The 113,181-nt window shown below is 45.0% G+C and overlaps 2 protein-coding genes across 2 annotated transcripts; both read right to left on the reverse strand.

Moving 5' to 3' along the window:
• Positions 1 to 5,933: 5,933 nt before the first annotated feature.
• On the reverse strand, positions 5,934 to 64,149 carry LOC121287604 (gamma-interferon-inducible lysosomal thiol reductase-like). Its single transcript, XM_041205532.1, has 7 exons — positions 64,090 to 64,149; positions 61,357 to 61,533; positions 40,026 to 40,100; positions 26,584 to 26,679; positions 26,262 to 26,414; positions 12,777 to 12,845; positions 5,934 to 6,120 (listed from the first exon to the last, which is right to left on the reverse strand). Exons 1-7 carry the CDS (start codon positions 64,147 to 64,149, stop codon positions 6,079 to 6,081), a joined length of 672 nt encoding a protein of 223 aa, XP_041061466.1. The 3' UTR covers positions 5,934 to 6,078.
• A 16,760-nt stretch (positions 64,150 to 80,909) lies between these two features.
• Positions 80,910 to 112,692, reverse strand: LOC121286709 (gamma-interferon-inducible lysosomal thiol reductase-like). The gene is made up of 7 exons (XM_041203710.1): positions 112,476 to 112,692; positions 103,257 to 103,436; positions 91,778 to 91,852; positions 89,706 to 89,801; positions 85,962 to 86,114; positions 85,385 to 85,453; positions 80,910 to 81,688 (listed from the first exon to the last, which is right to left on the reverse strand). Exons 1-7 carry the CDS (start codon positions 112,599 to 112,601, stop codon positions 81,623 to 81,625), a joined length of 765 nt encoding a protein of 254 aa, XP_041059644.1. The 5' UTR covers positions 112,602 to 112,692; the 3' UTR covers positions 80,910 to 81,622.
• Positions 112,693 to 113,181: the final 489 nt, after the last annotated feature.

Raw genomic sequence — 113,181 nt, forward strand, 5'->3', positions numbered from 1 at the left:
ACCCTAATTTCTAACCATAGCCCAAACCATTATCCTCACTCCAATCCTAATCCTAACCCTAACGCATTCACCATAACCCCAGCCTAAATGCTGTAACCCAAACCCTAAAGCAAACTTAACCCTAATGCACTGACTTTAACCTTAACCCAAACCCTAACCCCTATCCCTGACCTTAATCCTAACACCTAACCACTATCACTAACCCATAACACTTTCTTTAAATCTAACCCTAGCCCTATCACTAACCCTAGTCCTAGACCCAGCCCAAACCTTAGCCTTGGGCTTAGTCCTAGCCCTAATCCTAGCCCAATCCCTAACCCATAACCCGAACCCTAATACTATCGCCAACCCTTGCTCTAACCCTAACTCCAAACCACAACCCTAACCCTGATCCTAATCCTACCCCTAACCGTAGCCGCAATCCTAACACTAACCCTAACCCAAACCCTAAACTTTACCCTAACCCCAAACCCCTAACCCTAACCCTAACCCTAACCCTAAACATATCCCTAAGTCTCAACCGGACCCTGACGCTGACTCTGACCCTGAACCTGACCCTGAACTTGACCCTGAATCTGACCCTAACCCTGAACCTCAATCTGGCCCAGACCCTGAACCTAACCCTGACTCTGACCCTAGCCCTGTGCCTTACCCTAACCCACAGCCTAACGCCAACACTAACCCTAATGCTAACCTTAATCCTAACCCTACTAACCCCAAACCTAACCCTAACCAGTAACCCTCAGATCAAACCTAACACAACCGTAATCCGTAACTCTTCCCTAAGACAAATACCAGACCTGGACCCTGACCCTAATCCTGAAGCCACATGCCTAGCCCCTGACCGCTAACCATAACCTTAATCCCTAAGCCATAACCCCTAAATCCTAAACCTAACCCTAACCTAATGCCCTAAGACTAACCCAAACTCTAATAACCTACCCCAGCCGTAACACTAACCCTAATCCCTAACCATGACTATAACACTCACCCTCACTCTAACTCTAAACCTGATGCCTTAAACCTAACCCTACCCCAATTGCACCAACCCTAAACCTCATCCTAATTTCTAACCATAACCCTAACCCTCATCCTCACTCCAATCGTAATCCTAACCCCAATGCATTCACCCTAGCCCCAAACAAATGCTTTAACCCTAACCCAAAAGCAAACCTAACACCAATGCACTGACCTTAAGCATAACATTAACACCTATCCCTAAACTTAATATTAACCCCTAACCCCTATCCATAACCTGCAACATGATCCTTCAACCTAACCGGAACACTAACCCTAATCCCTAACTCTAACACTAAACCCTAACCCTAACCCTAAGCCTAGCCCTAACCTGAACCATAACTATGATCCTAATCAAAATGATCCTAACTCTAAACCTATCCCTGAAGACCCTAAATGTCACCCTAGCACAAACCCTAACCTCTCACCCCTAACCCTAACCCTAACCCTAAGGCCAGCCCTAACCTGAACCATAACTATGATCCTAATCATAATGACCCTAACCCTAAACCTATCCCTGAAGACACTAACTGTCACCCTAGCACAAACCCTAACCTCTCACCCATAAACCTAACCTTACCCCTAACCCTAACCCGAACCAAAACCTAACCAATGCCAAAACATAACCCTAACGTAACCCTAACCCTAACCCAAACATCAACCCTAACCCTAATCCTAAACACTAACCCCTAACCCCTAACCCTAACCCTAACCCTAACTCCAACCCTAACCAATAACCCTAAGGTCAAACCTAACACAACACTAATACCGAACCCATCCCTAAGACAAATACCGGACCTGGACCCTGACCCTGATCCTGAAGCCTCATGCCTAGACCCTAACCCCTAACCGTAACCGAAGACATAACCACTAATTCCTAACCCTAACCCTAACCCAAATACTACTGACCTAACCTTAGCCCTTAAACTAATGCCCTAACCTTAACCACAGCTCTAATGTCCTGAGCCTAACCCTAACCCTAATGCCATAACCCTAACCGTAACAGTAATCCTAACTCCCAAACATGACTTTAACCTTCACCCTCACTCTAACTCTAAATCTAACTCTGATGCCTTAAACCTAACCCATACCACACATGCACTAACCTTAAACCTCATCCTAATTTCTAGCCATAATCCTAACCTTCATCCTCCCTCCAATCCTAATCCTAACCCTAATGAATTCACCCTAGCCATATCCCAAATGCTCTAACACTAACCCTAAAGCAAATGTAACACCAATGCACTGACCTTAACCATAACCCGAGCACTAACACCAATCTCTAACCTTAATCCTAACCCTTAACACCCATGCCTAACCTGTAACACGATCCTTAAACCTAACCCTAACCCTAACCTGACCCTAACCCTAACCCTAACACCACGCCCTAACCCTAACCCTAGCCCATAAACCTAACTCGTAACTATAATACAAACCCCAACAATAACCCTAACCCTAACCTTAAACCCTAACCCTAACCCTAAACCTATCCCTGCAGGCCCTAACCCTCACCTTAACACAAACCCTAACCTCTAACGCCTAAACCTAATCCTAACCAAAGCCTAACCCATAACGTCAAAACATAACCCTAACCCTAAGCCTGACACTAACCCTAACCCTAATCCTAAACACTAAACTCTGAACCCATACCCTAACCCTAAACTTGACCCTTACCACTAGCCCTAACCCTAAGCCCTAAACCCTAACCCCTTAGCCCTAAACACTAAACCCCTTCCCCTAACCACTAAACCTGACCATATCCATAAACCTAGCATGAAATGCTAAACACGGAACCCTAAACCTACCCCCTAACCCCGAACACCTAAGTCTAAACATAACCTTAACCCCTAACCCTAACCCTAACACCAAACCCCAAACCCTGTTAATCCCTAACCCCCAAACCCCAATGCTAACCCTAACCCTAATCCTAACCCCCTAGCCCCTAACCCTAACAATAATCCTAACCCTAGCCACTAACCCTAACCCTTAGCCCCTAACCCTAACACCTAATGCTAAACCCTAAATCTAACTCTAACCCTAACCCTTAACACCTAACCCTAAACCTAACATTAACCTCTAATCACTAATCCTAATGCTAACCCTTATCCCCTAAACCTAACCCTTAACCCTTAAACCAAACACCGAACCCTAATCCTTAGCCTCTAACCCTAACCCTAACCCCTAGCCCCTAACCCTAACACTAATCCTAACCCTAGCCACTAACCCTAACCGTTAATGCCTAACCTTAACCAGTAACCCTAACCACTAATCCTAACCGCTAAAGCTAAACCCTAAACCTAACCCTAACCCTAATCCTTAACACCAAACCCTAACCCTAACATTAACCTCTAATCACTAATCCTAATGCTAACCCTTATCCCCTAAACCTAACCCTTAACCCTTAAACCAAACACCGAACCCTAATCCTTAGCCTCTAACCCTAACCCTAACCCAAACATTAACCCTTAAGCCCTAATCCTAACCCTAAACCCTTAACCCTAACCCTAACCCGAACCCGAACCCGCACCCTGAACCTGATCCTGACCCTGATCCTGACCCGGACCCTGACATGAACCCAAAACCTGTCCCTAACCTCCAAACCCTAACCACAACTGAAACCCTAACCTGTAACCACAAACACCTAACCCTAACTACTGATCTCAATCCTAATCCTCAACCATTAACCCTAGCCCTAACCCACCCTAATCATAATAGTAACCCTAAACCCTAACATTAACCCCTAGACCTAAGACTAGACCCAGCACAACCCTCACCCCAAACCCTAATACTAAGACAAACACCGGACCTGGACCCTGGCCCTGACGCTAAAGCCTCACGCCTAGTCCCTAAACCTGAACTGTAACGTTAATCCCTAAGACATAACGTCTAATTCCTAACCCCCAACCCTAACCCTTATCCCTTATCCCTAATCCTAAACCCTCAACCCTAACGCTAATCCTTACCCGAACACAAACCCAAACCCGCACCCTGAACCTGACCCTGACCCTGACCCGGACCCTGACACGAACCCGAAACCTGTCCCTAATCTCTAACCCCTAACCCCAACCGAAACCCTAATCTGTAACCCATAACATCTAAACCTAATCGCTGATCCTCACCCTAACCCTGAACCATTAACACTAAACCTAACCCACCCTAACCCATAACCTTAATCATAATAGCAAACCTAAATCCTAATCCTAACCCCTAACCCAAGGACTAAACCCAGCACAACCCTAACCCCAAACCCTAACCCTAATTCAAACACCGGACCTGGACATTGGCCCTGACCCTAAAGCCTCACGCCTAGCCCCTAAACCCAAACTATAACCTTAGTCCCTAAACCATAACCCCTAATGCCTAACCCCTAACCCTAACATACCCTAATGCCCTTACCCTAACCCGAGCCCTACTGCCCTAACCTTAACCCTTAACCTAATGCCCTAACCCTAAACATAATCCTAATACCCTAACCCTAACCCTAATCCTAATACCCTAACACTAACCCTAAACCCTAACCGTGACCCTAGCCTTCAACCTCACATTAACTCTAAGCCTGATGCATTAAACCTAGCCCTACTCAAAATGTACTAACCCTAACCCTCACCCTAATTTCTAACTATAACCCTAACCCTCATCCTCACTCCAATCCTAATCCTAAACCCACTGCATTCATCCTAACCTCAGCCCAAATGCTCTAAGCCAAACCCTAAAGCAAACCTAACCCTAATGCACTGACCTTAACCTTAATCTGAACCCTAACCCCTATCCCTAACCTTAACCCTAACTCCAAACCCCTATCCCTAACCCATAATACTATCCTTAAATCTAACCCTAGCCTTATCCCTAACCCTAATCCTAAACCTAACCCTAACCTTAGACCTGGCCTTAGTCCTAGCCCTAGCCCTAATCATAGCCCTAGCCCTAACCTCTAACTCTGACCCTAATCCTATCTCCAACCCTTAATCTAACCCTAACACCTAACCCCAACCCCTAATCCTAATCCTATCCTAACCCTTAACCCATTTTCCAGACCATCCTTGCCATTTTGCTTGGTCTATTATTCATGAACATTAATGTCTCCTATAATTATTATATTGCCTTTATTCAAGCTCCAATTATTCCTTGCTTTTTGCACTGTCCCGTGGTGTAACTACTGTTAGGCATCTGTAAATTACTCCCACCAGTGTTCCTAACCCTCATTATTCCTGATCACCATCTATGCTGATCCTACTTCCTGATTTTGGAGCCAAGATCCTTTCTCACTACTGTCCTTATGACATACTTTACAATAAGGGCTATTTCTCCTCCTTTTCCAATCTGTCTGCTTTTAAATATGGCTTGTGTAGGCATGTAGGATCTCCCAGATGTCCACAGAAGTTGTGAGGAAATTTAAGAATGAAATTAGTCTTGTGAGACAACACTAAACAGGCACCAGCAAATCAGTTGCCCATTTTACTTCTGCCTAATTTCATGATTTCAATGGAAATGTAGATCAAGCTGATTGTAAAACAGATACCCTTATCTGTATCCAATTCCTTTATGTGTTTATGTGTGTGTTTGCATGTGTGAGACTGAGTGTGAGGTATTGCATTAATTTGAGGTAAGTGTGTGAGAATAAATAGCCTTCTTTATTTAAAATTCATGAAAGCTTGCTTCTGAATTATTTAATCGGAATGCACAATCCAAGGGCATGAAGAGACACACCTCTTTCCATACAAAACACACTGATTGTGGGCAGAGAGAGCACATACATTCTGCCAGTGACATCACCAAGGCATGTGACAACACTTTGTTCTTTATGCAGTCAACAGATTATGTTCAGTTGCAGAATACAAGTTCATGAATGCATAGAAATCTGGCAAATTGAACTAAAGGCATGGAAACTATGTTAGATTTGAGAAGGTTTGGACTCAAATAATTTTGTGGAACTATGTATAGAATCTGGTTTGTAGAACATAGCACAAAATTCTGACAGAGCTGCAGAATCATGAAAGAGAAATGACACCCATCATAAAATGCTCATACTCGACAGTGCAGCAATATTTCCATTTTTGAGAATTATATTGAGATGTCCTCTCTCAGGTCACAGGCCTCATGACCCTATTGAACAAGAAACAGTGCAAAGACACTTGATCAACACAAATAAAAGTAGATGCAATAATTTCCACAGGTACTGTCCTGATCAACACTTACTTCACATTTTAACGGATGGAGATTCCAGAGTTGTTTCTCCACAGTGGAAGTGTGGTATAGCTGGGCTCTGGTGCACTGAAAGAAGGCAAGAGATCCTGTCCTTATCCCAAAGATGGGTCGGTTAAAGAATAGTCGCTGCCTTTAAGGGCGTTTCAGAGGCACCATGTTCATGGAAGCTAGTAAAGAATCCTGACACTGTGACAAACTGACTCTGACTTCCTTTCAGGACAAAGACCCTCTCGTAATAAAGGCTTGGTGCAGCAAAGAGAGCATCTAAGCCACTCATCTATATTAGGCAGAGCAACGGCCCAAACACTGGTCTCTGGGGAACTCCACTACAAACTTCTTCCAGTCTGAAAAACATTCAATAACAACTACTGTCTGTTTCCTGTCACTCAGGCAAGTTTGTACCCATGTTGCTGCTGTGGCTTTTATAGCATGAGCTGTAACTTTGCTCACAAGTCTGTTGCATAGCATTACATCAAATGTCTTTTGGATGTCTATGCACACATCAACAGCATTGCCCTCATCAACCCTCCCTGTTACCTCTTCAAAAACCCCAGCAAGTTGGTTAAACACTTATTTATCTCTTAAGAAATCCATGCAGACTTTGCTTAATTAACCTGTATTTGTCCATATGACTATTAATTTTCTCCTTAATTATTGTTTCCAGAAGTTTCCCCATCCCTGAAGTTAAACCGCCTGCCCTGCAGTTGCTCGGCTTTTCTTTTTTGAACAAGGATGTAATGTTTGCAATTCTCCAGTCCTCTGGCACCACCCCTGAGTCTAAGGAAGACTGAAAAATGATGGCTGGTGCCTCTGCAATTTCCACTGCCACTTCCTTCAGTATCCTTGGATGAATCTCATCCAGTCCTGTTGCCTTCTCAACTTTTAAGTATACATAGCCTATCTAATGCCTCCTCCTTATTAATTTTATACCCATCGAATGTCTGAATTACCTCTTCCTTCACCACGGCCTGGGTAACATCTTCCTCGATAAGGGCACATGCAAAGTATTCATTTAATAACTCAGCTATGGTCCTCTGCCTCCATGTGTAAATCATCACTTTTGTCCTGAATCAGCCCGACTCCTTCTTTTAACATCTTTTCACTATTCATGTGCCTAAAGAAGACTTTGGGATTCCTTTTTATGTTGGCTGCTAGTCTCTTTTCATTTTCCCTTTTTGCTTCTCTTATTTGCCCTTTCATCTCCCTCTGGGTCTCAGTTGTAGTGCCCACCTGACACCTGTCATAAGCACACTTTTTCTTCCCTATCTTTATTTCTATTTCTTTGTCATCCAGGGAGCTCTGGGTTTGTTTGGCCTACCTTTCCTCTTCAAGAGAATATACTTTGACTGTGCCTGAACTTTCTGTTCTTTGAAGGTTCTTTTCCCTTTCCTAACTTTCCTGTTCAGCTACTGTTTTTCCTGCCAACCTTGATTCCATTTTATTAGGCCCAGGTCTCATCTTACCCTGTTGAAGTTGGTTTTCTCCCAGTTAATTATTCTTATTTTAGATTGTTCTTTATCTGTTTCCATAGTCAACCTAAACCTTATGATACAATGATTGCTGTCCCTAAATGTTCTCTTACTGGCACTTGATCTACTTGGCCCATTTCAATCCCAAGAACCAGGTTTGCAGTGCCTCCTTTCTCACTGAACTGGAAACATTATGCTGTAGAAAACTTTCTTAAGCACACTCAAGGAACTCTTGCCCTTCTCTGCCCTTTAGACTACTACTATCCCAGTCTATAGTCAGATAATTAAAGTCCCCCATTATTACTGCCCTATAATTTTTGCACGTCTCTAATTCCCTTCCAGATTTGTTCCCCTACATCTTTCTCACTAGTTGGCGGCCTATAGGCTACACTGGGCAATGTAATTGCACTTTTTTGTTTCTTATCTCTGGCCACATAGATTTTGTCTTTGACTCCTTGGAACATCCTCTTTCTTCAGCACTGCAATGTTCTAATTAATACTGCCTACCTTCCCCTTTTTTTCCTCTTTCTTAACTTTCCTGAACACCTTGTATCTAGGGTTATTTAGCACCCAGTCCTGCTCTTCTTTGAGCCAGGTCTCTGTATTAGCCACAACATGATATTTGCACATGTCAATCTGTGCCTGTAACTCACCAATCTTATTTACCATACTTTGTGCATTTACATACATGCACAGTGATCCTGATTTAGGTTTCATTACTTTCTCCTTTACTCCAACCTCATCTATTATTTTACTATTTCTTATTCTAGTGCTATTTCCCATATCCTGCCAATGTAGGAACAAAGGAAAACGCTCCACAAGGAACTCAGTCCTCGTTCTATTTAGGTACAACCCATCTCCCATCTCCCCCAGAACTGGTCCCAAAGCCACAGGAATCTAAAGCCTTCCCCCTTGCACCATCTTTCCGGCCACATATTCATCTGCTTTATCTTTCTATTTCTATACTCACTTTTGTGTGGTATTGGGAATAATCCAGAGATTTCTACTTTTGAAATCGTGCATGCTAATTTCCTACCTAGTTCCTTGAATTTTGACTGCAGGGCCATTTCTCTCTTTCTGCCTATGTCGTTTGTACCAGTATGGACTACGAACACTGGCTGTTTACCCTCCCCTCCTCAGGGTGCTCTGCAGCCATTCAGTGACATCCTTGACCTTGGCACCAAAGAGGCAATACATGATCCTGGATTCACATCTGCAGCCACAGAAATGTTTATCCATCCCTCTAATTATCAAACACCTATTACAATTGTTCTTCCAGCCTTCCTTGTACCCTCCTGTACAGCTGAGCCACCCGTCGTGCCATGAACCTGGCTCTGGCTGCACTCCCCAGACGAACCATCAGTATTCAGAACGAAATACAGCTTGCAAGTGGGATGCACTCAGGGGACCCCTGCACTATTTGCCTGTTTCTTTTTGACTGTATAGTGGTCACCCATCTTCTCTCTCCTTACATGCTCTTAAGGTCTGGGGTGACCACATCTATAAATGTGCTTTTCACATAGTTCTCAACCTCATGGATGCAAGGCAGTGACACCAGCTGCTGATCAAGTTCTGAAAACCAGAGCTCAAGTTGACACTTACTGCACTAATGGTTTTGTAGCGTCCTGGAGTTCCCACATAGCACAGGATGTGTACTCTTGAGTTGGAGCAGCCCTGCCATTTCACTAGTTATTAACTAATAACTTTGTTACTGCTCATAAACCTTACTACTGGTAACAAACCTTTCCAATACCTATAAACCTTTACCAATACTAATATACCTTTCCACCATTAATAAACCTTACTAATGCTTATGAAGCATAATAATACAGTATACCTTGCTAATGGCAATAAGCCTTATTTAAAAATAAAAGGTAAGATTCACCAGCTACTCACTTGTTACTTTTCATTAATAGTTAATATTTTTAACATTTGTTAAATTCCCAGTTGTTTATACTCAGTCCCTAAGAAACACTACTCACCACATAATCACTTTATGACTTTCCTGTGATGTCACAGCTTGATTTTTTTTTTCATACCTGACATTCTCCTGCAGCTGTAACAGCCCAGCTCCTGCCTCCACTTCCAACTCTGTCTTCAGGTGAATAAAAGGTTGCTGAGCCGGGCTCTCAATTTATTCTCTCCCTCAGGTCTAGACAGGTCCACCCCTGCCTCTGTCCCAACTCCGTCTTCAGGTAACTGTTAGAAAGTGATTCACCTGAACACAGGCCCCAGCACAGTTCAGATGAAGACCACCCCAATAATACAGCTCCACTCCCACTTTCCCCAATACTGTTCCTCTGCCCCATGAATTGAAGCCCATTTTTCCCACACTAGTCTCTGAGCCACTCTTTCATTTCTCTAATCTTATTTACCCTACACCAATTTGCTGAAGGCTCAGGTAAGAATCCAGAGATTTTTACCTTTGAGGTTCTGCTTTTTAATTTAGCCCCTAGCTGCTCAAAATCCCTAAGCAGAATCTCCTTCCTAGTCCCATCAATGCCTTGATACTACATGGATCACGAACACTGGATCCTCCTACTTCTCATCTAAGTTCCTCTCCAGCCCTGAGCAGATGTCCTGAACTCTGGCATCGGGCAGTCATCACAGCCTTCTAGACTCTCGCTCTTGGCTGCAGAGAACTGTGTCTATCCCCTGATTATACTTTCCCCAACTACCACTACAGTGCTATTTACTCCCCCTACTTGAATGTCTTCCTGTACGATGGTGCCATGTTCAGTTTGCTCATCCACACTACAACCTCTGTTCTCATCTATACAAGCTGCAAGAATCTCAAACCTGTTGGGCAATAGCAAAGGCTGAGGCTCCTCCACTTCCACCTTCTCAATCCCTCTACCTGTCTCACTCACAGTCATACCCTCCTGTCCCTGACCACAGACCAAATCAAAAGACCCTATCCTAAGGGGTGTGACTGCCTTCAGGAACAAAGTGTCCAGGTAACCTCCCCCCTCTCTGATGCAACACAGTGTCTGTAGCTTGTCCTCCAGCTCATTGGCTCTGAGTTGAAGTTCCTTGAACTGCAGACTCTTACTGCAGATGTGGTTGCCATGGATCACTCTGGTGTCCATCAGCCCCACATAGTGTAGCTGCAGCATATCTTCTGCCTTTCATTGTGTTTTAATTAGCTACTTAATCATTTTCTTAATGCCTCTCCTCACCACTGCTTAATACACGAATTTAAACCTTAGTAATACAATAAAGCTTACCACTTTAAAATAAAGCTATAAATTCACCAGCTTGTTACTTCCCTTCTGCTTATGTCACTTAATTAATTATAAGGCAGCTACTTAAGTGATACTCATTTTTAATTTTTTACAAAACGTTCAGCTATTTACTGGCATTCCACAAACAACAATTGCTCACCAAATAAGCAATCTATGATTTTCTTATGATGTCACTATTTAATTTATTTTTCAAACACAGTCAGTTCCTGAAGGCACCCGATTCTAGGTGCTTCCACGCAGGTCCATTCCTCTCTGCTCCCTGAAGGTAAGTGAAGCACCTGCTAGTACTGATGCCAGTGCCCCATAAATCAAAACCTATTTCTTCCACACCAACCTTGGAGCCACACATTCAACCTAAACCTTATGATACAATGATTGTTGTCCCTTAAATATTCTCCTTCTGACACCTATTCCACTTGGCCGACCTCATTCCCGAGAGCCAAGCAGGGCTTCCTTTTTTGTTGGACTAAAAACATGCTGCTGTAGAAAACTTTACTAAATTCACTCTAGGAACTCTTTCCCCTCTCTGCCCTTTACACTACTACTACCTCAGTCTATATTTGGATAATTAAAGTCCCCCAGTATAATTCTTGTGCCTCTCTCCAATATCTTTGCAAATGCAGTTCCTCTACAACTTTTCCACTAATTGATGGTCTGTAGACTACATCAAGCAATGTAATTACATCTTCTTTGTTCCTTATCTCTAGCCAAATAGACTCTGGTTTTGACCTCTCTCCAGCACAGCAATGTTCTCTTTAATCAGTACTACAATCCCTCCCCCTTTTCTTCCTTTCCTCCCTTTCCTGAAGACCTTGTGTTCAGGAATATTTGACATCCAGTCCTGCCCTTCTTTGAGCCAGGACTTTGTTATAGTCACAATGTCATATTCTGGCGTCGATCTTAAGCCCCGATTTTAATCGCTCCACCTTTGGGGGCTGTGTCTCCAGTTGCCTAAGCCCCAAACTCTGGAATACTACACTTCTCCGCCTCTCAACCTCACTTTCCACCTTTTAGGCACTCCATAAAACTTAACTCTTTGACCAAGCTTTTGACATCTCTCTTGTGTTTCAGTGTTGTGGTTTGTCTTATGATGCTTCCTTGAAGGTCTTTGGGATATTTTATTAAAGGTGCTAAATAAATATAAGTTGTTTTTGCTGCTGTTGGAACATGAGGGACCCTGAATTGATTGGATGTTAGAAATGTCATCCCAAAGAAGAAAACTAATTAAGTATACAGGATTCTGGATGTAATGCCAAGTTATTAATCTGGTGTTTGTTTTAAGACCCACCAAAGAAGGTTCAATAACCATAGTAGGAAATTCACTGGAGACAATTGATGAAAAATGTTAAATTACTCAATTAGTGTAGACAGCAACATTGTGAATGTTTGGGGATTTCTCCCACCAAGAAATTTGTTGAACAAACTGGATAATCTCATCCCATCTGCACTTCTAACAATGTTACAGATGGAAGACATTTTCACACACTAATATTTTAATTCCAATGATTTTTTTCGAGGTTGTGGTTGTTTTACCACTTCCAATTTAGTCTTAGAAATTACTTTAGATTTAATTTTGTCTCCATCTCAAATTCTAGTCTCAATTTGTCTTCATAATAAATTTAAGCCTAATTTTATTTTGTCAAAAAGAGCAATTTTATTCAACAAGTATCTATATATTTTAGTTGATGCTGTAACTGCTGAAAATATAAAAAAAAATAAAATTTGTTAGATGTCCACTGGATCTGCAATGTAATTCCAGCATTATTATTAATATTCACTTAATTTCCTTGCACTGCAGGCAACATGCTAAAAGTTGGATAGAATTTTCCTTTTCACTCACTATGTAGGTCCTGCACAGCAAATTAAAGAGGTCAGTCTCAGCTTGATGTTGGAGATCCTCAGAATGTTCCTGTGCAAAGGCAGACCTCAGTCACTTTTATCACACAATAACAACACATAGCAAAATATTCTACTTAGACAATTAACTTCACACAAACTGCACAGACATCAGGAAAAGGTAGCGAACATAAAAATATATATTCAAATGCTTTGAGGGCAATTTCCTTTTGACAAGATTAGAAAACAGGTTGAAGTGAAGCCTGAGGAGCCCTTTCAATAGGCCCTAACAATCATCAGCTCCCTTCCAATATCAATGCTCCTCAATATATACACAACTGAGACTTGGATTTAATAAATTTTATTGTAAAATGTATAAATAATAGAACTTTGTCCCTTTCTTCAAGGTTTGCATTTTGGAACCCAGGTGATTTATTTATATTCAGATTGGTTGACTGTTTCTATTTAAGAAGGCTTCTGCAAAATTCAATGTCGTTCAAATAATTTATTATTTTGCATTTGCAGATTGTTTTTAAATCACACACCTTTCAGTGTTGAGTGTTATTTTACTCAGGTTTTAAAAGAAAGACATGTATTTATATAATGCTTTTCCCAACCACTGGATGTCTCAAAGCCAATGAAGTATTTTCGAAATGTGGTCATTGTTGCCGAGTAGGATGGATTGGCAAATACTTATTTATTTAGAATCACTCATCCCCCACATCATCTACATCCATTGCAGAACCTGAGCTAATCTTCCTACCGAAAACTAATATTTTCAGTTCCTTTGCTGAATCTTCTCCTGGGGCTATTGCTAAGTAGCAGGGCACACACCGGACACAGGCAAGAGACATTATTAACATGCAAAATCAGGGCCAATAACACACAATAAGCTCTGAATGCTAGTTTAGGACAGCACTGAACAGATTGCTCTCTGTACATACTCCAGACAGGAGCAAATGGCAGTCCTAAAGAGTCCAGTAACCAAATCCACAGTAACAACTGAGGCTGATGCCAAAATGGGTTTCTGCCCAGGAATGGACACCACTTAGACCTACCTGACTGTGGTGCACCAATTTGGTCAGACTGGGCCACCGAATATGCCTGGAGCCTAGAGATAGAGGTCTGGCTTAGGGTGCTCAATTTCCACACACAGCCGACCGGCCTATCATGGACTGAAGGAAAAATTGGCTGATCTAACACTTTAACCTGAAAATAAAAATAGTTTGTTCCATTCCCAAACAAAAGGACAATCAATTCCATAATCACTCACGAATGGATAATTGACTCTAAAGAAGGAATCAAGCTTTCTAGAAAAAAGTGCCTGTAATCATGAAGTTCAAAAGAAAATCCTGCCTTTACAAATTACCCTAGGACATCCGAAATTGATTTACAAGTTACTAGACCAACTGCACTTCACTCGCAATCTCGAGGTTTGTACACATGAGCTAAGCTACCTTTCACTGCGCTGCGGTCACCACTGGAAGGCAAAGGCTTAATTGGAGGGGAAAGGATGTCTGGGGATGGTGTCAAGTAGTCATGGACAGAAAGCATTGACAGTTCTGAGCAAGCATGGAACAATTTAGAGGATGTACTTGACATGCCTGTCCTAGTCCAAGTCCAGGGAGGGAGGGGAGGGCCTGTCCTTCCTGTGTCAGTTGTGCCCAGCATGGTGCTCAGGGCATGGTCAGTCCCTTGTACACGTCAGTCCTGGGAGTTGGTGGCTTGCTACTGGGCTGCAGATGGCACAGTCACAGCCAGGAGAGGCATCTTTAGCCTGTAGATGGGGACCAGGTAATTTAGGGTGGGGAACTTGATGGTCTCATTGGGGTCAGAGGTGTCTAAATCACTCTGTAATGGGCCTCAAATTGGAGAAGGATCAAGTCTACATGTGGCATCGGGTCATCAGCATCAAATATAGTTCAGTGGCGGGGACAGAGATATCAATGACAATAACGATGGGATCCAGGATTAGAGGGGGAGGAAGGAGAGCGTTTAGACCGAGGGAAACCTGCACATGACGCTCTTCCAGCATGATGGGAGGGACTTCCACACTCACAGGGCAGTGGTTTGGAAGCTGGTCTCATAGTAAAATCTGAGCATTACCATTTTGCAACCTGATCCAATGACACAGTTGAAATATAAAGTATGAATAAAATCGCCAGGGAGGGTCAGGGGGCTTGTGGGGGCAGTCGACTACTGCACTTTGGGGTTGATTGAAGGGGCACATGATTAATTTCTGCTTCAGCCAACGTAGTGCAAGGCTCAGCTGAGACATTTTAGGAAGGCTCTAATGTCCATTGAAGTATTTGGGCACCTTAACTCATGGTGCACATTCTTGTGAGAACCAATTGATTGGGACAATTATTGGAATGGGTTCCAATGACCCTTTGTCCCTCTCATAGGGAAGTGTGAAGGTCAGAAGGATTCACCTGTAAATGGGCTATGTCTAAATTGCATATATAAAATGCCCCTTTCCTGATCAGAAGACAGGAAGGAAAATATACATATCTATACAAACTTTATATAATTCTTATTTTTAACATTTTAAAAATCGAAAAGGCTTTACCCTGACTAACCATGACTTGTACCAGTGGAATTTCTAACCTTCAGAAACCAGCAGGGACCTCATTACCTTTAAAGAGGTGCTAATGCCCTCTGTGACTGCTGACAATCAAACTCCAAAGAAATACAACCCCTTTTCCATTTCTAAGGCAGAGCTCCGGCCAACAGAGGCGATATATCTGCAGAAGACAAAAGGAACCCTGACTCCTCTATTGAACACCTCAAGATTCCAAACCTGAGAAAATACATCCTTTGACCAAGTCCTAGGGGAAGGATTGGGAGGTGTGTCACATGACCTCTCCAAGCTGCTAGAACCTCTAAATATTGCCACGTGGAACTGAACACAGGCAGTCTACCATTTTATCATCTAAGAGGTAGCAGCAGAAAGATATCTGCCCAGGTGAAGTGCTTGGCCCTCATCTACACAGTGAACTTCTAGAACATTGGAACTTCTATATCCATGCCTTCAAGGCTAATTCACCTCTACGTGCCTTCTCCTATTATGGAAATCCTCACTTCTGGAAAGCTGGATCACGCTGCAACAGTTTCAGCCTGCTAACCTCTGAAGGGATAGGTCACTGGACATTGGTTCTGAAACTCTGGACTCAGGTGAAACCATAACTATTATTTTTATTGTGGTCTTGCCCTGTACCCCTCACTTTCCCTTATGCCTCTTTTGTTGTATGATGGCAAACAGAGGTGGACATTCTGAAACAATTTCTCACATTTTGTGTGTGTAGAAAGAAAGCCCAACCCTCTTATTTTACCTTACCTCAAGTTAGCTGTGGGGTTATTAATAGAGGATGGACCACTGAAGGGTTGGGGAAAACATGCCACCACTTAGAAAGGGGGAAATCAGAAATCAAAAACACCTTTCAGTTCACAGATGGATAGTGACAGGAGAAATCAGGACTGTTTAAATTAATCCCCCTCTGGTCTGTAACACCCCAAAGACCTCTACACCTCACGGCTGTCAGGCTCAGGTTTTGCATGCCTCCTCAATTCATGTTACTACATTAGTGCAGGTTCAAGCTGCGCTTTAATCCAAGGATTCAGTCTGACAGCGGCCTGACTGAGGCTGATATCACCTGCCTGCGCTCATTCAGATCCAACCCCCCTTGTGGAAGCACTGTCATGTCTGGAGTGTTTGTGGGGGTGGGGGGAAGGGTGTGCCCTATTGAAGATCTTTAAGGGCCAGTGCTACAGCTGCAATGAACAATCTGGGAATGGAATGGGTAGAATGGGTGCAATCCAAGGACTTCACAATGGCTTCTGAGCTTTCAAATGCAAGGCGATCATTGCTGGGTTACGTTCAGTCAATGTTCATATTCAATGTTTCTGCGAGACAAGCAAGAGAGGATAATGCACGGAGCAGCCAATACTGCATTTTTCTTGGAAATTTGGCAACTGAGGAGGAGGGGAAGAAGGGCCCATCTCCATCAGGCTGGGCAAAGGGAAGAGTGTGGCCATGAGGAACATGGACCAACAGGGCCCCCTCAAGGCACTGAAGCTGAGGCTGACAACCCATTCCATGGAGGCATTTGGCATGATCACGGGTGTACTGAAGATGTTTCTCATACCTGCAGATGAGCAAGAGAAAGTGGTGTAGATGTCTTCGCATGTCAAGGGATGAAGTGGCTCACATCTGCCACATTCACTGGGAGGAGTTGACGCCACAGGGACTTGGAGGCCACCCTTTGCCCGTGGCCCTCAAAGTGACAGCCACTCTGAACTTCTTCATGGGTGGCTGTTCCAGGACTCCAACGGGGATCTCTGGGATTTCTCAGGCATCCACTCACAAATGCAACTGAGAGGTAAGAGGTAGCCTATTTAGCAAGGTTCACAATTACGTCCAGTTCTCCCTGGATGAAGCCACTCAGGCTGCCAAAGCAGTGGGGATTTGCACTGATCTCCATATTCCCACAGGTGCAGGCTGCCATCGACTGCACTCCTGTGGCTTTAAGAGCCCCCTGGCAGTAGCCACTACAATTCATCAACAGGAAAGGATTCCACTCTCTCAATGTGCAGCTGATCTACAATCACCACAAGCAGATAATACAGTTTTACCTTGGGAGCTCCGACAACTTGTACATCTTGAATCACTCACAGGTGCCACAGATCTTCCAGGGCCTGCGGCACATCCAGAGTTGGCTCCTCGGTGACAAAGGCTATGGCAGACGATGTGGCTGATGACACTCGCTTGGCAGCCATGAGGTGCTTCAGAGGAGAGGTACAATGTGTCTCATTCTGCAACACGCTCCTTAATTGAGCAGGCCATTGGTATCTTAAAGATGTGTTTCCAACGTCTGGAATCGCGATGCAGTGCACTCCAATGCTCTCCCCAGAGGGTCTCACGCATCATAGTGGTTTGCTGTGCTCTACACAACCTAGTGCTCCAAAGTGAGGATTACATGGCAGAACGAGAGATGGAGGAGCTGCACCCCTCCACCGATGAGGAGGATGTCAAGAGGATGAGCTTGCTGAGGGTGAGGAACTTGAGCTCTAGAGGAAGAAGCCATAGCAGGGTCCACACACGGCAGACATGCCTGTGAGATTCTTATAGCAACAATATTCCAGGATGACGATGACGAGTAGCTCATACGAGCCTCTTTCCCCCTTGCCCTTCGTTCTGGCTCGACCATAACACCTGCATTGCTATCCTCATCATCACAATGACACATATCAATCTCTGAATGAGTACTTACTATTTCATGTCACAATGTCCTCATCCTTGGAATGCTAGGCAGCGTCTGAAGCATGTGGCTGTCCTATTATGTGTGCACTGCAAGCAGACAAGGCATGGTGGAGTCTCTTCAAGAACCTCGCTAACATTCCACTGCCTACAGCAGCCTTCAAGAGGCAGGAGCAGCTCTGCAATCCTCACTGCACTCGCAGCAGTGTGCCTGGAGTGTTACAAGGTGCCTCAAGGAGGGCAATCATCACTCAGTGGTTCCCGCCTTGATACCTGACATCTAATCCACTGCAAGCATCTCTCCACAAGCAATCGTTCATACAAGATTAGTGTTCAAGCCTCATCATCATAGTGAGTCCCCAACATGAGATTGTTTCTTAGGGCGCAGTTATTTATCATGAGCCTGTGAGTCAGGTCAACTTTCTGTGGACTGTTGTAGCTTCAGTAACAGCACCGTTTGATCACTATCAAGCACTCATGACCCTGCAATCATCTGGCACCTCCATGTTACCATTCAGCCTAACCTTGGCATCTGTGGGTCAGAAAATGCAGACACTGCATTTAGATATTAACAAGTTAAATTGGTGATAATAAAGAGCACACATCAGTTGTAGTTGAGCTTAATTCTGATCCCATATGAGGACTCCACGTTTTAATTCCAGCAGTCTCAGATATTCAAATGGAAACAAGACACATTCTTGGCATTGTAACGATCATATTAGCATGTCGACTGACCACCGGAGAGCTGGCACAGGGTTAATGGCAAGGCACACCAACCAGACCTTCAGGTCAAGAGCGGCATCCTCCCATATCACAGTCCGTCATCTGGGGCTTTGACACACACCTTAAATCTCACAAAGGCATTGGTCTCTAGCAGGAATCATGCAGGTGGAAAAGTGGGCACTACTACAGGGGTGATGTCTACGTGCACATGTGGACATGACATAATGCTGCAGGCCACAAGGAGAGCATAAGAGCCCAGACTGTTGTTGGATCAGTAACTCACACTCATGCCTGACGGGCATTAAATAAAGGCCATTGAAAGATGTGCCAACTGAGATTGACTGCAATGTGGGTGGTCATTCAATCCTCAGTGATCAACACTGAGTGCTCTTCAGTGCAGAAGCACCAGGAGGCTAAAACAGACTGCAGCATCTAAACTCACAAGGCCACATGATGCGAACCTCTGACACAGGTCTCAGAGATGCATCACCCAAACACTATGTTCTTTAAGGCAGAGGCTTTGCTCATGTTGTTGTTGTGCAGAAAATGGCCAGGCATTGTAATGAGATGGTGTGAGACACAATAGACCTGAAGCACATATACGTGGGGGAGCATCTGTAACACTTGTATGACCTCAGAGCATTGTAACAGATACAAGATGCTAGATGAGAAGTTGACAGTAACAAAATATATTTACATATATGTATTTAAATACTTATTTATATTTAGATATATTTGTACATGTGAATTTTACTTCCAGTTTGAAAGGTAGAGGAGTGGGTCTCAGACTAGAATTTTAAACTTAAATAAGGGCAACTATGTGGGCATTAAAGCTGAGTTAGCTGAAGTGAACTGGGATTCTAGTCTAGGGGATAGGTCAATGGAGAAGCAGTGGCGGACATTTAAGGAGATATTTTGGAATACTCAGTATAATTATATTCCTATTATAGAGAAAAATTCAAAAGGGAGGGCCCACCATCCATCGTTAACTGAAGGAGTTAAGGGAAGCATCAAACTTAAGGAAAAAGCACAAAATTAAACAAAGATGAGTGGCAGGTCAGATGATTGGTCAGAATATAAAGGATGGCAGAGAATGACTAAAAATTTAATCAGAAGAAAGAAATTAGAATATGATAGGAAGATAGCTAGAAATGTAAAAACAGATAGCAAGAGTTTTGACAGATACTTAAAAAGGAAAAGAGTAAGTAAAGTGAGTGTTGGTGCTCCAGAGAGTGACAGTGGGGAGTTAATAGTAGATAATAAGGAAATGGCAGAAGAAATGAACAAATATTTTGCTTCTGTCTTCACTACAGAGGATACAAAGAAACATTCCAGAAATAGCTGCAAATCAGGGGGTGAATGGGAGAGAGGAACTTGGTGTAATTGAAATCATCAGGGAAGCAGTACTGAGCAAACTGATGGAGCGACAGGCTGATAATTTTCCAGGTCCTAATGGACTTCATCCTAGGGTGTTAAAAGAGGTGGCTAATGAGGTAGTAGATACGTTGGTGTTAATTTTCCAAAATTTGCTAGATTCTGGAAAGGTTCCATCAGACTGGAAAGTTACAAATATAATCCCTCTATTTAAAACGGGAGGGAAGCAGAAAACAGGAAATTATAGGCCCGTTAGCTTAACATCTGCTGTGTGGGAAGGTGTTAGAATTGATCATTAAAAATGGGGCTATAGCTGGACACTTAAAAAAACTCAAGATAATCAGGAAGAGTCAGCATGGTTTTATGAAAGGGAAATCACATTTCACCAATTTACTGGAGTTCTTTAAAGGAGTAACATGTGCGGTAGAAAGAGGGGAGCCTATCGACGTACTGTACTTGGATTTCCAGAAAGCATATGAATATACAAACATATGAATTAGGAGCAGGAGTAGGCCACTCGGCCCCTCGAGCCTGCTCTGCCATTCAATAATATCATGGTTGAACTGAATGTAACCTCAACCCACATTCCTGCCTATCCTCAATAAACTTTCACCCCCTTGTTAACCAAGAATCTATCTAGCTCTGCCTTAAAAATATTCAAAGATTCTGCTTCCTTTTGAGGAAGAGAGTTCTAAAGGTTCACAGCCCATTGAGAGAAAACATTTCTCCTCATCTGTCTTAAATGAGCGACCCCTTATTTTTAAACAGTGACTTCTAGTTCTAGATTCTCCCACAAGAGGAAACATCCTCCAAAAATCCACCTTGTCAAGGCCCCTCAAGATCTTAAAGGTTTCAATTAAGCCCCCCTCCCCCACACTATTCTTCTAGACTCTGATGCATACAAGCCTAACCTGTCCAGCCTTTCCTCATAAGATAACCCAGCCATTCCTGGTATTAGTCTAGTAATGCATTTGATAAGGTGCCACATCAAGGCCAGGATTTCCCGGTCGGCGAGTGGGGTGCAGGGGCGAGACCCGCTCGCCAACATGTAAAATGACGCGGGATGGTCACTGGGCCCCACTTCAATTTTCAGGTTGGCGGGGGCTCATCAAAATCAGCTGTGCAGCCGCTGACCCGTCAATGGCCAATTGAGGCTATTGACAAAGTAGTTAAGGTAATTAATGGACCTGCCCGTCCAACCTTAGGGTTGGCGGGCAGGCCAGGAGCCCTGGTGGGCATTAGAAAAAGCATGAAACCTCATCCACGGGCAGGATGAGGTTTCATATAAGTTTTAAAATTTTAAATAAAATTGTCAATGAAAGTGATGGACATGTCCCAACTCATGTGACAGTGTCACATGAGGGGACATGTCAGGGAAATTTATTTGTTCTGTTTTTAAAATTTTTTCCGACAGGAGCCGATCTCCCTGAGGCAGCACTTAGCCTCAGGGAGATTTGTGAGCTATTTTGCGCATGTGTGAGAAAGAGCGCACTCTCAGCTCAGGGAATTCCCCCCTCACCCGTATAAGGAGTGCATTGCCCTTAATTGGCCTGCCCATGTAAAATGGCAGTGCGCCCCCAATCGGGGGGCCGATTGGAGGCACGCCTCCACGTGCCCACTCCTAAATTTCCCACCCAATGGGGGAAAATTCTGCCCCAAAGGTTATTTTGGAAAATAAAAGCTCATGGTAACACATTAGACTGGATAGAAGATTAGTTGGCTGTTAGAAAACAGAGTATGCATAAATGGGTCTTTTTTTGATTGGCAGGATGTGATGAGTGGAATTCCGCAGGGGTCTGTGCTGAGGCCTTAACTTTTTATAATTTACATCAATGACAGATGAGGGGAGTGAAGACATGATAGCTAAATTTGCAGATGACGCAAGATACGTAGGAAAGTATGTTGTGAAAAGGACATGAGGAGGTTGCAGATGGATATGGTGTATTTAAGACCAAGATAGATAGTTTCTTGATTGATAAGGCGATCAAAGGTTATGGAGAGAAGGCGGGAGAATGGGGTTGAGAAACTTATCAGCCATGATTGAATGGCGGAGCAGACACACTGGGACGAATAGTCCAATTTCTGCTCCTATGTCTTATGGTCTTATGGTCTTATGGATATAGATAGGTTGAGTGAGTGGGCAAAAATGTGGCAGCTGGAGTATAGTGTGGGAAAATGTGAAGTTGTTGACTTTGGCACGAAGAATAAAAAAAGTAGAGTATTACTTAAACAGAGAACAACTGCAGACTCCGAGGTGCAGAGGGATCTAGGTGTTTTTGTGCATTAGTCACACAACGTTAGCATGTAGGTATAGCATGTAATCATGAAGGCTAATGGAATGCTATCCTTTATAATGAGAAGAATTGAACATAAAAGTAAGGATGTTATGCTTCAGTTATTCAGGGTATTGGTGAGACGGCATCTTGAATCCTGTGTGCAGTATTGGTCTCCTTATTTAAGGAAGGATGTCAATGTATTGGAGACAGTTCAGAAGAGGTTTACTAGATTGATATCTGGAATGAGTGGGTTATCTTATGAGGATGGTTTGGGTAGGTTGTTACTGCTTCCGCTGGAGTTTAGAAGAGTGAGGGTGACTTGATTGAAGTATACAAGATCCTGAACGGCCTTGACAAGGTGGACATGGAAAGGATGTTTCCTCTTATGGGTTAGTCCAGAACTAGGGGGCTCTGTTTTAAAATTAGGGGTTGCCCTTTTAGGACAGAGATGAGGAGAACTTTTTTTCTCAGAGGGTTATGCGACTTTGGAATTCTCTGCCTCAGAAGGCGGTGGAAGCAGGGTCACTGAATATTTTTAAGGCAGAGGTAGATAGATTCTTGTTAGGCAAGGGGGTAAATGGAAATGTAGAACTTGAAAAATAAATAGATCAGCCATGCTCTTATTGAATGGCAGAGCAGGCTCGAAGGGCTGAATGGCCTACTTCTGTTCGTATTGTGTATGTTGGTATGTATGCATATTCATAGATTGTGAACACTCATGCCACCTTTGTGCTCTTGGCCTTTCGTACTTTTTCTTACCTTACCACAACATCGAGGTACTTCCTCAACATCCACAGCAGGAGTGGAGGCGACCTGTTGACTGCTACCCCCTGTTGTCTGTGATGACCTTGGCAGACAATCTCTGAACGGCCAAGGCCTGGACGGCCCCAGCCTGCTTTGGGTGTCCTGCAATGGAGCAGGTGCACCGTCCTTCGCCTGAGGAACTGGAGTTGATGGGGTCACAGGTAAGGGGCACTTGGAGCAGCTGGTCATCCCAGGAGAGTCCTGGGTGGATGGCCCTGGGGTGTCTGGCTGATGCTCCTCCTCCCTATGAATGCCTGGGGACTCCTTCCTGACTCCCTGAGGAGAAAGGACTCCTGGAGGGAGATGGCCCTGTTCTCCTCTCGTCTAGCCACTGCGAGAAACTTCTCATGGCTGAAGGGATGGCGAGTAGGTCCAAGCTCATATCTGGCAGAAACTGCTAGACCAAGGTTTCTATTGCTGTCGCCACCCTTCCAGTGGTGACCTCGCCTGGTGGAGTGGGTTAAATCATTCATCGTCCTACTGCACTGGATGGCTGATTTCTGCATCATGTTAGCGCTGACCACACCAGCAACCACCTTCCAGGCCTTTGTGATGAGGTGAGTGGACCTCCAGCTCCCATCAAGGGGGAAAAGTATCTCCCACCAGTCCTCAACAGCCTGGAGAAGAGGCACCAGTTTGCTGTCACTGAACTTCTGGGCTGTATACTTCATTCTTTTCAGGGCCATTCCAGTTTTCACCACGACCAGTCCTGGGCTGCAGAGAGTGAATGTGTTCGCAGCTGCAGGTTTAAATATGGTGCCCAGAGAGATGAACCAATGAAGTACTGGTGGGTGGATGAATCCCAGCCTGCCCTGCCCCGAGATACGGCATGCTTCACATTCATGCGTATATAATGAATTGAAAAAGGGATGATCAGAAACCTGCCATGCCAACTGGCAAGAAAAGTTCTGCCTTTGCTGCTCGCCACTGCTCTTAGTATCCTGGCAAGAAATTCCACCCTATGTCAGAGCTTCCTCTACAAGGTCTCAAGCCACATTGTGTTTTTTTCATTCACGGGATGTGGGTATCGTTGGCTAGGTCAGCATTTATTTCCCATCCCTAATTGCCCTTGAGAAGGTGGTGGTGAGCTGCCTTCTTGAACCGCTGCAGTTTATGTGGTGTAGGTACACCCACAGTGCTGTTACGGAGGGAGTTCCAAGATTTTGGCCCAGCGACAGTGAAGGAACGGCAATATATTTCCAAGTTAGAGTGGCTCAGAGGAGATGTTCCAGGTGATGGTGTCCCCATCCATCTGCTGTTCCTTGTCCTTCTAGATGGTAGGGGACGCGGGTGTGGAAGGTGCTACCTAAGGAGACTTGGTGAATTCCTGCAGTGCATCTTGTGGATGGTACCCACTGCTGCTGCTGTGCATCGATGGTGGAGGGAGTGAATGTTTGTGGACGTGGTGCCAAGCAAGCGGGCTGCTTTGTCCTGGATGGTGTTAAGATTCTGGAACTGCTCTCATCATGGCAAGTGGAGAATATTTCATCACACTCCTGACTTGGGGCTTGTAGATTGTAGACAGTCTTTGGGGAGTCAGGAGGTGAGTTACTCACCACAGGATCCCTAGCCTCTGACCTGCTCTTGTAGCTACATTATTTACATCCCTCTTGTTGGATAAATCCCAGGGAGGATTTTCTCAACCACAGGAAGTAGGCAATTCAGGAGAATGTATATCAGGCTTTTCTCTACTGTGGACAAGAGAAAAATACCTCAATAGTTTCCACAGCTTCATTTATCTTCTTTCTTGCAAATTGTTATAATTTGTTATAATTGTTATAATTGCTAAATCTGTAGGATCAGGGCAAGAATTCTACCACTGAGCATTGGGGGATAGCCTGGAGGTTATATGCTGCCTGTGTGGATTCCTGGTCAAGGAGTTTAAAGGATGTTTTTTCCAGTGTTGTCATATGGCATTGTCATCTTTAAAAAAAAGGAAACACCATCCTGTGAATGAAGGAGATTTTGTCCATTTGACCTCAGTTGAGAGATGGCCCTGGCAGCTTCAAAAAAGCTTTGCATGAACAGCATATTGTTGGATGGTCGGGCTTTCTCTTCCCGCCACGTGTTTTTTGTCTTTTGGATTTGTCTTTGGGTGTCAGCCTTGAGCTGTTGGAATGCTGCCATTTTGAGTTGCAACCTTGGGTTGTTCTGCCAGGAAATGAAAGCTGCTTACTTAACCTCCAGAAGGTCATATATTCCAACATCATATTCATTGAACCAATGACAATGATGCTCAAACCCAAGGGTCTGGGCACAGGAGTCTAGTACAGCTGACTTTATTTGATCCCAACGTTGTGAAATGGAATTGGATGTGTGAATATTTTCTAGAATGGTCATGAACTGCATCTGGAATTCTACTCTTTGATTGGGCTATTTTAAGACTGAGAGGTTGATCAAACAAAAGCTTGCATCCTTCTTGAAGCCAGGTCCACAAACACTCAGGCTAACCTCCTACAAACTCAACTTCAAGGACTGGCCACTGTGTGTCCACATGGCTGAAAGCCATCTTACCTGTTCTCTCAACTCTCAAATGGCCAATATGCTCCAGAGCAGTATAAAATCTTCAAAGCTCTCCCTGAAGTACAGCAACAATGACATTAATCATTCAGAATAGCAACAACGTGTGCATCAAGCAGCATTACACTTTGAGTTCTAATGCTCTAATGCTTTCATCAGTTCTGTCATAATTAGTCTAAAGGATTAGGAGTGTGAGTGTTGCTTAAGAGAGTGGTGAGTGGGCAGTGCATGGTGGAGACTCATTGAATCTAGATACATTATGAAAACTGATACAGGGTTAGTATCAGTAGAGCTAAGGAAATGTTTCACATTTTATCATTTTGTATCCAAGGAATCTAAAAAACGTTGTGCAAACTGTTAACTCTTTTATGATGAGTGCAAACAAAATGCCTGAATAAAAACTGATAGGATCTTAATGGGTTATAAAGCAACATATCTGCTTCATATGAACAGAACAGGAAATTTGTGAATATCAATTGTTGAGATATGTACAGTTCTTATACAAAATATAATAATGTTCCATAATATCTCTTACCTCATTGATCAGGACCCATGGGACATAATTATGTGGTGGGTCCAGTTCATTTGTCATTTGAGCATTTTGATGCATCAATTCATTTCCCTGATCCCCATTCACACAGCTATTAATGGTGTCCCAGAACACAGTTGGTGCATGTACTTGTAAACACTGTGAAGATCAATAGTTTCCCAGAATAAGGCAGAATAAGTAAGATACATTAGACTGAATCATTGTAGCTACATTAATGGGAGCTAACAGTTGACCCCCTTTTAACTGGCTCATTACCTTTCACAAACCATTGACATTTATAGCACAGAGTCAAGGCAATGTTACTCACCCGCTGTGCTTCAGTGAGGACCGAGGAGGCTGATTCCATACAGCAAATCACTGGCATATAACTTGTAGCATTCTTAAGGTAATGTATCATGCAAGTCTGGACAAGGATAACCACAAGAAATGAATATTACAAAAAAAAACACATTTCTACACTACCCCCTCTTTGAGTGTGCAATTTCTCCTTTGCTACTTTTAAGCAATTAAAAAATAAGATTTCAAAAATACCTGAGACAGATCATGATAGTGAATACTTCATAAATGCTCTCATTTAAACAAGCAGAGAAGATAATTAGAATTTCTTTTGATAAATTTTAATTTCATACTTAGAAAATTAACATTGCTTCTGAGAAAAGGGGACCTGGAAATTCCTGGGTCTTTCATATGGTAGCCTGCTGAAATTGTAATTGTAAATCTTCACAATAATTCTTCACCTCAACAATTCTAGGGCTATAGAAATGGGTAGGAGCGTGGGAAGGTGAGGATATAAGGCAAGGAGGATGGAGTATAGGGGAGAGAGGGGCCAGTGAAAAGGGAGAGGGGCCAGGATGGGTGAGATACTCAAGGTGGGCACAGAAAGTTCAGGAATCCTCTCCCCAGGATAACTGGAGGAAGCGGTCTCTGAGTTGTATCTGTTTTGGATGGACTTACTTAAGCTTCTGCCACCATCCTTTGATGGATTTTAGTGTTTTTGCTGAGCATCATTGCGATTTCAATAATTCCAAGCTGTCTTGGTTTACCTAACCTTGATGAGGCTTTGCTTCCATTTAGACAAGCCGGAGGTAGTCAGTATGGTTTAACTTCAAACCTTTCATTATGACCTATTTACAAATACCTCATTATAAGCACATGGTAATCAGGAAACAGCCTGTTCTGCTCCCAGCTCTCTTGGGTCTTCTTGGTTATCTGACTACTGATGTCACAGTTACATCACTAATATCATCATGGCCTCATTAACATATTCATTAAACCATTAGTCTACAGCTCCGTCCCATGAAACAGCACAAGAAAACCCTGCATCAGCTCCCCACAAGAGTCTTCATTGTTGCATTCTTGGAATCTGGCCTTCCAAGGAGATCATTTACATATAAAAAACCAGCCAAACCTAAATGTTGTCCAGATCTTGCTGCACATGGGTACATGCTGCTTCCATGTTTGAAGAGTTGTGAATGGACTGAGAACTATGTAATCATCAATGAACAAATTTCTGACCTTATGAAGGAGGAAAGCTGATCGATGAAGTAGGTGTCGTGCTTGAGTCTAGGACATTGCCCCAAGACACTCCTGCAGCAATGTCCTGGAGGCTGAGATGCTTGGCCTCCAAAAACTACAACCCTCTTCCTTTTCACTGAGTGTGATACCAACCAGTGAAGAATTTCCCCCTGATTCCCATTGATGTCAATTTTGTCAGGGCTCCTTGATGCCATCAAGTGCACAGTGGTATACAGTCTGGAGGGAGTTGCCCTGGGAGTCCAGACTTTGGACCCCATGAAGTCTCATGGCATCAAGTCAAACATGGGCAACGAAACCTTCTGCTGTTGAATCAGTATTACTCAATGTTGAAGACCACTTGGAGGAAGCACTGAGGATGTAGAATGTATTCTGGGTGAGGGATTTCAATGTCCATCACCAAGACTGGCTCAGCAGCACAACTATTGACCGAGTTAGCTGAGTCCTAAAGGACATAGCTGATAGACGGGGTCTGCTTGATTTCACCAATCTGCTTGCCATAATGTATCTGTCCATGACAGTATCAGTAGGAGTCACCATGCACAGGCCTTGTGAAGTCAAAGTCCCGCCTTCACATTGAGGATACCCTTCTTTGTGTTGTGTGGCACTACTACTGTGCTAAATGGGATAGATTTCAAACAGATCTAGAATGGGCATCCATGGGGCACTGTGGGCCATTAGCAGCAGCAGAATTGTACTCAAATACAACCTGTAATCTCATGGCCCAGCTTTTCCCACACTCTATCATTACCATCAAGCCAGGAGATCATCTCTGGTTCAATGAAGAGTGCAGGAGGCCATGCCAGGAGCAGCACCAAGCATACCTAAAATGAGGTGTCAACCTGGTGAAGCTATAACACAGGACTACTTGCTAAACAGTGTAAGCAGCAAGTAGACAGAGCTAAACGATCCCATAACAAATGGATCAGATCTAAGCTCTGCAGTCTTGCACATCCAGTCATAAATGTTAGTGGACAATTAAACAACTCACTGGAGGAGGAGGCCCCGCAAATATCCCCATCCTCAATGATGGGGGAGCCCAGCACATTAGTGCAAAAGATAAAGCATTTGCTACAATTTTCAGCCAGAAGTGCCAAGTGGGTGATCCATCTCAGCCTCCTCCAGAGATCCCCAGCATCAAAAATGCCAGTCTTCAGCCAATTCGATTCATTCCACATGATATCAAGAAATGGCTGAAGGCACTGGATAGTTCAAAGGCTATGGGCCCTGACAATATTCGGGCAATAGTGATGAAGACTTCTGCTCCAGAACTTGCCAAGCCCCTAGCCAAGCTGTTCCAGTACAGCTACAACACTGGCATCTACCCAGCTATGTGGAAAATTGCCCAGGTATATTCTGTAAACAAAAAGCAGGAAAAATCCAACCTGGCCAAATACCACCCCATCAGTCTACTCTCGATCAACAGTAAAGGAAAGGAGGGGGTCATCACAGTGCTATCAGTGGCACTTGCTTCGCAATAACCTGCTCACTGATGCCCAGTTTGGCTTCCACCAGGGCCACTCAGCTTCTGACCACATTACAACCTTGGCTCAACATTGACAAAAGAGTTGAACTCTCAAGGTGAGGTGAAAGTGACTGGCCTTGACATCAAGGCAGCATTTGACTGAGTGAGGCATTGAGTCAATGGGAGTTAGAGCCAAACTCTCCACTTGTTGGAGTCATACCTAGCACAAAGGAAGATGGCTGTGGTTGTTGGAGGTCAGTCATCTCAGCTCCAGGATATCATTGCAGGAGTTCCTCAGTGTTGTGTCTTCAGCCCAACCATCTTCAGCTGCTTCATCAATGACATTCCTTCCATCATTAGGTCAGAAGTGGGGATGTTCACTGACGATTGCATAATATTCAGCACCATTTGTGACTCCTCAGATACTGAATTGGTTCATGTCCAATTGCAGCAAGACCTGGATAATAACATTCGTGCCATACAAGTGCCAGGCAATGACCATCTCCAGCAAGAGAGAATCAACCATTACCCCTTGGCATTCAATGGCATTACCATCACGGAATCCCCCACCATCAACATCCTGGGGCTACTATTGACCAGAAACTGAACTGGACTAGCTAAATAAATACTGTGGCTACAAGGGCAGATTAGAGACTGGGAATCCTGTGACAAGTAACTCACTTCTGTTTTTAATTCATTCGTGGGGTGTGGGCATCATTGGCTAAGCCAGCATTTATTGTCCATGTTCAGATTGCTGTGAGTCCAGAGTCACATGTAGACCAGATCAGGTAAGGACAGCAGATTTCCTTCCCAGATGGGTTTTTGCAACATTCGACAATGGTTTCATGGTCATCATCAGACTTTTAATTCCAGATTTTTATTGAATTCGAATCCCACCAACCAGGGTCCCCAGAGCATTACCATGGGCCTCTTGATTACTAGTCCAGCGACAATACCATTATGCCATTGCCACCTCCTCTTCCTCCTTACTCCCTAAAGCCTGTCCACCAGCTACAAGGCACAACTCAGGAGTGGGATGGAATACTCTCCACTTGCCTGGATGAGGGCGGCTCCCACAACACTCAAGAAGCTTGACACCATCCAGGACAAAGCAGCCACTTGATTGGCAACACATCCACAAACATTCACTCCCTCTACCACTGACGCACTATAGCAGCAGTGTGTTCCATCTATAAGATGCACTGCAGGAAGTCACCAAGGGTCCTTAGACAGCACCTTCCAAACCCACAACCACTACCACCTAGAAGGACAAGGGCAGCAGATAGATGAGAACACCTTCACCTGGAAGTTCCCCTCCAAGTCACTCACCATCCTGACTTGTAAATATATTGTCGTTCCTTCACTGTCGCTAGGTCAAAACCCTAGAACTCCCTTCCTAACAGCACTGTGGGTGTATCAACTCCATATGTACCGCAGTGGTTCAAGAAGGCAGCTCACGACCACCTTCTCAAGGGCAACTAGCGAAAGGCAATAAATGCTGGCCCAGCCAGCGAAGCCCACATCCTGTGAATGAATTAAAAAAAAGCCAGGCCATAGGTTAAAGATTGTGGTTAAAAACAATTCTGCTGCTGCTGCTGATGGCCCACCGTGCTTCAAAGATGCCTAGTTTTGAACAACTAGATTGATTTAGAATCTATGCTATTTAGTACAAAGGTAGTGCACACATATGCCCAACTGAGCTGCAGCTTAACTCCATATACCTGCCTTTGCCCAATATCGCTAATATCTTTGGTTAGTATTAATCTATCAAGTTTAGGTTTAAAAATTAACAATTGATTTAGCATCAATTGTTATTTGTCAATTGCCAAGAGTTCCAAACTTTTACTACCCATGTGTGTAGAAGCATTTTCTAATTTCACTCTCAAAAGGTCTGGGTTTCATTTTCAGACTATGCCCCTGAGTCCTAAACTCCCCAACCAGCATAAATATTTCCATCTAAACTATCAGCTCCCCTTAATCTCTTGAAAACTTCAATAAAATATCCCCACAACGTTCCAAACTCAAGGAATGCAACCTGATTATTTGATCTCTCATCATTAATCAACACTTGGAGTTGAGATTTAGAACCGTAGAACCATAGAAAAGTTATGTCATGGAAAGAAACCATTCAGCCCATCATGTCTGCGCTGGTTGAAAAAATTTGCCACCCAATCTAATCCCACCTTCCAGCAGTTGGTCCATAGCCTTGCAGGTTACAGAAGGTCTGGTGCAGATCCAGGTACCTTTTAAATGAGTTGAGTGTTTTAGCATCAACCACCAGCCTGGGCAGTGAATTCCAGATGCCCACCGCCTTCTGGGGAAAAACGTTTTTCCTCATGTCCCCTCTAATCCTTCTACCAATCACCTTAAACCTGTGCCCCCTGGTAACTGACCCCATCAGCTAGGGAAAACAAGTATTTCCTATCTACGCTCCTAATAATTTTGTACACCTCAATCAAGTAACCTCCTCAGCCTCCTCTTTTCTAAGGAAAACAACCCCAGCCTATCCAATCTCTCCTCATAGCTGCAATTTTCAAGTCCTGAAAACATTCTTGTAAATCTCCTCTGCACTCACTCCAGAGGAATTATGTCCTTCCTGTAATGTGGTGACCAGAACTGTACACAAAATTCCAGCCGGGGCCTAACCAGTGTTTTATACAGTTCTGCATTACATCCCTGCTTTTTTATTCAATACCTGGTCCAATAAAGGAAAGCATTCCATATGCTTTCTTTGCCACCTCATCTACCTATACTGCCACCTTCAGGAACCTGCAGGCATGCACTCCCACCTTCTTCCTCCCTATATCCTACGTGAAAATCCTATATCCAAGGATGTTGAGCTGCCATTTTTGCCCCTCGTTTAGCCAAGTTTCTGTTATAGCGATGATATCACACTGCTAAGTGTCTATCTGTGACCTCAGCTCATTGACTTTGTTTGCTATTTTGTTGTATTTAAATAAATACCTTTTAACACTGCCAAATTCCTGTGCTGCACATTTTTTAACCTTTGCTTCTTCTGTCTTTCAGAGTCACTCGCTAATTTTCTGTCTCCCGTTTCCTGCTCTGAATTTGTCCTTTCTGAATCTGCCCTCAGGTTCCCATTCCCCTGGCAATCTAGTTTAAACCCTCCCCAACAACACTAGCAAATCTCCCTGTAAGGGCATTTGTCCTGGTCCAGTTCAGGTGTAGGCAGATCCCACCTTCCCCAGAACCGGTCCCAATGGCCCAGAAACCTGAAGCCCTCCCTCCTGCACCATCTCTCCAGCCACGCATTCATCTGGTGTATTCTCCTATTTCTATACCCACTAACACATGGCCTTGGAAGATTGCTACCTTTGAGGTCCTGCTCACTAATCTCTTTCCAAACTCCTGAAACTCAGCCTGCAGGACCTCATTCATTTTTCTACCTATATCATTGGTACCAATACAGACCATGGCCTCAGGATGTTGACCCTCCCTCAGAGGGATATCCTTCAGCCGTTCCATGACATTCTTGACCCTGGCACCAGGGAGACAGCATACCATCCTGGAGTCACGTTTACTGCCACAGAGATGCCTGCCTGAACCCCTGATTATGGAATCTCCTATCGCTATTTCTCTTCCACTCTTCTTCCTCCCCTCCTGTGCAGCTGAGCCAGCCGTGGTGCTGCAGAGTTGGCTCTGGCTGCACTCCCCTGAGGAACCATTGCCCTCACCAGTATCCAAAATGGAAAACCAATTAGCAAAGCAAGATCGACTCAGGGGACTCTTGCACTATCCGCCTGGTTCTCTTAGGCTGCCTGCCGTCTTCCATTCCATCTCTGCCTGCACACTCCTAACCTAAGGTGTGGCCCCCTCCCTAAACAAACTCTCCACGCAGTTATCAGCCTCGCAGATGCACCACTGTGACTCCATCCACCGCTCGAGTTCCAAATACCGGAATTCAATCTTCTGCAGCTGGTGACACTTCTTATCATTCTGGGAAATCAACACTGCACTCCCTTCAAGGTCAATATAATGGTGTAGTGCCCAGAAATGCTCACAGTTCTCCAGGTATGTCGTAACCAGGGCTGTGTATAGCTGAAGATATGATTTCTATCCTCCTGTATTCTAGGTCTTTAGTTAATATTCCACTTGCTTCTTTGATTATTTTCTCCAGCTGAGCACAATATTTTAATGATCTAAGTACCTGGAACGCCATGTGTCTTTGGACCCCCAATGTTTCTTGCTCTTCACCATTTAGAAAGTAACCTGTTCCATCTGTTTTAGCTCCAGACCTCACATTTGTCTACATTGAAATACATTTGCCACAGTTTTGCCCATTTACTTAATCTAGCAATATCTTTTTATAATGTTATTCCTTTCCCTCCACTTCTTAAAGTGCCATCTATCTTTCTCTCATTGGCAAATTTGGATATGTGGCTTTCTATCCCACCATCTAAGTCATTAATAAATATGGTCAACAGTTGAAGTCCCAACACAGATCTTTGCATGACAGCACTAGTGGCATCCTGCCAATTCGAGTACTGGCCCATTATCCCTACTCACTGTCTCCTGACTCTCACATAATCAGATCAATAATTTGCCATCAATTCTACAAGATTCAACTTTAGTTAGCAACTTTAGTTAAGACTCTAACTAATGCCTTCTGGAAGGCCATGTCAAAATCTCCATAGACATTCCACTGTCCAGTACTTTTAGTCACCTCTTCAAAAAATTCAATCCGATTCCCCAGGCATGACCTACCCCTTTCTCGCCGATCAGCTAACGTTTTCAATGTGTTCAAGCATCCTGTTTTTAATTATAGATTCTCATAATTTCCTGACAACAGATATTAGGTGACGGGTCTATAATTCTATGGTTTTCCTCTCTCACCTTTCACAATTCTCACATCTGAAGGAATGGCTCCTGAATGGAGAAAACTTCAGAAGATTATAGTTAGGCCATCTATAATATTCTCAACTACTTACTTTAAACTCCTGGGAGGAAAGCCTGGGGATTTCTCACTCTTAAAATGCTGTTATTCTCTTCATTACTGTTATTTTCCTTACATTAATTTTGATGAGTCCCTGAACGAGATTGAATATTAAGTTTCCATGGGACATCTGACACCCTGACCTCTTCACCTAGTGTGAACACTGATGCAAAGTAATTGTTCAGTCTGTCATTTCCTTAGTTTCATAGACAAAATCATTGATATTAGTTTTGAAGGAGCCCATGTTGCTTCTGATCACTCTTCTTCCTCTTTTATTGGTAATTTTTTGTGTTACTTGTGATATCCCCTGAAAGTTATTTTCACATTCCTTTTTTTAGTTCTTACAATTTTTTGTCACCCTTTGCTGTTCTTTGTATCTTTCTCATTCTCCAGGATTTGTATTATCTTTTGCATTTTTTATAAACTTTTTCCTTTAGTTCTATGTTGTCTTTTACCTCTTTGGATGTCCATGATTGTCTTTCCTGGCAAGTAAATATCTTTCCCCTTAGAGTTGTAAATTGGTTTCTCCTTATTCTTGAGTTCTCTGCCAAAGGCAGCTTTGACCCTCCATGCTGCCATTTCTACCATGGGAGGAGGCAGGTCCTGAATGCACCCCAGCTGGAGTGTGGATCAAACCCCATGCTGTTGGTGCCAATCTGATCCACCAAGGTCATCCAGCCAACTGAACCAACTGCCCTCCTAGGAGTCTGAGTTGCTGTCACAACATACTCTTTTATAACATGTTGTAGCCTGGAGCTATGGATAATGATGGCAGAGGTTCCAATTTCTTTTCATTACATGGCTGATCAGGAATTTCTCTCACTCTTACCTACCAAGTTGCTCTTCGACAAGTTTGGCTGCATTATGGACACATCTTCCTTGGCCATCAAGTCTTGGAGTGAGGCTTGAACACAGAGCTTCTAGCACAGAGGCAGGGATGCTACCCAATGCACCACAAGACCTCCTGGTTTTGGTATGTATCACTTTTCTTTTAAACATCTCCCTCTCATTTTCTGGCATTTTACAAATTTGTCCAGTTTACCCTGGCACCAGGAAGGCAACATGGATGTTGGATTCTTGATCCTGCTGACAGAATAGGCTCTCTATCCCCCTAATTATTGTATCCCCTAGACTTGGTTCCCACCACCACCACCCCACCCCCCCCACCCCCCCACACCCCCCCCCTCCCCCCCACACTTCCCCCCCTCCCCCCTCCCCCCACCTTCTGCTGAAGGCTGTGGAGTCCGGGTACCAATTAAAAGATTCAAGGCTGAGATCAATAGAATTCTTGTTGGATTAGGTCATCAAAGGGAATTGAGAAAAGTTGTGTAAGTGGAATTGAGGCACATGTTGGTCATGATCTAACTGAGTGAAAGAATAAGTTCAAGATGTTGAATTGTCTCCTTGTCAAGGAAACAAGAAATAGTAATATTTTTCTTCTGGTATAACCCTGGCATATTTACTTATGTACTGGAAGTCAGCCTGTAATTGGATTTCGAGCTAGAGCGATGGTAACGGTCTAAAGTCAACAGTAAGAAGTGGTTTTGATATGTTAATGATCCAAGAGGAACTTCAATCAGAGTTTTACATAAAACAATAACAGAAATGGTTTGCATTGAGCTCTGCTATTCAGTAAGATCATGGCTGATCTGATTGTGGCCTTAACTCCATTTTTCTGCCTGTCCCTCATAACCTTTAATCGTCTTGTAGATCAGAAATCTGTCTAACTCAGCCTTGAATCTATTCAATAACCCAGCCTCCATTGTTCTCTGTGAAAGAGAATTCCAAAGACTACTGACCCTCTGAAAGAAGAAATTCTTCCTCATCTTCATCTTAAGTGTGTAATTTCTTATTTTTAAACTGTGCCCCAATTCTAGATTCCCTCATGAGAGGAAATATCCACCTAGTATTTATCCTGTCAAGCCCCCTTGGAATCTTATATATTTCAATAAGATCATCTCTCATTCTTCTAAACTCCAATGAGTATAAGCCCAACCTTTCCTCTCAGATGATCCCTTCAACTCAGGAGTCAGCCTAGTGAACCTTCTCTGAACTGCTTCCAATGCAAGGATGTCCCTCCTTATGTAAGGAGACCGAAACTGTACACAGTACTCCAGGTGCAGTCTCACCAATGTCCTGTACAGCAAGTAGCAAGACTTCCTTACTTTTATATTCCATTCTCTTTGCAATAAAGACCAGCACTCCATTTGCTATCCTAATTACTTGCTGTACCATATGCTGACTTTTTGTGATTCATGTACAAGGACAACCAAATCCCTCTGTACTGCAGCATTCTGCAGTATCTTACCATTTAAATAATATTCTGCTTTGCTATTCTTCCTATCAAATTGGACAACCTCACATTTTCCCACACTATACTACATATGCCAACTTTTTGCCCTCTCTTAACTCTTTGTATCCTCCTCACAGCTTGCTTTCCCACATATCTTTGTATCATCAGCAAATCTGGCTACAATGCACTGATATGCATTCATATGAATTGTAAATATTTGAACTCCCAGCATTAATCCCTGTGGCAGTCCACTAGTTTGCCAATCTGAATATGGTCATTTTATCCCGACTATTTGTTCCCTATTAGTTAGCCAAACTTCTATCCATGCTGAACTATTACCACCAGCTCTTACCTTGTGCAGTAATCTTTTATGTGGCACCTTATCAAATGCCTTTTGTAAATCCAAATACACTACATCTACTGGTTCCCCTTTATCCACCCTGTTTGTTACATCCTCAATGAACGCTAATAAGTTTGTCAAACATGGTTTCCTTTTCACAAAACCATGTTGACTCTGCCTGATTGTATAATGATTGTCTAAATGCCTTGCTACTACTTCCTTAATAATGGGTTTTAGCATTTTCCCAGATGTTAGACTAACTCACCTATAGTGTCCTGTTTTCTGTCTTCTTCCTTTCTTGAATACATGTGTTACAGTTGCAGTTTTCCAACCCACTGGGACTTCTCAAGAATCTAATTAATGTTGGAAGATTACAAAAAATGCATCCAATATCTCTGCTGCCACTTCCTTTAAGACCCTAGAATGCAGGCCATCAGGTCTAGGGGACTTGTCAGCCTTTAGTCCTATTAGTGCTTCTAGTGCTTTTTCTCCAATGATTGTGATTCTTTTTAAGTTCCTCCCTGCCTTTTGCCTCTTAATTTTCTACTATTCTTGGGTTTCTTTCTGTGTCTTCTACTGTATAATATGCAGAGTCTCTGCCATTTCCTTGTTCCACATTATTAACTCCCCAGTCTCAATCTCTGAGGGACCAATGCTCACTTTAGCTATTATCTTCCTTTTTATATGCTCATAGAAGCTTTTACTGTCTGTTTTTATAGTTCTTGCTAGTTTTCTCTCATAATCCAATTTCTCTCTTTTTATTATATTTTGGTTTCTTAAACTATGCTAAGTTTCTGGGCTACCACTAATATTCGCAACAATGTATATCTTTTCCTTCAATTTCATTCCATTCTTAACTTCCTTTGTTAGCCACAGATGGTGCATCCGTCTCACAGCACCTTTCTTTCTCAATGGAATATACCTTTGTTGAGAGTTATGAAATATCTCGTTAAATGTCTGCCACTGCCTCTCTACTGTCTTACCTTTTAACCTATTTTCTCATTCCGCTTTAGCCAACTCTCTCTTCGCATCCTCATAATTGCCTTTATTTAAGTTTTTGATACTAGTTTTAGACCCAAATTGCTCACCCTCAAACTGAATGTCAAATTGTATCATGATATGATCACTCTTACATAGAAAATCCTTTACTATGAGTTTATTAATTAATCCTGTGGTTATCATATATTACCAGCTGTTCCCTGGTTAGCTCCAGAATGAATTTTTCTAAGAAACTGCCCCAAATACACTCGATGAACTCACCGCCCAGGTTACCTTAGCCTATTGATTCATTCAATCTATGTGAAGATTAAAATCTCCCATGACTATTGCAATACATTTCTTACAAGCTCTCATTATTTCTTGATTTATACACTGTCCTACAGTGTAGCTCCCGTCAGAGGGTCTGTAAACTACTCCCACCAATGACTTATTTCCTTTGTTATTCCTTATCTCCCAATGGGTGTTGTCAGCATGGATTTTAAGAATGTTCAACAAATTAATATTTAAAAGGCTGGTTAACAAAATTGAGGCTCGTGGAATGGGGGGGTCAGTGGTAGCTTGGATAAGACATTTGTTTAAGGTTAAGAGGCAGCAAGTTATGGTAAATGGTTATTTTCAGACTGGAGGATGGTAGGCAGTGGTGTTTCCCATGGGTCAGTGCTAGGACCACTGCATTTTTGATATATATATATATATATATATATATATATAAATAAATTTCTTGGCTATTGGAACACAGAGTCATATTTCAAAGTTTGCCAATGATACCAAACATGGATGTGTGACAAACAGTGAGGATGGTATAAATGGAGTGCAAAAGGGCACAGATAGGCCAACAGAATGGACAGACAAGTGGCAGATGGGATTTAATGCAGAGAAGTGTGAGGTGATGCATTTTAGCAGAAGGGATATGGAGAGGCAATATAGACTTACTGGCACAGTTCTAAAGAGTGCCCAGGAACAGAGGAGCCTGGTGGGGAGGTTCATATGTATAGATCTTTGATGGTATCAGGGCATATTGAGAGAGTGGTTAGCCACCCATAGGGGATTTTCAGCTTCATAAATAGAAATATTGAATACAAAAGCAGAGAAGTTAAGCTGAATCTTTCTGAATCTCTGGTTAGGTATTGTGTCCAGTTCTGGTCACCATACTTTAGGGAGGATATGAGAGCCCTTGAGCAGGTGCAGAGGATATTTAACAGAATGATGAGGAATTTTAGTTACAAGATAAAGTTGGAGAATCTGGGGTCATTTTCCTTGGAGCAAAAGATATTGAGGAGAGATTTAATAGAGTGTACAAGATTATACGGGTTTAGATAAGTTAGGGAAGAGAAGTTGTTCCCATTAGCTGGTGACACAAGAACTGGGGAAACAGATTAAAGATTTTGGGAAAAAGATACAGGGGCAGTGAGAAAGAACATTTTTACACAGCTAGTGGTAATGACCTAGAACTTGCTGTCTTCAAGATGGTGGAAGCAGAGGTGATGAATTATTTCAAAGGGGAGTTGGATTGACATTTGAGGGAAATAAATTTGCTTGGCTATGGGAATAGAGCAGGCAATGGGGCTGACTATTTTTCTGTAAATATAGCCATCATAAAATCGATGGGCTGAATGGTCACCTTCTGTTCTGTGATGGCTCTATGTCTATGATTCTGTGAATAACTCTTTGATCTTAACAGACTTGAGAGGCTGAATGGCCTCTTTCCATTCATATGAGCCGATGTGGAGCTGTAAAGAATGAAGAGGCAATATTGAGGAGAAAAAGGCATGAAGGAGCTGGCAAAGCTGAGAGGCTTTCTGTGAGACCAATAGGAACATGGCATCATGTGCTGCACCCAATACTGGAACTTGCAGCACTAACGCATCACATGCTGCACCCAATTCCTGAATTGACAACTTCAGTATATTGCATCCACCTTGAAGGCCACAGGAAAGCCCTGGGCCGGGTTTTCTGTGATTTGCCATTGCCTCAGGGCAAGCTCAAACTGGCCCCATATTTGCATATATAAAGGACTAGTGCCAATTTCAGTTGTGACATTTGTTGTGGAAATGTGCATGCACACGGAGGCTTAGTAGGTCAGTTAAAGCCTGAGAAACAGGCATTGCAGGGTTGAAATTAATGATTCAAATGACTGGATGATTTGTAAAACAAAGTCACTGGACCTGGATGAAGTTCCCCTGGCATTCGGCCTCTCCGTGCTGACACCTGAACTGCCAATTCTGGCCTTCTCGAATTTCCTGCAAATAAAAGTATTTGTATGTTTTTCAGGTGATTTGTAGACAGGAATGTACAAATGCATCTGTAACACCATCTGTCCCATCTATTTCCTATATGTCACCTTTCTAATGTAAGGTTTTAAGCAAAATTTTTTTAAATCACAGCAATGATTAAATGCACCAACTTAATTGTATTTGTGTCTTTTGGAGACTTTATTCAGGTTTCTCCTTGAAGGCCTCAGCATCTTCCAAAAGCCTAGGCTTGGATTTGATTAATTTTTCCAAAGTAGAGAAATGAGTAGTGGCATGACTGAGAATGGGAGAAGGAGAAGGAAGGAAAGTGGGACCCAAGAGGATTCAAGAATAAGAGGAGAAAATGAAGGGACAGATATAATGGGCAAAATCTTGTGAATCCCCCGGGAGCAGGAAATGAGGTGGGCGAGGACACTTAATTGAGCAGGAGGCAAAATGTCAGCTTCCCAACTGTGGGATGAAAGTCGGATAATAGTCATTTGGTAGTACAGAACTTGGGAATTGCAGAAAAAAAGAAACATCCTGCCTAAGCTTTCTTGCACTCATCAGGACAGGTATGTAAGAATACCAATTTGAAAAGGAACAACAATTTATACTGCATGAGAGAGGGTGCTGATTGATTAGCAAGTTGGCTCTGATTGGTAGAAGCATTGCCATGGAGAATGCACCAGAGAACAGTTTTTGTTTAAATTCAAACCAGGCAGATTAACTCTGATTGGTCAAAGCATTGCCATGAAAATGACCAGATGGAAGGTTGAGGATTAAGGATGGCAATGGGGACAGCTCCAGTGTGCTGGAGGACTGACCAATGGTGATGTGGGTAAGCTGTAGGGTGAATAACGATTGGTCAAGAGTGATGGGCTGTGGGTTGAGGATCGATTGAACGCTGCACTAGACAGACCCGTGACACCCTCATTGCATCCAGATTCCAGCCAGAATGAGGCCCCTGCAAAATCTCTTGATCTCATCACAAAATGTTGCTGTGTAAGTACCAGCAGATCCAACGGTTACAAACTCCTCAGAAACAGGCAGACTGATGCTGCTGGATGGCAAATATGTTTAAATCTAGCACTAGAACTTTGAATCCATGAGATAATGGCATGGCTGTCCCTGCCGCATGATTGGCCAGGGCCCTTGCCTCTGCATGTCTAATTGGCCAGTTGTTATGTGATTTCTCTGCCTCCAAGCTCACTTCCAGCCCTGCTGTAGGGACCCTGGATGTTGTATCACAAAACCTTTACAGTACAGAAGGAGGCCAATCAGCCCATCAAGAATGCCCTGGCTCTCCGAAAGAGCATTCCTTCTAATCCCACTCCCCTACCTTATCCCTGTAATCTTGCACATTTTCTCTTTTCAGGTAGCAATCCAATTCCCTTTTGAATATCTCGATCAAACCTGTCTCCATCACCCTTTCAGGAAGTTTGTTCCAGAGTCCAATCGCCCGCTGGGTGAAAAACATTTTCCTCACATCACTTCTACTCCTTTTGCCAATTATTTTGAATCTATGCCCTCTCGCTCTCTTGAGCGGGAACAGTTTCTCATTATTTACCCTGTCCATACCCCTCAGGATCTTGAATACCTCTATCAAGTCTCCTCTCAGCTGCCTTTTCTCCAACAAAAACAGTCCCAACCTCTCCAATCTATCCCCATAGCTATAGTACTGCATTCCGGGAGTCATTCCTGTGAATCTCCTCTGTACTCCTTCCAATGCCTTCACATCCCTCCTCAAGTCTGGCACCCAGAGGAATCTGTTCAATGGGCCTACGTTGAGCATAGTAGTTAAAATATGTTAAAATACATACACAAATAGACAGAAAAAGAATTTAGGTGGCATATTCATAATAAGGGCTAAATGAGACATGTCCTATTTCTAAATAAAGGATTAAGAGGAGACAATATGAATGAGTGTGATATTAAAACTGAGATCCTGTCACGGTTTGAACTTGGGAAAGCCAGCTACTCGAGTGGAAGCTGTGGGGGTGCACTGATTACAAATTTGCTTTAATTCTGATTACATGCTCTGTAGATTTCTGTAAAAAGAAAGGCTTGAATTTATTGAATTGTTCAGAACCTCAGGCATCCCAAAACATTTACAGCAAATGAAGTAGTTTTTGAATTGTAGTCACTGTTGTAATGTAAGAAATACAGCAGCCAATTTGCACACAGCAAGATCCCACAAATATTAAAGAGGTGTCAGCTTGTCTCAATTGGTCGTACTCTTGCCTCTGAGCCAGAAGGTTATGGCTTCATGCCCCACTCCAGGGCTAGAGTGCAAAAATCTAAACTGACACTCCAGTGTATTGCTGAGGGAGTGCAGCATTGTTCGAGTGGTGCCTTCATTCAAATGAGAGGCACAGTTTGACCTCTCAGGTAAATGTAAGAGATCTCACAGCCATTATCTCAAAGAAGAGCAGGAAAGTTATCCCTGGTTTCCTGGCCTATATTTATTTCTCCCTTCAACACCACAAAAAGTGCAGATTATCTGGTTATTATTGCAATGCTATTTGTGGGATCTTGCTTTGCACTGATTGACTGCTGTGTTTCCTACATTACAATAATGACTACACTTCAAAAATGCTTCATTTGCTGTAAAATGCTTTGCGATGCCCTGAGGTCAAGATAAAAATGGAACTCTGGGAGGAATTTTCTGTGTCCATTGGCACGGGTGTGAATGGACTATACGGTGCGAAGGCCAAAAATTAGTTTCATGACATTGTGAAACCAGTTTGCGATTGTCTGCTCCGTCCATCGATAGCAGGGCTGTGTTTCCTGCTGTTGCACGCCGGGAACTTCATTTTAATACATAAGCCCAGCTCACCAGAATCATCCCCCCACGTCAAATTTACTGTCCACGTTGGTAGGAAAACAGATCGGTGCAGAACAAGTCTTGACAAACGTGACATGCAGAAGTCGGGACTCACCATCAGGACCTTGCTCATATCGCGGACATCTGAGGAGCAGAAGATGCTGGAGCCCTACAGCAATGGGGCCCTGGAGGAACGTGTATCACATGCTGGGTGAATTCTCATGGGCATGGCTCTACTGCGGAGCAGCTCACGGGAGGTGGAAGATCACTGTTGAGGGTCTGATTCAGGACATCAGCCTTAGCCATGGTCTGCAACGGATGTTCATCATGGGCGTAGGAGAGGAAAGTGTAGATTTGACTGGGAGAGGAATGTTTACCAGGAGGAGGTAGGGGAGGGAGGGGGCGGTGAGGTTGGGAAGGGGGGATCAATGGTGTTGGGGGTGAAGTTGGGAGGAGAACAACGATGGTGTCGGGGGTGAGGTTAGGAGGGTGAAGGGAGTACGGAGGGAGGACAATACGACAACTGGGGAGGAAGGTGGAAGGGAAGGACTTCGGATGGAGGAAGAGGTTCAGGGAGGAGCAGGACTTCGAGGGAGGAATGAGTTCGGAGGGAGAAGGAGTCCAGCAAGAGTGTGGAGGGGGGAAGTTGTAAGGGTGAAGGAAGGGGTAAAGGTGGAGGAAGGAGTAAGGGCGAAGGATGGAGTAAGTGTAGAGGAAGGAGTAAAGGTGGAGGTTGGATTAAGGGTGGAGGATGGAGTAAGGGTGGAAGAAGGAGTAAGGGTGGAGGATGGAGTAAGGGTGGAGGAAGGAGTAAGGGGAGAGGAAGGAGTAAGAGTGGAGAATGGAGTAAGAGTGGAGGAAGCAATAAGGGTGGAGGAAGGAGTAAGGGTGGAGGATGGAGTAAGGTTGGAGGAAGGTTTGAGGGTGGAGGAAGAATTGAGGGTGGAGGAAGGATTGAGGGCAGAGGAAGGAGTAAGAGTGGAGGAAGGATTGAGGGTGGAGGAAGGAGTAAGAGTGGAGGAAGGAGTAAGGGTGGAGGAAGGATTGAGGGTGGAGGAAGGATTGAGGGCAGAGGAAGGAGTAAGAGTGGAGGAAGGATTGAGGGTGGAGAATGGAGTAAAGTTGGTAGAAGGAGTAAGGGTGGTGGAAGGATTGAGGGTGGAGGAAGGGGGAGGGTGGAGGAAGGAGAAGGGTGTGAAAAGAGGAAGGGGGAAGGAAGGAGTAAGTTTGGGGATGTCCAGGTGAACTTGCAAGGGAGGCGTCTGTGGAGCCGATGATCACCTCCTTGGGAGCGAATTGAGGATGGGCATAGTGGGAGGAAATGGTGAGAATGAGGGAAGACAGAGTGAGCCGGTAGGTTGGGAGGGTGAGTGTGTGACAGTAGCATTAGAAGGGGCGGCAAGGCTGGTTGGTGGGGACTCAGAGACAGAAGGAGGAGGGCTGGGAGGTCAATGTGGATGGTGGTGAGATTTTCGGGAAGGTAGGGAACATACACGTTCACCTGAATATCACCGAAAGAAAGGGGTTCAGGCTGGTAGGTGACGGTGAAGAGGTGGAAGGTGATTCCAGCGGCAGTAATGGGGGAGAGGACGTGGTTGGCTCGGGGAGGGGAAAGGACAGGGGAGCTAAAGACAAATTTTACCAGCATTATGCTTCTAAAACCAAAAGAGAAAGGAAATTTTTGTTGGGCGGGAATAGGTGCTACATGGAAGCGTGATCAGTGGGTGGGTGAAGATGCAGGTCAGCTCAGATAGTCAACTGAAAGAGAACCCCAGCAGGTAGCACTGAAAATACTCAAGACATTGAGATGAGTGTGATGGATGAAGGCTCTGTGTGTGTGTGGGAGAGAACTTGAACAGGGCTCCAGAAAGCCCTGCCGTGCACACACTTCTCTCTCCAGAATCACTCTTGGGCTGGCTGCGTGCAGCTGAACTGCTAGTTGGAGGGGGTGGTGGGGGTGATGCCGTGGGAGGACTCGCGAAGCTGAAAGAGACCATTACACATTATTCAGTGACAGTGAATATATTTTCAGATTATAAAGTGACAAAATGTGTTCACCTGTGCAGCCAGTTGTGATCAGAAATTCTTAACTTTTCTAGAACTAACACTTTTAGGTGCTACCCTGACATCCGCAGCAGGGGCAGAGACAGCCTGTCCAAAGGTTGGCTGTTCCCTCTGATGACTTTAGCGTGCATCCTCTGGAAAGCCAAGGCTTGGAGGACCCCAGCTCACTTTGGTTGACCTCCAGTGGGCCAGCTCCCTCTGCAATAACAGAGGGTGAGGTTGAGGGGGTCACAGGCAAAGTGGACTCAGAGGGAGAGAACAGCCTCTGGGATTCGTGAATGGATGACACAGGGTATCCAGCTGCCGCTCCTCCTCCCTTCAGGTTTCTGAGGGCCCTGTTGGACTTCTTGAGGGGGAGGAGAACCTGGAGGGATGTCAAGGTGCTCTGTTTCCCTATTGCGTTGCCCCTGCACAAACTTACCCATGACTACCACAATGGAGTGCAGGTCTGCGTGCATCTCTGCCTTCTGCTGGTCCAGGGTCTCCATGACATCTGCCATCTTTCCCATGAAGACCACCATGCGTGCACATGTGGGCACCATTTCATCAGAGAGCAGGTAGGCTCACTCCTTCACTCTGTTGACAGCTTCCAACAGCTCTCCATGATGTTCCCCCACCGTCTGCTGACTCTCTGCGATGAATTGGAAGGCTGAATCCATAGGCTCATCATCTGACTCAGACCTCACAAGCGCCTCTTCCCCAGCAGTCCTACAAGTGCCGGGGAGCTCAGCTGAATCTGCCTCCTCCTGCTGCGGACACTTGTCCATGCAGTGACCACCAGATTGTGAACCCGAATCTGCTCTAGATCTAGGTCCCACCAAGGTGGTGTGTCTCTGCGCTGGTAGAGGGTGTGGGTAAGCACTGCGACAGGACTCCCAGGCTGCTTATTTCCAGCTCTTCATTGGAGGAGGTGTCCTCTTGGCTGGAAGTGAGGATGTGGATGGAGCTGAGGGACTGACTGGCTGAGGGTGTTGGTCGCTTGGCAGAGCTCCCTGTGAACCAAAGTAGAGATGATTAATGTATGGCTGTTAGGAAGAGATATTAATGCATATAATGTTACTGGAAATTATTTTTTTTAAATAGAGGTTTAGTCTGTGTGTGGGTTAATTGGATTAAAGCCAGCGAGTCTGGGTACTTTGATGTACAGTAGTTTTGAGATGTAAACAGAGGTAGAGGGAACATTTGCATTTTGCTGAATGGAGCATTCAAGAGAGGGAATGAAATCTTGCACCTTGCTAGGAGACACCAAGCAATGTTTATAATACTAATAAAATTGGTACTACAAATGGGGTTCAAAGGGCCTGGTGATACAATGAGAATTTACATTCAAAGGGAAAGGCTGAGTACAGTAGAAAGAAGTTTGTGTGTGCAGGGCAGAAGCATGTAAGATCTAAACCTGTAAGCCTATAGCTGTCTGCAAAGGGACAAATTGAAAGGAACTCATTTTGAATTTGTAAGGTGAAAATGCTTTGCCTAGTGTCTGCTTAAGTTTGTTGGTTATTGTTGCCTTAGTGGAGATTAATTTGGGAATTTGCTAAGTTATGATAGTAGTAATTTGTAGCCATGTGTTTAATTTGTTATAACTTAATAAATGTTTCATTTAGTTTGATATAAAAACCTCTCGAGAACTGGTGGTCTTATTTCTGAGTTTAGAGCTGCAACTCAAAACATACCAATTGAAAATATAGGTCATGACAGTTGTTTAAAGTTTGCCGCTGGAATTTTAAATAACTCAAGCTTTAACAACTGTTGTGTCATAACAATGGCAGCAGAGTCAAAAGCAGGAGAGAGAGCCGTCACATTTGCGTCAAGAGAGGGATGACGTGGTGCAGGATCCTCACGTGGGTGTTCGCCGCTGACCTCACCACCACCACAGACACAGTCCATGTACTCACCAGTCAGCACGATGGCACACTCCTCAAAGTGAGTGAAGGGTCTAATATGAGTCATTCCACTCCTCTCTCGCTGCTGTTGTCAGCTACCTTCTCCTGCATGAACACAGATGGAGTGAGTGTGAGCAGGACACATTTTTTTTATTCATTCATGGGATGTAGGCTTCGCTGACTGGGCCAGCATTTATAGCCCATCCCTAGTTGCCCTTGAGAAGGTGGTGATGAGCTGCCTTCTTGAACCCCTGCACTCCATGTGGTGTAGGTACACCCACAGTGCTGTTAGGGAGGGAGTTCCAGGATTTTGACCCAGTGACAGTGAAGGAACGGCAATATATTTCCAAGTCAGGATGGTGAGTGGCTTGGAGGGGAATTTCCAGATGGTGGTGTTCCCATCTATCTGCTGCCCTTGTCCTTCTAGATGGTAATGGTCGTGGGTTTGGAAGGTGTTGTCTAGGCAGCCTTGGTGAGTTCTTGCAGTGCATCTCGTAGATGATACATACTGCTGCTTTTGCACGTCAATGTTGGAGGGAGTGAATGTTTGTGGATGGGGTGCCAATCAATCGGACTGCTTTGTCCCGGACAGTGTCCAACTTCTTCAGTGTTGTTGGAGTTGCAATCATCCAGACAAGTGGGGAGTATTCCATTACACACCTGACTTGCGCTTTGTGGATGGTGGACAGGCTTTGGGGAGTCAGGAGGTGAGTTACTCGCAGTAGGCTTCCTAGCCTCTGACCTGCTCTTGTAGCCACAGTATTTATATGGCTAGTTTCTGGTCAATGGTAACCCCCCCAGGAAATTGATAGTGGAGGATTCAGTGATGGTAATGCCATTGATGGTTAGATTCTCTTTTGTTGGAGGTGGTCTTTACCTGACACTTGTCTGGTGCGAATGTTACTTGCCACTTGTCAGCCCAAACCTGGATATTGTCCAGGCCTTACTGCATTTGGACATGGACTGTTTCATGGCACTGCATGGAATGTTTGTGTGGTGAGCAGAGCCATGGACGGGATGATGACATGAATTTGAGAGGGTATGAGCCTGATGGAGATGTGATGGTATGTGTGAGTTTGTGTTGTCCCTTGAGGTGTCAGATCTCTGTGGGTGTCTGATGGGTTTGTGAGTGTGTGTGTTGAGAGTGATGAGAAGATTGAATTACCCTGGCAGAACAGATGAGACCATTCATCCTCCTTTGGCACTGGGTGACTGTCTTCTTTTGCAGGGGCTTGGAGCTGACCACCACTGCCATTGCCTCCCAAGCTGGATTGATGATCTTGCTTGTTGGCCTTGGCCCAGAGCAGGAGTACAGGACGCTGTGGTGGGCCTCCACTGCATCCAAAAGGTGCTCGAGAGATGCGCCATTAAACCCTGGGGTGGTGGGGGGGGGGGTGCTGAAGTCTGCTTGCCTTTCGGGGCCATGTCTTGTGTGCAGCAGTCCTGGGCTGGAAGCACCGAGAGGTGTGCGCACGGCTGCACTTTAAGTACGGAGCTCGGCGTGAAGAAGGAGTGAGGTGATGGTGTGGTGGCAAAATCAGAGGCCATCTGCCAGTGAAACGGCATGTTTCCCAGGAATACATGCTTAATGAGGCAGAAGTGGGGTGATAGGGTGTGAAAGGCCGCCACTCTGGCCGGCAAGTAAAGCGTTCTTTTCCCTCCTGCTACTATACTTATTGCAAATCTGGGACAATTCTCCCCTCTGTCTTTTTCCTTTAGTGACCAAATTGTTTTTAGATTTTAGGTTAGAGATAAACATTGGCCAGTGCGCAGGAAGAACTCCTTAACTCTTCATCCAAATATTGGATTTATTTTATATTTACCTGAGAGAGTAAATGAAGCCTTGGATTAACATCTCATCCCGGACACACCCCTCTATCATTGTAATACTACTGGACATGCACCGTATAAACTCGAGTATTCTATAGAAATAGGGATGAATAATTCCAGCCAGACAGATTGTTTTCTCTCAGCTGATGACTGGGACCCTACAGATAACATACTAAAAATTGGATAGGGCCCACTAATGAGCATGGGGATCGTGATGTATTGGAAGCGATGCAGACAGTTAGCAAACTTTGTCTTGGCTGCTCATGTACATGATTGTGGCATGTAGCTCAGTGATATACATACTGCTGAGTGGCAAGGTCAGCAGGGAGCCTGTGGGAATAGCACCAATTAAAGCAAACCTGCACTTCTTCAAAGGAAGGTGCACTCTCGCTACAAAAGGTGCTGGAAGCTTCTGTGAAAGTGATTCTCAGAAGGAAAAAGAGGAGCAATGGAACAACAGGCCAGAGACAGACAGGAATCATGGATTCTCCGATGAAGCAATTGAAGAATCAGTGCAAGGGAGGTCATAATTCAACAGGGGACAAGGAGGCCGACCAGGCAGTCACTTCAGAGGGAATGGGACCAGAGGTCAATGCAAGGAGTTTGGTCCTAAAAACCTGACTACAGCACCAGAAAAAATTCAATGACCCCACATGAGTAAATGAATGCATCTTCAAATGTGATATTGGATCCACCACACCAGCAACTTCAATGCACCACAATCTCATCTCTCACCCACTCTGGACTCATCCCTGACATTCAGATGCTCCACTTCATCCTGACATGCTTACCACCGCTGCAAGCCTCACATATTGTTCCAGCTATTCAGCTATGACAGGAACAACATCCAAATACATTACAAGTTCACTGACAGTTTTCCCTCTCTCTTGCAGGAATAGGTGGCAAATAACAAGAGGAAGTAGAAAAGAACCAGTGGGGGGGCCAAGTAAGGCTGCATCTCCCCAACATTTAGAAAACAATACTCCAAATTATTGGCATGGCTATCACTGAGGCATCACTAAAATTATTCAGGATTACAGTATGTTCTTGCCTTATGTGCCTTCTTAAATACAACAACCTGGTGTGTGTTGCAAGCTGTAGGTGGTGTGACCATGCACCTTTATCTTTCTACCTGCCCCCTTGCCTCACCCAAACTGGCCCCTTGTGCATTTCTGCTTTCAGACAACCCCTAGTCAATCAGTGTAGTCTGATGGTGAAGTGTGAGAACAGACATCTGATATCACTGCTTGTTTGTCCCTACAACCACACCAACCCCCTCCACTTCTCTCTCTCTCTCTCTACCCACCCCCCCACAAACACCTTAAACCAGCTTATATTTCAACTCTTTCTTGGAATCGAACTTAAGTTCTGTCGAAGGGTCATGAGGACTCGAAACGTCAACTCTTTTCTTCTCTGCCAATGCTGCCAGACTTGCTGAGTTTTTCCAGGTAATTCTGTTTTTGTTTTGGATTTCCAGCATCCGCAGTTTTTTTGTTTTTATATCTGATAAGACCGATCTGACATTTGCAGCCACTAGCTCAGACAGTGCCACCTTGTGTATTTTACAAGGTACTGCAGAGGTGGGATCTGCACGTGATGAGTCACTGGGCATGTATGGGCTGCAGCAAGGCCAAGGGATAGTATGTATGCCAACACTCCAGAGGCAAGGTTCTAGATGAGTTCTGCTTCAGAGGACTCAGGTGAGAACTTCCATTTGTATTACAGGAAATAGCTGATGGATGGAGAGAAACAGAGTTAATGGGCAGAATTTTCCATTTTTGAAACTGACATGGAGGGCGGGTTCCACAGCACGTTTCCCACTGGTTGGAATGACGGGAAACCGTGCCCAATTTTGCACTTGGAAGCTCATTAGTTATGCATAAGCAAGTAGCTCTCTGGGTCGGGAATTGATTCATCTGCCCCACCCTTGCCTAATGGGGTCGAAGGTCTGGGCACCATATTTAAATGCCACCCAAGCATACACATTTCACTCTATCCAGCCCAGCTGTCTGCAGGAGACCCACAGAGATTGCTGCACAGCAGATGAAGAAAAAGGCTGTCCCAAGGATTAGCCACGACTCCCTCAAGGCATTAATACAAGAAGTACACCAACACCGGGATATGCTTCACCCGAAAGATAACTCCAGGGAGCACACCAGCCTCACCTCTTTGGCCTGGGAGGCCATAGCAAGTGAGGTCAGTGCAGTTGGCCGCCACCCCCACAACGTCATCCAGTGCAGGAAGAGCATAAATTACCTCATCCACTCTGCCAGGGTAAGAGCACCTTCAGCTTTCTCCAATCTCACACTCTTATCATGGTATTATGCAGTCAAAGGGGTACACTCTTCAGGGATCGCACTCAACATTAGCGGGGGACACATATCAGCACTGATTGTCTCACGGACATGTTCACATTATCAACATCTCATCTATCAAGCTGGACAAACTCCATCCTCAGCCCTTTCTGGGGAGTGGTTACCACATACAGAAGGCTTGCATCTTTTGCAACCTCTGTTGCATCCCTTCTCATCACAATCCTTCCTTTTGTCTTCATGCAGTCCAAGCTTGCCCACAGCAGGAGGGAAAGATCCCAGATGGAGGAGGGACGGCCAACATCACAGAACTCAGAAAATTTGAGGAGGATGGTGCTGAGCTGGCTGGGAGGACAGAGATCGCTGATATTGGGAAGGCGAGGTCAGCTTCTCCCACCAATCCAGTAAGGATCACAGCTTCATCACCTCATCAAACCCTGACATTCACAGTGAATGACATGCAATCTTGAATTCTGCCTGGTCCTGAACTATATCTCTCTTCTCTCTCTTACAGCCACTGGCAGGTCCAGGTAGAGGAGAGGGCCAACATAAGCCCCTAAACCCCAACCAACCTCAGAGGAAGATGCTGAGCAGCCATCCGACGAAGATCCAATCCTACATTTACACACCCTCCAGCAACCCAGAAACACACATGTCAATGTGTCATTGTTCTAGATCAGGCTCAGTGTCACTTTTTGGAGAACAGACATGTCTCCACAGCAGCTGGAGGTAGTGACAGCCCAGGTATCTGGAACTTGGAGGACTGCTGGAATCAGGCACCCACTGAGTCCCAGTCAGATGATGAGCCTTTACAAGCAGCCACTGACACAATGCTGGAGCTGCAATGACAGGCAGTGGAACATCAGGCAGAGATTCGAGGGTCACTCAGCAGACTAGAGCGAAGGATGGAGGAGACTGTCCGCATTCTGTCTGATGTCATGACTCCCTCATGCCATCACCTCAAGGCCACCATGGGAAGGGTGACAACCACCTTGGAGTCCTTGGTCTGGCAGGTTTTGCCAGATTTATACGCAGATCTACATGGCTATAGGGATTGGTGGGACCCATCAGTGGTTATGTGAGAGGGGCCAGGATACCAGGTGGCCCTTTGCCTTAAGGAGTAAAGGAGGGACCCTCAGGAACCCAAAGGGAGGATGAGGGTCCATCAGACACCCCGGCAGCCTCCACACATGACACTCCCAGGGTGTCCAGCTGCTCAGAATCCCCTCTGTCTTTGACCCCCTCAACTCCAGCTGCTCAGGCTGAAGAGGGTGCATCTGACCTGACACTCCAGGCCTCAGGCTACTAGAGGACATCCACCAAGGTCATCACAGACAACAGGGCATAACAATCAACAGGCTGTTTCCACCTCGGCTGCAGATGTCGGGGCTGCACCCAGGCATAGTGTTGGGGTTAGGAAAATTAGAACCATAGAGCCATAGAAAAGTTACTCCACAGAAGGAGGCCATTCTGCCCATCTTGTCCATGCCAGCCCCAGGACACCCAGGTGCCCTTTCTAATCCCACCTTCCTGCACCCGACCCATAGCCCTGCAGCTTACAACACTTAAGGTGCAGATCCTGGTACTTTTTAAAAGAGTTTAAAGTTTCTGCCTCTATCATCAACTTGGGCAGTGAATTCCAGACACCCACTACCCTCTGTGTAAAAAAGTTCTTCCTCATGTCTCCCCTACACCTTCTGCCACTTATCTTGAATCTATGTCCCTTGGTTCTAGAATTCTCTATCAAGGGAAATAATTTTATCCTGTCCACTCTATCTATTCCCCTCATAATTTTCTACACCTCAATCAAGTCTCCTCTCAGCCTTCTTTGTTATAAGGAAAATAACCCCAACCTATCCAATCTCTCCTCATAGCTACACTTTTCTAACCCTGGCAACATTCTTGTAAACCTCCTCTGCACTCTCTCCAGAGCTATTACGTCCTTCCTGTAATGTGGTGACCAGAACTGCATACAATACTCATCAGTGTTTTATACAATTCCAACATTATATCCTTACTTTTATATTCTATACCTCTGCCAGTGAAGGAGAGCTTTCCAAATGCCTTCTTTACAACCTTGTCTGCTTGAACTGCTGCTTTCAGGGACCTGTGTACTTGTACACCAAGATCTCTCACTTCATCTACCCCTCTTAGTATATTCCCATTTATTGTGTAATCCCTGTAACTGTTTGACCTCCCTAAATGTATGACCTCACACTTCTCTATGTTAAAATCCATCTGCCACTTTACCACCCACTCCACCAACCCATCTATATTAATATTACTTCTGGGCCACAGGTGTTCAATCACAGTATAAATCTCGCACTTTTGTAAATACATTTGATGTCAATGAGAATAGTTTGAAGTTTTTGAAGGCATCATGCATATTCATATATATGTTCTCTTATAGTGAGGGTGAGTCATCCTCCCACTCAGTCATCACCTCCCTTGTGAGCCTCACACTCATGTAATGTGAAGCCCACTCAAGATAGTTACTGGAACCCTCTGAGATCTCAGGGAGATGCGTCAAAACCTTTATTGGAAGTGTGAGCTAGGTGAGTTTATTGCTGGTGAGACAACATTGCGTGAGGGCTGCTCAGCAGATTGAAGGGATAACTATGGTTGTGTCTCCTCAGTGGTAGTGGCAAAGCACAAGACCTAATGAGATGATGATATCTCACTGGCCATTTCCATTTCTCATTAAGGTGACCATGACTGCATCAAGTTCTTTGATGCAGCATTAGTGCTGTTGTATTGACTTCCACTTCCCAGAGTGCACGCATACTGGGTTCACCACTGACCTTTCCACAGACCATGCCCTGGTGAATCATGAGGATTGAAGATGCAAGTGCTAATGTGGAACTTGCTGTTGATGTGACTGGTTGTAAGTCTCTTTCTGAGCAATGGCATGGCACTAAGGGACAGGAGGAATGTGGCCCTCTCCCATTGCCTGCACCTTACTCCTCCTCTAACCTTGTGGCTATCAATGTGTTTCGTGTACGTCTTCCACTTCGTGCTTCTTTGATAGCATCATCATGTGGAAGCTGATCCTCATCTCCATCTTCAGGTTTATGGCCATCCTGCTCTTCATCATCCGAGGAACTCTCAGCCTCCTCCATTTCTCCCTCTGTCAAGGGATAGCCTCTTTGAAGTGCCAGGTTGTGAAGGGCACAACAGGCCACTGCTATGCAGGAGACCCTCTCAAGAATGTACTGCAGAGCCCCACATGAGCAGTCCAAACATCGGAAGCGCATTTTCAGGATGCCAGTGGTCTGCTCGATTATGGATCGTGTGGAGCTGTGCGCTTCATTGTACCTCTACTCCAAGGCACTCTGAGGATGACTCACAGGTGTCATGCACCATCATTTCAGCAGGTACCCCTTAACCCCAAGCAGCCATCACTGTATTCGCTGAGACCCTGCGAATATGTGAGGCACATGGGAGTGACTCGGGATGTATGAGCCATGACAACTCCCAGGGTACCAGGCACAAACATGCATTATGTTCTTCCGTTAATTTCACAATAGCTGAACATTGATGGAGTGGAACCCTTTATGATTGATGAACATTAGGGGCTGATCCATGGAGCCCTCAAAGCCACATGTGTCCAGCCATTCACACCCTGAACTATAGGGAGACCTGAGATAGCTGCAAGATTATTAAATCTAGCAGCCTGGTTACCTTCATGTGAATCTCATGTAGTAATGAGTCTTACTGTGGAGGGTGCCTGTCACAACCTTTATGCATTTATGTATGGTGGGCTGCAAGATGCTGCACAGGTCTGCCGTGGATCCCTGGAATGAGCCACAGGCAAAAGAATTGAGCGCAACGGTGACCTTCAGGGCCACAGGCAAGGGATGTCCTCCCACTCCATGGGGAGTTATATCCTCTCACAGAATATGGCAGATGTGATCCACCCTATCTCTGTACAAGCACAGATGAGCACGACATTGTCTCTTGCTCATTTGCAGGTAGGAGAGCCTTCATTGGTAGACCCTTGGACAAGAAAGTTGCCTCTGTAGTACAGGTCTAACCTTCTCATCCTCTGGTTCTTGCTGGGGTTCCCCTGAACCCTCTGGTAGGGCCCCCTCACAAAGCTGCGCTCGACAAAGCCAGACCCTTCTCCTCCTCCTCCATTTCATGAGCACCATCAAGGAGGTAGTATTGAGCACAGGCTCCATTCTTGTTTGCTCCTTCTCTCAGTGGAATGATAGATATAACAGATTAATGAATTACGGAGAAAGATGGCTAAGCTCCCACTCGGTAATAGCCTCATGCTGCATTAGCACTACTAGCCTTGTCACTGATACAGCCGTGTAGCTGAGGTGCAAACTCGCAGAGCGAGGTGACCAAGATGCCAACCCTCACACTTAACATCTCAATCACACAGAGGTTAGAAAAGATTTGGAGATATTAATGACATGCACTACATTACAAAATCATTCCGCCAATCTCAGATCTGGTGTACTGATTGCACTTAATGTGCACATGAGTTATGAAGGATGCCCTTTGATCTGTTATCCATGCCAAGTGGTGAAAACACATTGATGATCTGCCATATATGCAGCACTTGTGCCTCTTTAATGGTTGCTTGCATTCCCATTTTTCACATTCCTGTTGTTAATGCTGAAATGGAGTGACTGTATTGCGAAGCCCATGACTGCTGCTGTCTCTTGTATTAGCCCTAGAAATGTCAGTGGCTCCAATGGAACCTTTTCAAGGAGACCTACCACTTTTCTCTCATCTCTGGCCATATTTCGATGCTTTGAGTGCAAGCAAGTTGAGGCTGCCCATGAAATGGGGACCCCGAGTGTAGCCCTGTCTCCTCCCACAGTGACTCCAACCATTCCCCTCCAGATTCTTTTCTAGTTTCAATTTGAGCCTCTGCCATTAAATCGACTTCACATGATGTTGATGATCAGATTTTATTCTGAGACCAGCTTTGACCCTTCCTCCCTGCCTGTCACTATGCCTCCAATCTTCCTGAAACCCCATGGTGTGCAGGTGTGGCTCCCTCCCATTATTCTCCAGCCTCCCCCAATAATCCTGGATCCAACAGTCATTGCTGTGGATATTCCAACCCTCCCACCTGAACCCATAATTGTCTATGTCCCAATGCCTACTGTGGACCTCACTCCTCCCTTCTTGAGCCTGTGCGCACGGTCTTATACAGAGGCGAACGCTCTCCCCCAGCCCCCTCAGGAAAGTTTTGCATACCCGCCTCTATATTATCTCTTCCCCCTCTATAGGCTGCAGGTGCCTCCCCTCACCTTCACCACCCCATCTGCAGGCCCAGTACCGAGCCAGACAAGACCATGGCCAATGATATTAAGAGCATGACGACACCCTACACACCAAGCTGTGCCTTATCCCAGTGGAGCAGACAGCCCTTGCCCCTCCCTGGACTGGGCATTGCCCAAAAAGCCCCAGGACTGACTTCACTCTGGCACCCTGACTACTTGGCCCCAGACCAGGGACTATGACTGTCTTTCTCTTTGTTCTCCCATTCTTTCCTGACCACTAACAATAGAGTGTGCCTCCTCCCACCACCTTTCCATGAGTCTCTGTGCAACCTGCCCCTCATGTGCAATCGTTTCCCCTCCTACACCTCCATGAGTCTTTCTACAAACCCTTCTTGTGCCAAGTTAACACAAAGCCCCCTTGTGTTCCTGAGTCTGCAGGCTTCTCCTCCAATTCATACAGTTCTGTTCCCATTTCACCCCCTACTGTGTCTACATTCCAGTCTTTCATGTTGGGATCCAGCTTCCCCACACTCAGTCTCCCCTCTTCCTGCCAGCATTTCCCCCCCACCTCCCCCAACACCTCTGCCTGTCATTGTTTCCCCCACCCCAGCCCCACCTTTGCCCCTTGTCCCCCATGCCTCTTTTCCTCTTTCCCCTCTCTCCCATCTCCTCCTTTGCCCTTGTCTCCTCTGTCTCCTTCCCTTATATTCCCCCCCCCATTCCTCCATTCCCCACTCCACCACCACCACCCCCTCTCAAGCCCTGGTCACTGTGCTGGTCTCTGTCTGGGTTCTTGCCCTGCCTGAGTCAACCAGATAACACCCTCCCAGACAATGGAGGAAGCCAGTGAGGTGAGCAAGCCTACACCCCTAGCAGTGGTGGTGTCTCACTGGCTTTAGTAAGAACCCAGAATGGGGCTGCTGCAGCTCAGCTTTGAGTGTTGCACTCACCTTGAAGTCAGGAGCAGAATGAGGGCTGACAGCTGCTTATCACTTATTTCCGAACATGTTTCAGATTGGTCTAATTTCCCACAGACGTAGATTGGGAGTGTCTATGTGATTCTGCAAGTAGCATTTTTAATGGGCATTCATGAGACAGTAATGTATGCAAGTGGCGTTCCCATTGATCAGACAGAAACCCAACCCACTCTCCACCCTCCATGAAAGTGGTGAGTGGAATCTGACAAACTGTTTCCCTAATGGCCGATTTTCAATTTTTAGCCTTGCTCCAAATTTTCCAGCTCCACCAATCACGAAACCCATCGTGAACTGGTTGGGAAAATTTTGCCCAATGTTTCAGGTGAAATGATGGAAGGTCATCCAACCTGAAACGTCAACTCTGTTTCTCTTTGCACAGATACTGCCAGACCTGCTGAGTTTTCCCAGCGTTTTCTGTTTTTATTTCAGATTTCCAACATCCACAGTATTTTGCTTTTGCAAAGGATTGATGGGTATGCAGCAGAAATGCTTGGTGCAACGATAGGCATCAGAGAGCCTGTTGTCACTGTCAATGAGTATGGAGGAGTCATAAGAAACTAAGAGTGTAAGAAATAGGAGCAGGAGTAGGCCATTTGACCCTTAGAACAAATTGCACAACTCAACAAGATTATAGCTGCTCTTTTTCCTCAACTCCACCTTCCCACACTATTCCTATGTCCCTTAATTCCTTTAGTACCCAAAAATCTGCTGACCTAGATCTTGAATATTGTGATGACCCATGTGCTTAGGGAAAGGCCCATATTTTCTTTTTGCTCATTGTCCCCTTTAAGACCAAAATGAAACTCGGGAATATTTCGCGGGGTGGTGGGGTGATTGCTTTCCTAGATTTTACATCATCAGGCTCCTAGAAATATCCATGTGACCTCAGATTGCTATGGGGATGAAATTTGAAGTACGAAGTAAATAGAATGGTAATTGCAGTGCTGTCGGGTTCCAGCCTGTCTTGTGGTAAGCAGTTCAGAACACAAAATTCATATGAGGGGGATTAGTATTATGAATAGTTTTGATCTTTTTCTTATACAAAGGTTATAGAGAGCTGGGTTATTTTCTCTAAAAAGAAATGACTGAGGGGGTGTCCTAATAGGGGTCAGGTTCTCAACCCTTCTGCAAAGACCAGAATTTCCTGGAATTGGGGATTCAAAGGGGAAATAGGGAAAAGGAGATGGGGGTATGGAAAGTAGGGAGTAAGAACAAAGGGAGAGGGTGGTAAAGATATGGAGGGTAGAGCAATGCAACTTCGAAAGCACAGAAATGGGTTATAAAGCAGATTCTATTTCTTCAGGGATGAGTGTGTGCCTCAAGCTAAAAAGATACTTCAGCCCCTGCTCCTTCTCTCCAGTTCCCAATCTCTAGTCCCTAGTTTTCGCTCCTCAAGTTATCAGTGTCCAAGTATGCCAGTCCCTGGTATCCACATCAATAAAGAGATAAGAATAGTTGTATTTAGTTTGTAACATTTCCCCTTTGGAATGCAGTCTTACTAACATATGTAAATTAAACCTTGTAACTTGAATGTCCTTCTGTACTGTTTGTCTATGATCAGCACACAATGATCACAGTGTCAGCTTGCCCTGTCTCCAGCACACTGTGCGTTTACAGTAATTTGTTTAAATTCTGAGCAAGTTCTAATATAAAGACTAGAATAGATGCCAAGCAGGTTATATCATCATAACCTTTTGTTATTTATTAACATAAATGACTAGGACATGACAACCTGTAAAAGAGCAGCTGGGACAGAAATAAAACCAAACAATTAACAGACTATGATGTGGGATGTGGATGAAGTGCCCATCTTCTATCCATTCCCACATAGTCATCATTTGCCAACACAATATTCAAACCCTCAAGGTTTAGAACGGCTGTTGAATAATGGGAGGAGGTAACTCAGGTACTGACTAAACGCATTCTTAGTGGTAAAAAGAAAGGGAATTTAAAGCTACAAGTCCCTGGATAATTAAAGATATTGAGAATAAAACAAAGCAAAAAAGGAGGTTTATGGTAAATGCCAGGTTCATAATAATAGAGAAAAAGACTTAAAATAGAAATTATGGAGGAGAGCTGAAAAGGGAATGAGGGGAAAAGGGAGAATATGAGAAAAAATTAACATTTATAAACCTACAAATAATAAAATGATAGTCAAAGGAAAGGTGGGCCCAATTAGAAATTAGAATAGAGATCTTCTTGTGAAGACTGTGGCCAGTGCTGAGGAAGTAAACAAAAACTTTGCATTTGTCTTCACTAAAGAAGAGGATGGTGCCAATGTCACAGTAAAGGAGAGGTTAGTGCAGAAATGGCAGATGAAATTTAATGCCATTTAGTGTAAAGTGACACATTCTGGGAGGAAAAAAAGGAGATGCAACATAAGCTAAATGGCTCAAAATGTTAAAGGGTGTACAGGAACAAAAACCTGGGGTGTAATTTTACACCAGCGGGATTTTACAGTCCTGCTGAAGTCCATGGAGTTTAGATGGTTCACTGCATTTTATGGCCATGTCCCTGCCACGATATGGTGATAAAATTCCAGCCCTGGAGGTGTATGTGCACATACCTTTGAAGGTCGAAGAGCAAGCTAAGGCTGTTAACGGAATCCTTGACTTTTAAATAGTGGAATACATTGCAAAATAAAGGAAGTCATGTTCAACTTTTATAAAACACTAGTTAGGACCCAGATGTAGTATTGAGTTCACACTAGAAAGGATGTTAAAGAGAGGATGCAGAGGAGAGTTACTGGAATTGTATCAGGAGTAAGGGATTTCAGTTATGCGGAATGATTGGAGAAGCTGGGATTGTTCCCTTTCGAGCAGAGAAGGTTAAGGGGATATTTAATAGAGGTGTTCAAAATCATGAAGGGTTTTGATAGTTTCTCCTTATTTACTCTGGGCTGAATTTTTAACTCGTCAGGCGGCCGCGCGCCTGACCCAACCGAGTGTAAAGCAACCTAACAGTTATACAGGCAGGCGAAAAGGCCAAGTGGCCTTTACATTTTCTTTTAAACCTCATCCACAGGCAGGATGAGGTTTCCAACAGCAAATTAAGATAAAATTAAAATTTTAAAATTTAATTAATAACTTATCCCTGCTCAGTGCACAGAGTCACATGAAGGGATATGTTTTATAACATTTTTAAGATCTTTATTTTTTATTTTGAAAATTGTTCATCTCCCTGAGTCAGCTCTGTGCCTCAGGGAGATTTTCCAGTGCGCACCTGCGTGCATGTACAAAGTTTGCGCTCCCCCTCTCTCCCCTCCTCCCCACACTGGCAGTGCTGGGCGCTGCCACTTGCGTTTCATGCTGGGTGGGCCTTAACTGACCCGACAGCATGAAATTGTGGTCCGGCCCCGATCACAGCCGGTGGTCAGCTTCCTGAATGCCCCCAACCACCCCCACCAAGTCCACACAACAAGGGCAAAATTCTGCCCTCTGTTTCCAATGGTACAAGAGGCTATAACAGAGGAACATATATTTAAGGTGATTGGCAAAAGGGCCAGAGAGGAGATGGGAAGAATTATTTTTACACAGTGAGTTGTTGTTTCTGGAATGCAATGCCTGAAAGAATGGTGGAGGCAGATTCAATAGTAAATATTCAAATGAGAATTAGATAAAACTTGAGAAGGAAAATCGCCAGGTCTATGGGAAAAGCTAGGAGAGCATGACTGATTGGATTGTTCTTTCAAAGGGCTAGCACAGGCACAATGGGCCAAATGGCTCCATGCTGGAAGATTCTATGATTAGATACCAGCCTGTAGCTCATTGCCAGGTATCTGGCATTCTACGCATAAACCCCTCCAAATCCTCTGATTTGATCCCAGCTTGCAAGTCACTCCCAGGAGGCTATATAAAAACATAGAAAGATTTACAGCACAGAAGGAGGCCATTCAGTCCATTGTGTCCACGCTGACTGAGAAAGAGCAATCCAGTCTAATCCAACCTTCCAGCTCTGGTCAATAGCCCTGTAGGTTACAGCATCTCAAGTGTACATCCAAGTGCTTTTTAAATGAATTGAGGGTTTATGCCTCTACTGCCCTTTCAGGCAGTGAGTTCCAGACCCCCACAACCCTCTGAGTGAAAAAATATTCCTTAAACTTTTACATTGAATATATTGTGACTTCTACCTCAGCATTACCGAATGGAATCAATGTGATGTTCACCACTTCCTTCAGCCTGAACCATGTTGGACAGAGTTGGTTTACCACAAAATTACGGCAGTCTGGGCAGCTCGTCTCATAGAATACGCTGATCTGCACAGGTGACAATAACCTGGTCTCGGCAGTTATAGACCTGCTCTCAACCTATGGACAACATAAGGAAAAGACTGGATGAGATTCTGCAGATTTATAAGGATGTGGGATGTATGCCACAGAGAGACAGTTTATAATCCTGGTCCCTATAATTGAATACAGGTGCCCTGATCACCAGCACGGAGGAACCAGTCCTGGGGTAGCAGTAATTTGGACAAATCTGCTACTCAGCTTATGGCAATATTTCTGACTTAATTGGTGCACAAGACATGAGCAGTTATAAACCAGCAAAGCAAAATCTACTCACAGTCCAAAGAGACAGAACAATTATCAATTCCACCAGAAGCTTCATCCTGGAAGTCTAGTCCAGACTCTGACCCTCTCTAGCATGTGACTGATATCATTACAGATAATCGTTACTGCACCAGTTACTGATAGAAACCACATTAACCCTGAAATAATTTTACTCAATGCTCCAATGTACTGAGCAATTCAGAGGAATTCCTGACCTTCAGCTCTGCACCCTAGGATTTTATGGCCCCCTGGTGTGTGTTTGGGGAGGGTGGGGGTGGGGAGTAAACTTAGGCACTGGTGCAATAGCGCCATTGCCTGCCACCTACCCACCCCTGCTACAATTTTACCAGCGTTGGTGGAGCTGTTAGGCAGCCTGCTCACCCGTGGGCTTGTTGAAGCCCTGAAGTTGCTAATTAATGGGCAGTTAAGGACCTCCTGCCACCACTGGGATTTTACCTGTGGTGCTAGAGGCTGGCGCCAAGTGCCCAGTCCAGCAGGTGAGCCTGGCCAACCAGTGGTTGAGCAGTTTGGAGGGGTACTGCATTTTTTGGCCCCTTGTGTCCACCAGAGGTCTCTCCCCAAACCTGAATTTCTCAGCCACCTGCCCTGTCCATCCCAGTACCCACTGCCCCACCAGCAGGTGCTGCCACACTGGCCCCAATGAGATAAAAACAAAAAACTGTGAATGCTGGAAACCCAAAACAAGAACAGAATTACCTGGAAAAACTCAGCAGGTCTGGCAGCATCGGCAGAGAAGAACAAAGTTGAGATACGGAAATCCTGTCAGAGAGAAGAGCAATACTTCTTCAAGGTAGGCATTTCTTGAAGAGAAGTGGCAGTCAATTAAACACAGAGATAAAAACAAAAAACTTCAGATGCTGGAAATCCAAAACAAAAACAGAATCACTGGCTCCCCTTCTTCAGGGGACTGTCTGCAGTCCCAGATGTGGCCACCACTGTCAGTGATGCTGCTGGATCAAGGGTGCTGATGGCCGATTTGATTGGCCAACAACTCTCAGGGGTAGGGCTTTCTCCCACATGGGGGCCAAAAGCCGGTAATTGGCTATGGAGTGAGTCGGGCAAGTGGATGCTGGCTTGCCCCTGCCTTTTATGACAGGAGATATAGACCCCACCTCCAGGGTAAAATTCAACCCACAGAGGAGACAGCAGCAGCTCTGGCAAAACTTGATCAATCTTCCTTAAATATGTAGATAGTGGCATAGAATTACAAAATGTTTACAGCAAAGCAGACCATTCTGCCTAACAGTGTTTATGCACCACGCAAGCCTCTTCCCACCCCTTTCATTGCATCCTATCAGAATCACTTTCTATTTCATTCTCCCTCACGTTTACCCAGTTTCCCCTCAAATGTACCTATACTGTTCATCTCAATCACTCCCTGTGGTAGATGTACCTATACTGTTCATCTCAATCACTCCCTGTGGTAGATGTACCTATACTGTTCATCTCAATCACTCCCTGTGGTAGTGAGTTCCACATTCTCCCCAATCTCTGGGTAAAGAAGTTTCTCCTGAATTCCTGATTGGATTTATTAGTGACTATCTTATATTTATGGCCCCCAAGTTTTGGACTTATATGCAGGTTCTCTATGTCTACTCTATCAAAACCTTTTCTAATTTTAAAAATCTTTATCAGGTCGCCCCTCAGACTTCTGTTCTGCTCAGTTCTGGTCACCCTTGTAAATCTTTCCGGCATCTTCTCCAATGCTTGTTTTTCCTTTTGCATAATATTGCAAATGAGGTTTAACCATATGACTAGTGACAGATGTATCACCCTTGTTGAAGAAGAGAGAATAAGATAAACCAGATTATGATACATATAGATTTTAAATTAAATTTGATGAGTTGTCTCACAAGCAGCTTGAAAATTTCAGGCTTTTGGTATAACAGAAAATACAGCACCATGGTTGAGACACAAGAACCTAATAGCTGAGACTGGGGAAGGGTTGAAATTGCGGCCCAAGAGGTCAGAGCTGGTGCATTGTTGCATTGTTTTACCAATCTTGGAGCTTCCGTTTGACAAACCCAAGAACTTCAGATGTAGTGCTATCAGTGACATCCCTTCATCTCTTTCAAGAATCTTCAATATCTATGTTGTCTTCTGGAATACCAAGAAACTGTATGACTAATTTTTGTTTTGTTCCTGTCCCCTGGCCAGGTCATTTAGGTTCCTTTGTGTTTTGACTCTGTGTCACAGCACTTTAGCTATTTTCTTCAAGGACATGATGCTCTTGAGAAGCCTGTAGTCTGACCACCACTCAGCAGCTCTAAGGCAGCGGGTAGAGTGCCTGACCTTGAGGTCTCTATATTGAAGCCCAGCATGTGCCAATGTTTCATTCTGGGGTGCATCCATGTTGTTTGCAGTTTATCAACTTATCGGAAAATTGTGTCCATTTTGGGCAGGTCAAACTCACTGCACTTAGTGAAACAAGCTGGCCATTGGAGTTTATGGAGTCATAGAGGTCTACAGCACAGAAAAAGGCCCTTCAGCCATCGAGTCTGCACCGGTCAAATAAGTGCCTAACTATTTTAATCTCATTTTCCAGCACTAGGCCCATAGCCTTGTATGCCATGGCATTTCAAGTACACATTCAAATACTTCTTAAATGTTATGAGGGTTTCTGCCTCTACCACCCTTTCAGGCAGTGAGTTCCAGATTCTCACCACCCTCTGGATGAAAAGATTCTTCCTCACATCCCCTCTAAACCTCCTGCCCCTTACCTTAAATCTATGCCCCCTGGTTATTGATCCCTCCACCAAGAGGAAAAGTTCCTTCCTGTCTACCCTATCTACGCCCCTCATAATTTTATACACCTCAATCATATCCCCCCTCAATCTCCTCTGCTCCAGGGAAAATAACCCCAGTCTATCCACTCTCTCCTCATAACTAAAACTCACCAGCCCAGGCAACAACCTGGTAAATCTCCTCTGCACCCTCTCTAGTGCAATCATATCCTTCCTATAATGTGGATTCCAGAACTGCATGCAATACTCTAACTGTGGCCTAACCAGTGTTTTATACAGTTCCAGCATAACCTTTCTGCTCTAATATGATATGCCTCGGCTAATAAAGGCAAGTATCCGATATGTCTTCTTAAGCATTTTATCTACCTGTCCGGCTACCTTTAGGGACCAGTGGATATGCACACCAAGGTCCCTCTGATGCTCGCTACTTCCCAGGGTCCTACCATTCATCATGTATTCCCGTGCCTTGTTTGTCCTGCCCACCTGCATCACCTCTCATTTATCTGGATTAAATTCCATTTGCCAGTGATCAGCCCATCCATATCCTTCTGTAATCTAAGGCTATCCTCCTCACTATTTACACCCCATCAATTTTCATGTCATCCACGAACTTACCGATCAACCCTTCTACATTCAATTCTAAATCGTTTATATGTACCACAAGGAGCAAGGGACCCAACACCGATCCCTGTGGAACCCCACTGGACACAGGCATCCTGTCACAAAAACACCCCTTGACCATCAACCCCTGCTTCCTGCCACTCAGCCAATTCTGGATCCAATTAGCCTTGGATCCTATGGGCTCTTACCTTCATTATCAGTCTCCTATGCGGGACCTTATCAAAAGCCTTGCTGAAGTCCAAGTAGACTTTGTCAAATGCATTGCCCTCATCTACACACCTGGTCACCTCTTGGAAAAATTCAATCAAATTAGTCAGACGTGACCTTCCCTTAACAAAACCATGCTGACTGTCCTTGATTAATCCCTGTCTCTCCAAGCGTAGATTAATTCTGCCCCTCAGAATTTCTTCCACTAGTTTCCCCACCACTGAAGTTAGACTGGTGGCCTGTAGTTCCCTGGTTTATCCCTTCCTACCTTCTTGAATAACTGTACCACATTGGCTGTCCTCCAGTCCTCTGGCACCTCTCCTGTGGCCAGAGAGGTATTAAAAATTATTGCCCGCACCCCTGCTATCTCCTCCCTTGCCTCACTCAACATCCTGGGATACATTTCATTCCGGCCTGGAGATTTATCTATTTTTAAGCCTGCCAAACCACTTAGAAACTCCTCCCTCTCTACGCTAATTTCTTTAATTATATCACAGTGCTTTTGCCCGATTTCCATACCCATGTCATGAACACTGACACAACGTATTCATTTAGAACCCTACCTACGTCTTCCGGCTCCACACACAAATTACCACTATGGTCCTTAATGGGCCCTACTCTTTCTCTAGTTATCCTCTTACTCTTAATATACTTGTAAAATCACTTTGGATTTTCCTTTATTTTACCTGCCAATGTTTTTTCATGCCCCTTTTTTGTTCTCCTAACTTCCTTTTTAAGTTCCCTCCTACACATCCTACACTCCCCTCAGGCTTCCGCTGTTTTGAGCCCTTGGTATCTGTCATAAGCCTCCCTTTTTCTCTTTTCAAATCCTTTATATCCCTCGACGTCCTGGGTTCCCAGGATTTTTTGGTCCCACCCTTTGTCTTTATGGAATATGTTGGCCCTGTCCTCTCCCTATTTCCTTCTTGAATGAGTCCTGCTGCTCTGACACAGATTTACCTAAAAGTAGCTGCTCGTAGTCCAATCTGGCCAAATCATATTTGATCTTATTAAAATCAGCCTTCCCACAATTTAGAACTCTGATTTTTGGCCCATCCTTGTCCTTTTCCACAACAACCTTGAATTTAACTGAGTTACGATCACTATATGCAAAGTGCTCCCCCACTTGCCCGGCTTCATTCCCTAAAATTAAGACAAGGACCGCTTCCTCTCTTGTAGGACATTCTTTGTACTGGCTGAAAAAGCTCTCCTGGATGCATTTTAAGAATTCCACTCCCTCTAAACCTATCACACTATAACTAATCCAGTTAATGTCAGGGAAGTTGAAATCCCTCACTATTATTGCCCTATTATGTTTACACTTCTCTGAAATTTGCCTACATATCTGCTCTTCTCTTTCTCTCTGACTGTTTGAGGGCCTATAGTACACTCCCAGCAATGTGATTGCTCCTGTTTTGTTTATAAGTTCTACCCATATGGCTTCATTTGAGGAGCCTTCTAAGATGTCATCCCTCCTTACTGCTGTAATTGATTCCTTGATCAATATTGCGATACCCCCTCTTCTTTTACCTCCTTCCCTGTCTCGCCTGAAGACCCTATATCCTGGAATATTGAGCTGCCAATCCTGCCTCTCTCTCAACCATGTCTCTGTGACAGCATTGGCATCATACTTCCATGTGTTAATTTGTGCTCTCAATGCATCTGCCTTATTCGTCAGACTCCTTGCATTAAAATAAATACCATCCAACCTTGCCAAGCTCCCTTGTGCCTTAACCAGCCTATAATTTCTATACCTTCCAGACTCACTTGCTCTCTCTTTTAATTTTGGCAGTACATCTCCTCCTGCTGAACCTTCTCTCAGGATCCCATCCCCTTGCCAAGTTAGATCAAACCTTCCCCAACAACACCAGTAAATCTCTCTGCAAGGATGTTGGTCTCATTTCAGTTCAGGTGCAACCCATCTGCTTTGTACAGGCTCCACCGCTGCCAGAATTGGTCCCAGTGTCCCAGAAATCTAAAGCCCTCCCTCCTGCGCCATCTCTCCAGCCACACATTCATCTGGACTAACCTCTTATTTCTATACTCACTAGTGTGTGGAACTGGAAGTAATCCAGAGATTACAATCTTTGAGGTTCTGTTTTTTAACCTGCTTCCTAGCTCCCTAAATTCTGCTTGCAGGACCTCATCCCTCTTTTTGCCTGTGTCGTTGGTAGCAATATGTACCATGATCTTTGTCTGTTTGCCCTCCCCCTTTAGAATGCCCTGCAGCTGTTCTGTGACATCCTTGACCCTGGCACCAGGGAGGCAACATACCATCCTGGAGTCATGTCTACGGCTGCAGAAACACCTGTCTGTTCCCACTTCTGTTGAGTCTCTTCCCCTCACTTTCCTCCCCACTGTGTAGCTGAGCCACCCACAAGTGCCATGTGCGTGGCTGCACTCCCCAGAGGAACCATCACTTTCACCATTTTCCAACAGAAATACGGTTCTCGAGCGAGATGCACCCTGGGGATTTCCTGACTACCTGCCTGACACCTTTCTTCTGACTGATGGTCACCCATTCCCTCTCTATCTGCAGTTCCGTAACTGTGGGGTGACCACATCTAAAAACGTGCTATCCACAAAATCCTCAGCCTCGCGGACACACCTCAGAGCCTCCAGCTGCCATTCAAGCTCCGAAACCCGGAGCTCAAGTTGCTGCAGCTGGTGGCACTTCCTGCACGTGTGGTCGGTCAGAGCGCAATGAGTGTCAAGGACTTCCTAAATGTTACAGGCGGTACATAACACAGGTCTGAGCTGCCCTGCCATGCCTCTAGTTGAAAAAAACCCCCTTACTTCAAGTTAAATGCAGTAAAAAAAGTTAAATTATTTATGTACTATAAATAAGAACTAGAACCCTTACCTTTCCTTAGCTTAATCTATTTTAAACTATTTTTAAACTCCCCATAACCTTTGATCCCCTTACCAATCAAGAACCTATCTATCTCGGTCTTAATCTTATCTTGGGAATCTGTGAACCGACACAACCTACGGTTGTATGGGACTGCTGCACGCAACACTCTCCACCCCAGGTCCCCGGTGGAAAGTGGGAGGACACCCCTGGGAAGAGCATCTTGCAGTCAGCATCGCGGTGAAGCAGTTTGGGAAGAGTGTCCTGCAGTCAGCATCGTGGTGAAGCAGTCTGGGAATAGTGTCTTGCAGTCAGCATCGTGGTGAAGCAGTCTGGGAAGAGTGTCCTGCAGTCAGTTCCTGTTGTAAATAACAAGAATGACATCACAAGACAGCGTGAGAGAGAGGCGGAGAGATCAGAACTAGTGCAAGTGTGGGGAAGCTTCAAAAAGTGACGTCAGCACAAAGGTGAGAGCTGATTGGTGAGTAGTGGGTCAGTGTTTTTCTCCAGTTTTTTCCCAAGTTTAAAATAGATTAAGCTAAGGAAAGGTAAGAGTCCTAGTTTTTAAAGTACATAAATAAGTTAACGTTTTTTTATTGTATTTAACAAAAAGTAAGGGTTTTTTTCAACTAGAGGCCCGGCAAGGCAGCTAAGTCCTGTGTTAAGTACCACCTGCAACATGTGGGAAGTCCAAGTTGCTCCTTGTGCAAAGGGTTACTAAAAAAATAATAAAAAGAGCAAAGGTAAATTATGAAAGAAAACTAGCACAAAATGTAAAAACTGATAAAATCTTCTACAAGTATATAAAAGGAAATAGAGTAGCTAAAGTGAATGTTGGTCCCTTGCAGGATGAGACTGGGGAGTTAATAGTGGGGAATGCAGAAATGGCAGAGACGCTTAATCAATAATTTGTCTCAGTTTGCACAGTGGAGGACATTAGTACCACCCCAATAGTAACAGGTAGTGCAGAGGATATATTGAAGGAGGAACTTAGAACAATCTCCATCACTAGAGAAAAAGTACTGAGCAAACTATTGGGATTAAAGGGTGACAAGTCCCCAGGACCTGATAGCCTACATCCCAGGGTCTTAAAGGAAGTGGCAGCAGTGATAGTGGATGCATTAGCTATAATATTCCAAAATTCCCTGGATTCTGGAAAGGCTCCAGTGGATTGGAAAAATGCTAATATAACCCCCTTATTCAAATAGAGGGGGAGGCAGAAGGTAGGAAACTATAGACCAGTTAGTTTAATGTCTGTTGATGGGAAATTGTTGAAATCCATTATTAAGGAAGTGGTAATGGACATTTGGAAAGTCAAAATGCAATCCATCAGAGCCAGCATGGTTTTTTGAAGAGTAAATCACGTTTGACTAATTTGTTAGAGTCCTTTGAAAATGTGATAAGCAAAGTAGATAATGGGGATCCTGTAGATGTAGTATATCTGGACTTCCAGAAGGCCTTTGATAAGGTGCCGCACAAAAGATTAATGCACAAGATAAGATCACATGGAGTTAAGGGTAATATATTAGCTTGCATAGAAGATTGGCTAACCAACAGAAAGCAGAGTCGGGATAAATGGGTGGCAAGCTGTAACTAGTGGGGTGCCACAGGGTTCAGTCCTTGGGCCCCAACCATTTACAATCTATATTAATGACTTGGATTCAGGGATAGAAGTTACGATAGCTAAATTTGCAGATGGCACCAAAATAGGTGGGAAAGTAAGTTGCAATGAAGAAATAAGAAATTTACAAATGGATATGGACAGGTTAGGTGAATGAGCCAAAATTTGGCAGATGGAGTTTAACGTGGATAAGTGTGAGGTTATCCATTTTGGTCGGAAGAATAAAAAGGCAACTTATTATTTAAATGGAGAGAAACTTCAGAATGCTTCAGTGCAGAGGGATCTGGGTGTCCTCGTGTATGAATCGCTGTAAGCTAGTATGCAGGTACAGCAAGTAATAAGGAAGTTAAAAATGGAATTTTGGCATTTATTGCTAAAGGAATAGAGTATAAAAATAGGCAAGTGTTGTTGCAACTGTACAAGGCATTGGTGAGACTGCACCTTGAGAAATGTGCACAGTTTTAGTCCCCTTACTTGAGGAAGGATGTAGATGCTCTGGAGGTGGTTCAGAGGAGGTTCACTAGATTGATTCCAGAGATGCGGAGCTTGTCTTATGAGGAGAGATTGAGCAGTTTAGGCCTATACTCGCTAGAGTTTAGAAGGATGAGAGGAGATCTAATTGAGGTATATAAGATGCTAAAGGGAATAGACAAAGTAGACGTGGAGCGGAGGTTTCCCCTTGTGGGGGTTCTAGAACGAGAGGCCATAGTTTTAGGATAAGGGGTGGTAGATTTAAATCAGAGATGAGGAGGAATTACTTTTCTCAAAGGGTCATGAATCTGTGGAATTCACTACCTCAGAGTGCAGTGGATGCTGGGATACTGAATACATTTAAGGAGGTGGTAGACAGATTTTTAATTAGGAACGGGTTGAAAGGTTATGGGGAGAGGGGGGAAATTAGAGTTGAGGCCAAAATGAGATCAGCCATGATCATAATGAATGACTGGGCAGGCTCGAGGGGCTGAATTGCCTACTCCTGCTCCTAGTTCTTATGTTTGTATGACCAACCACGTATGCAGGAAGTGTCACCAACTGCAGCTACTTGAGCTCTGAGTTTCCGAGCTTGAACAGCAGTAGAGGAACTGAGGTGCATCTGTAAGGCTGAGAGATTCGTGAACAACAAGTTTTTTAGATGTGGTCCCCCCACAGTTACGGAGCTGCAGACAGAGAGGGAATGGGCAATCATCAGTCAGAAGAAAGGTGTCAGGCAAGTGGTCAGGAAATCTCCTGGGTGCATCTCGCTCGAGAACCGTTTTCCTGTGTTGGAAAACGGTGCGAGTGATGTTACTCTGAGGAGTGCAGCCACGCTCATGGCACTGTGAGTGGCTCAGCTGCATTGGGATGGAGGAAAAAGAGGGGAAGAGCAATTGTTGTAGGAGACTTGATAGTAAGGGGAACAGACAGGCGTTTCTGCAGCCGTAGACGTGACTCCAGGATGGTACGTTGCCTCCCTGGTGCCAGGGTCAAAGATGTCACTGAACAGCTGCAGGGAATTCTAAAGGGGAAGGGCAAACACACAGAGATCATGGTACATATTGGTACCAACCACATAGGTAGAAAGAGGGATGAGGTCCTGCAAGCAGAATTTAGGGACTTAGGAAGCAGGTTAAAAAACAGGGCCTCAAGGGTAGTAATCTCTGGATTACTTCCAGTGTCACATGCTAGTGAGTATAGAAATAGGAGGTTAGTCCACATGAATGCGTGGCTGGAGAGATGATGCAGGAGGGAGGGCTTTAGATTTCTGGGACATTGGGACTGTTTCTGGGGGCGGTGGGACCTGTACAAGGCGGACGGGTTGCACCTGAACCGGAATGGGACCAATATCCTTGCGGGGATGTTTGCGAGTGCTGTTGGGGAGGGTTTAAGCTAACTTGGCAGGGGGATGGGATCCTGAGAAGAGGTTCAGCAGGGGGAGATGCACAGTCAAAAGAAGAAGAGAGCATGGAAGGCGTAGAAATTATAGCCAGTTAAGGCAGAAGGGAGTTTGGCAAGGTTGGGTGGTATTTATTTTAATGCAAGGAGTCTGATGAATAAGGCAGATGAGTTGAGGGCACAAATTAACTCATGGAAGTATGATGTAATTGCTGTCACAGAGACATGGTTGAGAGAGGGGCAGGATTGGCAGCTCAATATTCCAGGATATAGGGTCTTCAGGTGAGACAGAGAAGGAGGTAAAAGAGGAGGAGGTATCGCAATATTGATCAAGGAATCAATTACAGCAGTAAGGAGGGATGACATCTTAGAAGGCTCCTCAAATCAAGCCATATGGGTAGAACTTATAAACAAAACAGGAGCAATCACGTTGCTGGGAGTGCACTATAGGCCAAAAAGTCAGAGAGAAATAGAAGAGCAGATATTTGGGCAAATTTCAGAGAAGTGTCAAAATAATAGGACAGTAATGGCAGGGGTTTCAACTGCCCCAACATTAACTGGGTTAGTCATAGTGTGATAGGTTTAGAGGGACCGGAATTCTTAAAAGGCGTCCAGGAGAGCTTTTTAAGCCATCATGTAGAAGGTCCTCCAAGAGAGGGAGTGGTCCTGGACCCAATTTTAAGGAATGAAGCTGGGCAAGTGGTAGAGGTATCAATGGGGGAGCATTTTGCAGATAGTGATCATAACTCCATTAGATTCAAGGTTGTTATGGAAAAGGACAAGAATGGGCCAAAATCAGAGTTCTTAATTGCAGGGAGGCTGATTTTAATAAGATCAGATATGTTTTGGTCAGAGTGGACTGGGAGCAGCTACCTTTAGGTAAATCTGCATAGAGCAGTGGGACTCATTCAAAAAGGAAATAGGGAGAGTACAGGGCCAATGTATTCCAGTGAAGACAAAGGGTGGGACCAACAAATCCAGGGAACCCTGGATGTCGAGGGATATACAAGATTTGAAAAGAGAATAATGGACGCTTATGGCAGATACCGAGGGCTGAAAACAGCAGAAGCCCTAGAGGATTATAGAATACGTCGGAGGGAACTTAAAAAGGAAACTAGGAAAGCAAAAGCGGGCATGAGAAAACATTGGCAGGTAAAATAAAGGAAAATCCAAAGTGATTTTACAAGTACATTAAGAGTAAGAGGATAACTAGGCAAAGAGTAGGGCCCATTATGGACCATAGTGGTAATTTGCGTGTGGAGCCGGAAGACGTAGGTAGGGTTCGATATGAATATTTTGTGTCGGTGTTCACAAGTGAGACGGATGACGTGGGTATGGAAATCAGGCAGAAGGACTGTGATATAATTAAAGAAATTAGCATAGAAAGGGAGGAGGTTCTAAGTGATCTGGCAGGCTTAAAAATAGATACATCTCCAGGTCCGGATGAAACGTATCCCAGGCTGTTGAGTGAGGCAAGGGAGGAACTAGTAGGGGTGCTGGCAATAATTTTCAATACCTCCCTGGCACAGGAGAGGTGCCAGAGGACTGGAGGACAGCCAGTGCGGTACCTTTATTCAAGAAGGGAGGAAGGCATAAACGAGGGAACTACAGTCAAACCTCAGTGGTGGGGAAACTATTGGAAACAATTCTGAGGTACAAAATTAATCTATGACAAAAACAGAATTGCCTGGAAAAACTCAGCAGGTCTGGCAGCATCGGCGGAGAAGAAAAGAGTTGACGTTTCGAGTCCTCATGACCCTTCAGCAGAACTGAGTAATATTAGGAGAGGGGTGAAATATAAGCTGGTTTAAGGTGGGGTGGGGGGAGAGAAGTGGGGGGGGGGTGTGGTTGTTGGGACAAGCAAGCAGTGATAGGAGCAGATAATCAAAAGATGTCACAGACAAAAGAACACAGAGGCGTTGCAGGTGGTGATATTATCTAATCGAATGTGTTAATTAAGAATGGATAGCAGGACACCCAAGGTACAGCTCTAGTGGGGGTGGGGTAGAAAGACTAATAGAGCATAAAAGGTATAGATTTAAAAATAATGGAAATAGGTGAGAAAAGAAAAATCTATATAAATTATTGGAAAAAACAAAAGGGGGAAGAAACAGAAAGGGGGTGGGGATGAAGGAGGGAGTTCAAGATCTAAAGTTGTTGAATTCAATATTCAGTCCAGAAGGCTGTAAAGTGCCTAGTTGGAAGATGAGGTGCTGTTCCTCCAGTTTGCGTTGGGCTTCACTGGAACAATGCAGCAAGCCAAGGACAGACATGTGAGCAAGCGAGCAGGGTGGAGTGTTAAAATGACAAGCGACAGGGAGGTTTGGGTCTTTTTTGCGGACAGACCGCAGGTGTTCTGCAAAGCGGTCGCCCAGTTTACGTTTGGTCTCTCCAATGTAGAGGAGACCGCATTGGGAGCAACGAATGCAGTAGACTAAGTTAGGGGAAATGCAAGTGAAATGCTGCTTCACTTGAAAGGAGTGTTTGGGCCCTTGGACGGTGAGGAGAGAGGAAGTGAAGGGGCAGGTGTTGCATCTTTTGCGTGGGCATGGGGAGGTACCATAGGTGGGGGTTGAGGAGTAGGGGGTGATGGAGGAGTGGACCAGGGTGTCCCGGAGGGAATGATCCCTACGGAATGCCGCCGGGGGGGCGAAGGGAAGATGTGTTTGGTGGTGGCATGATGCTGGAATTGGCGGAAATGGTGGAGGATGATCCTTTGAATGCGGAGGCTGGTGGGGTGATAAGTGAGGACAAGGGGGACCCTATCATGTTTCTGGGAAGGAGGAGAAGGCGTGAGGGCGGATGCGCGGGAGATGGGCCGGACACGGTTGAGGGCCCTGTCAACGACCGTGGGTGGAAAACCTCGGTTAAGGAAGAAGGAGGACATGTCAGAGGAACTGTTTTTGAAGGTAGCATCATCAGAACAGACGTGACAGAGGCGAAGGAACTGAGAGAATGGGTTGGAGTCCTTACAGGAAGCGGGGTGTGAGGAGCTGTAGTCGAGGTAGCTGTGGGAGTCGGTAGGCTTGTAATGGATATTGGTGGACAGTTCCTCTGACATGTCCTCCTTCTTCCTTAACCAAGGTTTTCCACCCACGGTTGCCAGACATCCACCAAGTCAAAGGACCCAACCAGGTCCCCCAACTTACTCACACCTAGCGTGTGGTGCTGGGCACTGTGATGGTCCCAGGCCTCGAGGGTGCAGCTGAAATCCTCCCCAAGGACGATGCACTCACCCGTGTCGATGGGGCCCAGATGAGTGGACACTTCCTCAAAGAAGCTCGCTTGCTGCTGTGCACCCAGGGGAGCGTACACATTCACAAAGTGAAGCACCACACCCCCCAGGCGCCAATAAGGTGCAGCAACCGGCCTGACACTGGCTCCTTGACCCCCAAGATCTCCGGCTAAAAATGTGGGGCCAACAAGATAGCCACCCCGCCAGAATTGAAGGCTAGGTGACTCATGTAGACCCCACCCTCGCCACTCCAGGAGCCACGCAGATTTGTCTCCCGGAATGGTATGGGTTTCCTGCAGGAAGCACAACGCATACTTCCTGTCCCAAAGGACCGAGAAATTCTGGAACCTGCGCCGTGGATGTTGAGGCTGGCTATGGTAGTCTTCGTTGTCAGAAGTATGTGCTACCATCACCCAGTGTAACTGCAGAAGAGGATATTTTTAAGTCTCCCTCTCCTTCAAGAGCCCAGTGGGAAATGTGTGGACCCTCCTCTTAGCGTTCCAGTCCAGCCCAGGGGCTTTGAGGGCCTCGCGGATGGATCAGAATACAAGAGGAAAAGAATAGGAAAAGAATACCACCGATCCAGAGCTGACTGGACCATCTCGGTGACCACAATTACTCGCTAAAAAATCCTGGAGCTCCCGTAAAAGGGATGAGAGGAGAATCAGTGGGGGGCACCAGGGAATCCACCACCTCGCCCGACAATGACTCTAAGTTGTCCCTGGTGCTCACCACCAAAAGCCCACCCTCCTCCAGGTTGTCGCCTCCAGACTCCAACCCCTCCCCCGTATTGAGTATGGGGGCTGGTTCGGAGCTACCAGTCGGCTCCACCTCCACCTCGATCCCACCCCCAGGGTCAAGGGCAGAGTGGTCCTTTCTGGTTCTTGGCCACAGGGTGATGGCAGCTCAGGACCCTGCTCCTCCCCGGGCACCGGGTTGCCCGGCGTGTCTGGAAAAAGCTCTGGACCCAGGACGGAGGCGCCCGGCTCTAAAGGTGGGTTGGGAGGGAGAGGAGAGGCCTTCCTCATCACCGTCGCCCAATGACCCAGTGCTTGGGGCCATGGGGGGACTGCCACAGTCCCCTGGCGGGCCAGATGGCATCTCGGCAGTACAAGGTGGGTCACCACCCTCCCCGACCCCTAAGGGGCCCTGCTCATGGGACTGCAGCAAGGGGTCGGGGGTTTGGGCTCCCCCCAGTGGGCAGAGCAAGGACTTACGAGGCCGAGACGCCACTACCTTTACACCATGGTGGGGGGGGGAGACTCTTCTGACTTCTCAAGCCATGAGGTCCTCCCCCACCGAGGGGTGGCGCCTCTTCCAGTGTAGGCTGGGGCACCTCCATCTGTAAGGGCCCCGCTGCTTCCTCCAGTCCCTCCGCTCACCTCGGACGCTCTGCCCTCTGGGGTTTGGGTAGGTCAATCTTTTTGAGCACAACCATTGGCTCGGGGTCATGCGTCCCATCACCACCAGACCTGGGAACCCGTGCAGGGATGGCACCGGGCCCAGCACATGGCGCTGAGGCACACAAGGGCCCGGGAGCACGCGCTGATACATCCCTGGGGGTGGATAACGTTTTTACCCCTGAGCCGGTGTTTTCAGGTGCCTGGGGTTCAGGGCGGGTTTATGGAGGGGTGGGGAGGTCTGCCTCCAGATGGCGGGTCTTCCTCCACACTTTCTTACGGCACAGGGTCTCCTCCCCACCCCCCCCACCCCACCACACCCCCCACCCCCACCCCCACCCCCCACCCCCACCCCGCTAGCAGCTGAAGTGACCGTGCCTGCAGGTGGAACTCCCACCTTGGGGAGGAAGATGCAGCAGCGGTGGGATGAGGAGCGGCAGTGCCAGCCGCGGCTTCCTGGGTGGTGCCGGTGGCTTTGGAGATGTGGCAGTTCTTCCCCACATGCCCCACCTCCTTGCACGCGTGTGGCACCGCACCCCATCCACAATCCAGAAGACCCTGTGGTAGCCCCCTCATATTCCACAGCAAAACCAGCCCCCTCCATGCCCTCCTCCCACGCCAGACAGATGAAAACCTGACGTCAGAAGGGGTACACATGATGGAGGGCCACGTCCTGGAGGCCGAGCAGGATCAGCTGACCCCTGACCTAACCTCCCCCAGTTGATGGGGGTGGGGGAGGAGGAGCACACTGGGGACAAAGGACGGGACGTTGGAAATTATTATCCCCTGGACAGTGGCCTCCAGGGGGTCCACCTCCAGAGACCTCCCACCCACAGTGAGCCCCTTTTCAAAGGCCGGGTGCACTGCCCAGTCCCGCCTCAGGAAAAAGATGGCTTTGCCGTACATCTTCGAGGCGGCAACTACGGCTGAGGGGCCGACGACCCCAGCCAAAGCCTTAACGCCTCGATCGTCATTTCGGGGTGGGTGTAGCTCTTAACCCCCAGGGTCTTAGTGAGGAGGTGGAAAGGTGACAGGGCCGTGGGAGCAGCTACACCCATAGGTGTTTTCTTTGGGGGTCCTGGCACCAGTGTCAGCATCGCTTCCACATTCGCCCGGGAAGGCCCGGCTTCAGGCGGCCCTGTCACAGCCAATAGGGGCTGAGCCACACCCACCCCGAGCTCCATATTCCACAATATCCTACCCCGAGGACAGGGGGGAAAAGAATGGTGTAACCTCCCCCTCCGGGATAGCAAAAACAGAGGGGAGAGGAGGGAGAGGGGGAAACGGATAGGGAGGCACAGGAGGGAAAGGGTAAAGTGTGCAGGGTGGGTGGGTGTCACTCGGTGGAGTGGAGTCGGGGGGGGCGGTGGGGGCCTCGCTGATCTTCCTGTAGGGGGAGGATGGTGTCTTCACTAGGCAGCGGGTACTGCCTGGTACACAAAAGTCAGCACCTATCCCTCTTCACCAGGCAGCACCAGCTACCTGGACTCAGACACAGACAGAGTGAGAGGGGTGCTGAGCAGGCAGCAAGGTCTTAAACACACACTCCCCTTCTCTCCAAGTCTCTGAAAATGTCTTTCCTCCCCCCACAAAACACAAGGTTGTCTTCTGCCCCCACCAAACAATTGCCCAGACACCCACCTCAGGTGTTATTCAAGAAAAAGTCATTGCCTCCCTGTCCTGCAGCACTTGCCCCCTCTCTCTCCTCCAATTCTTCAGGCCTCAATAGGCCTCAGGCCTTGCAGGCAGCAACACCAGCAGTAGGGCTCACCCTTGTTGATGTTTCCTGGGCAACAGCACTGAGGATGGAAGAAGTCTCGAGGAGCCTGAGGGAAAGCAGCAACACAATAGCTCAAACAGCCATAGCAGCAAGAGCAGTAACCCCCAGCTCCTTCCAGCAGCACACCCAGAACACAACTGCAGCATCAGCAAGCTTCACCTGAGCCCAGTCAGGAAGCTGCGATTTGCACAGCCTGGGCACGGATGTTAATCACTTGTACATAATGTTCACTACCGTAAATAAAGAATGTCTCCTTGCCTATGGCTCCTTATTCTGATGAGCAGTGAGAGAGGGGGGCCCTGGAACAGACAGTGAGCAGCACCTAGAGGAGGCCCTCGCCCTGGGACAGGCAGTCAGCACTGACGCCCAATTGGGTTCCACCAGGGTCACTCAGTTCCTAATGTCATTACAACCTGGGGGAAGACCATGATCATGGCTACCTCTGCATGTGTGTATATGTTATTTTTGTGGGTATCATTTCTTTTACAGGGAGGTTTCAGCAAAGCCTTTGGCCTTTTTGCACTTTGGCATTAGAAGTTTTTCTGTGGTTGTTTGTCCTCCTTTGAAGGGACTTCAGTGCCAAACATCAGGAACTTAAAAGGGACGATGACCGCAACCAGTCGAGCCCCCAAACCAGGGGTTACGTAACACTGTTAGGGTGATGGTGAAAGATAGCCAAGGAGGTTCACCCATTCATTAAGAGAATCTTATTGCAAACCTGTAGATTTGAAGCTGTGGAGAACTAATGTCTGCGGGACCTCCCCAGCGCTGGATACTTCAATGTGACCTTCAAGAAGGTTGCTGCCTGTGTCAAGTTCCTGAAGGTGTTCGAGGAGAAGAGAGACCAGCCGCAGATGAGAATCCTCACAGTAGAGTCACTCTTTACTCTGCCAACACAACGGGATCGTGTGGTGACTGTGCACCTCTACAACCCCCATGACCATGTCACTGATGTGTTTACTTTCCTTGCCAGGTATGTTGACAAGGTTGGGAGCTGCATTGAGGTTAAAGATGCCTTTGGGATTTGGACCAGCAAACGCCAGGTCAAGGTCACCATCAAGGAAATGGTAAGGGAGCCATCCTCCACCCTCCTTCCAGCTTCGCTATCGGGAGAAGCCGTGGCTACCTTGTCTACCCTGGGCAGCCCAGACTTGGTCACTCATGTGGCAAATCTGGTCATGTGGCGGCCAACTGCAGCGCTGTCCTCTGCAAGAACTGCAAACAGGAAGGGCACCAGACAAAGGACTGCAAACAGACTAAGTGCTGCAACCTGTGTGGTGAGGCAGGTCACCTCTACAGGACCTGCCCCAAACGCTGCCTCACTTATGCACAGGTGGCCAAAACCAAAGAGGGGGAAAGCACACAAAATGGTCAGTGTCACTACTACGAAGGACACTTGCAAACCTCCACCCATCAAGGCCTCCAGAGAGCACAATGGGACAAAGGAGGACACAGAGAGAAAAGACGAAGGAAAAGATTAAGGCAGCAGGCAGCCAAACAACTACACCACCCTGAACCTCCCACTCCTCAACAAAGTGAATCAATGGAGGAGGAATCAGCAGACAAATAACCGGGTGAGTGGCAGCTGAAGAAGACCAAAAAGAAGTTGCTAAGAAGGGATCAAGCCATTTCCCAGACAAGTGGCAAGAGGCGTCTCCCATCCGACATGGATGACAAGGGCAGCTGCTCTTCAGACGAAGAAGGGCAAGGGTGGCACCTACAGAAGAAGTGGCAAAGCTCTAGGGAGCTGGAGGACGAGACACCCGAGCTCCACGACATTGGAGACAATGAAGAGACCAGCGCTCCCCAACTTTGCCCTCAATTTGAAGAGGCCAACGCACCCAACTTTGCCCTCAACTTGAAGAGGCCAGCACGCTCCAGCCCCAGGAAGCTGGGAGGGGGAATGGATCAGAGAGACTTCTCTAACAGAGAATAATTCAAACCTTGCTCCTTGCAAGAACCCCGCAATGCCACCTGAGCGGAACATCTCCAATGGGGCGGTTTAGGACAGTTTCCTCAGCCCATCCAAAGTGAGACAATTTGTGAACACTATGGGTATGCAGGAGCAGACCAAGGGACTGGGACTCTCAAAGACAACAGGTCTGGTAAGCGACAAAATGCTTTAAAAATGGGGATAAAGACTGTATACATTAACGTGCTTTGTGCTAAATCTACTACATGATGTGTTGCGACCTTGCCAAGGTCAAAGCTGACCTGTTGTTTCTGCAGGAGTGTGCGATACCGCACCTCAGCTCCTACAGGCAATGGTCACGATGGTGACCCCAAGGGCCATCGATCTGGTTAAGAGGAAACAACTCACGTTCCTCCGGCCTGGATATTCTGCTGCGCGGAGGCAACTTCATCATCTCTGAGGTTAGGGAAGCGGTGGGCAGGTCCCTCCTCGTAGCAGACGTATTCTACAAGAATGCTGTGTTCTGGTTAATTAACGTCTACGCCCCAGCTCAAACAGCGAGCGACTCGCGGTCCTTCAGCAGCTCCCACTGCTGCTGGTGACTTCCAGGCCAGACATTCTGGGCGGTGACTTCAACTGCATCATCGATACGGCTGGACGATCTAGCAGGGCCAACAGCAGATTGGATGCCACATCCAAACTCCAAATGGAAACAGAACCTTTTGGTCCCCAAATGATTTCCTTTTCAAAGACATGGACGCATTTCCAGAAGTGTACCAGCGGCTGGTAGTGAATGACAAACAATATATCATGCTTAAAGTTGGAGCTTTTCTCAGACACTTAAGAGGAATGTCCTCAATACAATTTAGTTTTGATCCATTTTTAAATATACATTTTATTTGACTTCAGCAGAAATAGCAAAATTGTTTCAGTTAAAAAATCCATACATTTTCAATTAAAAGTAACCGGGACAGAAGGAGCTCAAAACAATTTAAATTTACAACCTCTAGTACCTTACTGAAGTTTGAATTTGGGTTTCAGTGTTCACTGCTTCAAAAATCTTTCTGCTTTCATTTCCAAAGTGGCATCAGGGGTCGGCACCAGATTTCACGAGCACAAGCAAAGCAGAAAATACCAGAAATACTCAGCAGGTCTGGAAGAATCTACGTGGAAACTGAGTTGACGTTTCAGGTCAATGAACTTTGGTCAGAACTGCTTTTCCCTTCACAGATGCTACCTGACCTGCTGAGTACTTCCAGCATTTTCTGTTTTTTTTTCAGATTTCCAGCATCTGAAGTATTTTGCTTTTGTTTTATTAAGACAATTTGCGTACAGAAATTCTAAGGACTAAAAGAATTCAGCTTTTGATGCTTACTGCTCGGAAGCATGCCAGATCCAGGGAGTGACTCCAGCAATGTTCAGTAGAAAACTTAAACAGTTACAATTTATGTTCCCCAGCCAGCTGTCAAGCATTTCAGACCAAAGTTACTCCAGCTACCCCATCTGATCAAAAAATATAAACACATTACAACCATAGTACAGAGACACTGGGAGTTTAATCAGAGCCAGAGCGCAGCCACGACTAGGTCATGCATTTAGGGAACGAGTTTCTTCCTTCAGCTTTTGCACAGGTCTTTGGCTTCACCCCCTGCAAAGACAAAACAATGCTCAATTCATGGAATAGACACTGCTGCAGCATGAAAATCACAGCCGATTCATGACCATCATTTCAGGCACCTGGCTTTGATACAATAGCAATAAACTGAAGACCTGGGTTAACTTTTACCATTCAACCACTTTCCCAAGTGACAATTTGTTCAAGGATGAATTTATGAGAATCAAAGTGGTTTCATTAGTTCTTGTGGTAAAATTCAGGTGTCTGATGACATCAATCAGTGGTAGTGCCCAAGGTAGAAAATCTGGCAAGGCCTCCAAAGAGCAAAATCTTTTATGGGAGGTGCACAGAGCGATTGGCAAGGGAGGATTAATGAGGGATTGGGAAGTCTATAAATGCAGATACCCTTTAAGGATTGTTAGTTCAGTTAACAAGACCATTCAGCTTAAAGGGACATTCCCCTTAAGTGGTTGAGAAAAGCTCCAACTTTGTGGTTTCCTAGCTCACTCTACAAAGGCAGAGGGATAGATGACAGTGCTAATGTGGCAGTGATTGGATGCCTCAATCTTCAGAGATGGATATTACTGTAGGAGCTGAAAAACAGGACTGGGAACCCCAATCTCCAGACCTAAATTATGGCTGACACTCCTCAGGAGAGCTCATGATTGAAGGTGGTCCGATCGCGAGGACAGATGCCCAAAATTATTGCACAAATTCACAGATTGGCATTGGCAATATGTTCTCTTGAAACAAACAGAAGGAGAATAGGATGAACTAGTTTGCTCTGGCTGAAAAACTGTGCCATCTCCTGAGTTGATCTAGGTCAGTCTGCATTCGTCAGTTTGACAGATCAACTTTGGCTGAGGTGTCCAGTTCAGATTCATCAATTTCACCCAAAGACAAACAGTGGGCACGGTGGGTGAGATTGGGCCTGATAAAAATGGCATCAACCTGGCAACCTGATGCACTTTGTGGAGCAAGGGGAGTAGTCGGAGGTAGAAAAAGAAAGCAAGAATTAGGGACAAATATTGTACAATGCAAAAAAATAGGGTGTTATTATCCAATTCAGGTCTCTTGCTTATCCCCGATTTTAATTGCTTTGTCATTCAAAGCTGCATGTTCAGCCGCCTAAGGCTTAAGCTCTACAATTCCCTCCGTAAACATGCCTCTTTATCTTGATTACCTCCTTTAAGACACTCCTTAAAACCTGCTTTGTTGACAAAACTTTTGATCATCTGTCCTAATGTCTCCCCATGTCGCTAAGTGTCAAAATTTGTTTTATAAAAGTGAAGTCTAGGCACCATAATATCAATTACAACTTCAACAATGATTTGCATTTATATAGAACCATTACCTAACAGGAGCTTGTCTGGAGCAGAGTGGAAACCCCCACAGAGTTGAGTGAGGTCCAGGCAACATGAAGAGCATTTACTAAATAGGAGCAGGAATAGATCATAAGGCCCCTCGAGCCTTCTCCACCATCCAATAAAAATCTTATACTTCAACTCCACTTTCTCACCCATTCCCCATATCCCTTGATTCCCTGAGAGATCAAAAATCTGTCTCAGTCTTTAGCATGCTCAATGACTCAGTATCTACTGCTCTCTAAGGTAGAGAATTCCAAACATTCACCACCCTCTGCGGGAAGAAATTTCTCATCTCAGTCCTGAATGATCGGCTCCTCATCCTGAGACTGTATCCCCATGTTCTATGTTCACCAGCCAGTGGCAACAACCTGTCAAGCCCCTTCAGAGTCGTGAATGTTTCAATGCCCAGCATTTTCTGTTTGGTGTGTGGGGATGAACCCTGCACGCCGATGCGTAAAATGCGTCCCAACATCACCGCACGGCATTCTGATCTTTCATTCGGCGGGTGCGCACCAGAGTCGGCTGCGCACGCACTGAACTGTCAAAGGCCTGTTAAGGCCATTAATAAACTAATTAACCTAATTGTCAGGACTGCCCATCCAACCTTAAGGTTGGCGGGCAGGCGAAGAGCCCAGGCAGCCTTTGCATTTTTCATGAAACCTCATCCACGGGCGGGATGGGGTTTCATGAAGGGTTTATTAAAATTAATATTTTTTGAACATTTGATAAACATGTCCCAGCTCATGTGACGCTGTCACAAGAGGGGACATGTGTAAATGATTTTTAACTTTTTTTATTTTGATGTTTCAAATTGAATATAATCCCCGTGAGGCAGCTCTGTGCCTCAGGGAGATTGCTGGACTCTTTCGTGTACATGCGCTGACTCTCCCTCCTCCTCCCGCCCGCACAGGTAGCACTATCAGGCGCGCATCACGCTGGGTGGGCCTTAATTGGCGCACCCACGTAAAATGGCTGCACATAGCCGATCAGCTCCAAGCCCATTCCCAACCAGCCTGCCCGACAGGGAGAAAATTTTCCCCAGTGAGATCAGCTCTCATTCTTCTAAATAAAAACAGAAAGTGCTGGAAAAACTCAACAGGTCTGGCAGCATCTCTGGAAAGAGAAACAGATTTAACATTTTGAGTCTGTAAAGATTTTTTTTTAAAAAACAGCATTTTCTGTTTCTATTTCAGATTTCCAGCATCCTGGTATTTTGTTTTAATCTCATTCTTCTAAAAATACAACATCCTGGGCTGTGTCAATAGGGGCATACAGTACAAAAGCAAGGAAGTTATAGTTGTTTGGTAGTACAAAACTTGAGTATTGCTGAAAAAAGAGACATGTCTAAGCTTTTCATAGAGCACTCATCAGGACACTAGCAGGAATACCAATAGAAGGGGAAAACATCAATTTATACTGAATGTGAGTGCTGATTGGTTGTCAAGTGGTGTTGCTGTGGAGAATGCACCTGCGATGGTGACTGACAGTTAACTGCCAAACATTGTTTGAAATTTAAACCTGGCAGATTGATTGGTCAAGGCATTGCCCTGAGGAATGAGTCAGCAAGTGGCTGTTACTTATTTTGTTTAGCTGAAACAGGTGCAATGTATGTGCGTTGTACACTTACAAAAGCTCAGACATGTCCCTTTTTTCAGCAATACTGAAGTTATGTTAAACTGTATAAGACACTGGTTCAGCCTCAGCTGGAGTATTGCATCCAGTTCTGGGCACCACACTTGAGGAAGGATGTGAAGGCACTAGAGAGAGTGCAGAAAAGATTCAGGAGAATGATTCCTGGGATGAGAGATTTCAGTTATGTGGATTGATTGGAAAAGCTGGGGTTGTCCTCCCTAGAGAAGGTTGACATGAGATTTAATAGAGGTGTTCAAAATTATCAGGGGTCTAGACAGAGTAAAAGAAGAGAAACTGTTTCCTTTGGTGGAAGGATTGAGAACCAGAGGACATCAATTTAAGGTGACTGGCAAAAGAAGCAATGGTGACATGAGGAAAAATGTTATTTATTATGCAGCAAGTGGTTAGGATCTGGAATGCACTGGTCAAGAATGTAGTAGAGGTAGATTCATTCATGACTTTCAAAAGGTAATTGGACAAGCAGCTAAGAGAAAAAAATTCCTAGGATTTAGAGAAAGGGCAGGGGAATGGGACAAGAAGTTAACAGGCCTGGACACAAAGAGCTGAATGGCCTCCTTCTCCATCTAATGATTCTATGAAGCAGAGTGGAGTAAAGACCTTCATTTGCACAAAAACAGACACAATTTCTCAGTGTTTGTACCCACTGAAGAGAGAACAGCACTTCAGACACTTCAAAAATCATTCAAGAAGCAGGAGATGGGTCACTCACTGAATACATGCTACAAACTAGATTGAAGAGCGAATTCACAGCCTCATCCTCCAAATCTTCAGTGTGTTTCTGTAAAAGAGATTGGGATTTGAACATCACAACACAATACTTCAAAGAGAATTTTAAAAAAAGAGCTCAAGCATAAAATCTTAGATTTTCATTTTCAATAATCATGAAGGAAAGTGGAGTCTGAGCTGAGATGGGTGGTAAGTGTGGGTCAGTGGAAGAGGAGGCATGTGGCCAGCAGCAAGAGGCAGCCGAATTGGATGGCTCGGCGGCAGTGGGGAGGTGGGGGTAGGAAGAAAGTGTGGGGACTGTCTGTAAAGAGATCTCTGTATAAGGAAGCCTGAAATTAGCAGTGACAGGAGTCCAGTGTTTTAGATGGGAAATATAATCTCTTTTCCCTTTAGACATGTCCGAAACATATGAAAATTCCCTCAACTTCCCATTGTAACTTTGCAGAAACAGTTGTGAACATTGATGTCAAGAGCGATGGTTAGATTCCCTCTTGTTGGAGATACTGTTTTACAAGTTTGATATATTGCTTTCTTGAGCAGGATGCATCTTTCCAACTTACCCCATTGACTAGGATCCAGGGAACGTACTCATGTGGTGGGTTTAGTGCTTTTGTTAGTTCTGCATTCTGGTGCATCAATTTGTTGCCGAGATTGCCAGTAACGCAGTTTTCAATGTCGGCCCAGGGGACTTGGGGCTCATAAACCTTAAGGCACTGCAGAGATCAAAAAGGTAGAGATGGAACTTTGAACATATGTCCTATAGTCAAATAATGCAACTTTCGTAGTAAGATGCAAACAGTTTCTTCTTGTACAAACAGTGTTATTTCAGGAAGTCCCCCATGGCTTTGTAAGGCCCCATTTTTTAGACAAACTGAAGCCTGTTAGGATGATCAGTTCCAACACCAATTTCACCATCCATGAACCAATTCAAGAACCAGACCAGAAGTGGCACAGAACAACTGGCTAATATGGTATTAGATCAGGAAGTAGCATTATCCTTCTTGAAGCTCAAGGCACAGATGTTCTGGGTGAGAAAGGGGAAACACAGTGACTGAAACCTCTAACGCAGAACTCAGGAAGAGGTTAATGTAGATACAGAACATTTCAGCTTAGATATTCTGTAAAATTCCCCCAACTTCCCATTGTAGCTTTGCAGAAACAGTTGTGAACATTGATGTCAAAGGGTGATGGTTAGATTCTTTCTTGTTAGAGATGGTCATTGCCTGGTATTTGTGTGGCTCGAATGTTACTTGCCACTTGTCAACTCAAGCCTGGATATTGTCCAGGTCTTGCTGCACATGGGTACTGACTGCTTCAGTATCTGCAGAGTCGTGAATGGTGCTGAACATTATGCAATCATACGTGAACATCCCCACTTCTGGTCTTATGCAGCGAAGGTAGGTCATTGATGAAGCAGCTGCATTATGCTTAGGTCTAGCTAAGCTGCTGCAGCAAAAGTTTTCATTACTATTGCTGGAATATTGTCAGGGCCCATAGCCTCTGCAGTATCCATTTCCTTCAACCATTTATTGATATCACGTGGAGTGAATTGAATTGGCTGAAGATTGGCATCTGTGATGCCGGAGACCTATGGAGGAATCATAGAATCACACAGTGCAGAAGAAGCCCTTCGGCCCATCGACTGACACGTGAGAAACACCTAACCTACCTACCTAATCCCATTTACCAGCACCTTGAATATTATGACGTGCCAAGTGCTCATCCAGGTACTTTTTAAAGGATGTGAGGCAACCCGCCTCTACCACCCAGCGCATTCCAAACCGTCACCACCCTCTGGGTAAAAAAGGTTTTCCTTACATCCCCACTAAACCACCTGCCCCTCACCTTGAACTTATGTCCCCTCGTGACTGACCCTTCAACTAAGGGGAACAGCTGTTCCCTATCCACCCTGTCCATGCCTCTCAATCTTGTACACATCGATCAGGTCGCTCCTCAGTCTTCTCTGCTCCAACAAAAACTACCTAAGTCTATCCAGCCTCCCTTCATAACTTAAATGTTTCATTCCAGGCAACATCCTGGTGAATCTCCTCTGTACCCGCTCCAGTGCAATCACATCCTTCCTATAATGTGGCGACCAGAACTGCACACAGTACTCCAGCTGTGTCCTCACCAAGGTTCTAAACAACTCCAACATAACCTCCCTACTTTTGTAATCTATGCCTCGATTGATAAAGGCAAGTGTCCCATATGCCTTTTTCACCACCGCACTAACATGCCCCTCCGCCTTCAGAAATCTATGAATACACACGCCAAGGTCCTTTTGTTCTTCGGAATTTCCTAGTGTCACGCCGTTCATTGAATACTTCCTTGTCAAATTACTCCTTCCAAAGTGTATCATCTCACACTTTTCAGGGTTAAATTCCATCTGCCACTTATCTGCCCATTTGACCATCCATCTATATCTTCCTGTAGCCCAAGACACTCAACCTCACTGTTAACCATCCAGCCAATCTTTGTGTCATCCGCAAACTTACTAATCCTATCCCCCACATAGTCATCTATGTCCTTTATATAAATCACGAATAATAGGGGACCTAGCACAGGTGCCTGTGGTACGCCACTGGACACTGGCTTCCAGTCAATAAAGCATCCATCTGTTATCACCCTCTGTCTCCTACAACTAAGCCAATTTTGAATCCACCTTATCAAATTACCCTGTACCCCATATGCATTTGCCCTCCATGTGGGACCTTGTCAAAAGCTTTGCTGAAATCCATATAAGCTATACCAACTACACTACCCTCATCCACACACCTGGTCACCTCCTCAAAAAATTCAATCAAATTTGTTAGGCATGACCTCTCTCTGACAAAGCCATGCTAACTATCACTGATCAAACTTTGCCTCTCCAAGTGGAGACAGATTCTCTCCTTCAGGATTTTCTCCAATAGTTTCCCTGCCACTGACGTGAGACTCACTGGCCTGTAGTTTCCTGGCTTATCTCTACAACCATTCTTAAATAGCAGAACCACATTAGCAGTTATCCAGTCCTCTGGCCCCGTGGCCAGAATGGAATTAAAAATTTGGGTCAGAGCCCCTGCGATCTCCTCCCTTTCCTCCCTCAACAGTCTGGGAGGCACATCATCTGGACCTGGAGATTTGTCCACTTTTAAGCCTGCCAACACCTCCAATACCTTGTCACTCCCTATATCAATTTGCTCAAGAACCTCGCAGTCTCTCTCCCAGAGTTCGATACCTTCATCCTCATTCTCTTGGATGAAGACGATGTGAAGTATTCGTTCAACACTCTACCGATGTCCTCTGACTCCACCCATAGATTGCCCTCTTGGTCCCTAATGGGCCTTACTCTTTCCCTGGTTATCCTCTTCCTATTGATATATTTATAGAATATTTTGGGATTTTCCCTACTTTTACCAGCCACAGCTTTCTCATGTCCTCTCTTTGCTCTCCTAATTGCTTTCTTAAGCTCCACCCTGCACTTTCTGTACTCCAGTAATGCCTCCGTTGATTTGCTTCCCTTGTACCTGCTAAAAGCCTCTCTTTTCCTTCTCATCGTATCCTGAATATCTCTGGTCATCAATGGTTCCCTGGGCTTGTTACTCCTTCCTAACTCCCTAAAGGGAACATGTTGAGCCTGTACCCTCCCCATTTCCCTTATGAATGCCCCCCACTGGCCCTCTATAGATTTCCATCCATGGACATCCACTCGGCACTTCTGGCTGAAGATTGTTGTAAATGCTTCAGCCTTATCTTTTGCACTGATGTGCTAGGCTCCCTCATCATTGAAGATGGGAATATTTGTGGAGCCTCCTCCTCCAGTGAGTTGCTTAATTGTCCATCACCATTCACAACTGGATGTGGCAGGACTGCAAAGCTCAGATCTGATCCGTTGATTAGGAATTGCTTAGCTCTGTCTATCACTTGCTGCATCTGCCGTTTGGTACGCAAGTAGTTCTGTGTTGTAGCTTCACCAGGTTGACACCATTTTTCAGTATACCTGGTGCTGCTCCTGGCATACCCTCCTGCACTCTTCATTGAACCAGGGCTGATCCCCTGGTTTTGTTCAACCCTCCCTCATGTCCCCCACCACCAATGTAAAAAATGCTGGAAATACTCAGCAGGTCTGGCATCATTTGTGGAGTGCAAAAGAGAGTTTCTCAGGTCGGTGGAGTAGAACTGAGGAAATGCTGCAATGGAGGAGGGGCAATGTTGCACCACCAGAAGATGCCTCAGCAGGGAAATCTCCCACTATCCTGGCAGGGGTCTGGCCATGTCTAACCAAATGTAACCGCAGTCCACAGTGGCATTGCTTGGGCACTCACCAGCGGAGCAGCTGCAACCACATTTTCTGCTGATTCCATACAGAAGATGACTGGGAAATACCGTCGTGGGTCCTGGAGGCTTTGCATCAGGCAGGTCTGTCAATCAAATTGCAAAGAAACTGTTACAGGAAATATTCAATTATTGTACAGAGCAGCATTAATTCCAAGACTCATGCTCAGCTTTCCCCAGGTGGTGTCTAGCAGAATGCAGCTGCTCCTGGCATTGGGGGAGGCCAAGATAATGGGTCAACTGGCAGTAGCTTAGGGATGTGACGAGGATAGAGGAAGAGCATGGGGAGGGCTGAAACTTTGTAGCAGATTATTGATGTTTAAATAGATTTAAGGAATGTTTTAAAGTGAAATCTCAGTTCTGAATAGTATTACATTCATTTAGTAGAATTCAAGATGAGGTCTGTTCATGTTAAAGATTTCTGTCATTTTGAGTTAGCCAATCAGAGTTTATTAAGGGAGACAAAAACAAGTTTCAAAACAATTTGCAGTTATATAGCACCTTTATCTACGAAGACATCCCAAGGTGCTTCACAGGAGTGATATTCAAACAAAATTTAATGCAGTTACACAAGGAGGTTTGAGGACAGCTAAACAAAAAGAGGTAAGGAGGAGAGAAGTGGAGAGACAGATAGGGTCAGGGAAGGAATCCCAGAACTTCAGGCCAGGCGGTTGAAGGCATGGTCAACAATGATGGAGTGTTTAAAATCGGGAATGCAAAAGAGGCCAGATACCCTGAGGGTTGTAGGGCTGGAGGAGATTACTGAGATGGGAGGGGTAAAGACATGGAGGGATTTGAAGATAAGGGTGAGAATTTTAAAATCTAGGTGTTGCTGGACCAGGTGCCAGCATAGGTCAGTGAGCTCAGTGGTGAGGGATGAACGTGACTTAGTGCAAATTAGTAAAGGTTTAGATGAGCTGAAGTTTATGGAGGGTGGAAGGTAAGAGGCTGACCAGAAAGGCATTGGAATCACCAAGTCTGGGGAAAACATGCATGAGGATTTCAGTGACAGATGATCTGAGGCAAGAGCAGAGTTGGTCAATGCTTTGGAGGTTAGAATAAGGTGGCATTGGTAAAGGAGAGGAAATGGGGTAAGAAATTCATCTTTAAGGTTAAACAGGGCAGCAAGCTTCAGACATCAAATAGAGGGATGGAGTTGGTAGCTAGGGGGCAGAGTTTGTGTTTGGAACTGAAAATAATGGATAAAATCTTATGATAGGTTTTTTTTCTGAGGTTTATTTTCAGGAGTCGGGACCATTTCTGCATGAGTCTCGAGTGTGCCCTCAAGCACGATCTTCTGGGAGACGGGCTCCTGCGGCTGCAAGCTCAGGTGGCCTGTAGCTGAGTTGGAAGCCTCATCAGGAGAAGGGTGAATTTCTCAAGCGAAAAAGAGAACTACTTGCACTTGTTGGAGGTGAGGGTGGAGAAGACAGGCAAGAGGGGATTAGAAGGTGGTTCATATAGGAAAAGAGAAGCTGGGATTATTTCTGTATTCAAGTGTGATCCTGCAATAAAAACCAGCAGAGGAAAGTAGGACCTGATAGTGCTTTATGCAGTTTAGCCAAATCTGCCAATGAATGGCTGAACCAGTTGTCACAATAAACATTCAGGTCTGCATCCTTTAGACCTGAGGGAGTGGGATTGAGGTCCATACATGGAGGAATGGCGAAGGTGAGACAGAGTAATGGTTTGAGTGTGGACCAGGGCATCAAAGGTGGGGCCGAGGGTTTGGCCGAGAAAATCAGTAGTTGCAAAAATTTTGCAGTGAATGGAGGCCAGCAAGGTCAGAGAGACAATAAGATGGAACAGTTAGGATTCCTGCTCAAAAGGAGGCAGCGATGAAATTCCTCAACAAGCCCTTTGGAGGTTGCCAAGGGATGGGCTCACTTTTGGAGGTATAAATGGAGTTAGAATCTTTCCTAATTTAACCACATGAAAATTCTGGGAAGTGAAGGTGGTGTTAACAAAAGAGGCTTTGCATTGAATTCTCAAGGATATTAAATGTGAGGATTTTCAGCAATGTTCGCCTGATCCTCAATACCTACTCAGGTTTGGTATGTACCTCAATCATGTTTCCAGTACATTCCTGCTCACCGTGCTGACAGCTGAAAATCCACTTGCCACTTTCATTTTTCTCCTACAAGAAATGGGAACAAAATATTTGAGAATTAACAGGGAACATGGCCCTCTGGCATGGTCTGGATTTACTTCAGTCCTGCTCTAAGACTCTTAGTCACTGGATAAAGGTCACAACAAAAACTTTAGCTGCATCCCTTAGTCTTAGCTGTTCATTTTGTCAAATCCAGGTTTATTGTAGGAGACAGAATGTCGAGCTCAAATAGCAACTTACTCTCCATTGGGAATGGGGAGGGCACACTGGGAATTCTGTAAAACTGAAGGATCACTTTCTCAATAGCCCTGTTGATTGTATGTAATTGTCCACCAGCTTTTAGTGATTTCTGTACCAACTCTTTCTTTGCTCCTTCATGGTCCCTAGTCTCTTGTTATTTAGTAAACAAGTGAGAACACAGGTTTAGAAAAGGCTATGAGAGATTCTAACATTTCAATGCAGAAGTTGAACTAAAAAAAAACCCATGCACTGAAATGCAGAAGTGGTAACTGTGGGTTAAACACAGCTGTGCAGCGGCACAGTTTCAATGCAACTCCTCTAAATACAGCACTGGCATTAGTCACTCTGTTTCGTGTGGCCAGTCTCCTGATTCTCCAAATCAGCACAATGTCAGAAGTCAAGAAATTGTGGTCTTCCACTTCTTTCCTCATTTTTAGATTGAAATCTAAAAATCTAAATCTAAAATCCTACAATAAACCTGGATTTGACAAAATGAACAGCTAAGACTAAGGGATGCAGCTAAAGTTTTTGTTGTGACCTTTATCCAGTGACGAAGAGTCTTAGAGCAGGACTGAAGTAAACAATTTCACAATGCTTCTAATTTTTTCAGCCTGGATCCTTTCTGAATGTTTTCCGTCTTGTACTGAGTACATCCTGAGTGGAGAAAGAGGATGTCCCAGAGGGTTCAAGCATTTGATGTAGTCTACATGTATCTTAAGCAATGTTTTTGACAAGTCCCACATGGCAGGTTCATCAGTAAATTAAAAGCTCATTGGCATCCAACAGAAAGTGGCAAGTTGGTCCAAAATTGGCTCTTTTGAAAATCATGTTCAAAAAATCTTTCCCTTTCCCCATTGCCAACTTATTCCCTCCTCCCATGGCCCCTCATACCCTCCATGCCAACCTATGGCACTTCCATGCCCATTTAACCATTCACCCAGTATAGAGTGTGTACAGAAGCAACTATATAGTAACAGAACAATGGCTGCATTTTATGGGTGTGGTGTTGGTGGGGGGGGCAGACCAGTAGCTCCAGCAGTCTTGCCAATGCCAAGAGCTCAGTAGCGGGCAGTTCCAGGACTCAACCAGTCCCAAGAAGGCAACCCAATAGATCCTGGAGTGAAGTCCGCAGTATCGGGAGATGGAGGGCAAAGGCCAGCTTAGGGAGGTGTGGGCAGGGGGCATATGGGCTTTGGAAAGCAGATAGGTAGGAAGGAAAGGGGCTGCTACTACCTTAGGATGGGGTTGCCACCTCTGGATTATCACTAATCTTTGCCACATTATGATGTTTTTTTCTTTCAATTTGATACTGTCCTTAACTTCCTTGGTTAGCTATGGTTGGTTTATCCCCTCCCTGGAATCCTTCCTTCTCACTGGGATATATCTTTGTTGTGAGTCATGAGCTATTTTCTTAAATGTCTGTCATTGTTCATCAACCGTCTTTTCTGCTAAACTCCTTTCCCAGTCCACTCCAGCCAACTCTGCCCTTATTCCATTGTAATTACCCTTATTTAAGTTTACTAACCCAAATTTCTCACTCTCAAACTTAATACTAAATTCTACTGTGGTCATTGTTTCCTAGTAGATCTTTTACTCTGAGATCATTCTTTAAATCTGCCTCATTACACATTACCAGATCTAAAATAGCCTGATCCCTGGTTGGATCCACATATTGTTCTAGGAAACTGTCCCGAATACACTCTATGAACTTTTGCTTGTGGCTACCTCTGCCAAATTGATTTTCCCAATCTACATGAAGATGTAGTCACCCATGATTAATGTACTGCCTTTTTTACATGCCCTCGTTATCTCCTGATTTATTCTCTGTCCTACAATATAGATACTGTTAGGGGACCTATAGATTACTCTCACCAGTGTCTTCTCCCCCTTGTAATTTCTTACTTCCACCCATATGGATTCTATATCTTCTGACCAAAGATCATAAGAACATAAGAAATAGGAGCAGGATTAGGCCATTTGGCCCCTCAAGCCTGCCCTGCCATTCAATATCATGGCTGATCTGCCCCAGAACTCCTCTTCCGTGCCAGCACCTCATAACCCTCAACTCCCTGCTATTTCAAAAATCTATCTACCTCCTCTTTAAATACTTTCAGTGATCTGGCCTCCACAACTCTCCCTGAGGTAGAAAATTCCAGACATTCACTACCCTCAGAGAAGAAATTCTGTCGTACCTCTGTTTTAAATAAGTGTCCCCTCATTCTTCTAAACTCTAATGAATACAGGCCTAACTTGTTTAGCCATTCTTAATAAGTCAACCCCTTCATACCAGGAATTAGCCAAGTGAATCTCTTTAGAACTGCCTCCAATGCCAGTATGTCCTTTCTTAAATACAGAGACCAAAATTGTACACAGTACTCCGGGTGCGGCCTCACCAACACCCTGTACAGTTGTAACAAGACTTCCCTACCTTTAAACTCCAACCCCCTAGCCATACAGGCCAAAATTCTATTTGCCTTCTTAATTACTTGCTGCACCTGCATGTTAACTTTTTGTGTTTCATGCACAAGAACTTCATGCTGCACTTTTTTGGAGTCTTTTTCCATTTAAATAATAGTCTGCCTTTTGATTTTTCCTACCAAAGTGCATAACCTCACACTTTCCTACATTAAACTCAATCTGCCAAGTTTTTGCCCACACACTCAACCTATCTATATCCCCTTGTGGATTCCTTATGTCCTCATCACAACATGCCCTTCCACCTATTTTCGTATCGTCAGCAAATTTGGATACATTACACTCTGCCCTCTCCTCCAAATCATTAATATAGATGGTAAATAATTGACGTCCTAGCACTGATTCTTCTGGCACTTCAATAGTTAAGTCTTTCCGACCTGAAAAAGACCCATTAATCCCAACTCTGTCTTCTGTGTGTTAACCAATCCTCAATCTAGGCTCATACATTACCCAATACCGTGAGCTCTTAACTTGCGCAATAACCTTTTATGTGACACCTTATCGAATGCCTTCTGGAAATCCAAATACACTACATCTACAGGTTCCCCTTTATCAACCCTACTTGTTATATCCTCAAAGAGCTTGAGCAAAGTTGTCAATCATGATTTCCCTTTCACAAAACCATGTTGACTCTGTTTGATTGCATTAAGGTTTTCTAAACGTCCTGCTATTTCTTCCTTAATAACACTCTAGCATTTTCCCAATGACAGATGTTAGGCCGACTGGCCTAAAGTTTCCTGCTTTTTGTCTCCCTCCCTTCTTGAACAGGGGCATCACATTAGTTGCTTTCCAATCCATTGAGACCCTCCCAGAATCCAGTGAGTTCTGGAATATTTTGACCAATGCCGCTACTATCTCTGCAGCCACTTCCTTTAAAACCCTTGGATGCAGGCCATCAGGCCCTGGTGACTTGTCTGCCTTTAGTCCCATTAGTTTCTCAAATATTTTGTCCCTCATGATAGAGGCTGTTACAAGATCTTTACTCCCATTAGCTCCTTGCTTATCTGATATCTTTGGGAAGTTTATAATGTCCTCCACCCTGAAGACCGATGTAAAATATTGGCTTAAATTATCTGCCAATTTCTTGTTCCTCATTATCAATACCCCAGTTGCATCCTCCAAGAGTCCCACGCTCACTTTAACTGCTCTCTTTCTTTTTATACACCCGTAAGCTCTTGTTGTTTATTTTTATATTTCTTGCCAATTTACTTTCAGGATCAATTTTCTCCCTGTGTGTTAGCTTTTAAGTCATCCGATGCTGGTTCCTAAAAAATTCCCAATCCTCTGGCCTACCACTAGTTTTTGCCCCTTTGTATGCCTTCACTCTTGATTGAATATTCTCCTTGACCGCCTTTGTTAACCACAGGTGGTTCATCCTTCTCATTGAATCCTTTTTGACTGGGATAAATTTTTGCTGAGCATTATAAAATATCTGCTTAAATGTCTGCCACTACTCATCCACTAACCTTCCCCTTAGTCTATTTTCCCAGCACCTTTTAGACCACTCTCTTCTTCGCTCTGTAATCGCCCTTAATTAAGTTGAGGCCACTGGTTTGAGATCAGAGTTCCTCACCCTCAAACCGAATTTGAAATTCTACCATGTTGTGATCGCTACCCCCTACAGGATCCTTAACTACAAGATCGCTTTTAATCCCACCTCATTACACATTACTAGATCTAAAATAGTCTGTTCCCGGGTAAGTTCTACAACATATTGCTCTAAGAAATAATCCCTGATGCATTCTACAAATTCGTCTTCCATGTTACCCCTGCCAATCTGCTTTGTCCAGTCAACGTGCAGATTAAAATCACCCATGACAATTGTAGCACCCCTCTTACACGGCCCATTATTTCCCAGTTTATACTTTGTCCTACAGTGAGGCAACTCTTCACGGGCCGAGAGATGACTCCCACCTGTGACTTCTTCCCCTTGCTATTCCTTAGTTCCACTCAAACTGATTCCACATCACAAGCTATTGCACCTTTATCACTACTCAACACCACACTGATACCTTCCTTTATTAATAAAGCTACCCCATCTCTTTTTCCTTTTTGCCTATTTTTCCGGAACGTTGAATATCCTTGAATATTGAGTTCTCAATCTTGGTTACCCTGTAACCACGTCTCTGTAATAGTTATCAAGTCATATCCGTTTATTTCTATTTGTGCCATCAACTCATCTATCTTGTTACAAATGCTGTGTGCATTCAGATAAAGAGCCTTAAGCTTTGACTGTTTACCATTATTACTCATTCTGATTCTAATTTCTGCTGCACTCTTCTGCTTATGTTTCCTGCCCCTCCTGTCACAGTTTGATTATTGTTCATCTCTTCACTACTCTGCACCTCTGCTCTCTTGTTTATTTTTGATTTTCTAAATTTCCTTTCAATTGAACCTTCCCCCACACTGCCTCCGCACCACCCCCCCCACCCCCCTGTAATTAGTTTAAAGACTATCTACAACCATAGTTATAAGATTTACCAGGACACTGGTCCCAAACATGGTTCAAATGAAGCTCATCCCAAAGGAACAGCTCTCTCCTTCCCCAGTACTGGTGCCAGTGCCCCATGAATCGGAACCCATTTCTCCCACACCAACATTTGAGCTACGTGTTTACATCTCTAATCTTATTTACCCTATGCCAATTTGCACGTGGCACAGGTAGTAATCTGGAGATTAACTTTGTGATTTTGCTTTTTAAACTCATCCCTGAGCTGCTCGTAGTCCCTCAGCAGAACCTCTTTCCTAGTCCTACCTATGTCATTGGTACCTATGTGGACCACAACAACTGGATCCTTCCCCTCCTACTCCAAGTTCCTCTCCAGCCCAGAAAGAGATGTCCTTAGCCTTGGTAGCAGGTAGGCAACACAGCCTTTGGGACTCGGTCTTTGCTGCAGAGAACAATGTCTATTCCCCTAAATATCCCCTATTACTACTACATTTCTCTTTTCTCCCCTCACTTGAATGGCGATCTGTACCACAGTGCTGTGATCATTTCTCACTATCGTACTTATCCCATCTCATATTAACAAAGCTACCTCGCCACCCTTTCCTTCCTGCCTGTCCTTTCAAAAAGTCACATACCCCTGAAAATGTAGTTCCCAGCTTTGATCTCCGTGTAACTATGGCCAGGATTTTCCAGTCATTAGGTGGGCTTGGCAGGGGTGAGTGGGAGTGGCTGCGAATCGGACCGACGCCCATGATTGGGCCATGACCGCCGTATCATGTTGGCTGGACTATTAATAGCCAGCCAGCATGAACTGTGCAGTGTGTAGGGGGGCGGGCAGGAGGAGGGCGAGCGTGGAACTTGGCGCATACGCACAGATGCGCACAATAAAAGCCCCCTGAAGCAGAGAGCTGCCTCAGGGTGAAGCTTTTTGAAAATAAAAAATAAAGAATTTTAAAATGTTAATAACATGTTCCTGCTCATGTGGCTCTGTCACATGAGCAGGGACGTGTTACAAATTAGTTTGAAAAATTTTTATTTTTCTTTATTTGCTGTTGAAAACCTCATCCCGCCCATGGATGAGGTTTCGCAAAAAAGATCCAAAGGTTGCTTGGCCTTTTTGCCTGCCCGCCAACCGTGAGGTTGGATGGGCAGTGAAAAATTCCATTAAGTAAATCTTTATTGGTCTTAATAGGCCTGTTAACTGCCAGTGGGTGCGCTGTCGACTTCCGTGCATGCCCGCTGACTGAAATATTGCGAGTGCGCAATGATGTCAGGACGTTTGCCTGACATTGTCGCACATCATTTTACACTCGGTCGGGTCGGTCCGATGAGCGCAATATTCTGCCCCATGTCTCTGTAATGGCTATAAGGTCATACTCATTAACCTCTATTTGTGCCGTTAATTTATTTATTTTGTTCTGAATACTACACACATTTAAGAGTCATTAATTTTGCCTTTTTACCATTTTCCCCGCTTTGACCCTATTTGCTGCATTTTTTATGTTTGTACACTCTGGGTATCATTACCTAAATAGTTGCCCTGCAATGCTGCCATAGCATTTCGCTTTGTAAGCCTACGTATCCCCTTTCTAGAATCCTCCCCACACCCCCACCGCCTCTATTTAATTTAAAGCTCTCTCTGCAGCCCTAGTTATTCGATTCACCAAGACATTGGTCCCTTTATCAGGATCAATTGGCTTGCCAGCAAGCTCACCTATCTACCATGTTATGGGATAAGCTGGGGAGCGGGAGGGAAGGTGGTAGGTTGGGTACCTGCCCTTTTGGCACTCCCGCCAATATAATAGAAGAGAGCTCACCAACACTCTGTTATTCATAATCAAGATTGCTCTTTAATAAGTAGAGAATTTTTTATAGCTTTGTGGCTTCTTTATTTACCAATTACAGTGGAAACCCAAGGTGACCCAGAATGCTTTGAACTAGTCTCCATCGAGAAAACTCCATACCTGCAGCCATAGGAGGACATTCTGGAAATTGTGTTACTCTGAGGAGAGGTGGATGAAGATGGATCTCGGATCACCACTGACCAGCTAGAGGAGGAAATTCTGGACCTTGCATTACTTCTTGAGAGTGGATGAGGACAATAACCAAGATATCACTAATGTGTGTGACCAGAACATTACTGAACAATGTGAGCAAGCTGCCAACCCACCTGACTATTCTGATAAGGACAGCAATGACATTGAACAACCTGGTGCAGGCACTGACTTTCATAAAGAGAAACAAGGAACAGAAGCTCCAACAATGGCCAAGGAGACCAATGCAGAACATAAAGCTGACTCGTCAAACCCGGAGGTCAAGGCTGAAGAGGAAGTGACTGAGACTGCTAATACACTAGCTATTGATTTCACACAGACTTCAAATGTATGAGGAAGTGTGACTTCTCTGAATCTAGAAGCAGAACAACAACCTAATCCAGTAAAACACTGTATAGTAACAGAACCCCGAGGTGACAGTGTATTCAGCTCTAGTCCGGGTGTTGCCTTGACCACTAAAGCTCTCCAGATGCCAATACTTTGTGAACAGCAAACTCACACTGACATGAAAGCAGAGTGTGCACATGCTGACCAACCAGCAGCAGAAAGACAAAACCCCTCAGTTTTAACAAAGTATCAACTCCACTTGAGAATAATTTTCATTCTTCAGTTTGTTCCTTCGAGAGAGCAGCCAGCAGCATAATCGACAAAGGGAGTACAACTTTGAAAAAGAGAGAGAGAGAGACAATGTCTGTTCATCACCTTTATGCTGTACACCAGAAACAGGAACCTCTGTCTACTGATTCAAGTGTGTTCTAGGAAGAATTTGGAGAACATAAGTTCCACACATCCTCTTAAAAGCTAAGAATATAGTTGGAGATTGATGCAATCAATACAAGAGACTGTGAAGGGGAAATGGGTGGGGCAGGAGGGCAGGGGTGGGGATGTTGGATGTTTAAATAGTTAATGAGTAGGATGAAAGACTTGGGGAGGAGATATAGTATAAAGGGTTAACAGCTATTATGCTATTGACTAACAGGGTCGGGGGTGGGGAGGGGGGGGGGGGTTGCGTCAGGAGGCATTATGCCAAGAATGCAAAATAAGGAGAGACTCTTAAGAGTCATAAGGACTCGAAACTTTAACTCTGTTTCTCTCTCCACAGATACTGTTAGACCTGCTGAGTTTTACCAGCATTTTCTGTTTTTGATGCAAAATAAGGCTTGGCTGAGAGCCCAGACGTCCATTAGTCTGTTGACACAGCTTCCCCCAGGGGAAACCATTGCTCGATTGACAATTCCTTCTCCGAGATCTATTCTGTCTATTGTTTGTGGTTTCCACTATTAATATTTTAAAGGCCTGGATGGTTGACACTTATAACGATTGTCGTAAAAGTATTTTTTTTTAGGAAAGCATAAACTTAAAAATAATTGGCTTTTTAAAAAAAAACTTTCCCATACATGGGGTTGGATTTTACATTTCCCTGCCAGGCATGTTTTCGGTGTTTTGGGGTGGAGAGGAGTGTGGGGGGGGTGGTGGGGAGGTGGTGTGCCAATAGGACAGGTACCCAACTTACCACCTTCCCACCCACTCCCCAGCTCACCCCATAACAAGGCAGGTAGGTGAACTTGTTAACAAGCCAATTGACCCTGATAAAGGGACCAGTGTCTTGGCGAATCGAATAACTAGGGCTGTGAAGAGAGCTATAGAGGCAGGGGGAAGGATTCTGGAGAGGGCATACATAGGTTTACAAAGCAAAAGGCTATGGCAGCATTGCAGGGCAGCTATATAGGTATTGATACCTAGAGTATGACAGGAAGGGACAGAGTGTACAAACATAAAAAAAGCAGCAAATAGGGCCAAAGGGGGGAAAAATGGTAAAAAGGCAAAATTTATGACATTTTACTTAAAGGGGTGCAGTATTCAGAACAAAATAAATGAATTAACGGCACAAAGAGATTAACGAGTACATCTGCCCTTGGACCTAGAGTGGAATTGGCCCCTCAACTGTGGAGTCAAATGGTAGGTAGCTGGAGAAACTCAGGCTTCTGATACAGTGCTGTAACAGAAAGGATGAACACTCCTGCTCCCGTGTCCAACTTAAAATTGTTTTTGTGGCCACTGACTCTGATCTTTGCATTCCAAAATGTCTCCTTGGATTTTGCAACTTCCCCCAAGAAAGGCACTGTGTTCCGCTGTATTTTCTATTCCTTGGACTCTACTTGATCCAATTGGTCTCCCTTTAAATGTTGGAGCAGGCGGTTTTCTGGAGTGGCATACTGCTTTATAATGGCTGCACCTCCTGCAGGAATTACATTCTGCAGTATGGTGGGACAGTCTTTGCGTCAATGGGATTTTATTGCATCGCAACAGGAACACTGGATAACGGTGGTGACCACCCTCTTCTCATTCTGGGTTTGCTTTTTAGTGGGTATGCTGGTACATTTATTGTTCACAAACTGGACTGAGTCAATTGTCTAATTCCACAAAAGTTCTTATCACCCTGGATTAAAACTGCTTCCTTAGCTCAGCCTGTCTAGCTAATTGAGCTACCATGGACAATGTTAGGTCTTTCCTGGACCGCAGAAAATCAGATAGGGCTTCATCAAGCACACTCACCACAATGTGGTCTCGGATGAGTTCCTTCTTTAGAGCCCCATACTCTCAACTATTAGCCAATACAGGTCATTATTGAAAAAAAAAATCAATACTTTTTCCAGATTCCTGAGTATGCCTGTTAAACATTGCCCGGTTCATAGTAATGTTCCTCCAAGGACTGAAATATGAATCAAAGACCTTCATAACCTCCTTATAGGTTGCTGTGTCCTTATTAACACCCTGTCTTATTAAAATGTTGTCTGTGCTGCAGCCAATGGAATAAAGGGGTGTGCTGACCTGTTCTTTATCAGGCTTCTAGGCTAATCCCAAAGCAATTGTATATCGTTTGAAGCTACAACACCAGGTTTTCCAGTGTACTGCTCGGTCAGGACCTTCCAGATGGTCAAAGGATTGAGGTGGAGGTAGGATTTTTTCATGATGGTCTGTTATTTTAATCGACCGTCTTGGGATTCCAGTGGCACTTTTCCTTCTGATACTTTGCCACAGTTGTTCCCTCTCTGCTTTATTTTTGACGGCTTTCACTTTCCCGCTACCAGCAGTTTCTTTGGGAATCCTTGCTATTTGGTATGTTTACTGCTGCCACCATTAAATATCATCAGAAATGGTCCAGGGTGTATTTAACAGAGACTACTGGAAATAAGACATCTAGGAACTTCCAAACATTTATCAACTATATACAACTATGTACAGGATGGATAAGCATGAAGCTCCTTCCAGAAGCATCTCTGAGTCCCAGTGACACATGACCTGATATCACTGATGATGTATTTTAGCTGTTAGCATAATGGTATTAACCATTAATACTACAGTCAAGAGGCTAGAATTAGAGGATCGCAGGTATCATCAAATGTAAATTTGGAGATTACTGAGATGGGGAGGGGTGAGGCCATGGAGGGATTTGAAAACAAGGATGACAATCTTAAAATTAAGATGTTGCTTGGCTGAGCCAATGTAAGTCAGCGAGCACAAGGGTCATAGGTGAACAGCATTTGGTGCACATTAAGACATGGGCAGCAGAGTTTTGGATGATCTCAAGGTTATGGAGGGGACAATGTGTGAGAGCAACCAGGAGTATGTTGGAATAGTCAAGTCTCGAGGTAACAAAGGCATAATTGAGGATTTCAGCAGAAGATGTGCTGAGGCAGGGTAAAATCAGGTACTTTGTGGTACACCAGAGGTAACAGTGCAGTTACAGAAAGAGAAGCCATTACAAGTGATTTTCTAGCTATGATTAGAGAGACAAGAATAGAACCAGAATGGGATAAGAATGGGCTGAATACTCTCCTTAGCACATTAGACTAAGTATACAGAGTTTGTCACTAACTTACAAAAATATAAATCCCACCTTTGTTACTGAGTAAAGTTGAACCATGATGTCTGCTGAACTCAAGTCTCCCTTATTCCTTTTTTGATTGAATTTAGATTGTACAGAAACAGAAGTTATGAGCTAGTGGAATTGCCACAGGATCCTGGCCTCTCTCTCCTTCATTGCCTGGCTTCATCTCTTCTTTCCTCCTTCCTCACCCAGTCTACCTATGATGGGCGCTGCTCACTTGCCTTTATCTGGCTGCCCTTCCCCCAACCCTCCAGGCCTACCTGCCTCACCTTTGATCTCTCCCCTTTGACCACTGTTACCATAAGTATTGATGTACTTCACCATAGCATTTCCATATGGGATAAGTGTGATGTTCATTATGTCATTCAGCATCAGCCAGGTGGGATAAAGCTGAAACACGAGAAAGCTACGACATGCTCCACAGAGACTCTCATAGTATAAGCTGATCACAACAGGGTCAACCTTCTTCTTCAGCTTGTACTCCAAGCACTCGTGTTCCACCTATGAGGGGGAGACAGGGAGAAGAGAGAACACAGCAGATTTTAGTTTAATATCACATGTTGTCCCTAAGAGCAGCAGAAATTTGTTCAATCTCTCCATCCCATTCCACTGTTTCATTAGATCAAGGCTGACCTGATCCCCAATTCCATTTACCTGCCTATGATCCAGATCCTTTCACTTCCTCACCAACCACAAACCCATCAAACTCAGTCTTAAACTCCAACTGACTCCCAGCATCCAACCAGGAACAGCATTTCCGGATTTTCACTATCCATTATGTGCAAAAAATCCGTCATGATTTAATCCCTGAATGGTTTAACTCTAATTTTAAAATTGTTCCCCTTGTTCTGGACTTTTTCATTGGGGGAAGAGGGGGAAGATGTAGTTTCTCCCTAATTATTTTGTGATTTTAAAAGCCTTGATCAGAACATCCCTCAGATGTCTACATTCAAGGGAATGCAAAGCAAATTACTTGGAATGACAATGGATATACAGGCCATTTGGCCCAACCAGTCCATGCTAGTGTTTATTCAACTTAAGCCTCGTCCCATCTTTCCTCATCTAAATCTATCATCTTAACCCCCTATTCCCTTCACCCTCGTACGCTTGTTCAGCTTCCCCTTAAACAAATCTAAAATATTAGCTTCATCCACTCAATGTGGGAGTGAGTTCTACATTCTCACCACTCTTTGGTTAAAGAAGTTTCTTCTGAATTTCCAGCTGAATTTCTTGGTGACTATATGTTGGTAAGAGTGATCATTGATCATAAAGGTTTAGATTAGTAATGGGAAAGGGCAAGGAACAATCTAAAGTAGAACTTTTAAATTGGAAAAGGGCTAATTTCAATGGAATGAGAAGACGACTAAAATGGAACCAAAGACTGACAAGATAAACTAATGGAACAACAAGTGATCTTTAAGGAGGAGATGTTTCGGGTACAGCCAAGGTACATTCCAACAAGGGCAAAAGATAGGGGAACCAAAGCCAGAGCTCTCCTTGGGTGATGAGGGAGATAGAGAATATGGTGGAATGAAAAACAAGAGGGCGTTTACATGCCAGGTGAATTCTTCAAGTGAGAACCAGGACGAATACATTGAGTTGAGAGGGGAAGTTAAGAGTAAAATGAGACTGGCAAAGAGAGAATAAGAGAATAGAATGGCAGTTAACAAAAAAGGAAACTTAAAATCTTCTAACAGCTTGTAAATAATAAGATGGTCATAAGAGTTGGGCCAGAATTTTTTCAGCCCCATTGGTGCAGGCGTCTTGGCAGGGGGTGGAGGGGGGTGGGGGTTGGGGGTGTGGGGGTGGTGGGGTTCAGTGAGGGGCAGGGAACAAAATGGTGAGAAGGCCAAAAATTGGTTTCACACCAGCAGGAAAGTACAGAGGGATCATCCGATGATGTCCGCCTCGAGGGAACCCCAATCCTGCTGGAGACGAGCATGAACCAGCTTTGTATTCCGCTAAAGGGATGCAAAATAAACCCAACTGGAATCATCCCCCACACCAGATTTGCTGTTACACCAGCAGGAAAACACGTCGGCCAGAACACATCTAGACGAGTGTAATGTGAAGTCGGGGTTTACTGTTAGGGTATTACTCAGATCGCGAACATGGGAGGAGCAAAAGATGCTGAAGCCCTACAGCTCCGGACCCTGGAGGAACACGTGCCTCACACGCTGGCTGGATTCTCACGGACATGGCTCCACTGCGAAGCAGCTTACGGAAGGTGGGAGGCCTCCGGTGATGTCTCAGGTCTGCTTCGGAACAGCATGGTCTTGGCCATGGGCTGCTACAGGTGATCGGCGAGGGGAGGGGGAAAGAGAGGAAGGTCAAACTATAAGTGGGAGAGGAAGGGCTAGGTTTGACTGGGAGAGGAAGGTGTACCGGGGAGGGGGCGGGTGGGGTGAGGTTGGTGTTGGGGGGCAAAGGTGTTGGGGGTGAAGTTGAGAGGGGAAGGAGGGAGTATGGGGATGAGGGTATAATGAGGGAGAATGCGGCAAGTGGGGAGGTAGGTGTAAGGGGAGAGCAAGGTGTAAAGAAGGAGTTCAGAGGGGGGAAGGAGGAGGAAGGTGTCCGGGAGGTAGTAGGGGGAGGCAATAAGAGTGAAGGAAGGAGTAAGGGGGTCGGGGAGGATGTCCAGGTGAACGTGCAAGGGAAGGGTCTGTGCAGTCAATGATCACCACCCAGGAACTGAACTGAGGGTGAGTGTAGTAAGAGGAAATGGTGAGTGTGAGAGGGGGCAGAGGGAACCGGAAGGTTGGGAGGTTGAGGGTGCGTCCATAACAGTAGAAGGGATGGTGAGGGTGGTTGGTGGGGACTGGGAGGCAGACATAGACTCTGGGGGTGGGAAGGAGGAGGTAATTCAGGTCAATGTGGATAGGGGTGGGATTCTCAGGAAGATAGGGAGGGTGCTCATTCACCTGGACATCCTAGAAAGACAAGGGCTTGGGTTGGTAGGTGACGGTGGGGAGGTGGAGGGTGATGCTGGGCGGTGGGGGTGGGGTAGTGGTGCGGTGGGAAGGTGTCCACAGTGATGGGTAAAAGGACATGGGTGATTGGGGGAGGGAAAAGGACAGGGGAGTTAAGCAAAAATCTGACTACGACCATCATTGTCAAAATCAAAAGCGAGCGGACAGCACAGGTGCTGCATGGGAGTGCAGTGGGTAGGCAGGGATGCAGGTCAGCTTAGATGGACACCTGAGAGAATGCCAGCAGGCAGCATTGAAAATGCTCAGGATATTGAGATGACAGTGATTGAGGAAGGCTCCACGTGCAGGGGGGAGTGCTTGCACAAGGCTCCGAAAGACCTTGCCACACACACACATTTCTCTCTTCTGAATTGCTTGTGGTCCGGTTGCATGCAGATGAACTGCTGGTGGAGTGGGGGTTGCTTCACGCGTGCAACCACATGATCAGAAATTCTTTTAACTTTTCTAGGCCTACCACTTTGTCTAGGTGCTGCCCTGACATCCGCTGCAGGGGTGGAAACATCCTGTGCAATGTTTGGCCCTGATGCCTCTGATGACCTTGGCATGCGTCCTCTGGAGAGCCAAAGCCTTGAGGGCCCCAGTTTGCTTTGGCTGTCCTCCTGTGGGCCAGCTGCTCCCTCCGCAGTGACAGAGGGCAGGTTGAGGGGGTCACAGGCAAAAGGGACTTGGAAGGAGCAGACAGCTTCTGAGATTCCCGAGTGGATAACCCAGGGGTGTCCAGCTACCACTCCTCCTCCCTTCGGATGCCCGAGAGCCCCGGCCTGACACTTTGAGGGGGAAGGAGGACCTGGAGGAATGCCGAGGTGCCCTTTTTCTCTCCCGCATTGCCACTGCAGGAGCTCACTGACTGCTGCTGCCGCCATCGCCTCCCAGGCCAGATTGATGACTCTGGTGGACCTCCTGCAGCCAGAGCAGGTATAGAGGACATTGTGGCAGCTTTCCACTGTGTCCAGCTAGTGCCCCTGGAGGCTGCAGTCTTCTCTGTTTTTGGGGCCTTCTGTGACCTGCAGCAGTCCTGGCCTGTAGACATGAAGTAGGCTGCGTTCTGGTGCGCTTTAAATATGGCGCCAAGCGAGGAAGCGCTGAGGTCACAGTGGAGTGGGCAATCCCAAGCTTGCTCACCAGCGATCCAGCGCGCTTCCTGTGAATGCATTATGCATGAGGCAGGACGCGCCAGGAATGGGACAATATGGCGTGAAAAGCCGCCATTGCAGCCGGTGGATAAAACAACTTTTTTCCCCACCAGCTAGTGTACTTTGTGCAAATCTGGGACGGTTCTGCCCTTGGAGTCAGTCCTATAAGAGACAAAGAGGGTAATATATGCTTGGAGAAACAGTGCAAGTCTAGAATACTTAATGAGTACTTTGTATCAATGTTTACAAAGGAAGGAGATGCTAATAACATACTGGTGGAAATGGAAATGGTAGAGGTTAGTGGATGGGGTGAAAATTGATAGGCAAGATGTACAGGAAATGCTGGCTATACTTGGGGTGGATAAGTCACCTGTACCAGATAGGTTTCCATCCCAGGTTGCTGATTGCAGTGGGGGTGGAGATAGTAGAAAATCCTACCATAATCTTTCAAGGGAATAGAGCATTAGGATAATAGATTTTGATAAGGAAAGATGGAAGGAGGCTCAAGTGGAGCATAAACAGCAGCATGGACTGGTTGGGCCAAATGGTCTGTTTCTGTGCCGACATCCTATATAATCCAGCTATTCCCCCATAGACACTTGGTCCACTTTGCCCACCTCATTCCCCAGCACCAGATCCAGCAATGCCTCCTTCCTAGTTGGACTAAGAACATATTGGTCAAGAAAGTTTTCTTGAATACATTTCAGAAATTCCTCCCCTCATTATCCTTTAATGTAACATGATCTCAATTAATATTTGGGTAACTAAACTCCCTCAATATCACCACTTTATGGTTCTTGCATATCTCTGTTATTTGATTGCAGATTTGCTCCTCTCTCTCTCACTCACTATTTGGAAACCTAGAGAATAGACCCATTAGGATGATCATAACCCTTCTTGGTCCTCAACTCTAACCAAATGGATTCTTTCTTTGTCCCCTCAAGGACATCCTTTCTGTCCAACATTACAATGTCTTTCTAATCAGTACAGCCAACCCACTACTACTTAGCTTTTCTGAACACTTTGTATCTTTGAATATTAAGTGCTCAGTCCTTACTATTTTTAAGCTACGTTACCATTATTGTTTCTACTATGTATTCCCACACAGCTATTTATACTTGTAACTCACCAATCTTATTCATCATACTTGGTGTGTTGACATATCCAAATTTTGTATTTCTGTTCTTAGTAGTTTAGTTTATTCCTATTCAATATGAAACTATTTCCATAAAAGCAAAACACTGCGGATGCTGGAAATCTAGGACAAAAGCAAAAATACCTGGAAAAACTCAGCAGGTCTGACATGATCTGTGGAGAGGAATACAGTTAACGTTTCGAGTCCGAAGGACTCTTCATCAGAACTAAGGAAAAATAGATAAGAGGTGAAAAATAAGCTGGTTTAAGGGTGGGGGGGTGGGGTGGGGGGGCAACCCCCCCTTAAACCAGCTTATATGAAACTATTTCCTTTTGGACTAGTACTGTCCAACACACTCACTTTATGCAGCTTATTCCTCCTTTCTATTTCTATATTCTGGTGCTCATCCCCCTGCCAATTTAGTTAGAATTGATTAGATTGGCATTAGAATTAAATTAAATTAGAATCCCAACAGACCTATTTCTCCAAAGAACTCCGGCAACTTTCTACCTTCTCCTACCAGCGCTAAAGTGCATAAGTCATGTTTTGGACATCCCACTGACCAAAATCAGATCCGATTAAGGCAGCTGCACTTTAACATGTGCAGTTGCCTCTGTGAACCACGGATATGGACATTAGAACCCATTCTATTTCCCCCACTCCTGTGAAAATTGTGGAGGCCAAGCTCGAGGGCAGGACTTCCAGGTCTAGGCCTTAGCTACCACTTTCGCAAAGGTGGAGAGCCTCTCAATCTGTGCAAAAATTCTGGCCTTAATGTTTAAGGTGGTGAATGGGGTGTCAATAAAGCTGGAGGCTTTGTCCTGGATGGTGTCCAACTGCTTAAGTGTTATTGGAGCTGCATTCATCCAGGCAAGTGGGGAGTATTCCACCACACTCCTGACTTGTGCCTTGTCAATGGTGGACAGGTTTTGGGGAGTCAGGTGGGTTACTCGCCACAGGATTCCCAGCCCCTGGTAACCCCAGTTGATAGTGGGGGATTACAGGGTAATTTGATAAGGTGGATTCAAAATTGGCTTAGTTGTAGGAGGCAGAGGGTGATGACAGAAGGATGCTTTAGTGACTGGAAGTCTGTGTCCAGTGGCGTACCACAGGGATCTGTGCTTGGTCCCCTATTATTTGTCATTTATATAAACGACATAGATGCCTATGTGGGGGATAGGTTTAGTAAGTTTGCGGATGACACAAAGATTGGCTGGATGCTTAACAGTGAGGTTGAGTGTCTTGGGCTACAGGAAGATATAGACGGGATGGTCAAATGGGCAGATAAGTGGCAGATGGAATTTAACCCTGAAAAGTGTGAGGTGATACACTTTGGAAGGAGTAATTTGACAAGCAAGTATTCAATGAACAGCATGACACTAGGAAGGTCTGAGGAACAAAGGGACCTTGGCGTGTATATTCATAGATCTCTGAAGATAGAGGGCATGTTAGTGGGGTGGTGAAAAAGGCATATGGGACACTTGCCTTTATCAATCGAGGCATAGATTACAAAAGTATGGAGGTCATGTTGGAGTTGTATAGAACCTTGGTGAGGACACAGCTGGAGTACTGTGTGCAGTTCTGGTCACTACATTATAGGAAGGATGTGATTGCACTGGAGGGGGTGCAGAGGAGATTCACTAGGATGCTGCCTTGAATGAAACATTTATGTTATGAAGAGAGGTTGGATAGACTTGGGTTGTTTTCAGTGGAGCAGAAGACTGAGGAGCGACCTGATCGAGGTGCACAAGATTATGAGGGACATGGACAGGGTGGATAGGGAGCAGCTGTTCCCCTTAGTTGAAGAGTCGGTCACAAGGGGTCATAAGTTCAAGGTGAGGAGCAGGAGGTTTAGGGGGGGTATGTGAGGAAACATTTTTTTACCCAGAGGGTGGTGACGGTCTGGAATGCTCTGCCTGGGAGGATAGCGGAGGCGGGTTGTCTCACATCCTTTAAAAAGTACCTGGATGAGTATTTGGCACGTCATAACATTCAGGGCTATGGGCCAAGTGGTGGTAAATGGGATTAGGTAGGTGGGTCAGGTGTTTCTCACGTGTCAGTGCAGACTCGATGGGCTGAAGGGCCTCCTCTGCACTGAGAGATTCTCTGATTCTGTGTGATTCAGTGATGGTAATACCATTGAATGTCAAGATGTGATAGTCAGATGCTATCCTTCTGGAGATACTCATTGCCTGGCATTAGTGTGGCACAATTGTTACTTATACTTGTCTACTTTTAAGTGGAGCCAGCCTTTTAGTACTTCCTCTTTATATCAATTTTTATCCATACAGTATCTCAGCTACCCTCTTCTTTCATTGTGACTTTGGCAATATTGTCTTTCTTTGTAAAGACACGTGCAAAGCACTCACTTAATATCTCAGCCATGCCCTCTGGGAAGAAGGGAAAGATTGCATTTATACAGCACCTTCCACAACCATTGGAGATCTCAAAGTACTTTATGGCCAAAGGAGTCTTTTTTTGACATGAAACCACCATTGTAAAAAGCACAAAAGCTGATTTATGCACAGCAACCTCCTACAAATAGCACTGTGTTAATGGTCAAATAACCTATTTGGGATGTTGATTGAGGGATAAATATTGGCCAGGATACCAGGAGATAACTCTCCTGCTCTTCTCTGGTGCAGTGACTATGGAATCTGTCACATACACCCGAGCGGGAAGACGAGGTGTCCGTTTAACGCCTCTTCTGAAAGACAGCATCACCAACTGTGCAACACTCTTTCCGAACTGCAGTAGATTGTCAGTTTTGATATTTGTGTTCAAGTCCAGGAATGGAACTTAAACCAACAATCTTGTGAATCAGAGGGCAAAGTGCAACCAACTAAACCACAGCAGACACTATTCTTGCTCTTTGCCCCTCGTATTTAACTAGGGGGCAGCTGGATCTATGCTTAAGCACTAATTAGTACATTTAGAAGAGCAAAATTGGGTTTCAATTTGTCTAATTACCCTAACTTTCTTTAATGCTCCCATCTGAATTCACATCTGTCTCTAGTGTCCTCGCAAACTACTCTCTCATCTACAACCTCTCTTTCCCAAGCTTTTGAACGTGTTGTTACCTCCCAAATTAATTTGCATCTTTCCTGGAACTACATGTTTGATTCCCTCCGACAGTAACGACAACCTCTGTGTCTGTGACAAATAAAGGTTCCTTCCTTTTGCATCTCGACCTGTTTGCAGCCTTTGACACGGTTTGACCACACCATCTTCCTCCAACACCTCTCCACTGTCATCCAGCTTGGTAGGGCTGCTCTCACTTGAGTCCATCCTTGTCTAGATAATCGTGGCCAGAGAATCGCTTACAATAGCCACTCTTCCTGCTCCCACACTGTTACCTCTGGAGTCCCTCAAGCTTCTATCCTTAGCCCCCTCCTATTTCTCATCACATGCTGCCCCTCAGTGACATCATCCAAAAGCACAGTGTTAATTTTTAACACGTACACCCAGCTCTACTTCACCACCACCTCTTACAGCTCCTCCACTGTTGCTAAATTATCAGGCTGCTTATCCGATATCCAGTATCGGATGAGTAAAAATTTACATCAGCTAAATGTTGGGAACCCTGAAGATCTTTTTTTCAATCCCCACTCCAAACTTTGTCCCTTAGCTACTGAAGCCATCCCTCTCACATGCAACTGAGATTAAGCCACTCCATTCCCAACCTTGGTGTCACATTTGATCCTATGATCTTCCAACCTTATATTAATGCCATCACTAAAACCACCATTTCTACCTGTATAACATTGCCAGTTTTCCTGCTAACTCAGTTCATCTGCTGCTGAAACTCTCATTCATGCCTTTGCTACCTCTAGACTTCACTATCCTAGCTGGTCTGCTACATTCTACTCTCTGTAAACTTCAGGTCATTCAAAGCTTTGCTGCTCATGTTTTAACTTGTAACAAGTCCTGTTCCCCTATCAACCCTGTTCTCTTTGACCTACATTGGCTCCCAGTCAAGCAATGTCTTGACTTTTAAATTCTTCTCTTTTCAGAAAGATGACTTTGAGCAATGTGTAAACAATGCCTTTAGTCCTCCGACCCTATAACGAGCTATTCTGCTTGTAGATCATGTGAACTTTGCTTGTCTCTTTAATACTTCCACAAATCTTGGATCAATAAACTACTATTTTTGCAGGAAATAGTTTTTAAAAAGACACAATGTAAATTTGAAAAGCATTCAGATTAAATTCCAATTTAAAGACAGCTTTGTAATAAATCACAGTTTAAGAATTTAATCAGCTTTCAAAGCTCAGAACTGTACCTGACAGGCAGTTGCAATTTGATATGAGCTGCACCATTGAGCAGGAGGATAATTACAGGGTGGTCTTGCATCAACCTCTCTCGCTGCCCAGAACAGCAGACACACAACAACATCCGTAACCTTCATTCTTCTCAATTGAATTAAAACAAAGCTCAAGAATCACTAGCAATGCCAGGATGTAGAAATGACTTCCTGTGCTTTCACATGACTGAGTTGAAAGGTTAACCTCTTGGGTGCTGATTTCACAGTTCAATCACTGCAGCTGTACAGAGTCAAACTTATTTGACTCATTCTGAACTTCCATAAAATATAATTCAATGACTATGCAAAAATGATGACAGGAAAAGAAAACAACTTGTCAATTGAACTTCCTGTTGAACTGTGAATTGAACTAGTCAGTTGAAAGCTCTTTACTTCTATTTTACTTTTTCTTATTTTAGTCCTTTTAAAATGATTCTTTTTATTTTAACAAATGATTCTGATTTATTAATCAAGTCAAAAAGATATCCCATTGAATCAATTGTGCTGAATTAGAGAGTGAGGAGTGTCTCTCATTCTCTTAAAATCCCACAATTTATATAAACCACATCCTGCAGAATACTCCAATATCCCCATTCCCCAATATATCAGTAACTGCAAGTCCATTATACCCCCAATAATTTTCCTGTACCTGATTCCCACGTGCCCAATTCTGCAATTCCTCCTG

The sequence above is a fragment of the Carcharodon carcharias genome, chromosome 14 (assembly GCF_017639515.1).
Source record: "Carcharodon carcharias isolate sCarCar2 chromosome 14, sCarCar2.pri, whole genome shotgun sequence".
NCBI classification, from domain to species: domain Eukaryota; kingdom Metazoa; phylum Chordata; class Chondrichthyes; order Lamniformes; family Lamnidae; genus Carcharodon; species Carcharodon carcharias.

Bases quoted from the DNA above. Each gene is read 5' to 3' on its own strand.
- LOC121286709 (XM_041203710.1), bottom strand. From the start codon at position 112,601: ATGAAGGTTACGGATGTTGTTGTGTGTCTGCTGTTCTGGGCAGCGAGA. The intron at 103,437-112,475 runs GTACAGTTCTGA...TCCCCCTCATAG, and splicing joins AAATTGCAACTGCCTGTCAG to GTGGAACACGAGTGCTTGGA. The intron at 81,689-85,384 runs GTGAGTGACCCA...TTGTCTTTGCAG, and splicing joins TAGTTTGTAGCATGTATTCA to GGGGTGAAGCCAAAGACCTG.
- LOC121287604 (XM_041205532.1), bottom strand. From the start codon at position 64,149: ATGGATGCACCCCAGAATGAAACATTGGCACATGCTGGGCTTCAATAT. The intron at 26,680-40,025 runs GTCCAGTGACTT...ATCCTTGTCCAG, and splicing joins GCCAGGGGAACTTCATCCAG to ACTTGCATGATACATTACCT. The intron at 12,846-26,261 runs GTAAGAGATATT...GCCTTTGCACAG, and splicing joins CATGGGTCCTGATCAATGAG to GAACATTCTGAGGATCTCCA.